This window comes from Tachyglossus aculeatus, chromosome 11, assembly GCF_015852505.1.
Source record: "Tachyglossus aculeatus isolate mTacAcu1 chromosome 11, mTacAcu1.pri, whole genome shotgun sequence".
Classification (NCBI taxonomy): domain Eukaryota; kingdom Metazoa; phylum Chordata; class Mammalia; order Monotremata; family Tachyglossidae; genus Tachyglossus; species Tachyglossus aculeatus.
In genome coordinates, this window is record NC_052076.1 from 48,731,557 (window position 1) to 48,844,967 (window position 113,411).

General features: G+C 49.4%; 2 protein-coding genes across 3 annotated transcripts; both read left to right on the top strand.

Moving 5' to 3' along the window:
- The first annotated feature begins 3,695 nt into the window (after positions 1-3,695).
- TUBB3 (tubulin beta 3 class III) lies at positions 3,696-36,495 on the top strand. The gene is made up of 7 exons (XM_038754327.1): positions 3,696-4,642; positions 5,429-5,676; positions 7,817-7,963; positions 16,859-17,007; positions 31,327-31,435; positions 33,375-33,485; positions 34,999-36,495. Exons 1-7 carry the CDS (start codon positions 3,696-3,698, stop codon positions 36,072-36,074), a joined length of 2,787 nt encoding a protein of 928 aa, XP_038610255.1. The 3' UTR covers positions 36,075-36,495.
- Positions 36,496-56,010: 19,515 nt separating this feature from the next.
- DEF8 (differentially expressed in FDCP 8 homolog) lies at positions 56,011-107,323 on the top strand. Of its 2 annotated transcripts, none has more exons than XM_038754364.1 (12): positions 56,011-56,023; positions 69,006-69,140; positions 73,491-73,588; positions 76,294-76,443; positions 76,931-77,072; positions 81,422-81,586; positions 82,445-82,572; positions 89,746-89,859; positions 92,655-92,735; positions 94,638-94,778; positions 99,628-99,737; positions 104,117-107,323. In XM_038754364.1, exons 2-12 carry the CDS (start codon positions 69,017-69,019, stop codon positions 104,217-104,219), a joined length of 1,356 nt encoding a protein of 451 aa, XP_038610292.1. In that variant the 5' UTR covers positions 56,011-56,023; positions 69,006-69,016; the 3' UTR covers positions 104,220-107,323. The 2 variants fall into 2 exon arrangements, with proteins under 2 accessions (XP_038610292.1, XP_038610291.1); XM_038754363.1 differs by lacking the exon at positions 56,011-56,023 and adding an exon at positions 68,370-68,455.
- The last annotated feature ends 6,088 nt before the right edge of the window (positions 107,324-113,411 follow it).

Sequence of the window (113,411 nt, forward strand, 5' to 3'; positions counted from 1 at the left end):
ATATTCCCAGATCAATGGGAAGGGGAAGAGTGTGGACTCAGGGAGCAGGGCAGAGAAGGATGTGGGGGCGGTGGGGTCCCTGCAGAGACCAAAAGGTCCAATCAATCAACCAATCATTGAGTGCTTACCGTGTGCCGAGCAATCAATCAATCAATCAATCAATCGTATTTATTGAGTGCTTACTGTGTGCAGAGCACTGTACTAAGCGCTTGGGAAGTACAAGTTGGCAACATATAGAGACGGTCCCTACCCAACAGTGGGCTCACAGTCTAGAAGGGGGGGAGCATCATCATCATCATCTTCATCAATCATATTTATTGAGCGCTTACTGTGTGCAGAGCACTGTACTAAGCACTTGGGAAGTACAAATTGGCAACATATAGAGACAGTCCCTACCCAACAGTGGGCTTACAGTCTAAAAGGGGGAGACAAAACCAAACATACTAACAAAATAAAATAAATTGAATAGATACGTACAAGTAAAATAAATAGAGCAATAAAAATGTACAAACATATATACATTTATACAAACATGTATACATATATGTACATATATATTCCCATATCAATGGGAAGGGGAAGAGTGTGGACTCAGGGAGCAGGGCAGAGAAGGATGTGGGGGCGGTGGGGTCCCTGCAGAGACCAAAAGGTCCAATCAATCAACCAATCATTGAGTGCTTACCGTGTGCCGAGCAATCAATCAATCAATCAATCAATCAATTGTATTTATTGAACGCTTACTGTGTGCAGAGCACTGTACTAAGCGCCTGGGAAGTACAAGTTGGCAACAAATAGAGACGGTCCCTACCCAACGGTGGGCTCACAGTCTAGAAGGGGGTGAGCACTGTACTAAGCACTTGGGAGAGGACAACGCAATAGAGTTTCCAGACACGGACCCTGCCCTCAGAGAGCTACAGTCTAACCTACCAGCACCGCTAGATGCGGTACGGTATGGGACCTACAGTTTCCAGTGGGCTGCTTCTCCTCTCCAGGCCGCAGGTGGATGTGGGGGCTGCGGCCATGGACTTGTAGCTCAATCCTATTTATTGAGCGCTTACTGTATGCAGAGCACTGAACTAAGCTCCTGGGGGAGTGGAATATGACAATATAACAGACCCATTCCCTGCCCGCATTGATGTGACAGCGGACTTTGTGGGGGCAACCAACGTGCTTGGGGCGAGTGCTTGACCGCCCCGGCTACAGGACTGGAGGTGGCAGGGGGGGCCTAGTCAGCAGCGCCGGCAGTGCTCTGCACACAGGAAGCGCTCAATAAATACGATTGACGATAATGATGATGATCCCTTCCCCACAGCACCTGTATATATGTATATATGTTTGTTCATATTTATTACTCTATTTATTTATTTATTTTACTTGTACATATCTATTCTATTCATTTTGTTTTGTTGGTACGTTTGGTTTTGTTCTCTGTCTCCCCCTTTTAGACTGTGAGCCCACTGTTGGGTAGGGACTGTCTCTGTGTGTTGCCAATTTGTATTTCCCAAGTGCTTAGTACAGTGCTCTGCACATAGTAAGCGCTCAATAAATACGATTGATGATGATGATGGAATACTGGATTTTAGCCTTGCCTTCCCCTACATCCTCGCTAAACGTTACTTGGGGATTCCTCCCACCTCTTTGCCTTCCCTTAGCCATCCCTCAGGAAGGAAGGCACCTTCAGAGGGATCTGGGTTCTAATCTCAGCTCTGCCGCTTGTCTTCAGTGTGACCCTGGACTCAGTTACCTTATCTGTAAAATGAGGATTAATGCTGTGGCCCCCTTGTTAGACATGGACTGTGTCTAACCTGTTTAACTTGTATCTACCCCAGTGCTTAGTACAGTGCCTGGCACAGAATAAGCACTTAGCAAATGCCATTTTAAAAAAAGAAGAAGAAACATATGAACCTGGGTGAGAGCTGAGCTTCTGGGCCAGATTCCTACAGTGTCTTTAAGAAAAGGCTCAATTCCTGTGCTCCCTCCTACTTAGACTGCATGCCCCATGTGGGGCCTGATGACCTGGTATCCGCCCAAACACTTAGTACAGTGCTTGGCATATAGTAAGCACTTAACAAATCACTAATTATTTGTTAATTACTATTATTGAGAGGCAGCATAGCTTTGTGGCTAGAGCACAGGCTTGGGAGTCAGAAAGTCATGGGTTCTAATCCCGGGTCCGCTACTTGTCTGCTGTGTGGCTTTGGGCAAGTCACTTCACTTCTCTGTGCCTCAGTTACCTCACCTGGAAAATGGAGCTTGAAGCTGTGAGCCCCACAGGAGACAGGGACTATATCCAACCCAATTTGCTTATATCAATCAATCGATCAAGCGTATTTATTGAGCGCTTACTGTGTGCAGCGCACTGTACTAAGCGCTTGGGAAGTACAAGTTGGCAACATAGAGAGACAGTCCCTACCCAACAGTGGGCTCACAGTCTAGAAGGGGGAGACAGAGAACAAACCAAATATATTATATCCACCCCAACGCTTTAGTACGGTACCTAAAACATAGTAAGCACTTAACCAATACCATAATTATTATTATTATCCACAATTATGATTATTATTATTATTCCAGCCCTCAAGACTTTGCTCTCCCTCCAGAATTCAGGTGCAGCTCCAGAATGTGGGCCTCTGCCTCCCAGAGAGAGGGATTCCCGCCCAGCAGAGGGTCCAGATTGCCCAGTTCCTGCAGGGCGTTTGTGTAAGCGGAGGGCTTTCATAACCTCTTTTTCCTGGTGTGCTGGTCATTCATAGATCCAGCCGCTGTCATGTGGCTAGCCACTCTCTTCTGAAGGAGGAGCTCCACCAGATGCCTTTAAAGCCCTGGGGAGAAAGGCTCCATTCTTCACTGGGGAGTGGGTTCCGATCCATACCCCTGAGCTGGGACTGGGGACAGTGGCGGGGATCCCCGGAGAGTGCGGAGTCGGGGGCGACCAGTTCCTGCTCTCCCACTCTCCTCCTCCGAAGATGAAAGAGTAGAAGACCAAGACAGGATGAGACATTGCCACTGTCGAGTACCAGAACGACCTGGGAGAGAGGTAGGAACCGGCTCACTGGGGGACTCGGCATCGCGGGGCCACAGACCAGACAGAGGACACAGGTGGCACTCCAAGAAGTAACCACATCATCATCATCATCATCATTCTCCGTGCCCTCAGGTGGGCCCTGGAGAACATCAGACTGGTCGGGCTGAAGAGAAAGGGTGGCTGGAGGACCTCGGGCCATTAGCTTCGGACTCCAGCTTCTCACGGAAGAGGAAGATAGGCCAAGGGCTCTGCCCACCCGTGTCCCATCCCCTTGTGGTTCCTGGGCATGGGACGGGAGATTCCCGGATGGGCTGGACAGATGGTGAGTGAGTTAGTCGCTGAGATCCGGGCTGTGGGTTCAGGTGCCCTGGGAGGGTGGAAGACGGGTTAGGATTTCCTCCAGGAACCAACTAGTGGATGACCAGATGGTGAGGGCAGGGCAGTCGGGCAGATTAAGGTGAAGTTGGCAGTTTAGGGGCCATCTCCGTATCAGACTCTGGCCCGGCTCCTCTCCTACCTCCTCCTCTAGACTCTAAGCTCGTTGTGAGCAGGGAACCTGTCTGTTTATTGCTATATTGTACTCTCCCGAGCACTTGGTACAGTGCTCCCCACACAGTAAGCGCTCGATAAATACGCTCGACCGCCCGCTCCCTGCCCCGAAGGCGAGGCGATGTCCACACCAGCTCCCCAGAGGAGGCTGCTTGACCCCCTGAACGCCACCTCCCCCATCATCCTCAACCACATGGCGCCCGCCAACCGGTCAGACCCCCTGTGTCATGGCCTCTTCATCCCCAACGAGGTGTTCCTGACTCTGGGCCTGGTGAGCCTGGTGGAGAACATACTGGTGGTGACGGCCATCTCCAAGAACCGCAACCTGCACTCGCCCATGTACTACTTCGTCTGCTGCCTGGCCCTCTCGGACCTGCTGGTGAGCATCGGCAACCTCCTGGAGGCCTCGGTCGTGCTGCTGCTGGAGCGGGGCCAGCTGGCCACGCAGACCCCCGTCGTGCGGCGGCTGGACGGCGTCGTCGACATGATGCTCTGCACCTCGGTCGTGTCCTCACTCTCCTTCCTGGGCGCCATCGCCGTCGACCGTTACATCACCATCTTCTACGCCCTGCGCTACCACAGCATCGTCACCCTGAGGAGGGCCTGGGGAGCCGTCGCGGGCATCTGGGTGGCCAGCACCCTTTCCAGCGCCCTGTTCATCTCCTACTACAACCACCCGGCCGTCCTCCTCTGTCTCGTCGGCTTCTTCCTCTCCATGCTGGTGCTCATGGTGGCCCTCTACATCCACATGTTCTCCCGGGCACGCCATCACGCCCGGAGCATCGCCCGGCAGCACAAGCGGCGAGCCGAGTGCCAGGCCGTGTGTCTCAAGGGGGCCGTCACCCTCACCATCCTGTTGGGCGTCTTCTTCTTCTGCTGGGGTCCCTTTTTCCTCCATCTGACCCTCATCGTCATCTGCCCCCAGAGTCCCTCCTGCTTCTGTTTCTTCCAGAACTTCAACCTCTTCCTCATCCTCATCCTCTGCAATTCCATAATTGACCCTCTCATCTATGCCTTCCGCAGCCAGGAGCTCCGTAAGACCCTCAAGGAAGTGGCGCTTTGTTTCTGGTAAGAGGAAGCGGGGCTGGAGGGCGTCGCAGAGGTAGGGCTGCTCCGGGAAAGGAGCCGAGGATCCGTACCCGGTGGGGGGAGGGGGCGGGTCGACTTGGGATCCCTCACTCCCAGGAGTGAAGTTGGCCCAAGTGACCAGGGATTGGGTGGTGGGGTAGAGGCCATTTAATAATAATAATAATAATGTCATTTATTAAGCGCTTACTACGTGCAAAGCACTGTTCTAAGCGCTGGGGAGGTTACAAGGTGATCAGGTTGTCCCACGGGGGGCTCACAGTCTTAATCCCCATTTTCCAGATGAGGGAACTGAGGAACAGAGAAGTGACTCTCCCAAAGTCACACAACTGACACGTGGTGGAGCCGGGATTTGAACCCAATAACCTCTGACTCCGAAGCCCGGGCTCTTTCCACTTTTGGGGCCAGGGCAGGCCGGGGGTTGTAATGGATCGGTTTGAAGGCCAGCCTTGGGCTCTGGCACCTCGCTGCCCTCCTGCAGGGGTGTGGCAGAGAGCAGAACACCCCAGCTGGAGTTGCTTCTCCTCCCATGAGAGATCTTCCCCCGACCCGTCTCAAATTCCTCTCCCTCCAACTCCAAAAGTTCCAGACCCCCGAAAGCCATTCTGATCAGTGCCTGACACCCCCTGGAGCTTTTTTTTTTTTTAAAAAAAAAGTACTTACTTTGTGCCAAGCACTGTACTCAGCTCTGGGGTAGATACTAGATTATCAGGTTGGACACAGTCCCTATCCCACATGGGGCTCCCAGTCTTGAACTCCCTGTCCCAGTGGTGCTCCTTCCTCCGATAAGGGCCCGGATCCCAGCCAGGGTGGGGGTTCTGCCTTGGGTGAGACCGGCCCCCCTCCCCATCAGAAGGCTAATGTCTTTGCTGCAGCAACTGATCCAGGGAACCAGAGTCACCCCAGGACCTGGTGCAAGAAGAAAACTGACAGGACCAGCGATGCCTTGGACCCCGGAGGCAGGAGGGCGGGGAGCACCGGGGAACCAGGAAAAAGACCGGTGATTCCGTCCCCCAGTCGGTCACTGACTCTGCTGGGACAAAGCACTCCTTTTACAGTACCTCAGTCCCCCCTTGGTGTGATGGAAAGTGGGCTACCAAGGCACGTTTGAGGGGTGGAAGGGTGCCACCCTGCCAGGGTGATTGGGGTTGGGATCTGAGCTGTGTATGCCTGGTGTAGGCATAGGGGAGCTTATTTTATTTGAGATACCCTGAACAATAAATCCTTCTCTGGATAGTTGGAACGGCTGGGTGACTTCACCTATTAGTCCATCCCGGCCTCTACTCCCTCCCAGAGGCTGCTTTTGAGAAGGGAAGGTCATAAGCGCTTAGTACAGTGCTCTGCACATAGTAAGCGCTCAATAAATATGATTGATGATCCGGGGGGCTAAGGGGGAGAAGGGATCAATTCTGCTATTGATGCCTGTCTACTTGTTTTGTTGTCTGTCTCCCCCTTCTAGACTGTGAGCTCGTTGTTGGATAGGGATTGTCTCTGTTGCTGAATGGTACTTTCCAAGCACTTAGTACAGTGCTGTGCACACAGTAAGTGCTCAATAAATATGACTGAAGGAATGAATGAAAGGGAGAGGGCAGAGAAGACAGAGAAGCAGCGTGGCTCAATGGAAAGAGCCCGGGCTTTGGAGTCAGAGGTCATGGGTTCAAATCCCGGCTCCGCCACTTGTCAGCTGTGTGACTTTGGGCAAGTCACTTCACTTCTCTGTGCCTCAGTTACTTCATCTGTAAAATGGGGATTAAAACTGTGAGCCCCCCCCGCCCCCCCGTGGGACAACCTGATCACCTTGTAACCCCCCAGCGCTTAGAACAGTGCTTTGCACATAGTAAGCACTTAATAAATGCCATTTTTTAAAAAAGAAGAGGGTGAATGAGAGGGCAGGGACACTGGAAGCTGATCTGAAGCTACCCCAGCCCAGCTCAGCCACCTGCCATTGGAACGTGTCCCCAACTGACTTGAACTGCCCTGGGTCTGCACTGGAAGGCAGAGAGCTCCTGACCCCTGCGATCAGCCCATCATCATCATCATCATCATCAATCATATTTATTGAGCGCTTACTGTGTGCAGAGCACTTTACTAAGCGCTTGGGAAGTACAAGTTGGTAACATATAGAGACAGTCCCCACCCAGCAGTGGGACCGAAGCCTGAGTCTCCTGGAGCCCACGAGGGGAGTTGGGCCAGGAATAGTGGCAGCAGAGGAGATGGGAACCAAGATGGGTTGAAGATTGAGGAAACCATTCCAAGTGGGAGTCCTCACTCCTGGGTCATTTATTTCCAACAGCTATCCCAATTCATTCATTCATTCATTCAATTGTATTTATTGAGCGCTTACTGTGTGCAGAGCACTGGACTAAGCGCTTGGGAAGTCCAATTCTCAGCTTCGGGCAGGAAAGGATGAGAGGAAACCCAGGGCTGAAATCCTGAGGGCCAGAGACCCAGGGCACGGAGGGAAGTCTGGAGGTTGAGACTTGTCTCTCTTCAAGAAGAGAAGCAGCGTGGTTCAGTGGAAAGAGCACGGGCTTTGGAGTCAGAGGTCATGGGTTCAAATCCCGGCTCCGCCATTTGTCAGCTGTGTGACTTTGGGCAAGTCACTTAACTTCTCTGGGCCTCATTTCCCTCATCTGTAAAATGGGGATGAAGACTGTGAGCCCCCCATGGGACAACCTGATCGCCTTGTAACCTCCCCAGCGCTTAGAACAGTGCTCTGCACATAGTAAGCACTTAATAAATGCCATTATTATTATTATTATTATTATTATTATTATTATTATTATTATTTAAGGGTCAATTCCCACTCTGCAGCTCTCCAGCTAAGAGGGGCCCCGCGCTGCTTCTGGAACAGCAAGGGACGACGTTGCTGAGCACAAAAGTGACAGCTGGCAGCCAGGAAGGAAAAGGCTGGGGAGGGCAGACAGCTAGAAAAGATGGATGGAGGTAGGGATGTTGGAACAGAAGCGGATGGGGATGCTGAAATGGATGGGGGTGGAGAGTGCTGGAATGAAACTCGCTGAAACCCCTCAGAGGTTCCAGCTCCTTCACTGGGAATAAGAGCTGGGGAGGGAGCCGGACTCCGGAATCCCAAGAGCCCTGTGCATCCAGTGGGGCCAGCTTCTTCCCACTCCGGCCCTCCTGGGATTTCCCCAGGCCCCCACCTCATCCAGGAGCCCAGCCAAAGCCCCCAGCGAGATCCCAGCAGAGCAAGCAGGGTGCTCCTTGACCCCTCACTCCACCCTGGATGCCTCCTGGGGAACGGAGAAAGTGGCCAGGTCCTCCTGAGCTCCCAGGAGTGGGGTCCGGCTCCCAGGAGTTCCAGTGGATCGGAGGCCTGACGGGTGGGGAGAGGCTCCTGGAGAGATGAGCATGGAAGTTTTCTTTCTGAACAGGTGCTGCTGGGTTGTGCTGTGTGGAATGTGGGCTTGTCAGGGGGAAGGAGTTCAAAAGGGATGCAGGGCTGAGGAGTGGGGATGATGAGGGAAGAGGGAATGGTGGGGGCCGGTCAGGGGGCTGGACAGTAAAAAAAATAACAGATGTAAGTGCCCGGGATGACCCCAGGACACTGCAAGGGCCTTCCTCTCTAATAATGATGGCATTTATTAAGTGTTTATTATGTTCAAAGCACAGTTCTAAGCACTGGGGAGGTTACAAGGTGATCATGTTGTCCCACGGGGGGCTCACAGTCTTAATCCCCTTTTTACAGATGAGGTAACTGAGGCACAGAGAAGTTAAGTGACTTGCCCAAAGTCATACAGCTGATAATTGGCAGAGCCAGGATTTGAACCCGTGACCTCTGACTCCAAAGCCCGGGCTCCTTCAACTGAGCCACGCTGCTTCTCTCTATTCCACTGCCGCTCCTCATAATAATAATAATGATAGTATTTGTTAAGCGCTTCCTATGTGCCAGGCACTGTACTAAGCACTGGGATGGATACAAGTAAATCGAGTTGGACACAGTCCCTGCCCCATGTAGGGCTCATAGTCTCAACCCCCATTATAGATTCATTCAATCGTATTTATTGAGCGCTTACTGTGTGCAGAGCACTGTACTAAGCACTTGGGAAGTACAAGTTGGCAACGTCTAGAAACGGTCCCTACCCAACAGTGGGCTCACAGTCTAGGGTTCTCTCTCCCTCCTGTTCAACTCTCCTGGTTTTCTTCTCCTCTGCCTCCTACACTTTTCCAATCTGCTTGGCAGGAGCAAATGGCTCATCCTCTCCCTCCTCTTCCCCAGCCCTTCCCTCCCTTACCACCACCGCAACTACTCCGGCGTTCCCCACCCCCATCCACTCCAGCTCCCTGCTCTCTTCTTCCCAGCTACAAGGTATCAATTTCGAGCTCCCCAGCTTAGTCACTCGAAGCCCAGAAGTGACGCTTTTGCATTTCTTCCCTTCCCTGCAATCCCGGTGCCTCATCTGCTCCTTCTCCGGGATCCTGGCTTTTCTCCAGGCTTCCCCCTCCACCTCCCCCCAGCTTACTGGTCCAGCAGGGTGTCTGGATGCCAGATCTAGGCTGAGGGGCTGGGGACTTGGTTTCCTTGGGTGCCTTGAATCAGGAGTGGGAGTCAGGATGGAGAGGAGGATGCTGCGCAATGAGCAGCCTGGTTAGGCCGCCGCAAAGGGCCCAGCTTGTGGGTGTGGTTGGGAAAGAGGATGGAGGGGATGGGAAGGGGTCCCCTTCCCCTTCCCACCTCCCCCAGGGCTCTGCCCAGCCCTTCCCAATACACCCACTTTGTCCCCACAACCTCCCTCTTCTCTTTCCGGGGGTCTGAGGACAGCATGCACCAAGCGGTTAGGGTTAGGGAGAATGCAAAATAAATAAGATGGATGGACTGACTAGGCTCCTTCGAGATGCAGCAGGCCCCTGTGGGAGAGGAGGAGGGCCTAGCCCCTGAATGGAGACCAACCACACGAAGCCACATCAAAGAGGAGAGAGGGGAGGAGCGGCGGGGACTCTCCAGAACAAAAGACCATTCATTCATTCATTCAATCGTATTTATTGAGCGCTTGCTGTGTGCAGAACACTGTACTAAGCGCTTGGGAGGTCCAAGTTGGCAACATCGAGAGACGGTCCCTACCCAACAGTGGGCTCACAGTCTAGAAGGGGGAGACAGACAACAAAACCAAACATATTAACAAAATAAAGACCAGAATTTGCGGGGCAGAGAAGACGGAATCCCAAAGCCCCCGAGGAAAGCTCTCCCCGTCCTCCACTCCCCCGGCGGCTCTCCTAATTACAGCGTGGCCTAGTGAGAACAGCCCGGGCTGAGGAGTCGGAGGACGTGGGTTCTAATTCCGCCTCCGCCACTTGTCTGCTGTGTGACCTTGGGCAAGTCACTTAACTTCTGCCGTGCCTCAGTTACCTCATCTGTAAAATGGGGATGAAGACTGTGAACCCTATGTGGGACAGCCTGATTACCTCATATCTACCCCAGCACCTAGAACAGTGCTCGGCACATAGTAAGTGCTTAACAACTACCAATATTATTATTATTATTACTCGCATTGTTGACCCACGAGCACGGCACAGAGCCACCCCAGTACACCCACGTGTAATTAAACACTGCACACTGGCTCATCTCCACTGCCTTTTCATTCCTGCCCAACTCAACATTCAATCATATTTACCTCCTTCCCTTCCCCACAGCACCTGTATATATGTATATATGTTTGTACATATTTATTACTCTATTTATTTATTTATTTTACTTGTACATATCTATTCTATTTATTTTAATTTGTTAGTATGTTTGGTTTTGTTCTCTGTCTCCCTCTTTTAGACTGTGAGCCCACCGTTGGGTAGGGACTGTCTCTATGTGTTGCCAATTTGTACTTCCCAAGCGCTTAGTACAGTGCTCTGCACACAGTAAGTGCTCAATAAATACGATTGATGATGATGATGATGATTTATTGAGCGCTTACTGTGTGCAGAGCACTGTACTAAGCTGTACTTGGGAAGTCCAAGTTGGCAACATATAGGGACGGTCCCTACCCCACAGTGGGCTCACAGTCTAGAAGGGGGAGACAGACAACAAAACAAAACATGTGGACAGGTGTCAATTCGTCAGAATAAAATCCCCTCCCAACCACTGCAACCACCAACTCTCCCAACTGACAGACAGAACCAGGCAGGGAATGAGCGGGAAATTAGGGAGGTTGTCCATAACAGCTCAGACTTTGAACGACAGTAGTGATTGTACATTTTCTAGGCGTCAATTTCCCGTGGAGAAAGTTTCATTCATTCATTCAATCGCCTTTATTGAGTCCATACTGTGTGCAGAGCACTGTACTGAGGAACAGAGTGCTGGAGAACCAGGGGGAAGTGGTTTCGGCTGGGAATGTGATGATGATGATGGTGATGGTATTTGTGAGGCGCTTACTATGTGCCAAGAGCTGGGATAATAATAATAATAATAATGACATTTATTAAGCACTTACTATGTGCAAAACACTGTTCTAAGCGCTGGGGAGGTTACAAGGTGATCAAGTTGTCCCACGGGGGGCTCACAGTCAATCCCCATTTTACCGATGTGGTAACTGAGGCACAGAGAAGGGTAGATACAAGATTACCAGGTTGTCCCAGGTGGGGCTCACTGTCTTAATCCCCATTTTACAGATGAGGCAACTGAGGCCCAGAGAAGTTCATTCATTCAATCATTCAATCATATTTATTGAGCGCTTGCTGTGTGCAGAGTGCTGTACTAAGTACTTGGGAAGTACAAATTGGCAACATCTAGAGACAGTCCCTAAACAGCAGTGGGCTCACAGTCTAGAAGGGGGAGACAGAGAACAAAACATATTAACAAAATAAAATAAATAGAATAAAGTTAAGTGACTTGCCCAAAGTCACACAGCTGACAAGTGGAGGAGCTGGGATTAGAACCCATGACCTCTGAGTCCCAAGCCCGTGCTCTTTCCACTAAGTCAGGTTGCTTCTCTGGCCATGGGTACTCTGAACACAGTACAGAGTTGAGTACTCTGTAAAATGGGAATTAAGACTGTGAGCCCCACTTGGGACAACCTGATCACCGTGTAACCTCCTCAGCGCTTAGAACAGTGCTTTGCACATAGTAAGTGCTTAATAACTGCCATCGTTATTACTAAGAGGGATTAACGGCAGGGTCAAACTCCCCAGGTCTGTTGGGGTTTTTGTTCATCCCATGTACAAGTTCATCAAGTTGGACCCAGTCCCTGTCCCCCATGAGGCTCACAGGCCAAGTAGGAGGGAGAAAATAGCCATTTTACAGGTGAGGAAACTGAGGCACGGAGACTCGACCTGCCCGAAGTCACACGATAAGCAGAGCTGGGATTGGAGCCCAGGACTTTTGACTCCCAAGCCCGTCTCTGTCCCACAGTCCATGCTGCTTCTCCAGCAGAGCTGGGATGAAGACTGTGAGCCCCCCGTGGGACAACCTGATCCCCTTGTAACCTCCCCAGCGCTTAGAACAGTGCTTTGCACATAGTAAGCGCTTAATAAATGCCATTATTATTATTATTATTACTCTGAACATAGTAAACGATCCGTACATGTCATGAATTGATTAATTGATGAGGGGGGAGGTCAGGAAGAAGGCATAATTCCCAAGCACTTAATACAGTGCTCTGCACACAGTAAGCGCTCAGTAAATATGATTGAATGAGTGAATTAGTCTCCCCTTTCCTGGTATCACTGGTTTTCCTAGGGCCCGGACTCTAGTGCCCTCTAGACATTCGGTCACCCCGTCAAAGTTTTGGCTAATCCCTGGAAGAGCCGCATCCCGGGGTGATTCCCAACACTATTTCTCCACTGGGCGCTCAGCTCCAGCTCTATCTTAGCATCCCCATCCCTTGCCATTCTCATTCATTCATTCAATTGTATTTATTGAGTACTTACTGTGTACAGAGCACTGGACTAAGCGCTTGGGAAGTACAAGAGAAGCAGCGTGGCTTAATGGAAAGAGCATGGGCTTTGGAGACAGAGGTCATGGGTTCAAATCCTGGCTCCACCAACTGTCAGCTGTGTGACTTTGGGCAAGTCACTTAATTTCTCTGTGCCTCAATTACCTCATCTGTAAAATGGGGATTAAGACTGTGAGCCCCCAGTGGGACAACCTGATCACCTTGTAACCTTCCCAGCGCTTAGAACAGTGCTTTGCACTTAGTAAGTGCTTAATAAATGCCATTATTATTATTCTTATTATTGCAAGTCAGCCACCTATAGAGACGGTCCCCACCCAACAACGGGCTCACCGTCTAGAAGGGGGAGACAGGCAACAAAACAAAACAAGTAGACTGTTGTCAATAATAATAGTAATAATAATGTTGGTATTTGTTAAGCGCTTACTATGTGTAAAGCACTGTTCTAAGCACTGGGGAGGATACAAGGTGATCAGGTTGTCCCCACCTGGAGCTCACAGTCTTAATCCCCATTTTGCAGATGAGGTAACTGAGGCACAGGGAAGTTAAGTGGCTTGCCCAAGGTCACACAGCTAACAAGTGGCTGAGTGGGGATTCAAACCCACGACCTCTGACTCCCAAGCCCGCGCTCTTTACACTGAGCCATGCTGCCTCGCCATCAGAAGATGCCATCAGAAGAAATATAATTATAACTATATACACATCATTAGTAAGATAGAATAAATATGTACAAGTAAAATAAATAGAGTACATATGTATACAAGTGCTGTGGGGAGGGGAAGGAGGTAAGGCAGGGGGGATGGGGAGGAGAGGAAAAAGGGAGCTCAGTCTGGGAAGGCCTCCTGGAGGAGGTGAGCTCTCAGTAGGACTTTGAAGGGAGGAAGAGAGCTAGTTTGGCGGATGTGGGGAGGGAGGGCATTCCAGGCCAGGGGAAGGATGTGGGCCGGGGGTCGACGGCGGGACAGGAGAGAACGAGGCCCAGTGAGGAGGTGAGCGGCAGAGGAGTGGAGTCCTCCCCTTTCTTCTGGGGCCTGATAGATTTGGCTGCCTCCCTTAGAACTGGCAACAAGCCCAGGAGAGAGCTAGGAGAGGAGAAACCTAGGCTTGTAGGGGGAGACGGGGATGTCTTGCAGGATTTAAGAGCTGAGTGCCAGTTCTGGGAACCTGAAAATTCCAACCTCAGCGGGAAGGGTGGCTGGCCTGAAACTTGGACTGGGGCTTCCAAGCCCTTCTCTAAACAGGAGGGTGAAAGAGCAGCGTGGCTCAGTGGAAAGGGCCCTGAGAAGTCAGGGGTTCAAATCCCGGCTCCGTCAGTTGTCAGCTGTGTGACTTTGGGCATGTCTGTGCCTCAGTTCCCTCATCTGTAAAATGGGGATGAAGACTGTGAGCCCCTCGTGGGACAACCTGATCACCTGGTAACCTCCCCAGCAGTTAGAACAGTGCTTTGCACATAGCAAGCGCTTAATAAATGCCATCATCATTATTATTATTATTATTACCCAGTGCTTAGAACAGTGCTTGGCACATAGTAAGTGCTTAACAAATACATTATTATTATTAGTAGTAGTAGTAGTAGTAGTATTACTCCAACACCCTGGGCACCAGGGTCCAACGTTCAGCTTTGCTCTGCCCCTGCTTCTCTCCAGAAGAGGAGTCCAGCCCCTTTAATGACTCCTCCGACCCCTCCCATTCCTCTGTACCATCTTGACTCTGCGAATCTTGGGCTGCCAGTCTCATGAGGGCCTGCCATTTCCACCCCGCCCTACTCCTCACCCCTTCACCCCGCCCTCCCCCATCTCCAGGGACAGGCCCTCTGACTCACCCAGGGCCTCCTATTCACCGTGATTTCTGCCCTGGCCCTCTCTGCCTTCTGCTGGTACCCTGTCACTTCTCAGAAGAAAAGCTCCTTTCCCATCTCCAATCCCCGTTTCGTCTTCCCTGAAATTGGCAGAGAGAGCTCAGCTGGTCTGGCCACAGGCCGGGCCCCGACCCTCGACTCCCCAGCACTACAATCATGCCTCTCCTCTGGCTCCTAATTTCATTTCAACTTGTACTTCCCAAGCGCTTAGTACAGTGCTCCGCACACAGTAAGCGCTCAATAAATACGATTGATGATGATGATGATGATTTCCGAAGAGCCATCTCCCCGGGGGATGGGAAGAACAGAGCCAGCTACCCCGCAGATCCCCTCTTTTTGTTCCCCAGCCACTACTAGCCCAGGGGGAGCGGGGAAAGGGATGAGGCTGGGGTTGGAGGGCGGTTCCAGACGCTGAAGGGGGAGGATGCAATGGAAGGGGAGTCGTTGGGCTGTCTCGGGTGGGGCCCATCGGAGGAAAATAAGCGGGGAGGGAAATGGGAATCGGGGAGGCGGGACCCCAGCCGGGACCCTGTCCGGCCCAGGGCGCTGATGCCCACCACGGGCTGGGCCCTCAGTCTGCCGTGGTGGGCGCGGCGGGGGGCGCGGGAGGCTATTGTCCTCTTCCCCTACCGGCTTTCCTTCCTCTGTCCCTCTGTCCCTCTGTCCCTCGCTCCTTCATCCCTCCGATCCTCGGTCCTTCAGTCCCTCCGTCCCTCCTTCCCTCTTCCCTTTGTCCCTCCGTCCTTGGTCTCTCCGTCCCTCCGTCCTTCGGTCCCTCCTCCCCTCCGCCCCTCTGACCCTCCTTCCCTCCATCCCTCCGTCCCTCGGTCCTCCAGCGCTTAGAACAGTGCTTTGCATATAGTAAGGGCTTAATAAATGCCATTATTATTATATTATTATTGTTATTATTCAGTCCAACAGTCGTTCCTTTCCTCGTCCCTCTAGCCCTAGGTCCCTCGCTCCCTCTGTCCCTCCATTCATTCATTCATTCATTGAATCAATCGTATTTATTGAGCGCTTGCTGTGTGCAGAGCACTGTTCTAAGCGCTTGGAAAGTACAGGTCGGCAACATATAGAGACGGTCCCCTCCATCCCTCTATCCCTCCATCCTTCGGTCCCTCTGTCCCTCCTTCCCTAGTCTTTCTGTCCCTTCGTCCCTCTGTCCTTCCGTCCTTCGGTCTCTCTGTCCCTCCTTCCCTAGTCTTTCTGTCCCTCCGTCCCTCTGTCCCTCCGTCCTTTGGTCCCTCTGTCCCTCCGTCCTTCGGTCCCACTGTCCCTCCTTCCCTAGTCCTTCTGTCCCCCATCCCTCTGTCCCTCCATCCTTCTCTAGTCCTTCCATCCCTCCGCCCTTCTGTCCCTCCATCCCGCTCCGTCCCTCTGTCCCTCTCTGTCCCTCCATCCTTCGGTCCCTCTGCCCCTCCTTCCCTAGTCCTTCTTCTCCCTCTGTCCCTCTGTCCCTCCGTCCTTCGGTCCCTCTGTCCCCCTTCCCTTGTCCTTCCGTCCCTCCTTCCCTCTGTCCCTCCGTCCTTTGGTCCCTCTATCCCTCCGTCCTTCGGTCCCACTGTCCCCCCTTCCCTAGTCTTTCTGTCCCTCCATCCCTCTGTCCCTCCGTCCTTCGGTCCCTCTGTCCCCCCTTCCCTAGTCTTTCTGTCCCTCCATCCCTCTGTCCCTCCGTCCTTCGGTCCCTCTGTCCCCCCTTCCCTAGTCTTTCTGTCCCTCCATCCCTCTGTCCCTCCGTCCTTCGGTCCCTCTGTCCCCCCTTCCCTAGTCTTTCTGTCCCTCCATCCCTCTGTCCCTCCGTCCTTCGGTCCCTCTGTCCCCCCTTCCCTAGTCTTTCTGTCCCTCCATCCCTCTGTCCCTCCGTCTTTCGGTCCCTCTGTCCCTCCTTCCCTAGTCCTTCTGTCCCCCAAGCCCTCTGTCCCTCCATCCTTCTCTAGTCCTTCCGTCCCTCCGCCCTTCTGTCCCTCCATCCCCCTCCGTCCCTCTCTGTCCCTCCATCCTTCGGTCCCTCTGTCCCCCCTTCCCTAGTCCTTCCGTCCCTCCTTCCCTCTGTCCCCCCTTCCCTAGTGCTTCCGTCCCCCCATCCCTCTGTCCCTCCATCCTTCTCTAGTCCTTCCGTCCCTCCATCCCTGTATCCCTGTGTCCCTCGGCGCCTCCTTCTCTGGTCCCCGGGTCCCCCTGCTCTCCCTCCCCGAGGCGCCTCCGGGGGCGGCCTGCGCATTGTGCGCGGCCAGACAATGTGGCGGGGCCCGGGGCCCTCCCCCCCCCCCCGGGTTGGGGGGGTGGGGGTCCGGAGGATGGGCCGGGGCTGATGCTGCAGGGATGCTGCAGCATCGCGGGGGGAGGCGGGGGAGGCGCCTCCTGATTGGCGGGGCGGGGGATGAGGTGAGCGCCTCCCGCAGGCCCAGCGCCCGCCTATAAAGGGCCCCGCGCCGGCAGCGCCCGGCCTTCCGCAGCCGGTCCCAGCCCCGACACCCACCGCCCCCCGGCCCCGCCCCCGCCCCTGCAGCCCGCCGACCACCGCCGAAGCCATGAGAGAGATCGTCCACATCCAGGCGGGCCAGTGCGGCAACCAGATCGGAGCCAAGGTAAGGGCCCCCGGGGGACGGCCACCTGAGGACCCCCTGAGATGGGGCTGGGGTCACCCCCGGGGCCGGGGACTGCCTCCCTTCAACGCTGGACCCCACCTCCCGAGCTGCACGCGGCAGGCGCTCAATAATTCAGGGATTCATTCAAATATCCTCCCCTTTCAGTCCTTCAGTCGTATTTATTGAGCCCTTGCTTGAGCGAATGCATTCAAATTTCCTCCCCCTCCTTCAGCCCTTCAATCGTATTTCTTGAGCGCTTGCTTGAGCCAATTCGGGAATTCATTAACGTGTCCTCCTCTTTCAGTCCTTCCGTCGTATTTATTGAGCCCTTCCTTAAGCGAATGCATTCAAATTTCCTCCCCCTTCAGTCCTTCAATCGTATTTCTTGAGCGCTTGCTTGTGCAAATTCAGGAATTCATTAAAATGTCCTCCTCTTTCAGTCCTTCAGTCGTATTTATTGACCCCTTGCTTGAGCGAATGCATTAAATTTTCCTCCCCCTTCAGTCCTTCAATCATATTTCTTGAGCGCTTGCTTCAGCGAATTCAGGAATTCATTAAAAGTTCCTCCTCCTTCAGCCCTTCAGTCGTATTTACTGAGCGCTTGCTTGAGCGAATGCATTAAAATTTCCTCCCCCTTCAGTCCTTCAGTCTTATTCCTTGAGCACTTTCTTGAGCGAATTCAGGAATTCATTAAAATGCCCTCCACTTTCAGTCCTTCAGTCGTATTTATTGAGCCCTTGCTTGAGCGAATGCATTAAAATTTCCTCCTCCTTGAGTCCTTCAATCGTATTTCTTGAGCACTTTCTTGAGCGAATTCAGGAATGCATTTAAAATTTCCTCCTCTTTCATTCCTTCAGTTGTATTTATTGAGCGCTTTCTTGGGCGAATTCATGAATTCATTAAAATTTCCTCGTTCATTCCTTCAATCGTATTTCTTGAGCACTTTCTTGAGCGAATTCAGGAATGCATTTAAAATTTCCTCCTCTTTCATTCCTTCAGTTGTATTTATTGAGCGCTTTCTTGGGCGAATTCATGAATTCATTAAAATTTCCTCATTCATTCCTTCAATCATATTTATTGAGCACTTTATTGAACAAATTCAAGAATTCATTAAAATTCCCTCCTCCTTCATTCCTTCAGTCGTATTTATTGAGCGCTTTCTTGAGTGAATTCATTAATTAAAATTTTCTTCTCATTCATTCATTCAATCGTATTTATTGAGCGCTTCATTGAACGAATTCATTAATTTATTAAAATATCCTCCTCCTTCACTCATTCAGTAAGTGCTTACTGTGTGCAGAACACTGGACTAAGCGCTTGGGAAGTACAAATGGGCAACATATAGAGACAATCCCTACCCAACAAGGGGCTCACAGTCTCCCACCCTGCCACTTCTCTCACCAGGGCACAGGACAGGGATAATGGTGGTATTTGTTAAGCACTTACTAGGTGCCAAGCACTGTTCTGAGCTCTGGGGGAGATACAAGGTGATCAGGTTGTCCCCCATGGGGCTTACAGTCTTCATCCTCATTTTACAGATGATGGAACTGAGGCCCAGAGAAGTGAAGTGACTTGCCCAAGGTCGCCCAGAAGACAGGTGGCGGACCTGGGATTAGAACCCATGACCTCTGACCCTCAAGCCCGGGCTCTTGCCACTGAGCCACACTGGTGGTTGATGTTTGCTCAGCCCTGCCCTTGGGTGGTAATAATAATAATAATAATGGCATTTGTTAAGCGCTTACTATGTGCAAAGCACTGTTCTAAGCGCTGGGTAGCCCTGGGTGGGGTGGGGGGGGAGCCGTGGTCCTCGATCAGCCTTTGTGTGGCTCTTTGGGAGACAGGAACCCAGGCAAGGACAAACCCCCCTCACCACTGCGGATTTGTGGGCATCTGTCCCCGCCCCTGCCCCACTGGGCCCACGGCCACCCGACTGACGGGGGGGAAGGGGACAGAATTTGAGGGGGGGGGCGGACATTCATTCATTCAATCATTCATTCATTCAACCATCATCATCATCAATCGTATTTATTGAGCGCTTACTGTGTGCAGAGCACTGGTCTAAGCGCTTGGGAAGTCCAGGTTGGCAACATATAGAGACAGTCCCTACCCAACAGTGGGCTCACAGTCTAGAAGGGGGAGACAGAGAACAAAACAAAACCTATTAACAAACTAAAATAAATAGAACAGATAAGTACAATCAATCAATCGTATTTATTGGGCGCTTGCTGTGTGCAGAGCACTGTCCTAAGCGCTTGGGAAGTACAAATCGACACCAGATAGAGATGGTCCCTACCCAACAACGGGCTCACAGGCTAGAAGGGGGAGACAGACAACCAAACAAGTAGACAGGCATCCCCCGATCCACAGTTCATTCATTCAATTGTATTCATTCAATCAATCAATCGAATTTATTCTTTCGATCGTATTTATTGAGCGCTTACTGTGTGCAGAGCATTTATTGAGCGCTTACTGTGTGCAGAGCATTTATTGAGCGCTTACTGTTTGCAGAGCATTTATTGAGCGCTTACTGTGTGCAGAGCATTTATTGAGCGCTTGCTGTGTGCAGAGCACCGTACTAAGCGCTTGGGAAGTGCAAGTCGGCAACATATAGAGGCAGTCCTCGCCCAACAACGGGCTCACAGGCTAGAAGGGGGAGACAGACAACCAAGCAAGTGGACAGGCATCCCCCAATCCACAGTTCATTCATTTAATCGTATTTATTCATTCATTCAATCAATCAATCGATCGAATCTATTCATTCAATCGTATTTATTGAGCGCTTATTGTGTGCAGAGCATTTATTGAGCGCTGACTGTGTGCAGAGCACCGTACTAAGCGCTTGGGAAGTGCAAGTCGGCTACATATAGAGGCGGTCCTTGCCCAACAACGGGCTCACAGGCTAGAGGGGGGAGACAGACAACCAAGCAAGTAGACAGGCATCCCCCAATCCACAGTTCTTTCATTCAATCGTATTTATTCATTCATCCATTCATTCAATCAATCGAATTTATTCATTCAATCGTATTTATTGAGCGCTTACTGTGTGCAGAGCATTTATTGAGTGCTTGCTGTGTGCAGAGCATTTATTGAGCGCTTGCTGTGTGCAGAGCACCGTACTAAGTGCTTGGGAAGCGCAAGTTGGCAACATATAGAGGCAGCCCTTGCCCAACAACGGGCTTGCAGGCTAGAGGGGGGAGACAGACAACCAAGCAAGTAGACAGGCATCCCCCAATCCACAGTTTATTCATTCGATCATTCAATCAATCAATCGAATCTATTCATTCAATCGTATTTATTGAGCGCTTACTGTGTGCAGAGCATTTATTGAGTGCTTGCTTTGTGCAGAGCATTTATTGAGCGCTTGCTGTGTGCAGAGCACCGTACTAAGCGCTTGGGAAGTGCAAGTCGGCAACATATAGAGGCGGTCCTCGCCCAACAATGGGCTCACAGGCTAAAAGGGGGAGACAGACAACCAAGCAAGTGGACAGGCATTCCCCAATCCACAGTTCATTCATTCAATCGAATTTATTCATTCAATCAATCAATCGAATTTATTCATTCAATCGTATTTATTGAGCGCTTACCGTGTGCAGAGCATTTATTGAGCGTTTACTGTGTAGAAGGGGGGGAGACAGATAACAAGACAAGTAGACAGGTGAGGCGGGGAGGGAGAGAGGGAGAGACACTGTGCGCTGCGCTCCGTGCTGGAGGATCCCTCCGGGGACGGCGGTTCCGCAGGAGGAGGGAGGAGGAGGAGGAGGAGGAGGAGGAGGAGGGTGGGTACTGCGGGAAGGCTGGAGGGAGCGGCCCGGACCACACCCCGCCACTGCGGAGGAGCTGCGAACAAAGGCGGGACCTCGAAGCTGCTGCTCCAGCTCCAGCTGGGGGGTCGGACCCCTGGGGCCCCGGCCGCGCCCCTTCGGGGATGGAGGAAGGGGACAAGGAAGGAAAAGCTGCCTCCCACCGCCCCCCACTCGTCTCACAAAGCAGTTGGAGGGCACCGGGGCGGAGTCTCCAGGGGCAGCAGCCTGGCTGCCCGAGGGGAAATAGGGAGGAGGGAGGGCGGCCCTGACAGCTGCTTCTGACTCAAGGAGCCCAACGTACACAAAGACTCCCCACCCTGCTTCTTTCTCCTCCTCCGAGGACAGATGGGATGTTGCGGGGGGGACAAAGGGCCCCTCCTCCCAGGGCCTGACGGGGGGCGGGGGCCGCTTTCTGAGCCCACTGTTGGGTAGGGACTGTCTCTATATCAATCAATCAGTCATATTTATTGAGCGCTTACTGTGTGCAGAGCACTGGACTAAGCGCTTGGGCAGTACAAGTTGGCAACATATAGAGACAGTCCCTACCCAACAACGGGCTCACAGTCAAATATGTTGCCAACTTGTACTTCCCAAGCGCTCTGCACACAGTAAGCGCTCAATAAATATGATTGATTTTGATTGATTGATTGCCCCAGACCCAACAGGTGCTAGAAAGAATTTCCTCCCATAGGCCTTGCCCCTTCCGAACTCCTTACCCTAACCCTCGCCCCGGGCCCCGGCCTCAGCTTGTCCCTTTGTTCTCCCGGGCACAGCAACAGCCTTGGGCAGGGTCTCCTCTCAATTAATCAATCAATCAATCAATCAATCGTATTTATTGAGAGCTTACTGTGTGCAGAGCACTGGACTAAGCGCTTGGGAAGTACAAGTTGGCAACATATAGAGACAGTCCCTACCCAACAGTGGGCTCACAGTCTAGAAGGGGGAGACAGAGAACAAAACCAAACATACTAACAAAATAAAATCAATAGAATAGATATGTACAAGTAAAATAAATAAATAAATAGAGTAATAAATATCATCATCATCCATCAATCGTATTTATTGAGCGCTTACTGTGTGCAGAGCACTGTACTAAGCGCTTGGGAAGTACAAATTGGCAACTTATAGAGACAGTCCCTGCCCAACAGTGGGCTCACAGTCTAAAAGGGGGAGACAAAACCAAACATACTAACAAAATAAAATAAATAGAATAGATATGTATAAGTGTACAAACATATATACATGTATACAGGTGCCGTGTGCTGTGCTGCTCTCGCCCAGGCACTCGCCCATCTCCATGCCCAGGCCTGGCCAGACAGTCCCTACTCCTTCCCTCTTCTTGCCTGGCCTTCTGGGGGCCCCTATGTCTTTTTTGGGGGGGACTGGAGAGGGACTGGCTTCTGGAAGCTGGAGACCCGGGCTGCACAGCTGACCTCACCCCACGCCTGCCCTGTGAGCTCTCTAGGGCATGTCCACGGGGCTGGGGGTTTTTGTATTATTCATAATAATAATAATAATAATGGTATTTGTTAAGCTCTTAATGGATTGCCAGGCACTGTACTAAGCGCTGGGGTAGATACAAGAGAAGCGGCATGGCTCAGTGGAAAGAGCACGAGCTTTGGAGTCAGAGGTCATGGGTTCAAATCCCAGCTCCACCACTTGTCAACTGTGTGACTTTGGGCAAGTCACTTCACTTCTCTGGGCCTCAATTACCTCATTTGGAAAATGGGGATTAAGACTGTGAGCCCCCGGTGGGACAACCTGATCACCTTGTTACTTCCCCAGCACTTAGAACGGTGCTTTGCACATAGTAAGCACTTAATAAATGCTATTATTATTATTATGCAAGCAAAACTGGTTGAACACAGTCCCTGTCCCACGTGGGGCTCACAGTCTCAATCCCCATTTTACAGATGAGGTAATAGTTAAGCAGTTACTATGTGCCAAGAACTGTGCTAAGCACTGGGGTAGATATGAGCTAATCAGGTTGGACACAGTCTTTGTCCCACATGGGGCTCACAGTTTCAATCCCCATTTTACAGATGAGGTAATTGTTAAGCAGTTACTATGTGCCAAGAACTGTGCTAAGCACTGGGGTAGATATGAGCTAATCAGATTGGAAACAGTCTTTGTCCCACGTGGGGCTTACAGTCTTAATCCCCATTTTCCAGATGAGGGAACTGAGGCACAGAGAAGTGAAGTGACTTGCCCAAAGTCGCACATCAGGGAAGTGTGGGGGCCGGGATTAGGATCCCAGGTCCGTGCTCTATCCACTGCTGCTTCTCTGGGGTTGGGAAGTGGATTCTGATTCTCCGGGTTTCCCCGCCCGAGGACAAGACAATGAGCGGGGGGTATCCTGCTTCTTTCCACACATGCCACCCAAGAGTGGGCATTTTATGACGGGTGGCACGGAGGCTGCAAGGCCGAAGGGCCCGGCAGAGAGGCCGAGCCTGCCAGTGGGATGAGGCAACAGCCGAGTAGAGACCCGCAAAGGAAATGGAAGACAGGGAGGGAAGGGAAGGGAGAATTCCCAAAACAGAGGAACTGATTGCACCCTCTTTCTATAGTATTTCGTTAAGGGCATTCACTGAATAAGGTTCTGGGAAGGGAGGATTCCCAAAACAAAGGAACTGATCACACTCTCTTTCTAGAGTATTTTGTTAAGGGTATACACTGTACTAAGGGCTGGGTAGATACAGGCTAATTAGGTCGGACGCTGTCCATGACCCACGTGGAGCTCATAGTCCCGTTTTCCAGATCAGGTAACTGGGGCCCGGTGCTCAGTGGAAAGAGCCCGGGCTTTGGAGTCAGGGGTCATGGGTTCAAATCCTCGCTCCGCCAACTGTGTGACTTTGGGCAAGTCACTTCACTTCTCTGGGCCTCAGTTCCCTCATCTGTAAAACGGGGGTGAAGACTGTGAGCCCCCCGTGGGACAACCTGATCACCTTGTAAGCTCCCCAGTGCTTAGAACAGTGCTCTGCACATAGTAAGCGCTTAATAAATGCCATTATTATTATTCTTATCTATCCACTGGGCCACGGCTTTTCTGTAAGCGTCTCAAAAACACTTCTGGAAACATGGGCGGTGGAACAAAAGCCTTAGTACTGAATGCAGGGGATGGGGGAGGGGCGCGGCCCTCAGGCCCGGTGATGCGTAAATTGAGGGAGGGGAGAACTTCTTGGGAGCTTCTGGGGGAGGCACCTGCTTCAGTGACTTAGTGCGAGACGCGACCTCTGATCATCCATCAAAGCCTTAGGAGACATCTGTGCCTGATCTGAATAAGGAATAGGGACAGGGGGCTGCGGGGGAGGACAAGGGGAGTCGACCCTCCCTCTCTGCTCTGTCCCTAGGGCGAGGAAGGGATGGAGGCTGAAATCAAATCAGGGCTCCTTCTGGTGCTGCTCAGCAGCTGCGGCCTTGCTTCTCCGCCTCAGGGCCCCCACCTCATTATGCTGGTCACTAAAGGGTTGGGCTGAGAGGCAGCTCTGACCACCCGCCCCTGGGGGCCGGAGATATCGCTTGATACAAAGTCATCATCATCATCAATCGTATTTATTGAGCGCTTACTGTGTGCAGAGCACTGTACTAAGCGCTTGGGAAGTACAGATTGGCAACATATAGAGACAGTCCCTACCCAGCAGTGGGCTCACAGTCTAAAAGGGGGAGACAGAGAGCGAAACCAAACAGACTAACAAAATAAAATAGAATAGATATGTACAAGTAAAATAGAGTAATAAATATGTGCAAACATGTATACATACATATATACATAGTCCTGGACCCCTGGGCCACCGTGGGCTACTTCTGGGGCCTAGCAGAGAGACAGGATGGACTCCTGTAAAGCGGGCCACCTTGGAAAGGAAGCTGCCCGGGAGTCAAAGCACCGTCCTGGAAGCCCGAGACCGCAGTCTTGTTCTCCACCTTGGTGTGATCTTGGACAAATCACCTCCTGTCCTCTTCTCCAGCTGTAGAAACGGAGGTAATCCCTGCCCCGCCCGACTTCACCGGGAGGTTGGGAAGACGAATGAGTTCATAGATCTGGAGGCGCTTGAAGCTTTGCAAATCTAGGGAGCGTTTTAAATGGGCGGGGAGGAAGGACAGCAAGACTCACTGGGCAGATGGAGAGCTATAAAAAGAGTTGCCTGGCATAAGAGCAACGATAAAATGGAGATTCAATACCTGTTCTCCCTCCTACTTGGCCCGCGAACTCCACTGGGGACTGGGTCCAACCTGATTATTTTATATCTGCCCCAGCACTTTTTAAATGGTATTTGTTAGGCACTTACTGTTTGTCAGGAACTGTACTATGCACTGGGGTAGATCTACAAGCTAATCACGTTGGTCATAGCCCATGTCCCACATGGGGCTCACGATCTTAATCCCCATTTTACACAAGGAAGTGAAGTGACTTGCCCGGGGTCACACAGCAGACGAGTGGCGGAGTCGGGATTAGAACCCAGGCTCTCAGGCCCGTGCTCTATCCACTGCTGCTTCCCTTTGTACTTAGTATAATGCTTAACAAACACTATTTTATATTATATATATATAATATATATTATATATATATTTTATATATTTTATATTATCATTATTAACGGATAATATTACTACTACTAATGATGGGCCGTGGGTTCCCCATCTATGTTCTCCTGATCAAACCCTGCTGTCTGTGCAGGTTTCCTGAGACAAGTGTTTGACGCTGATTCTTGCCGTTCTGCTCTCCTTAAATCCGGCCTGTTGCCGCCAGCCTGGTAACAGCCAAGGTTGGAAATCCCTGAAAGTGCCTGGAGCTCTCGAGGGGCAGGAGAGGTGATGATGATGATATTTGTTAAGTGCTTACTACGTTCCAGGCACTGTACTAAGCGCTGGAGTGGGTGCAAGCACATCGAGACAGATGCAGTCCCTGTCCCACGTGGGGTCCACAGTCTCGATCCGCTGAGGGGGGATGATGGGGAGAGGAGCAGGAGGACTGATTAGGGAAAGAGGGATGGGCAGTTTCGAGCCTATAATCCATCCCAGATTTGGGATGTGTATTTATATATATTTGTATTTATGACAGGTGGCTCGCATTAATGGCAGACAGCAGGAACACCTCGGAGGAGGAGGAAAGACAGCTGATGATGGCTCCCAAGAGGGGGGAGACTGAGCTGCCTAAAAAACAGAGACCTAAGCAGATGGTCTCTGTGAACTGTGACAGAAGATGGGGGAGGGGGCCATTAAGTAGGCGGGGGGCAGGTGTTAGTGATGTTCAGCAGGGCCTACTAACCACCTCTTCTCGAGTGGGAGTCACTGGCCCAACAAAAACAGGTACAGAGTGACAGAACGGTGTTCATCCAATTGTATTTACTGAGCACTTACTCTGTGCAGAGCACTGTACTAAGCGCTTGGGAAGTCCAAGTCGGCAACATATAGAGACGGTCCCTACCCAACAACGGGCTCACAGTCAAGAAGGGGGAGACAGGCAGCAAAACGAAACATGTAGACAGGTGTCAAAATCGTCAGAACAAATAGAATTATAGCTATATATGCATCATTAATAAAATAGAGTAGTAAATATGTATAAGTAAAATAAATAGAGTACCAAATCTAATAAGTAATAATAGACGTAATAGAGTAATAAAAAGGGGCAAAAGAGGAAAAAGGAAAAATAGGACAGTAATTATTATTATTCGCTCCTTTCACCACGTGTGGGCTCCATGAGATCGGGGCAGGGGGCGAGAAAAGTCAAGCTAAGAATAAAGAAACCGGGTTAGGCCGAGGGTCGGGGCCTGCGGTTAAAAAAAAAACAAAACCAACAGAGATGGAGCGGGTCAGAAAAGCTGGGCGCAAATCAGATCAATCTATCCATTGTCCTTCTCCTCCTCCTCTCCCCCCTCCTCCCGCTAGCCCCACTTTGATCGAAGAAGCAGCGAAGTGGGTTCTGGATTATAATCCCTTCTCTGCCTCCTGTCTGCTGGGTCACGTCTCTTTGCCTCAGTTTCCTCATCTGGAAAATGGGGGTAGAATACGTGTTCTCCCTCCCCCTTAGATTGTGAGCCCCACGTGGGACTGGGACTGTCTGATTGGATTATTTTGTTTCTTCCTCCTTGCTCAGAGTGCTTGCCACACAGCACTTAGGGATTATTTTATTAAAAAATGATGTACACCATTTACAACCACCTACTCTACTAGGCTGAGGGAGTTTCCTCACATCCTAGGAAACCGGAGTTTCTCTGATTTGGTTCCTATAAGGAGGCTTTAAGAGATTTCACCTGGCCCAGCCTTAACCCTAGAGGAGCCTGGTGGGTTTGGAGAGGGGCCGTTCGTGACTTCAAACTAGAGTGGGGAGGAGCAAGTTGGCAGCCCTACCCTCCTCAGACCTGAGCATGCCACACAGCAAATGGTACCCAGGCAGCTTCCACTTCCATCTGTGTCCCTTGGGGTTAGGCTTGAGAAGATAATTCGAGCTTCATCTCTTTAGCAGAGCGAGTGTCTTTGTTTCCCCATCTTGATGGTTGGGTGGGGCCCCTTGGGTTTGAAGATGGAGGGGATGGGGTTAGTTGAGCTGGGATGGGGGACGAACCAGAGGGACTTTCCCATCAATGGGCTGGACACTCCGTCACACATTAAACCTCCTTTTGCCCCCACAAATCCTCTGGTGGACAAATGGAAAGACTGAAAAAAATGGGATGTGGGAATGGACAGAAGGAATCCAAGGAGTGTTGCGAGTCTTGGAGGTGAGTATATGTGATGGTGGAAGCGGGGAAAATCATGCGACTTGCCTAAAGGCATACAGCAGACTAGCGGCGGATCCGGGATTAGAACCCATGACCCGACTCCCAGCCCGAGCTCTATCCGCTACGCCGTGCTGCTTCTAATAATTATTAGAATAATAATAATACCAGAATTATTATGCTCAGTCTCACGGGGAACAGTGGTAGTGGCAGTCTGAGGCTCTGATCTAAGTAAAGATCCTTCTAGGCTGTGAGCCCGCTGTTGGGTAGGAACTGTGTCTATATGTTGCCGATTTGTACTTCCCAAGCGCTTAGTACAGTGCTCTGCCCACAGTAAGTGCTCAATAAATACGATTGATTGAATGAATGAATGTCCAAGCTTTTTGCCAGGAAGGGAGGAGAGCAGCCTTAATCCTTAATTGCCCCATATTCTAGCAGGCTGAGTCAGGTGCTCCTGCTTAGAAGGCCCCAGGGAAAGCGGTGTGACCTAGTGGTATTAGCACGGGCTTGCAATGAAGAGGACCTGGATTCTAATCCCAACTCCGCCATTTGACTGCTATGTGACCTTGGGCGAGCCATTTCACTTCTCTGTGCCTCAGTTTCCTCGACTGCATAATAATAATAGCAATGCATTTGTTAAGCGCTTACTGCAGGCCAGGCTCTATACCAAGGGCCGGGGTGGATACCGGAAAATCAGGTTGGACACATTCCCTGTCCCATGTAGGGCTAAGAGTCTCAATCCCCATTTTACAGATGAGTTGTCTGAGGCACAGAGAAGTTAAAGGACTTACCCCAGGTCACACAGCAGACAAGTGGCAGGATTCGATACCTGCTCTCCCTCCTATTTGACTGTGAGCCCTGTGTGACACAGGGACTGTATCCGGCCTGATTGGCTTGTGTGGACCCCAGCGCTTAGAACAGTGCTTGACGCATAGTTAGCGCCTAATAAATACCATTTTAAAAGGCAACAAAAAACGCGGGCCAGGAGTCAGAATTGCGGGTAGAGGGGAGAGATGGGTTAAGGAGATCAGCACCTGGATCAGCTCCCACCTCTGGGCCTCGTCCAGTCTACTGGACACCTCAGTTCAGCTCCCATTCATTCATTCAATCGTATTTATTGAGCGCTTACTGAGTGCAGAGCACTGTACTAGGCTCCTCCCAAGGCCGTGGGAAACTGGAATCAGCCAGAATCGACGGGGTCCCACCCTCTGGAGGGGTGGGTGGGGGGGAGTTCAGGCTGTGGACATACCTTCATTCCCACTGGTCCCCCCTCCACCAAGACTCACGAGAACTATGCGTATCTGTGAGCCCACTGTTGGGTAGGGATTGTCTCTATATGTTGCCAATTTGTACTTCCCGAGCGCTTAGTCCAGTGCTCTGCACATAGTAAGCGCTCAATAAATACGATTGATGATGATCAGAGATCCTCTTCAGCATCTTCCCATCCCTTGCATGGCCTTTTTTTAAATGGTATTTGCTAAGCGCTTACTAGGTGCCAGGCACCGTAATAATAATAATAATAATGATGGTGTTTGTTAAGCGCTTACTATGTGCAAAGCACTGTTTTAAGCGCTGGGGGGATACCAGGTGATTAGGTGGTCCCACGTGGGGCTCACAATCTTAATCCCCATTTTACAGATGAGGTCACTGAGGCACAGAGAAGTGAAGCGACTTGCTCAAAGTCCCAAGTGGCAGAGCCAGGATTAGAACCCATGACCTCTGGCTCCCAAACCCGGGCTCTTTCCACTGAGCCACGCTGCTTCTCTATGTACTAAGCACTGGGAGAGATACAAGGTTGGGCACGGTCCGTGTCCCACATGGGGTGCACAGTCTTAATTCCCATTTTACATATGAGGTAACTGAGGCACAGAGAAGTGAAGTGACTTGCCCAGAGTCACGCAAGCAGGCAGGTGGCAGAGCCGGGATTAAAATGCAGGTCCTTCCGATTCCCAGGCCCATGGTCTATCCACTAGGCCATTATGCTTCTCTAATGAAATGAAAGCAAAGAGCTGGGAGCTGTGCCCGACCCATCTCTTGGCTCACTGGAGATAATAATAATAAAAATAATGATATTTGTTAAGCGCTTACTATGTGCCAAGCACTGTCCTAAGCGCTATAAGCCAGCTCTTAGCTCACACAGCCTAAGGGCAAAGCTCAGAGAGACCGGCAGGCCCCTCACTCTCTAACTTTTGGTGGACAAAGAACCTGTCCACAGACTCTATATGTTGCCAACTTGTACTTCCCAAGCGCTTAGTACAGTGCTCTGCACACAGTAAACGCTCAATAAATACGATTGATTGATTGACTCCACTGTGTTGTACTCTCCCAAGTGCTTAGTACAGTACTCTGCACACAGTAAGTGCTCCACGGTGTAATGGACAGAACACAAGGGGAGTCAAAAGGTCTTGAGTTCTAATCCCAGCCCTGTCACTTGTCTGCTGGGTGACCTCAGGTAAGTCACTTCACTTCTCTGTGCCTCAGTAACCTCATCTGCAAAATGGGGTTGAGACTGTGAGCCCCGCGTGGGACGAGGGACCGTGTTCAACCCAATTTCCTTTTATAATAATGGCATTTATTAAGCGCTTACTCTGTGCAAAGCACTGTTCTAAGCGCTGGAGCACTGTTCTAAGCTCTTTTATCCACCCCAGTGCTTAGTACAGTGCCTGGCACATGTTAAGTGCTTAACAAACACTATTATTACTATATATCATCATAATAATAAATGTCATAGTGGGTAGAGCATCGGCTTGGGAGTCAGAAGGGCCTATGTTCTCATCCCAGCTCTGCCATATGACTGCTGTGTGACTTTGGGCAAGTAACTTAACATCTATGGGCCTCAGTTACCACATCTCTAAAATGGGGAATAAGACTGTGAGTCCCATGTGGGACAGGGACCGTGTCAAACCTGATTATCCTGTGAGCCCACTGTTGGGTAGGGACTGTCCTCTATATGTTGCCAATTTGCACTTCCCAAGCGCTTAGTACAGTGCTCTGCACACAGTAAGCGCTCAATAAATACGATTGTGATGATGATGATGATTATCCTGTATCTACCCCAGTATTTAGAACAGTGCTTGGCACATAGTAAGTGCTTAACAAGTACCATAATTATTATTATTATTATTATTATTAAATACCATGGAATGAATGAATTAATTGGTTTATCCCTGTTCCACACCTTGTTGGCTTTGTTGCTGTTTGAAAGGAAATGTTGAGAAGCAGCGTGGTTCAGTGGAAAGAGTGCAGACTTGAGAGTCAGAGGTCATGGGTTCTAATCGCGGCTCCGCCACCTGTCAGCTGTGTGACTTTGGGCGAGTCACTTAATTTCTCTGTGCCTCAGTGACCTCATCTGTAAAATGGAGATTAAGACTGTGAGCCCCACGTGGGACAACCTGATTACCTTGTAACCCCCCCAGCGCTTAGAACAGTGCTTTGCACATAGTAAGTGCTTAACAAATACCATTATTATTATTATTATTGCCCCCCAAGAGGCAGTTCTGTGCCCCAGTGAGGCTCAGACTGTAGGGTGGATGGGAAGGCCTGAAGCAGGGAATCCTCACGATGACTTGTAGGGTGCTCTCCCTACAAGTCAGGGAGGGAGGGAGACCCAAGGAAGGGAATTAACCCCTGGGACTTGCTCTTCTCATTTCATCAAGTTTCAGGAAATGGTAACACTGTCTGCCTGCATTTTTCTGGTGTTCTGTTTGACTAACAAATGGGAGAAAGTGGGTGGGACTGTGGACTGAGCTTTTCCTAACTCTGTCTCTGTCTCTCTCTCTCTCCACATACACACACTTCACTAGTTCTGGGAAGTGATCAGTGATGAGCATGGGATAGACCCCAGTGGCAACTACGTGGGTGACTCAGATCTGCAGCTGGAGAGGATCAGCGTCTACTACAATGAAGCCTCTTGTAAGTGCCTCCCACCAATCCGGGCCCTTTAATAATAATAATGATGATGGCATTTGTTAAGCGTTTACTAGATGCAGAGCACTGTTCTAAGCCCTGGGGGGGATACAAGGTGATCAAGTTGTCCCACGTGGGGCTCACAGTCTTAATCCCCATTTTACAGATGAGGTAAGTGAGGCTCAGAGAAGTTATTTGACTTGCCCGAGGTCACACAGCAGACATGTGGCGGAGTCGGGATTCGAACCCATGACCTCGGACTCCAAAGCCCCTGCTCTTTCCACTGAGTCACGCTGCTTCTCTGTTTCCAGTCCCTGCACTGCCCTGGCCCCCAGGCTCTGGAGCCCAGCCTACATCCTCCTGTTTTTAATAGAGCAAAAGATTGTCCCCACAGCAGTGCCCCAGGGAGAAGGGGTGTCCATTCCTTCATTCAATCGTGTCCAGTGGAGGAGCGGGAGGGCCATGTGGACTACCAGTGCAAATATTCCCATTCCCTTCTCTCCCTCTTCTTCCCTTCTGTCATCTCACCCCACCCCACCCCCATTTCTATTATTAGCATTCTTGGAAGCAGAGGAGAACGAAGGCCCAGAGATGCAGGTTGTTTCAGATGTGGTAGACAAGCTATTTTGTGTAGGTGGTCATTCCCAGTCCTGCTGATAATGATGATAATTGTGGTATTTATTAAGCACTTACTATGTGCCAGGCACTGTACTAAGCTCTGGGGTGGATAGAAAAGCAGCGTGGCTCAGTGAAAAGAGCCCGGGCTTGGGAGTCAGAGGTCATGGGTTCTAATTCCGCTCTGCCACATGTCAGCTGTGTGACTTTGGGCAAGTAACAACTTCTCTGGGCCCCATCTGTAAAATGGGGATTAAGACTGTGAGCCCAATGTGGGACAACCTGATTACCTTGTATCCCCCCAGTGCTTAGAACAGTGCTTTGTACATAGTAAAGGCTTAACAAACGCCATCATCATTATTATTATTATTACAAGCAAATCAGGTTGGCTACAGTCCCTGTCTCACGTGGGGCTCACAGATGCTGATGAGAGTCGTACCGTGAAGCCTGGGCAGGGACAGTGGCAGCTCCGCTCCTGCTCTTTGGATCTTTTAGAAATAGCCTCATGTCTTCTGCCGTCCTCTAATTTCTGTGGATGGGGCTTGGGCATTAGAAATCCCTGTAGGCAGAAGTGATGTAGTGGAGCAGAGTGCCCATGGAAGCAGCAATCTGGAGGTGATAATGATAATAATAATAAAATAATAATAGTGGCATTTATTAAGTGCTTACTGTGTGCCAGGCACTGTACTAAACACTAGGGTGGATACGATCAAATCAGTTTAGACAGTCCCTGTCCCACGTGGGGCTCACAGTCTCAATCCCCATTTTACAGAAGAGTAACTGAGGCACGGAGAAGTGAAGGGACTCACCCAAGGTCACACAGCAGACAAGTGGCAGAGCCGGGATTAGAACCCATGACCCGTCCCTGGCTCCTCTCTCTTCCCACCCCACTGTCCTCATTTTGGCCTCTGCAGCTCTATCCAGAGATGCTCTCCAGAGATCCTCCTCCCACCCCTACGTTGCTAGCTGAGACTTTGAGAGGGCATTGGTAAGAAGCTGATTTGATCTCCCCCAACCCGTGAGCAGAACCAAGGCAGGTGGTGAGAGAGGACAGTCCAGAAACTCTTAAAAGGCAGATAGAGCCCCAAGGTTTCTGTGCCAAGACCTTCCTAGAGCCCAGTCAAATTCCTAGGGTAAAGCTGGTGGTGGATGGGGGGTAGGGGCAAGTGGTTAGAAGAGAGGAACATGCCTGAGAATGAAATCTGTTACATAGGGAATCACATCTTTCTAGGGATTAAGTAACCAGTCCATAGGAGTATGTGGCTCTAGCTCTTGGAAATATCAAGGTCAAGCGGGAGGGAATTGTAATCCAACTGTCTCTTTTCCCCAGCTCATAAATATGTGCCCAGGGCCATCCTGGTGGACTTGGAGCCTGGAACCATGGATAGTGTTCGATCTGGAGCATTTGGACACCTCTTCAGACCCGACAACTTCATCTTTGGTAGAGTGTATATATATGTTACCCTCCTACCACAACCGCCCACTTCCCACATTCACTGCTGATGCATGAGGCCGTGTTCCTTTGTTTGGTTACCCCATTTTCCTGTGATTCCCCAGGAAGAGTCCTTAGTGGACCATTTCCCTATTGGTGTGTCATTGGGAGGAGATATTTCGACACCAGATCCTTCCTTGCAATTCCAGGCAGCCCCTCCCCAAGCCCGACAACCTGCCCTTTCTCAGCTGGGTCCTGAAGTGTTCATACTGGGGCTCATGAATGAGCAGAGTGGGCCCTGGGCTCGGTGGGCGGGGAGGGGATCCCCGAGCCCTACTTTGTGAATTCCTCTTCCTGAATTGGGCTATTGCTGATCCTGGATCCTGGTGGTCCTGCCCTTTTCCTTTCGCCCTCCTTCCTTTGTTCCAACTCCTGTAGATACCTTACAACCCCCCTTTTTTTAAAAAAAAAAACGGTATTCGTTAAGCCCTTACTGTGTGTCAGGTACCATCCTAAGCGCTGGGGAAGATATCAGGTTGGACACGGTCCATATCCCACATGGGGCTCACAGTCTTAATCCCCATTTTATAGATGAGGTAACTGAGACGGAGAAAAGTGAAGTGACTCGCCCAAGTGGCAGAGCCGGCATTAGAACCCAGGTCTTTCTGACTGCCAGGCTCCGTGATCTTTCCAGTAGGCCACGCTGGTTCTCTGTCCCATCATAGAATCAATCAATCAATCAATTGTATTTATTGAGCGCTTACTGTGTGCTGAGCACTGTACTAAGCGCTTGGGAAGTACAAGTTGGCAACATATGGAGACAGTCCCTACCCAACAGTGGGCTCACAGTCTAAAAGGTGGGCTCACAGTCTAAAGAAGAACTGGGACGGTCCGTGACTCTGGCTTCTTTGCTATCCGACTCCAGGATTATCACCGGCGACTCCCGGAATGCCCTCTCCAGTAAACCTGGATCTGAGGGATGGTCCCCGTCCCAACTTTATCACTGATAATAACGGTGGTATTACGCACTGGGGTAGATACAAGATATTCGGGCCAGAGACGCAGGGGGCTCATAGTCTAAGGAGGAGGGAGCAAAGGAATGCAATCCCCCTTTTACAGCTGGGCAAACGGAGGCACGGAGGAGGTACGTGACTCGCCCAAGGTCACGCATCGGGGCCAAATTAGAACCCAGATCCTTCCGACTCCCAGGCCTGTGGTCTCTCCACTGGGCCACGCCGTTACACTTCCCGTTATGTCCCATTATCCTGGCTCCCTCTGACCCATCCGTGGATGCGGAGCCTGGCTACACACTTTCCCAACCCACAGAGGATCCTTGAGCATTTTGAGCTCACAGAGACTCCCGCCGGCCCTCTACTTAAACTACTCCCTCCTTGGTTGGCGACCCCGGGCTTGGCGACCCGTTTTACAGATGAGGAGACACAGGCCAAGGGTGCGCGGGCCTCCACCCCGGGTCCCGCGGGTCTTCTCCGTAGCTGAGCCCCCTTGTCCGCTTCCCCCGCAGGTCAGAGCGGCGCGGGAAACAACTGGGCCAAGGGCCACTACACGGAGGGGGCCGAGCTGGTGGACTCGGTGCTCGACGTGGTGAGGAAGGAGTGCGAGAACTGTGACTGCCTGCAGGGCTTTCAGCTGACCCACTCCCTGGGCGGGGGCACCGGGTCGGGCATGGGCACGCTGCTCATCAGCAAGGTGCGGGAGGAGTACCCGGACCGGATCATGAACACTTTCAGCGTGGTGCCCTCGCCCAAGGTGTCGGACACGGTGGTGGAGCCGTACAACGCCACCCTGTCCATCCACCAGCTGGTGGAGAACACGGACGAGACCTACTGCATCGACAACGAGGCCCTGTACGACATCTGCTTCCGCACCCTCAAGCTGGCCACCCCCACCTACGGCGACCTCAACCACCTGGTGTCGGCCACCATGAGCGGGGTCACCACCTCCCTCCGCTTCCCGGGCCAGCTGAACGCCGACCTGCGCAAGCTGGCCGTCAACATGGTGCCCTTCCCCCGCCTGCACTTCTTCATGCCGGGCTTCGCCCCTCTCACGGCACGTGGCAGCCAGCAGTACCGGGCCCTGACGGTGCCCGAGCTGACCCAGCAGATGTTCGACGCCAAGAACATGATGGCCGCCTGCGACCCCCGCCACGGCCGCTACCTGACCGTGGCCACCGTCTTCCGGGGCCGCATGTCCATGAAGGAGGTGGACGAGCAGATGCTGGCCATCCAGAGCAAGAACAGCAGCTACTTCGTCGAGTGGATCCCCAACAACGTGAAGGTGGCCGTCTGCGACATCCCGCCCCGGGGGCTCAAGATGTCCTCCACCTTCATCGGCAACAGCACGGCCATCCAGGAGCTGTTCAAGCGCATCTCGGAGCAGTTCACCGCCATGTTCCGCCGTAAGGCCTTCCTGCACTGGTACACGGGCGAGGGCATGGACGAGATGGAGTTCACCGAGGCCGAGAGCAACATGAACGACCTCGTCTCCGAGTACCAGCAGTACCAGGACGCCACGGCCGAGGAGGAGGGAGAGATGTACGAGGACGACGAGGAGGAGTCGGAGGCCCAGGGTGCCAAGTGAAGCCGCGCCGGAGGAACGGGCCGGATGCTGGTGGGAGGCCTCAGCTTGGGTCCGCGTGAAGCCTTCCCCCCTCAGAAGGCCAAAGCCTCTTCGGTGTCCTCTCGCCTCCAACAGAGTCCTCTGCCATCGCTTCCTGTTAGCCGAGAGCCGGGCGCCCGCTTCCTAGTCGCTTCCGATTAAGGGTTCCAAGAGTTCGATCATTCAGTATTTACTAATGATATTCCCTTCCTGCCTCTCCCTCCTCCCCATGACCGTGTGATTTAGCCCCCTTCCCCCCACCCTCCCCGACCCCCAGATCCCTCCCTGCCCCGGCCCCTCCTTCATTTTTTATGATTTTCACAGCCTTGACGTTTAATTTTTTACTGGTTTGTGTTTATTTTTATTTTTTTGGAAGACTTAATAAATTTATTGCTGTCCGATACCTCTTGTGCTTATCCAGGCCTCATTCTGATGGGTGAGAGGTGGGCTGGGCATGGTGGAGGCGGGGAGGAGACATATAGGCACCCGAAGAAGAAAGGCAGGCTCCCTGCCAATTTTCTGGGGTCCGGAGGGTGGGGAGGGGGGTGGGATGGGTGGGGTGGGGGGTCTACTCCTCTCCCACCCCGGGCTGCGGAGGCAACTGGGACCGTGTGGACCCCCTCACATTAGCTGCTGCTGTATCTTCCCACCCCCTACTCCAGGACCCTTTGGGCTGCCGTGGAAAAAGATCAGCTTGGGGCCTGTAAAATGGGGGCAGAAAACCCTCTTCCTACCACCATTCATTCATCCATTCATCCAACCGTATTTATTGAGCGCTTAGTGTGTGCAGAGCACTGTACTAGACGCTTGGGAAGTACAAGTTGGCAACATATAGAGCCGGTCCCTACCCAACAGCGGGCTCACTGGCTAGAAGGGGGAGATGGACAATGAAACAAAACATATTAACAAAATAAAATAAATAGAATAAATATGTACAAATAAAATAAATATCAACGGGTTAGAAAATCCCAGCAGCAGGATAGGACCCAGGTCGACCTGAGGACCGCTGGAGTCAGTGGAAGGGAAGGGAAAGGAAGTGGAAGTGGAAGGGAAGTGGAAGTGGAAGGGAATTCCCTTCCCTGGGTTCAGGGAAAGGAAACGAGGGATGTGTGGAGGAAAGATGGCATCCCTGTTTGGGCTAGTTGGCACCTTAATTTAATTAATTTTAATTTTAATTTTATGAGAAGCAGCGTGGCTCAATGGAAAGAGCCCGGGTTTTGGAGTCAGAGGTCATGGGTTCAAATCCCGGCTCCTCCAATTGTCAGCTATGTGACTTTGGGCAAGTCACTTCACTTCTCTGGGCCTCAGTTACCTCATCTGTAAAATGGGGATTAAGACTGTGAGCCCCCCGTGGGACAACCTGATCACCTTGTATCCCCCCCAGCGCTTAGAACAGTGCTCTGCACATAGTAAGTGCTTAACAAATGTTATTATTATTATCAACTTGTACTTCCCAAACGCTTAATACAGTGCTCTGCACACAGTAAGCGCTCAATAAATACGATTGATGGATTACAACGGGGGATTGTGGGAGGTTGCCCTTCGTCGAAAAAGAAGAAACGGCCTTAGAGTGTCACCCTGAAAGTGAACACCGTGGGCATGCCCAAACGAGAAAAGTTTAGAGGAGGTCATCCCAGAGACCGGGAAGAAATCCAGAAAGCCGTAACAGCAAGATTGAGGGAAAACCGTGGGTCACCAGCAATCCGATGACTCAGCCGGCTGCGGAGGCCTCAGCAATCCATCGATCGTATTTACTGAGTGCCTACTGTGTGCTTAGAGTACTGGCACTAAAGAGCATTTGGGAGAGTACAGTATAACAGAGTGGGTAGACTCGTTTCCTGCCACGGAGAAGCAGCGTGGCTTAGTGGGTGAACCACGAGCCTGGGAGTCAGAAGGATCTGGGTTCTAATCCTGACTCCACCACTTGGTAGGGACTGTCTCTATATGTTGCCAGTTTGTACTTCCCAAGCGCTTAGTACAGTGCTCTGCACACAGTAAGCGCTCAATAAATACGATTGATGATGATGATGATGTGACCGTAGGCAAGTCACTTCCCATCTCTGTGCCTCAGTTACCTCATCTGTAAAATAATAATAATAATAATGTTGGTATTTGTTAAGCGCACACTATGTGCAAAGCACTATTCTAAGCACTGGGCACTGTTCTAAGCGCTGGGGATTAAGACTGCGTTCAATCTGATTATCTGGTATCTACCCTGGAGTTTAGTACACGTAGTTAGTGTTTAACAAATGCCATTTAAAAAACCAGACAGATCAAAGGCCAAAAATGAATTTACAGATTAACAAAAATACTGAGCCCCTAGGACCAAGGTCTCCGGATAAAAGCCCAGGGCGGCACAAGATGAGAACACGCAAAGATGCATGTATTCAGAATCCTGAGCACAACAAGGGGCAGGAAATGGGTATGAATGCTGGCAGGAAAATGAGAGATGGAGATCTTGCCCTCGTGGGGGAATGTGCGGTCATACGGGGAAACGGCTGTGGTTTGGGGGCTTCCACCAGCCTACTAGTTTGCCAGCAAACCTCACTGATCCCCATCTGTGATAGCTGCCGCCTGAATTTGAGTGCTGGGATGGGGGAGTCCTCCCGGTATTAAGCGTCTACTATGCGCTAAGGGCTAGGATAAAGACTGCTAAACCCGATCGAACGCACTCCCTAGCCCACGCGGGGCTTCCGATCTAACGTAAGGGGAATATTATCCTTATTTTGCGGATGAGAAAAATGAGGCCCAGAGAGGTGACGAGAAAAATGAGGCCCAGAGAGGTGATGAGAAGATTGAGGCCCAGAGAGGTGATGAGAAAAATGAGGCCCAGAGAGGTGAAGAGACTTGGCCATGGCCACACAGCGGGTCAGAAGCAGAGTTGGGGCCCCGCCCTGCAACCCCATGCTCTTCCCGTGCTGCTTCGCACTGCGTAAAGGATATCCTTGAGCAGAGGATGTGCAAGACCACTGGCCCCTTGGCAAACGATTCCTTGGTAGCCTTACTATTTGCAACAATTTGAACTCACATTTGCACCTTCCCCTCCTCCATGCTCAGTCCTTCAGCCTGGGGGCTCCCGCAGATCATTCATTCGTTCATTCAATCGTATTTATTGAGCGCTTCCTGTGTGCAGAGCACTGTACTAAGCGCTTGGGAAGTCCAAGTTGGCAACACATAGAGACGGTCCCTACCCAACAGCGGGCTCACAGTCTAGAATATATATAGTCCTGTATATATGTATATATGTTTGTACATATTTTTTACTCTATTTATTTTTTTATTTACTTATTTTACTTGTACATATCCATTCTATTTATTTTATTCTGCTAGTATGTTTGGTTTTGTTTGGTTTGGTTCGGTTTTGGGGGAGACGACTGATGATGTCTCCCCCTTTTAAACTGTGAGCCCACTGTTGGGTAGGGACTGTCTCTGTATGTTGCCAATTTGTACTTCCCAAGCGCTTAGTACGGTGCTCTGCACATAGTAAGCGCTCAGTAAATACGATTGATGATGATGATGATGATGACTGTCTCTATATGTTGCCAACTTGTACTTCCCAAGCGCTTAGTCCAGTGCTCTGCACACAGTAAGCGCTCAATAAATATGATTGATTGATTGATTGATTGATAGAATGGAATCCTTCAGCCACCTCCGGCAATAGCCTTCATGAAGCCAAGTCTCTTTTACCCCGAATCCTGTTGCCATTCAGCCCCAATCCCAGGATGAGAAATGGCGTGGCCTAGTGGAAACAGCATGGGCTTGGGAGTCCGAGGACCTGGATTCTAAACCTGGCTCCGCCATGTCTGCCTTGTGATGCTGGGCAAGTTATTTAATTTCTCTGTGCCTCATTTATCACATCTGTAAAATGGGGATTAAGACTGAAGCAGCGTGGCTCAGTGGAAAGAGCCCGGGCTTTGGAGTCAGAGGTCATAGGTTCAAATCCCAGCTCCGCCACTTGTCAGCTGTGTGACTTAGGGCAAGTCACTTCACTTCTCTGGGCCTCAGTTACTTCATCTGTAAAATGGGGATTAAGTGTGTGAGCCCCACGTGGGACAACTTGATTAGCTTGTATCTACCCCAGCTCTTAGAACAGTGCTTTGCACATAGTAAGTGCTTAATAAATGCTATTATTATTATTATTATTATTTTGTGGGACATGGACTGTGTCCAACCTGATTATCTTGTATCTATCCCAGTACTCCAGCGCTTAGAACCGTGCTCCAGCGCTTAGAACAGGGCTTGGCACCTAGTAAGCACTTAACAAATCCTATTATTATTATTATCATTACTCAGTACAGCGCTTAGAACAGTTCTCCAGTTCTTAGAACAGTGCTTGGCACCTAGTAAGCACTTAACAAATCCCATTATTATTATTCTCATTACTCAGTACAGCGCTTAGAACAGTGCTCCAGCGCTTAGAACAGTGCTTGGCACCTAGTAAGCACTTAACAAATCCCATTATTATTATTCTCATTACTCAGTACAGCGCTTAGAACAGTGCTCCAGCACTTAGAACAGTGCTTGGCACCTAGTAAGCACTTAACAAATCCCATTATTATCATTACCATTACTCAGTACAGCGCTTAGAACAGTGCTCCAGCGCTTAGAACAGCGCTTGGCACCTAGTAAGCACTTAACAAATCCCATTATTATTATTATCATTACTCAGTACAGTGCCTGGACATAGTAAGTGCTTAACAAATATCATAAAAAAACTCTCCAGTGATACGTCTGCTCTGCCTGCTCTATAAGCCAAATTTCTCAAAGCATCTTACAGTACCTCCTTCCCTTCCCCACAGCACCTGTATATATGTATATATGTTTGTACATATTTATTACTCTATTTATTTTACTTGTACATATCTATTCTATTTATTTTATTTTGTTAATATGTTTGGTTTTGTTCTTTGTCTCCCCCTTCTAGACTGTAAGCCCTCTGTTGGGTAGGGACTGTTTATATGTTGCCAACTTGTACTTCCCAAGCACTTAGTACAGTGCTCTGCACACAGTAAGCACTCAATAAATACGATTGATTTATTTGATGGGAGGCACACACTCCATAGGCCCTAACGTGCTCGGTTTATATCGTCTCTGTCCTCTTGCTCACTCCCTGCCCCTGGCCTGGAATGTCCTCCCTCCTCATATCTGACAGACAATTACTTTCCCACTTTAAAGCCTTCCTGAAGACACATCTCCCCCCCCATAATCCCTCTTTTCCTTTTCTCTCACTCCCTTCTACATTACCCTGAATTGCTCCCTTTATTCACCACCTCCAGCCCCGTGGCATCTTGGCACATATCCACAGCGTGGCTCAGTGGAAAGAGCATGGGCTTCGGCATCAGAGGTCATGGGTTCAAATCCCGGCTCCGCCAATTGTCAGCTGTGTGACTTTGGGCAAGCCACTTCACTTCTCGGTGCCTCAGTTAACTCCTCTGTCAAATGGGGATTAAGACTGTGAACCCCCTGTGGGACAACCCGATCACCTTGTAACTTCCCCAGCGCTTAGAACGGTGCTTTGCACAGCGCTTAATAAATGCTTAATTTATAAATGCTTAATAAATTAAATTATTAATAAATGCTTAATAACAGCGCTTAATAAATGCCATCAATCAATCAGTCGTATTTATTGAGCGCTTACTGTGTGCAGAGCACTGTACTAAGCGCTTGGGCAGTACAAGTTGGCAACATATAGAGACAGTCCCTACCCAACAGTGGGCTCACAGTCTAAAAGGGGGAGACAGAGAACAAAACCAAACATACTAACAAAATAAAATAAATAGAATACATATGTACAAGTAAAATAAATAAACATACAAACCAAACCAAACATACTAACAAAATAAAATAAATAGAATAGATATGTACAAGTAAAATAAATAAATAAATAAATAGAGTAATAAATATGTACAAACATATATACATATATACAGGTGCTGTGGGGAAGGGAAGGAGGTAAGATGGGGGGGATGGAGGGGGGACGAGGGAATAATAATGGTATTTGTTAAGTGCTTACTATGTGCAAAGCACCAATCAATCAATCGTATTTATTGAGCGCTTACTGTGTGCAGAGCACTGTACTAAGCGCTTGGGAAGTCCAAGTTGGCAACATATAGGGACAGTACCCAACAGTGGGCTCACAGTCCATCATTATTATTATTATGCACAATTTATTTATTTATATTAATGTCTGTTTCCTCCTCTAGACTGTAAGCTTATTGTGGGCAGGGAATGTGTCTCCTATTTTGTTATATTGTACTCTCCCAAACCCTTAATACAGTGCTCTGCACACAGTATGAACTCAAAAGATACAATTGATTGGTTGATGGATTGACTGATTTTTAAAACAGAGGAAGTGAGGCCCCCAGAAGGGATTTTCCCCAAGCATGTACCTAGCTGGGGATTAATCTGGGAATCCGAACCCGCGTCCTACCCTCCATCCACTGCCTAAGCAGTCCCACCCCCGTCCCTCTCCTGACTTCCCATCGGTACGGAAAGCGGAGTCTTTGGTGCCCCTTGGCAGCTTAGACTCTCGCTCTCCACCCTCCTCTAGACTGTAAGCTCATTGTGGGCAGGGAATGTGTTATAATATTATATTGTACTTTCGCAAGCGCTTAGCGCACAGTAAGCACTCAATAAATCTGACTGACTGACTGCTCCCTCCTTGCCCTGCGGTCAATCTCCTGTTGCAGTGAGTAGCTCCCCAACAGCTGGAGACACTTAACTCCTGCCCGGGTTCCCAAAGCATTTCCCCTCTCAGCTAATTCTATTAAGCTTATTTATGCTTACAGTGCAATCAGATCAGGCACTGACCTGAGGGGAAACTGTGGTACAGAGCGGTTAAGCGATTTGCCCTAATGGAAAGAGCGCGGACCTGGGTTCTAATTTTGACTACCACTTGTTTTCTGTGCCCATGCCTCCATCGAAGCTGCACAGATGTCCATTACCTTCTTGAAAGCACATCTCCTCCAAGGGGCCTTCCCTGTTAACCTTTCCCCTTCCCCACAGCACCTGTATATATGTATATAGGTTTGTACATATTTATTACTCTACTTATTTATTTATTTTACTTGTACCTATCCATTCTATTTATTTTATTTTGTTAGTATGCTTGGTTTTGTTCTCTGTCTCCCCCTTCTAGACTTTGAGCCCACTGTTGGGTAGGGACTGCCTCTATATGTTGCCAGCTTGTACTTCCCAAGCGCTTAGTCCAGTGCTCTGCACACAGTAAGCGCTCAATAAATACGATTGATTGATTGATTGACCTTTCCAGAGAGGAATTCTGCTTGGAGCTCTGTCATGGCTTCATCTTACCTCCTTCCCTTCCCCACAGCACCTGTATAGATGTATATATGTTTGTACATGTTTATTACTCTATTTATTTATTTATTTTACTTGTACCTATCTATTCTATTTATTTTATTTTGTTAGTATGTTTGGTTTTGTTCTCTGTCTCCCCCTTCTAGACTGTGAGCCCACTGTTGGGTAGGGACTGTCTCTATATGTTGCCAGCTTGTACTTCCCAAGCGCTTAGTCCAGTGCTCTGCACATAGTAAGCGCTCAATAAATACGATTGATGATGATTGATGATGACTGCCTCTATATGTTGCCAGCTTGTACTTCCCAAGCGCTTAGTCCAGTGCTCTGCACACAGTAAGCGCTCAATAAATATGATTGATTGATTGATTGACCTTTCTGGAGAGGAATTCTGCTTGGAGCTCCGTCATGGCTGGGCAGGGTGGGGTGGGTTGGGAAATGGCTGGGAGGGAGTTTTCTCTGCCTCTAGACTAAGCTGGGCAGGAACAGGTTTATGATTTCCATTCTGATTCACCTTGGATTGAAGTTAAAACTCCAAAGGCCAAAAGGCCAGAACCAGCCCAGGCTGTGGGAAGCCGGGAGGGGAAGGGAGGGTATCGGAATGGCACTCCTAAATTGTGACAGACTACGGGCTGATTAAGTCATCTCACGGTCCAATTCTGTCTTCTCTTCTTCACTGGCTTCCCTGCATTCTTCCTATCACCCATTTTTTTAAATGGTATTTGTAAGCACTTGGTACAGTGCTCTGCACACAGTAAGTGCTCAATAAATATGATTGAATGAATGAACATTCATTCTCTCCCCCTCGTCCCCCTCTTCATCCCCCCATCTTACCTTCTTCCCTTCCCCACAGCACCTGTATATATGTATATATGTTTGTACATATTTATTACTCTATTTTACTTGTACATATCTATTCTATTTTATTTTGTTAATATGTTGGTTTTGTTCTCTGTCTCCCCCTTCTAGACTGTGAGCCCACTGTTGGGTGGGGACTGTCTCTATATGTTGCCAACTTGTACTTCCCAAGCACTTAGTACAGTGCTCTGCACACAGTAAGCACTAAATAAATATGATTGAATGAATGAACATTCATTCCCTTCCCCTCGTCCCCCTCTCCATCCCCCGTCTTACCTCCTTCCCTTCCCCACAGCACTTGTATATATGTATATATGTTTGTACATATTTATTACTCTATTTATTCATTTATTTATTTTACTTGTACATATCTATTCTATTTTATTTTGTTAATAAGTTTGGTTTTGTTCTCTGTCTCCCCCTTCTAGACTGTGAGCCCACTGTCGGGTAGGGACTGTCTCTAAATGTTGCCAACTTGTACTTCCCAAGCGCTTAGTACAGTGCTCTGCACACAGTAAGCGCTCAATAAATATGATTGATTGATTGATTGATTGAACAGTAAGCACTCAATAAATATGATTGAATGTTAAATGCTTACTACGTGCCAGACAGTGTACTAAGCTCTGGGGTAGGTACAGTTACCTCATTCCTTCGTTCATTCTTTCAGTTGTATTCATTAATAATAATGATGGCATTTGTTAAGCGCTTACTACGTGCCAAGCACTCTTCTAAACACCGGGGTAGAAACAGGGTAAACGGGTTGTCCCACATGGGGCTTGCAGTCTTCATCCCCATTTTCCAGATGAGGTAACTGAGGCCCAGAGAAGTGAAGTGACTTGCCCAAAGTCACACAGCTGACGAGTGGCAGAGCCGGGTTTAGAACCCATGACCTCTGAGTCCCAAGCTCCGTGCTCTTTCCATTAAGCCACACTGCTTCTTGTGTGCTTCTTGAGCACTCACTGTGTGCAAAACACTGTTACCAAGTGCTTGGGAGAGTACAATATTCATTCAATCGTATTTATTGAGCGCTTACTGTGTGCAGAGCTCTGTATTAAGCACTTGGGAAGTAGTGTGGCTCACTGGAAAGAGCCCGGGCTTTGGAGTCAGAGGTCCTGGGTTCAAATCCCGACTCTGCCAACTGTCAGCTGGGTTGACTTTGGGCAAGTCACTTAACGTCTCTGGGCCTCAGTGACCTCATCTGTAAAATGGGGGATTAAGACTGTGAGCCCTCCGTGGGACAACCTGATCACCTTGTAACCTCCCCAGTGGCTTAGAACAGTGCTTTGCACATAGTAAGCGCTTAATAAATGCCATAATTAATTAATTAATTAATTACGAGTTGGCAACATATAGAGACGGTCCCTACCCAACAACGGCTCACAGGTCTAGAAGGGGGGAGACAGACCACAAAACAAAACATATTAAGCAAAATAAAATTAAAAGAGATAGTAAATTCATTCATTCATTCATTCAATCGTATTTATTGAGCACTTACTGTGTGCAGAGCACTGGACTAAGTGCTTGGGAATTACAAGTTGGCAACATACAGAGATGGTCCCTACCCAACAATGGGCCTACAGTCTATAAGGGGGAGACAGACAACAAAACAAAACATATTAAACATATTAACAAAATAAAATAAAAAGAATAGTAAATATGTACAAGTAAATATGTACAGACAAACACATTCCTGCCCACAACGAGCTCACAGTCTAGAGGGGGAGACAGGCATTAATATAAATAAATAAATAGATAAATAAATTACAGGTATATATAGTATATATACACAAATGTATACATACAAATATGCATATATATATTATATATATATACAAATTATATATATGTCTCTGTCCCACATGGGGCTCCCAGTCTTAATCCCCATTTTTCAGATGAGGTAACTGAGGGCCCAGAGAAGGAAGTGAGTTGCCCAAGGTGACACAACCCCTCTCTCCAGACTCGCATCTCCTCCTGCCTTCAGGACATCTCCATCTGGATGTCTGCCCGTCACCTAAAAGTCAACATGTCCAAGACTGAACTCTTTGTCTTCCCTCCCAAACCCTGCCCTCTCCCTGACTTTCCCATCTCTGTTGACGGCACTACCATCCTTCCCATCTCACAAGCCCGCAACCTTGGTGTCATCCTCGACTCCGCTCTCTCATTCACCCCTCACACCCAAGCTGTCACCAAAACCTGCCGGTCTCAGCTCCGCAACATTGCCAAGATCTGCCCTTTCCCTCTCCGTCCATACCGCTCCCCTCGCTCGTTCAAGCTCTCATCCTATCCCGTCTGGACTACTGCATCAGCTTCTCTGATCTCACCATCCTCGTGTCTTCTTCCCACTTCAATCCAGACTTCATGCCGCTGCCCGGATTGTCTTTGTCCAGAAACGTCTCTTGGGCATGTTACTCCCCTCCTCAAAAATCTCCAGTGGCTACCAATCAATCTGTGCATCAGGCAGAAACTCCTCACTCCTGGGCTTCCAGGCTGTCCATTCCCCTTGCCCCTCCTACCTCACCTCCCTTCTCTCCTTCTTCCAGCCCAGCCCGCACCCTCCGCTCCTCCGCCGCTAATCTCCTCACCGTACCTCGCTCTCGCCCGTCCCGCCATCGACCCCCGGCCCACGTCATCCGCCGGGCCTGGACTGGCCTCCCTCTGCCCATCCGCCAAGCTAGCTCTCTTCCTCCCTTCAAGGCCCTACTTGAGCGTTCACCTCCTCCAGCAGGCCTTCCCAAACTGAGCCCCTTCCTTCCTCCCCCTCTCGTCCCCCCTCTCCATCCCCCCATCTTACCTCCTTCCCTTCCCCACAGCACCTGTATATATGCATATTTGTTTTGTACATATTTATTACTCTTTATTTATTTATTTATTTTACTTGTACATATCTATTCTATTGATTTAATTTGTTAGTATGTTTGGTTTTGTTCTCTGTCTCCCCCTTTTAGACTGTGAGCCCACTGTTGGGTAGGGACTGTCTCTATATGTTGCCAACTTTGTACTTCCCAAGCGCTTAGTACAGTGCTCTGCACACAGTAAGTGCTCAATAAATACGATTGATGATGATGATGATGATGATGAACTGGGATTAGGAACCCAGGTCCTTCTGAATGCCAGGCCCGGGCTTATTCATAGGGTCACACAATCTTCTGTATTTTCTCTCCTCCTTTGCGTTTCATCTTTGCTCCTGGTACACCAGCTCCCGATTTGGCCCTACCCGCTGCCCCTCTTTTCCTGTCCTAGGAGCAGCCCGGCCTTCACCGGCACCAATCCTGCCTCCTGCCTCCCTTTTCTTCCTCTCCGTGTGGGCCTGGATGTAACATGGGGTGTACGAGCCTCTACCAGCTTCCTTCCTTTTCCTTCCTTCCTTCCTTTCCTTCCTTCCTTCCTTCCTTCCTTCCTTCCTTCCTTCTTTCTTTCTTCTTTCTTTTTTCCATCTCTTCCTTCCTTTCTTTCTCTCTCCCTCTTCCTTCCTTCCTCCCGTCCTTCCTTTTCTTTCTTTCTTCCTTTCTTTCTTTCTTCTTTCTTTCTTCTTTCTTTCTTCCTTCTTTCCTTCTTTCTTTCCTTCTTTCTTTCTCTTTTTTCTTTCTTTCTTTCTTTCTTTCTTCTTCCTTTCTTTCTTTCTTTCTTTCTTTCTTTCTTTCTTTCTTTCTTTCTTTCTTTCTTCTTTCTTTCTTTCTTCTTTCTTTTTTCCCTCTCTTCCTTCCTTTCTTTCTGTCTCTCGCTCTGCCTTCCTTCCTTCCTTCCTTCCTTCCTTCCTTCCTTCATTCCTTCCTCCCATCCTTCCTTTTCTTTCTTTTCTTTCTTTCTTTCTTTTTCTTTCTCTCTCTCTTCCTTACTTACATCCTTCTTCCTTACTTTCTTTCTTCCTTTCTTTCTTTCTTCTTTCTTCCTTCCTTCCTTTCTGTTCTTTCTTCCTTCCCTTCTTTCTTTCTTCCTTCCTTTCTTCCTTTCTTTCTTTCTTTCTTTTCTTTTCTTTTCTTTCTTTCTTTCTTTTGCTTTCTTTCTTTCTTCCTTTCTTCCTTCCTTCCTTCTTCCTTTCTTCCTTTCTTTCTTTCTTCTTCCTTCCTTCCTTTCTTTCTTTCTTTCTTTCTTTCTTTCTCTCTCTCCCTCTTCCTTCCTTCCTTCCTTCCTTCCTTCCTTCCTTCCTTCCTTCCTTCCTTCCTTCCTCCTAGTCCAGGACGCTCTGTGGATGCCAGGGCCATCGATGCAAAGCCAGTGTGTGCCCTCTCCTAGGGCCAGGTAGCTCCTAGGTGATGTCACGCTGGCAAATAAGAAGAAGCAGCTTGGGCAGGAGGGGATGGTGACCAGCAAGCTACACCCTGGGGCCGTTCAGTAGCTGATACCTTTTTTTTTGTTTTAAAGGGGTATGTGGTTTAGCACTTACTGTGTGCCAGGCACTGTACTAAACACTGGGGTAGCTACAAGATAATCAGGTTAGAAACAGTCCATGCCCCACATGGGGCTCACAGTCTTAATCCCCATTTTACAGATGAGGTTAACTGAGGGCACAGAGAAGTGAAGTGACTTGCCCAAGGTCACCCAGCAGACAAGTGGCAGGAGAGAGATTAGAACCCAGGTCCCGCCTGAATCCCAGTGTATGCTCTATTCACTAGACCATATTGCTACTAGTGTTATATGGGCCAAACCCTACAAGCCTTGAGGGGGAGACAGACATTAAAATAAATAAGTAAATTATGGATATTTATATATGTAAGCGTTGTGGGGCTGAGGGTGGGGGTGAATAAAGGGTTCAAACCCCAGACTGAGCCCCCTTTTTCCTCTCCCCCCTCCCCATTGCCCCCCCGCCCTACCTTCTGCCCCGCACAGCACCTGTATATATGTTTGTACAGATTGATCACTCTAGTTTATTTTCCTTGGACATATTTACTATTCTATTTATTTTGTCAATGATGTCCATCTAGCTTTAATTTCTATTCATTCTGATGACTTGACACCTGACCACATGTTGTGTTTTGTTGTCTGTCTCCCCCTTCTAGACTGTGAGCCCGCTGTTGGGTAGGGACCGTCTCCAGATGTTGCCAACTTGGGCCTCCCAAGCGCTTAGTCCAGTGCTCTGCGCACAGTAAGTGCTCAATAAATACGATTGAATGAATCGTAGGCTGAGCTCCCTCCTTCCTCGCCCCCTCCTCCCCCTCCCCCCACCTTACCTCCTTCCCCTCCCCACAGCACCTGTATATATGTATATGTTTGTACATATTTATTACTCTATTTTACTTGTACATATTTATTCTATTTATTTTATTTTGTTAATATGTGTTGTTTTGTTGTCTGTCTCCCCCTTCTAGACTGTGAGCCCGCTGTTGGGTAGGGACCGTCTCTATATGTTGGCCAACTTGGGCCTCCCAAGCGCTTAGTCCAGTGCTCTGCACACAGTAAGCGCTCAATAAAGATGCGATTGAATGAATGAATGAATGAATGAATTGAATGAATGAATGAAAGTACAAGGGAGAGTTGGGAGAGGTGTATTACAGATATTTCATCATCATCATCATCATCATCATCAATCGTATTTATTGAGCGCTTACTATGTGCAGAGCACTGTACTAAGCGCTTGGGAAGTACAAAATTGGCAACATCTAGCGACAGTCCCTACCCAACAGTGGGCTCACAGTCTAAAAAGGGGGAGACAGAGAACAAAACCAAACATACTAACAAAATAAAAATAAATAGAATAGATATGTACAAGTAAAAATCAATCATTAAAATAAATAGAGTAATAAATATGTACAAACATATATACATATATATATTCAGGGAAGTTCCAGAAGCCCTCAGGGGACTAACACGCATGTATGTGTGTAATGATATTAATTGTAGTGTTTATTAATTATTTATTATTAATAATAATAATAATAATGGCATTTATTAAGGCACTTACTATGTGCGAAGCACTGTTCTAAGTGCTGGGGGAGGCTACAAAGTGATCAGGTTGTCCCACAGGGGGGCTCACAGTCAATCCCCATTTTACAGATGAGGTAAATGAGGCCCAGAGAAGTTGAGTGACTTGCCCAAAGTCACACAGCTGACAACTGGCGGAGTCGGGATTTGAACCCATGACTGCTGACTCCAAAGCCCGGGCTCTTTCCACTATGCCACGCTGCTTCTCTTATTAAATACTTAAGTTCTGGGTGCTAGGGGAAATTCAGGATGGTCATTCAGTCATTCATTCATTCAATCGTATTTATTGAGTGCTTACTGTGTGCAGAGCACTGTACTAAGCGCTTGGGAAGTACAAGTTGGCAACATATAGGTCAGGTCGAGACATCGTCCCTATCCCGCATGGACTCGGAGGCAGAGTTAGCCAGCGTTGAATGTACATTTTGCAAAAGTGGAGCAGAGGCACAGAGAGGGTTTGGGTGATCTCCCCAAGGTCACACAGCACATAAAAAATTATTTTAATGTCCGTCTCCCCATCTAGTCTGTAAACTTCTTGTGCGCAGGAACCATGTCCACCAACTTTGTTGTTCTGTACTCTCCCAAGCACTTATTATAGTGCTCTGCATGCAGTAAGGGGCTCAATAAATGCCATTGATGGATTGATGGATTAAAACTTTGAGATTTCAGGGTTACAATTTTGATGAAAGCCTGAAGATGTGAGCGCTAAGCAACAGCTTTAGGGTCTTTCTCTGCAGACAGCAAGGAAGGAAAACGTAGTTAAAAGTGACTTGTCCATAGGTCATACAGCAAACAAATGCGGCTTAGTGAGAAGCAGCGTGGCTTAGTAAATAAATGTCATTCATAAATTTATGATAATTAAATTAATAATTAATAAATGTCAGTATTATTATTATTTTAATAAATTGCCATTATTATTAGTTGGCTTGGGGAGCCAGAAGGCCACGGCTTTTAATCCCGGCTCTGACACGTCTCTGCTGCGTGACCTCAGGCAAGTCCCTTCACTTCTCTGGGCCTCAGTTCTCTCCTTTGTAAAATGGATTAATAATAATAATAATGGATGGCATTTACTAAGCACGTTACTATGTGCAAAGCACTGTTCTAAGCGTTGTGGGGATACAATGGGATCAAGTTGTCCTACGTGGGGCTCACAGTCTTAATCCCCATTTTACAGATGAGGTAACTGAGGCTCAGAGAAGTGAAGTGACTTGCCCAAGGTCACCCAGCTGACAGGTCACCAATCGTTTTGATTGAGCGCTTACTGTGTGCAGAGCACTGTACTAAGCGCTTGGGAAGTACAAATTGGCAACATATAGAGACAGTCCCTGCCCAACAGTGGGCTCACAGTCTAAAAGGGGGGAGACAGAGAACAAAACCAAACATACTAACAAAATAAAACAAATAGAATAGATATGTACAAGTAAAATAAATAAATAAATAGACATGCGTCAGAGACAGGATTCGAACCCATGACCTCTGGACTCCAAAGCCCGGCTCTTTCCACTGAGCCACGCTAGGATTGAGACTGGTGAGCCTCAGGTGGGACAGGGATTGTTGTCAACTTGGACTTCCCAAGCGCTTAGTATAGTGCCTGCTGCCCACAGTAAGCGCTCAATAAATACGATTGATTGATTGATTGATTGATTGACTGTGTCCCAACCCATTGGCTTGTAGCCACCCCAGCGCTTAGTACAGTGCCTGGCCTATAGTAAGCTTTAACAAATCAAGCACTTAGTACAGTGCTCTGCGCGCGGTAAGCGCTCAATAAATATGATTGAATGAATGAACAAATATCATAATTACGGTGATTCCACCGTAGCCTCTCCCGGAAAATGGGAGTCTAAAATCCGGAGGGATGCGGTGAGTTCTGGTAGTTGTCGGCTAGGAAAGGCCAGGGGAGTCACCCCCACTCCAAGCCCTACTTAAGGTTCACCTCCTCCAGGAAGCCTTCCCAGATTAAGCTTCCTTTCCCTCTTCTCCCCGTCCCCTCCCCATCGCCGGGACTCGCTCCCTTTGCTCTACTTAGCCCCCTCCCCCAGCACTTCTGTATATACGTGCACGTATTAGAAGTCTATGTTATTTATCAATCAATCAATCAATCAATCAATTGTATTTATTGAGCGCTTACTTTGTGCGGAGCACGTGTACTAAGCGCTTGGGAAATACAAGTTGGCAACATCTAGAGACAGTCCCTACCCAACAGTGGGCTCACAGTCTAGAATATATGAGTCATTTGTATTAATGATTCATTCATTCATATTTATTCAATCGTATTTATTTGAGCGCTTACTGTGGGCAGAGCACCGTACTAAGCGCTTGATAATAATAATAATAATAATAATAATAATAATAATAATAGCATTTATTAAGCGCTTACTATGTGCAAAGGAACTGTTCTAAGCGCTGGGGAAGGTTACAAGGTGATTAGGTTGTCCCATGGGGGGGCTCACAGTCTTAATTCCCGTTTTACAGAGGAGATACCTGAGGGCCCAAAGAAGTTCAGTGACTTGCCCAAAGGTCACACAGCTGGCAATTAGCGGAGCCGGGATTTGAACCCATGACCTCTGACTCCAAAGCCCGGGCTCTTTTCACTGAGCCGTGCTGCTTGTGAGCCTACTGTTGGGTAGGGGTCCGTTCTCAATATGTTGCCAACTTGTACTTCCCAAGCGCTTAGTACAGTGCTCTGCACACAGTAACGCTCAATAAATACGATTGATTGATTGATTGATTCTCTGTGTATATATCCATAATTCTATATATTTCTATCGAGGTTATTGATGCTTGTTTACTTGTTTTGATGTCTATCTCCCCCCTTCTAGATTGTAAGCCCATTGTGGGCAGAGATTGTCTCTGTTGCCGAATTGTAATAATATAATAATGATGTGTATTTGTTAAGGCGCTTACTATGTGCTAAGCACTGTTCTAAGCGCTGGGGAGGTTGCAAGGTGATCAGGTTGTACCATGGGGGGGCTCACAGTTTTTTAATCCCCATTTTCCAGATGAGGTAACTGAGGCCCAGAGAAGTGATATGACTTGCCCAAAGTCGCACAGCTGACAGTTGACAGAGCCGGGATTTGAACCCATGAGCCTCTGACTCCAAAGGGCCAGGCTCTTCCCACTGAGCCATGCCCAAGCGCTCAGTTCAGTGCTCTGCACCCCGGTGAGCGCTCAGTAAATAGTGAGCCCGCTGTTGGGTAGGGGGACCGTCTCTATATGTTGCCGAATTGTACTTTCCAAGCGCTCAGTTCAGTGCTCTGCACCTCGTGAGCGCTCAATAAATAGTGAGCACGTCGTTGGGTAGGGACCGGTCTCTATATGTTGCCGAATTGGACTTTCCAAGCGCTTAGTTCAGTGCTCTGCCACCTAGTAAGCGCTCAATTAAATACGATTGAATGAATGAATCTATAATCCTATTTATTTCTATTGATGCTATTGATGCCTGTTTACTTGTTTTGCTGTCTGTCCCCCCCATTCTAGATTGTAAGCCCGTTGTGGGGCAGGGGATTGTCTCTCTTTGTTGCCGAATTGTACTTTCCAAGTGCTTAGTCCAGTGCTTTGCACCCAGTAAGCCCGTTGTTGGGTAGGGACCATCTCTATCTGTCGCCGATCTGTACTTCCCAAGCGCTTAGTCCAGTGCTCTGCACACAGTAAGCGCTCAATAAATACGATTGAATAAATGAATGAATGACTAAGCGCTCAATAAATACGATCCTAGCCTGTGAGCCCGTTGTTGGGTAGGGACCGTCTCTATGTGTCGCCAACTTGGACATCCCAAGCGCTTAGTCCAGTGCTCAGCACACAGTAAGTGCTCAATAAATATGATTGAATGAATGAATGAATGACTAAGCGCTCAATAAATACGATTGTAGACTGTGAGCCCGTTGTTTGGGTAGGGACCGTCTCTATGTGTCACCAACTTGTACTTCCCAAGCGCTTAGTACAGTGCTCTGCACATAGTAAGTGCTCAATAGAGCTGCGTGGCTCAGGGGAAAGAGCCCGGGCTTTGGAGCCAGAGGTCATGGGTTCAAATCCTGGCTCGGCCAATTGTCGGCTGTGTGACTTTGGACAAGTCACTTCACTTCTCTGGGCCTCATTGACCTCATCTGTAAAATGGGGGATTAACACCGTGAGCCCCCCCGTGGGACAACCCGATCACCTTGTAACCTCCCCAGCGCTTAGAACAGTGCTTTGCACATAGTGAGTGCTTAATAAATGCCATTTTTTTTATAAATACGATTGAATGATGTATATGTACATATTTATTACTCTATTTATTTATTTATTTATTTATTTTACTTGTGCATATTTATTCTATTTATTTTATTTTGTTAATATGGTTTGTTTTGGCTCTCTGTCTCCCCCTTCTAGACTGTGAGCCCCGCTTTGGGGAAGGGATCGTCTCTATATGTTGCCAACTTGTACTTCCAAGCGTTTAGTACAGTGCTCTGCACACAGTAAGCGCTCAATAAATACGATTCAGTGAATGAACGAATGAATTGAGTGACTGAATGAGCTCACCTCCTCCAGGGAGGCCTTCCCAGACTGAGCCCCCCTCCTTCCTCTCCCCCTCCACATCCCCCCCCACCTTACCTCCTTCCCCTCCCCACAGCACCTGCATATATGTATTATATGTTTGTACGGATTTATTACTCTATTTTATTTGCACATATCATTCTATTTATTTTATTTTGTTAATATGTTTTGTTTTGTTGTCTGTCTCCCCCGTCTAGACTGTGAGCCCTCTGTTGGATTAGGGACCGTCTCTAGATGTTGCCAAATTGTACTTCCCAAGCGCTTAGTACAGTGCTCTGCACACAGTAAGCGCTCAATAAATACGATTGAATGAATGAATTATGTTTTGTTTTGTTGTCTGTCTCCCCCTTCTAGACTGTGAGCCCACTGTTGGGTAGGGACCGTCTCTATGTGTTGCCAACTTGTACTTCCCAAGCGCTCAGTACAGTGCTCCGCACACAGTAAGCGCTCAATAAATATGATTGAACGAATGAATGAAATATGTTTTGTTTTGTTCTCTGTCTCCCCCTTCTAGCCTTTGAGCCCGCTGTTGGGTAGGGACCGGTCCCTAAATGTTGCCAACTTGTACTTCCCGATCGCTTAGTGTACAGTGGCTCCGCACACAGTAAGCGCTCAATAAATACAATTGAATGAATGAAATATGTTTGGTTTTGTTGTCTGTCTCCCCTTTCTAGACTGTGAGCCCACTGTGGGGTAGGGACCGTCTCTAGATGTTGCCAACTTGTACTTCCCAAGCGCTCAGTACAGCGCTCCGCACACATTTAAGCGCTCAATAAATACGATTGAATGAATGAAATGTGTTTTGTTTTGTTGTCCGTCTCCCCTTTCTAGACTGTGAGCCCACTGTGGGGTAGGGACCGTCTCTAGATGTTGCCAACTTGGACTTCCCAGGCGCTCAGTACAGCGCTCCGCACGCAGTAAGCGCTCAATAAATACGACTGAATGAATGAATGAGATGAATGAATGAATGAATGGGGCGGGGCCGGGGTGCAGTGACGCAATTGGGTAGAGAGGGGGAGGGTGCAGTTGGGTCCTCCCGACCTGCGGGGGGAAGCAGCGTGCGCGCGCGCGCCTGGATCCCGGCGTCGCCGCTCTAGGCCCCGCGATCCGGCTGGGGCTGGGTGAGCCGGGCGGCCCGCAGTGCCAGGGCCAAGGTATGGGAGCGGGGGAGGGTGCAGTGGGGTCCTCCCGCCCGGCCGGGGGCGGCAGCGTGCGGCGGAGGGGGAGGGGGGGCTGTCCCGGGGTGGGGCGCTCTGGGCGGCGGGGACCATGTAGCGTGCTGAGGCGGGCGGGTGGCGGCGGCGGCGGCGGTGGTGAGCGCTGGGGCCGGCCGGGGGTCAGGGGTCACAGGGGGTCAGAGGGTCACGGGGGCCTGTCACGGCGGGACGCTGGCTGACGAGGCGCTCGCGGCGGGGGAGGGGGAGGGGGAGACGGTGTGTGTGTTGTGTGTTGTGACAGAGGGTGTGTGTCTGTCTGCCTTCCCTTCCCCCCAGCACCTGTATATATGTATTTATGTTTGTTACATATTTATTACTCTATTTATTTATGTTTGTACATATTTATTACTCTATTTATTTATTTTACTTGTACCTATCTATTCTATTTATTTTATTTCGTTAGCATGTTTTGGGTTTTGTTCTCTGTCTCCCCCTTTTAGACTGTGAGCCCACTGCTGGGTAGGGACCGTCTCTAGATGTTGCCAATTTGGACTTCCCAAGGCGCTTAGTGCAGTGCTCTGCACACAGGAAGCGCTCAATAAATACGACTGATGATGATGATGACTCTATTTATTTTGCTTGTACATATCTATTCGATTTATTTTATTAGTATGTTTGGTTTTGTTGCCTGTCTCCCCCTTCTAGACTGTGAGCCCGCTGTTGGGTCGGGGCCGACTCTAGATGTGGCCGACTTGGGCTTCCCAAGCGCTTAGTCCAGTGCTCTGCACACAGTCCAGCGCTCAATAAATACGATTGAATTGATTGATTGTGTGTGTTTTTTTGTGTGTGTGTGTGTGTGTGTGTGAGAGACAGACAGACAGCTCCAGGGGAGGGGCTGTGTGTGTGTGTGTGTGAGAGAGAGAGAGAGACAGAGAGAGCTTCAGAGGAGGGGCTGCGTGTGTGTGTTTGTGTGTGTGTGTGGTGTGTGTGTGGTGTGAGAGAGAGAGAGAGAAACGGAGGGGAGTAGAAAGAACTCCAGGGGGAGGGGGCCCCTCTGTGTGTGTGTGTGTGTGGTGTGTGTGTGTGTGTGACAAAGGGGTTTGTCTCCCCATTTTAGACTGTGAGAGAGAGAGAGCGGGAGAGAAAGAACTCCAGGGGAGGGGCCCTCGTGTGTGTGTGTGTGTGTGTGTGTGTGTGTGTGTGTGAGACAAAAGGGTTTTGTCTCCCCCTTTTAGACTGTGAGAGAGAGAGAAAAGAGGGAGAGAAAGAACTCCAGGGGAGGGGCCCTGTGTGTGTGTGTTGTGTGTGTGTGTGTGTGTGTGTGACAAAGGGGGTTTTTGTCTCCCCCTTTTAGACTGTGAGGAGAGAGAGAGAGAAAGAGGGGAGAGAAAGAACTCCAGGGGAGGGGCCCTCTGGTGTGTGTGTGGTGTGTGTGGTGGTGACAAAGGGGTTTTGTCTCCCCCTTTTAGACTGTGAGAGAGAGAGAAAGAGGGAGAGAAAGAACTCCAGGGGAGGGGGGCCCTCTGTGTGTGTGTTGTGTGTTGTGTGTGACAAAGGGGTTTTGTCTCCCCCTTTTAGACTGAGAGAGAGAGAAAGAGGGGAGAGAAAGAACTCCATGGGGAGGGGCCCTCTGTGTGTGTGTGTGTGTGTGTGTGTGTGACAAAGGGGGGTTTTGTCTCCCCCTTTTTAGACTGTGAGGAGAGAGAGAAAGAGGGAGAAGAAAGAACTCCAGGGGAGTGGGCCCTCTGTGTGTGTGTGTGTGTGTGTGTGACAAAGGGGTTTTGTCTCCCCCTTTTAGACTGTGAGAGGAGAGAGAAAGAACTCCAGGGGGAGGGGGCCCTCTGTGTGTGTGTGTGTTGTGTGTGTGTGTGACAAAGGGGTTTTGTCTCCCCCCTTTAGACTGTGAGAGAGAGAGAGAAAGAGGGAGAGAAAGAACTCCAGGGAAGGGGGCCCTCTGTGTGTGTGTGTGTGTGTGTGTGTGTGTGTGTGGTGTGTGTGTGTGTGACAAAGGGGGTTTTGTCTCCCCCTTTTAGACTGTGAGAGAGAGAGAAAGAGAGAGAGAAAGAACTCCAGGGGAGGGGCCCTCTGTGTGGTGTGTGTGTGTGTGTGTGTGTGTGTGTGTGTGACAAAGGGGGTTTTGTCTCCCCCTTTTAGACTGTGAGCCCACTGTTGGGTAGGGACCGTCTCTAGAGTGTTGCCATCTTGTACTTCCCAAGCGCTTTGCGTGTGTGTTTTTGTGTATGTGTGTGTGTGTGAGAGAGAAACAGGGAGGGGAGAGGAAAGAACTCCAGGGGGAGGGGCCCTGTTGTGTGGTGTGAGTGTGTGTGTGTGTGTGTGTGTGTGTGACAAAGGGTTTTGTCTCCCCCTTTTAGACTGTGAGCCCGCGGTTGGGTAGGGACCGTCCTCTGTACTTCCCAAACGCTTATCCAGTACTCTGCACACAGGGAAGCGCTCAATAAATACGATTGATGATGATGATGATGATGGATTGGTACAGAGAGAGCTTCAGGGGAGGGGCTGGCGTGTGTGTTTTTTGTGTGTGGTCTGTGTGCGTGGGGGGGGGGGGGGGTGGGGAGGAGAGAGAGACAGACAGGGAGGGAAAGAACTCCAGGGGAGAGGGGGCCCTCCGTGTGTGTGTTGTCTGTGTGTGTCTGTGTGTGTGCGCGCGCACGAGCTCCCGGGGAGGGGGCTGTGTGTGTTTGGTGTGTGTGTGTGAGTGTGAGAGGAGAGACATACAGAGAGAGCTTCAGGGGAGGGGCTGCGTGTGTGTGTTTTCGTGTGTGTGTGTGTGTGTGGAGAGAGAGAGAGAGAGAGACAGAGCGCTCCAGGTGGGAGGGGCTGTGGTGTGTGTTTTTTGTGTGTGTGTGAGATACAGGAGAGAGCTTCATGGCTGGGAGGGCTGCGTGTGATGTTTTGTGTGTGGTGTGTTTGTGTGGTTTGTGGTGAGAGAGAGAGAGACAGGGAGGGAGAGAAAGAACTCCAGGGGAGGGGCCCTCCGTGTGTTTGTTGTGTGTGTGTCTGTGTGCGCACGAGGCCCCCGTGGGAGGGGCTGTGTGTGTGGTGGTGTGTTTTGTGTGTGTGTGTGTGAGAGAGAGAAGACAGAGAGCTCCAGGGGAGGGGGCTCCATGTGTTTTTGTGTGTGTGTGTGTGGTGAGAGATAGAGAGAGAGACAGAGAGCTCCATCATCGTCGTCATCATCATCAATCGTATTTATTGAGCGCTTACTGTGTGCAGAGCACTGTACTAAGCGCTTGGGAAGTCCTATGTTGGCAACATATGGAGACAGTCCCCTACCCAATAGTGGGCTCACAGTCTAAAAGGGGGGAGACAGGGAACAAAACCAAGACATACTAACAAAATAAAATAAATAGAATAGATATGTACAGAGTAAAATAAATAGAGTATAAATAGAGTAATAAATATGTACAAACATACATACATATATACAGGTGCTGTGGGGAAGGGAAAGGGAGGTAAGATGGGGGGATGGAGAGGGGGGACGGGGGAGGGGGAGAGTGAAGGAAGGTGGCTCAATCTGGGAAGGGCCCTCCTGGGAAGGGAGCTCCAGGGGGGGGGAGGGGGCTCCGTGTGTTTTCGTGTGTGTGTTGAGAGACAGAGAGAGAGACAGAGAGCGCTCCGGGGAGGGGCTGTGTGTGTGTTTGTGTGTGTGTGTGCGTGTGTGTGAGATACAGAGAGAGCTTCAGGGGAGGGGCTACGTTTTTGTGTGTGTGTGAGAGAGAGAGAGAGATACAGAGAGAGCTTCAGGGGAGGGGCTGCGTGTGTGTTTTTGTGTGTGTGTGTGTGTGTATGTGTGTGTTTGAGAGAGAGAGAGCGCTCCGGGGGAGGGGTTGTGTGTGTTTGTGTGTGTGTGTGTTGTGTGTTGAGTGAGAAGGAGAGAGAGAGAGAGAGCGCGGTCCTGGGCCAAGGATCCGCCCTTTCCTCTCCATCCCAACCGCTCCCCTGCTCCGTTCAAGCTGTCATCCTATCCCGTCTGACTACTGCAATCGGGCCCTTCTCTCTGATTCTCCCATCCTCGTGTCTCTCCCCACTTCAATCGCAGACTTCAGGCCGCTGCCCGGATTGTCTTTGTCCAGAAACGCTCTGGGCACGTTCCTCCCCTCCTCAGAAATCTCCAGTGGCTACCGATCAATCTGCGCATCAGGCAGAAACTCCTCCCCCTGGGCTTCCAGGCTGTCCATCCATCCCCTCGCCCCCTCCTACCTCACCTCCCTTCTCTCCTTCTCCAGCCCAGCCCGCACCCTCCGCTCCTCTGCCACCGCTAATCTCCTCACCGTACCTCGCTCTCGCCCGTCCCGCCATCGACCCCCGGCCCACGTCCTCAATCAATCAATCAATCGTATTTATTGAGCGCTTACTGTGTGCAGGGCACTGTACTAATGCCCTCCCTCCCCACATCCACCAAGCTAGCTCTCTTCCTCCCTTCAAGGCCCTACTGAGAGCTCACCTCCTCCAGGAGGCCTTCCCACACTCAGCCCCCTCCTTCCTCTCCCCCTCCTCCCCCCCTCCACCCCCATCTTACCTCCTTCCCTTCCCCCACAGCACCTGTATATATGGATATATGTTGGTACATATTTATTACTCTATTTTACTTCTACTTATCTATTGTATTTATTTTTATTTTGTTAGTATGTTTGGTTTTTGTTCTCTGTCCCCCCCTTCTAGACTGTGAGCCCACTGTTGGGGGGGGTAGTGACCGTCTCTAGATGTTGCCAACTTGGACTTCCCAAGCGCTTAGTACAGTGCTCTGCACACAGTAAGCACTCAATAAATACAATTGATTGATTGTGTGTGTGTTGTGTGTGTGTGTGTGTGAGAGAGAGCACTCCAGGGGAGGGGCTGTGGTTTGTGGTGTGTTTTTGTGTGTGTGTGTGTGTGTGTGTGAGAGAGAGAGCGCTCCAGGGGAGGGGCTGTGTGTGTGTGTTTTTGTGTGTGTGTGTGTGTGTGTGTGTGAGAGAGAGAGCGCTCCAGGGGAGGGGCTGTGTGTGTGTTTTTGTGTGTGTGTGTGTGTGTGTGAGAGAGAGAGAGAGAGAGAGAGAGAGAGAGAGAGAGAGTGAGTGCTCCTGGGGAGAGGTGTGTATGTGTGTGGTTTTTTTTTGTATGTGTGAGCCCATTGTCGGGTAGGGACCATCTCTATATGTTGCCAACTTGTCCTTCCCAAGCGCTTAGTACAGTGCTCTGCACACAGTAAGTGCTCAATAAATACGATGGAGTGAATGAAATGTGTGTGTGAGAGAGAGAGAGAGAGCTGAACTGTTGGGGGAGAGGTTGTGTGTTTGTATGTGTGAGCCCGCTGTGACTAGATTGTGAGCCTGCTGGGGTGTGGTGTGTGTGTGTGTGTGTGGTGTGTGTGTGTTTGGTATGTTGTGAGCCCGCTGTGACTAGACTGTGAGCCCACTGTCGGGTAGGGACCGTCTCTACATGTTGCCGACTTGTACTTCCCAAGCGCTTAGTCCAGTGCTCTGCACACAGTAAGCGCTCAATAAATGCGATTGAATGAGTGAATGAATGAATGAATGACAAGTGTGCAGAGCTGGGATTAGAAACCCATGACCTCTGACTCCCATGTGTGCGTGTTTGTGGGGATAGAGAGAGAGAGAGAGAGCACTCCAGGGGAGGGGTGTGTGTGTGTGTGTGTGTGTGTGCGCGTGTATATACGTGTGTGTTTGTGTGATAGAGAGAGAGCGCTCCAGGGGAGGGGGTGCATGAGTGTGTATGGTACGTGTGTGTGGTGTTATTTGTGTATAGGGGAGAGAGAGCCCGCTCCAGGGGAGGGGTGCGTGTGGTGTATATATGTATATGTGCGTGTATATACGTGTGGTGTGTGTGATAGAGAGAGAGAGTGATCCAGGGGGAGGGGGTGCGTGTGTGTATGTATGTGTATGTGCATGTATATACGTGTGTGCGTGTGTGGTATATTGTGTGTATGTGTGTGTGTGTTTGGTGTGTGATAGGGAGAGAGAGGGAGCGCGCTCCAGGGGAGGGGGTGCGTGTGGTGTATATATGTATATGTGGGGTGTATATACGTGTGTGTTGTGTGTGGTGTGTTGAGAGAGAGATAGAGAGGTGATCCAGGGGGAGGGGTGCGTGTGTGTATGTATGTATGTGTATGTGCGTGTATATACGTGTGTGTGTGTGTTTGTGCGATCGAGAGAGAGAGAGAGAGCGCTCCAGGGGGAGGTGTGCGTGTGTGTATATAGTATTATGTGCGTGTATATTGTGCGTGTGGTGTATATATGTATATGTGCATGTATATACGGGGTGTGTGTGTGTGTGTTATAGAGAGAGGAGAGAGTGATCCAGGGGAGGGGTGCTTGTGTGTAGTGTATGTGTATGTGCATGTATAGTACGTGTGTGTGCGTGTGTGTGTATATGTGTGTGTGTTGTTGTGTGTTTGTGCGATAGGGAGAGAGAGTGAGGCGCGCTCCAGGGGAGGTGGGTGCGTGTGTGTATAATATGTATATGTTGGGTGTATATACGTGTGTGTGTTGTGTGTGAGAGAGAGAGATAGAGAGTGATCCAGGGGAGGGGTGCGTGTGTGTATGTATGTATGTGTATGTGCGTGTATATACGTGTGTGTGTGTGTGATTGTGCGATCGAGAGAGAGAGAGAGCGCTCCAGGGGAGGGGTGCGTGTGTGTATATATGTATATGTGCGTGTGTATACGTGTGTGTGTGTCTAATGGTAACCTTCTCCCTGTGCCTCCATCTCTCCTGTCTCACCTCCAACCCAGGCCCTTGACCTCAAATCCACCACCCAATCCCACTTCCCCCGCCCTTCAGAGCCCTAATGAGAGGCTCACCTCCTCCAGGAGGGGCCTTCCCAGACTAAGCCGCCCCCCTTTCCCCTCCTCCCACCCCCTTCTGCGTCACCCCGATTTGCGCCCTCCCAACCCCACGACACTTATGTACATAGCTGTCATTTATTTACTTATACCAATTTCTGCTCCCTTTCCCCCCCCACCCCCCAGAATTGTGATCGCGTCGTTGTGTATAGAGAACGGGTCTGTTTCTTGTTGTATTGCACTCTCCCAAAGGCTTAGTATAGTGCTGTGCGCACAGTAGGAGCTCAATAAGTACAATTGAATGAGTGACTGAATGAATATGTGTGTGTGTGCGCGCATGTGAGAGTGAGAAAGAGCACGCGTGCCGGGTGTGTGTGTGTGTGTGTGTCTGTGTGTAAGCACCAGGAGAGGAGGAGCATCCAGGGAAGCAGCGTGGCTCAGTGGAAAGAGCGGGGGCTTTGGAGTCAGAGGTCATCGGTTCAAATCCCGGCTCCTCCACTTGTCAGCTGTGTGACTTTGGGCAAGTAGTCACTTCTCTGGGCCTCAGTTCCCTCATCTCTAAAATGGGGATTAAGACTGTGAGCCCCACGTGGGACAACCTGATCACTTTGTAAACTCCCCAGTGCTTAGAACAGTGCTTTGCACATAGTAAACGCTTAATAAATGCCATTATTATTATTATTATCCAGGCTGCTTGAGGCCCAGGAGACCCTTCCTCTCTCCTTCTCCCCCACCTCCTGCCCTCTCTCCCCCACCTCCTGCCCTCTCTCCCCCACCTCCTGCCCTCTCCCCCCTCTCCTGCCCTCTCTCCCCCCCTCTCCTGCCCTCTCTCCCCCCTCCCCTCCCCTCTCTCCCCCCTCCCCTGCCCTCTCTCCCCCCTCCCCTGCCCTCTCTCCCCCCTCCCCTGCCCTTTCTCCCCCCCTCCCCTGCCCTTTCTCCCCACTCCCCTGTCCCTTCTTCCCCCTCCCCTGCCCCTTCTTGCCCCTCCCCTGCCCCTTCTTGCCCCTCCCCTGCCCCTTCTTGCCCCTCCCCTGCCCCTTCTTGCCCCTCCCCTGCCCTTGCTTCCCCCTCCCCTGCCCTTGCTTCCCCCTCCCCCTTGCCCTTGCTTCCCCCCTCCCCTGCCCTTGCTTCCCCTCCCCTGCCTTGCTTCCCCCTCCCTGCCCTTGCTTCCCCCTCCCCGACCCTTCTTCCCTCTCCCCTGCCCATTCTTCCCCCATCCTCCTGCCCCTTTCTTCCCCCCATCTCCTACCCTTTCTCCCCACTCCCCTTGTCCCTTCTTGCCCCTCCCCTGCCCCTTCTTGCCCCTCCACCTGCTTCCCCCCTCCCCTGCCCTTGCTTCCCCCTCCCCTGCCCTTGCTTCCCCCTCCCCTGCCCCTTCTTCCCTCTCCCCTGCCCTTTCTTCCCCATCTCCTTCCCTTTCTCCCCCATCTCCTGCCCTCTCTCCCCCATCTCCTGCCCTCCTCTCCCCCCATCTCCTGCCCTTTCTCCCCCCTCCCCTGCCCTTTCTCCCCCCTCCCCTGCCCTTTCTCCCCCCTCCCCTGCCCTCTCTCCCCCCTCCCTGCCCTCGCCCTCTCTCCCCCCCTCCCCTGCCCTTTCTTCCCCCTCCCCTGCCCTTTCTTCCCCATCTCCTGCCCTTTCTCGCCCCTCCCCTGCCCTTTCTCCCCCCTCCCCCCTGCCCTTTCTCCCCCCTCCCCTGCCCTTCCTCCCCACCTCAGATGGGCCCAGGGGCAGGGCGTCCAGGCAGAACTGGGCGAAGAGGGCAGGCCAGTTGAAGCCAGCATCGGCAGGGCCCGCCCTCCTCCTGCGTTCCAGACCTCAGGGCGCATCACTTCCCTCAGCACCACAAGGGGTTGGAGGTTGGTGTGCCGTCAGTGGCATTTATGGAGTCAGAGGTCATGGGTTCAAATCCCAGCTCCGCCAACTGTCAGGCTGTGTGACTTTGTGCAAGTCACTTCACTTCTCTGGGCCTCAGTTACCTCATCTGGAAAATGGGGATGAAAACTGTGAGCCCCCTGTGGGGACAACCTGATCACCTTGTAACCTCCCCAGCGCTTAGAACAGTGCTTTGCACATAGTAAGCGCTTAACAAATACCATCATTATTATTATTATTATTATTTATGGAGTACCCACTGCAGGCACTGTACTGAGCACTTACAGTCAGAACCAGTAGGCTCAATGTGGGCAGGAATGTCCACTGTTTTGAATTGCTGTATTGTACTTTCCCAAGCCTTTAGTACAGTGCTCTGCACACAGTAAGCACTCAATAAATACGACTGAATGAATGAAGTAGTAAACATGATCCTTTCCTTCAAGGAGATTTACCATCTAGAGGGAGAAAGAGACTCTTAAATGGCAGGCTAGGAGGAAGTAAGAGAAAATAAAGATATATATACAAGATAGATATATATCTATGTGTGTGTATATATATATATATATATATATATACATATCTATGATTGGGGTTGTGGGTACCCAGCGCTTAGAACAGTGCTTGGTACATAGCGATTACAAAAACCATCATTATTATTATTACTTAAGTGATTAGGGTGGGCCTGGAAGAGCATTGATCTGTCCTGTGGTTTGCACCCTGAAGTACAGGCAAAGAATTTCATCACGACTTAATTCCAAAAATCATCATAGCCAGAACAGTAATGCCATGAATGGAGACGTTTGGGGAACGTGAATGGGAAAACTTGGAAACCAGCAGCAGTAGGCTGCTGGTAGCTAATAACAAATAACTCCTCTGGTTTTTTGCAGCAGAATTCGCCTGCCCCTGTCTCCTCCAGGGGCTGAGTTGAAGGAACTGGGATGTGAAGTGTGAATGATTTATATGTTTTCTTCCCCCTGTACATAAAGTACTTTAAAATCTTGGGTTCTATAGTGCTCTGCACACAAGTAAGCGCTCAAGAAATATGAAATGAATGAATGAACCTCAGTTCTGTTGTGGTAGGGAAGAATATTTTGGGGGTTGAGTTATTCTTAATCAGTCACTTGTATTTATTGAGTACTTGTCTGTCTCCCCTGTCAAACTGTAAACTCCTTGAGGCCAGGGATAGTGAGTACTAACTCTATTGAACTCTCCCAAGTGCTTAGTACAGAGCTCTGCACAGAATAACCAATCGGTCATATATATTGAGGACATACTATCATCATCAATCGTATTTATTGAGCGCTTACTATGTGCAGAGAGCATTGTACTGAGCGCTTGGGAGAGTGCAATACAATGGAATTTGACTCACTGGAGCTTACAGTCCAGCTCAATATAAGTGGTTATGTATTGTTCTGAGTACTTGGAGGATACTTCTACAGGAGTTTACAGTTTAGCAAAGGAGTTTATAATTCCTTGTCATCCCTGAGTACAAATGAGGAGAAGTGGTTGTTATTTTATTGGCCTCGTTAGACTTCTCTATACTGAATGCAGTAGGTGGCTGTTTATTTGCAGTGGTGATTGATTCTTACAACTGCACAGAAGTGCTTAATAAGTACTATTACTAATCTTGCTACTATGTGTGTCATCTTTAATGATGACCTAATGGCGACTCTGTTCTTATGTCCTCATTCCGGTTCAGATTCCAGAAGAACAGGGGAGGGGAGGTTTATAATTGCATTACAGTGAAGTCACCCGCTTAGCTGGAGGTGGTGGATTTACTCAGTGTTGTTTTTTCACAGCTCCTAGCACCACACAGCTGCTGGTAGCTAATAATAATAATAATAATAATAATAATGGCATTTGTTAAGCGCTTACTATGTGCAAGAGCACGTATAACAAATAACTCCTCTGTTTTTTTGCAGCAGAAATCTCGTGCCCCTGTGCTCCAGGGGCTGAGTGAGGAGTTGGGATGTTGAAGTGTGAATGATTTATATGTTTTCTTCCCCCTGTACATAAAGTACAGTAAATCAAAGTGAGGTATAGCAAAGTCTCCCTTTCCCCAACTGGTTCCCTTGAGCTTGTGATCAAGGCCTTGGGAAATGTCTATCAGGAGAAGTGATTGAAACACACAGATTTCTATGATGGGTAGATAAATCTGGGTGTCCCCTTTGGTGCTGCAAAGGTAGCAATAAATCATATTTTATATTTATATTTCCCCTTTCACCCTCTCAAGAGAAAAGAGACCTTCTGTACAGTGCTCCGCATATGTAAGCGCTCAATAAATATCATTGATCGATCTGCCTTGCCCATGGAGGGAATTGGTTGGCTCTCTATCCCAGGGAGAGGAATCCACTGAGAAGGGAGTGGCAGGCGAGACGATTTCCCTCGCCGTCCCAAGCCGGATTCCCATTTTTTCATCTTGCCGGGAGACCCCTGGAATTCCGTAGCCGAACGTCTACCAAATTCCAACTGGGATCTAAGAAATCACAAGAGGACTGACCGAAGGCAGCTCAGGAAAAAAGGGAATTTAATCTGAAAGCAGAAGTGAAACCGAATAGGGATGATTCCCGTGCTCAGTGAGAGACCTGTGAACCTGGGTTCATTCGAGTCCCGTTTCCCCCCTCCCGAGGCCCCTGAAGTTAGGGAACAGGTTTGGGACCCGTGGCGGTCCTCCCCTCTGGATGGGATTATTTTTGTTAATTTATTATTTTGTTAATACGTTTTGTTTTGTTGTCTGTCTCCCCCTTCTAGACTGTGAGCCCGCCGTTGGGTAGGGACCGTCTCTAGATGTTTGCCAACTTGGACTTCCCAAGTGCCTAGTCCAGTGCTCCGCACACAGTAAGCGCTCAATAAGTACGATTGAATACATGAATGAATGGTTAAACCTATTGGGTTTGTGGGTGGGGAGCATCGCGTCCATTTCAGAGGGCTTTGGGGTTAATCACCGGATTTCTCTCAGTGAAGGCCTGACTGAGATGGTAGCGAAGGAAAAATCATTGTGCTGGACCTTGGCGGCCGGTAGGAAAAGCTCTTGCAGTCGCAGACTGCATCTGAGATTTAATTATCGGGAAAACCCCCAATCAATCAATCAGTCAATCATTTATCGAGCGCTTGCTGTGTGCAGACCACTGTAACTAAGTGCTTGGGAGATTAGAGTATAACAGAGTTGGTAGACACGTTCCCTGCCCCATAACGAGCTTTTAGCCTTGAGGGGAACACAGACGTTTAAATGTAATGGGAAGCAGGGTGGCCTAGTAGAAAGAACATGGGCTTGGGAGTTGGAAGATCTGGGTTCCAAACTCTATTCCTCTACTTGTCTGCTGTGTGACCTTGGGCAAGTCGTTCACTCCTCTGGACCTCGGTAAAAGGGGGTATTAAGACTGCGAGCCGCATGTGGGATATAGACTGTGTCCAGCCTGACTAGCTCGTCTCTACCCCAGCGCTTAGTACACTGCCCAGCACATAGTAAGTGCTTAAATAGAGGAGCCCGCGGATAGACCACGGGCTTTGGAGTCAGAGGGTTGTGGGTTCAAATCCCAACTTTCACCACTTGTCAGCTGTGTGACTTTGGGCAAGTCACTTAACTCCTCTGTGTCTCTGTTACCTCATCTGTAAAATGGGGATGAAGACTGTGAACCCCCCGTGGGACAACCTGAATCAGCTCGTAACCTCCCCAGCGCTTAGAACAAGTGCTTTGCACATAGTAAGCGCTTAATAAATGCCATTATTATTATTAAATACCACAGATAATAATAAGTAAATACATCGCGGATATAATGAATTACTTGCTGTGTATTACAGCCAGCCTGGAGGCGGAGGAGGCAGGGCCCTGTCTGTCGTTGCTCTGGTTGGGAAATCAGCTCATCGGGGAACTTGTTTGGCTTCCTGATGATGTGAGCGGTGATACCCAGGTTGGCTCCAGGGGCTTTTGGGTCCTGATCGGCTTCTCCGTTGCCCAGCTTCCCGGAGCCTTTTGGGTGGCAACGCCCGTGGCTTAGTCAGGGAGTCGCCTTTTCCCGGTGAGCCTGGGATCGGGGCGGAATTGGGCGCGGGAAGGTCGGTGGGAAAAATCCTCGGGTACCCGTGCTGAGCCCCAGGTTGATGGCGGTGATGGGTGGGGGCCCTATCGTATCTATCCCCCTCCCTGGCCCCGACCCTGGGGCATTGCGGGGTGCACCCTCCATCCTCTGCGGTTGTGGGGTGTGGCCGGTTTGGGGGCGGGGGGTGAGGTGTCGGAGGGATCAGTCGGGACCCCCAAGTTACTCCCTGGGAAGTGAAAGAAGGGCGCGGTCGGCCCTGGAAACCACCACCCTCCAGCCTTCGTTTCCTCTGGCCTCCAGGAGGGCACTCGGCGGGGGGATTGGTGATGGATTTGGGGGGGAGCGATCAAGAGTCGGGGGGGGGGCGAGGAAGCCGGGGTCCGTGGAGCCCCTCGGCCCACCCTCTGGGGGTCCCCCGCAGGTTGGACTGCTATGGAATATGACGAGAAACTGGCTCGGTTTCGGCAAGCCCACCTCAACCCCTTCGACAAGCAGCTGGCCGGCGGACAGCATGAGCGGAAGGCTGGTAAAGACCCTGAAGATCTGTCTCCCGGAGGTGGGTCCTCTGTCTCGTTCTCTGCCCCCCGCCCCCCCTCATCCTGACAAACCCCTCTTCCCGACCCTTGCTCCCTCCGCCACCCCCCCATCCTGCAGCCAGAGTCAAATCCAAAAGGGGACAATTCTGGAACCCTCTTCCTAGTCCGTTCCGCTGCTGGGATCGATTCCCTTTGTCGGCCGTGTGGCCGCAGTCCCGCAGCTCCGGAACAGACCCTCGGAAGAAAAATTCCGGGACAGGGAAAAGAGGGAACATCTGGCTGTTTGAAACAGCACTATAGTTAGCGTGGGGATCGGTGGAAACTCCTGGCTACAAGATGGATTTTTTCGGAGTCTCTGCGGGTTTCATTTTTCTGTACTTTTGCCCGTCTCCCGTCAACAGAGAGTCCTCTAGCAGACGCATTTCTCCCCAGGATCAAATTCTGTGTAATTAGATCGTCCATGTGGAGCTCATGTTACTCTCCAGACCCCTGACCCTCTCTGCCCTCCGGCCTATAAGCGCTTAGTACAGCGCTCTGCACACAGTAAGCGCTCAGTAAATACGACTGAATGAATGGAAAGGTGGGCAGGGGCGGGGGGAGAAGGGAACTGTGGAAGAAGCAGCGTGGCTCAGTAGAAAGAGCATGGGCTTTGGGACACAGAGGTCATGGGTTCAAATCCCGGCTCCGCCAATTGTCAGCTGTGTGACTTGGGCAAGTCACTTGACTTCTCTGGGCCTGTTTACCCCATCTGTAAAATGGGGAATAAGACTGTGAGCCCCATGTGGGGACAACCTGATGACCTTGTAACCTCCCCAGCGCTTATGAACGGTGCTTTGCACATAGGAAGCGTTTTAATAAATGCCATCATTATTATTATTATTATTATTATTAAGAAGCAGATTGCCCTTCGTGTCAGAGGGCAATCCAGAGATGTCAAGGGTTTCATCTTTTCCGGCTCAAGGCCTGGACAGTCCCCGCAGTGCAAAGCCCTGAAGCATCTGGTCACTCGGGGGAGGAAGTCATCAATGGTATTTATTGAGCGCTTACTGTGTGCAGAGCACTGTACTAAGCACTTGGGAAGTACAAACTGGCAACATCTAGAGACCAGTCCCTACCCAACAGTGGGCTCACAGTCTAAAAGGGGGGAGACGGAGAACAAAACCAAACATACTAACAAAATAAAATAAATAGATTAGATATGCCAAAGCAAGATAAATAAATAAATAAATAGGGAGTAATAAATATGTACAAACATATATACATATATACAGGATATATACATATACACACACACACACACACACACACACACACACACACACACACACACACACACACGTATATATGTATATAAGTTGGGCCAGAGTCCCTGAGAAGAGGGCCTGGGGCGGCTGCTAAGAGGAGGCCTTCCCTCCCAGGAGGGCCCAGCCATCCGGAGAAAGGCCCTGGACCATCTGGCCCGTGACCATCTGCCCCGACATTCCCCAAATTGTGCTCCGTATCCCCAGCCAGGCCCCCTTTTGTCCTTAGGGCTGGCTCCTGATGGGCGCAAGCAACCTGACAAAAGGGCAGACAGAGGGGATGAACACTGTTGCGATCAGGAAGGCTTTGAGCTCCTTATCGTTTCGGGGTGCCTAATGTTTGTGAAGCCCGCAGCTCCTTGAAGCTCACGTCCCTACCGTGTGGGAAATAATCCATCAATCATATTGAGCGTATACTGTATGCAGAGCACGGAACTAAGCGCCACTGTTGGGTAGGGACTGTCTCTATATGTTGCCAATTTGTACTGCCCAAGCACTTAGTACAGCGCTCTGCACACAGTAAGCGCTCAATAAATACGATTGATTGATTGATTGGAAGAGTACAGCAGAGCAGAGATGGCAGACGTAACAATAGTAATAGCAAAAATAGTGTTTAAGCGCTTACTTTGGTGCGCTATTACTCTATTAATTAGAGTAATAGCTATTACGCTATTACTCTATTTTACTTGTACATATCTATTCTATTTATTTCATTTTGTTAGTATGTTTGGTTTTGTTCTCCGTCTCCCCCTTTTAGACTGTGAGCCCACTGTTGGGTAGGGACTGTCCCTAGATGTTGCCAACTTGTACTTCCCAAGCGCTTAGTCCAGTGCTCTGCACACAGTAAGCGCTCAATAAATACGATTGATGATGATGGTGTCAGGCACTATACGAAGCACTGGGGTGGTTACAGGCGAATCGGGCTGGACACGGTCCCTGTCCCGTGTGGGGCTCACAGTCTCAATCCCCATTTTGCAGGTGAGCTTGCAGTTTAAAAGGGGAGGCAGACATCAATATAAATAAATTATGGATGTATACAGAAGCGCTGTGGGGCTGAAGTAGGGGTGAACCCCTTTCTCCCCTAAGGATGTCTGCCTGCTGAATTTGAGTATTGGGGCTCTTGCAGGGCGGAGGGTGGGGTGGGAGGTGTCTGTGTGTCTGTCAGGCCAGGGGTTGTCTCCACGTTGCTGGTTCCTGATCCCAGATGAGGAGATTAATGCCTTCCACCCACCTCTCTTCTCCTGCTTTCCAGGGGTTGGAGAAGGCTTCTGCATCTTTGGTCTGGGGTCACGGGGTGTCACCCGTCATCCGGGGACGGGTTCGTTCGATAATCGGCGCGATGAGAGGGAGAGAGACAGACAGACAGGCCGGGGCTGGAAAGCCCGTGTTTTATATAAAATTTTTTCCGCGAGGCGAATTGAATTATTTAATGGCTTAGGCGCAATGAATTGAACTTCCCCTTCAGGAGGAATGTAATGATTAATTGGTAATATTGGCACTTCCCTAATGGGAGGAACACACTCAAACATTAGTCGCTAGTGGGTGAGGCGGCTTGCTCTCACCCATGTGCGCTTCCCACTTGGGAAGAATCCACATGCTTTCCCACTCGGGAAGAATCCACATGCTTTCCCACATGGGAAGAATCCACTTACTTTCCCACATGGGAAGAATCCACTTACTTTCCCACACGGGAAGAATCCACTTAACGTTCCCACATGGGAAGAGTCCACTTACTTTCCCACACGGGAAGAATCCACTTACTTTCCCACACGGGAAGAATCCACTTACTTTCCCACACGGGAAGAATCCACTTACTTTCCCACACGGGAAGAATCCACTTACTTTCCCACACGGGAAGAATCCACTTACTTTCCCACTCGGGAAGAATCCACATGCTTGCCCACACGGGAAGAATCCACTTACTTTCCCACACGGGAAGAATCCACTTACTTTCCCACACGGGAAGAATCCACTTACTTTCCTACTCGGGAAGAATCCACATGCTTGCCCACACGGGAAGAATCCACTTACTTTCCCACATGGGACGAATCCACTTACTTTCCCACTTGGGAGGAATCCATTCCATTACCCGTGTACGCGGCGGGCGGCTAGCCCTCACCATGTGCTCTCCCTACAAGGGAGGAATCCACTTAGGCTCCCCGTCCGTAGCAGGGCACCTGGCTCCCCTCCAGGCTACGGAGAAGCAGCGTGGCTCAGTGGCAAGAGCCCGGGCTTTGGAGTCAGAGGTCATGGGTTCGTATCCCAGCTCCGCCAGTTGTCAGCTGTGTGACTTTGGGCAAGTCACTTCACTTCTCCGGGCCTCAGTTCCCTCATCTGTAAAATGGGGATTAAGACCGTGAGCCCCCCATGGGACAACCTGATCCCTTTGTAACCTCGCCGGCGCTTAGAACAGTGCTTTGCACATAGTAAGCGCTTAATAAATGCCATTATTACTATTATTATCACTATCCACGAACGTTCGGCGAGACACTCAGCTGTCCCGCAGCCCTTCCCTCAGTGTGTTGGTCCTAGTTGCAGAGCGGGCGTCTGGCCTGGCCGGAGAAAGACACGTGGGTCGCCGCTGCTGTGTGTCTTGGTTTTCTGCCTCCAGGAGGTCAGAGGCGACAGGTATTTATCACCTGTGCCCCTAGGCCATTCAGCTTCTGGCCTCAGTTTATCCAATCTCTGCCCTCCCCCCCCACTCCATACCTAATTTGATTGGCACGGGGGCGAGGGACACCGTCTATATTCTCAGCTCGGGCTGTCAATCTAGCAGTTTTGGTAGGTGGGGGTGGGTATCACACCCTCACTTCTGAGTTCCACCTGCTCGCTCAGGTGGTCACGAGATGGCCGGTACCCCAGGGTCACCTTGGGATTCGGGGACGATCCTGACCATCACCCCCTGCCCATGGTCCCTGTCAGGAGGAGAACAAGTGGTGTTGGTCCCCGTCCCCACCGGGGCAGGGATCATGCCTAATCCCTACCTGGGAATTCTGCTTAGTCCAGTGCCCCGCACACAGTAAGCGCTTCACGAAGGGTAAAGACCAACGTCTTGTTTTTTGGCTGCAGACTCACCGGTGGAGCCGCCCCACGGAGAGCCGGAGTTCCGCTGCCCAGAGCGCGTGATGGACTTGGGCCTGGCGGAGGATCACTTCTCTCGCCCCGTGGTAGGTGCTTGGACGTGACTGCAAGCTCTGAAAGGACAGCAAGCTCTGAAAGGAGCTTCCTGGGCCCCAATTCCCCTTCCTGTGGGGCTCAGAGATGGGGATGGACAAGGCCGCAACAGCCTCCCTCCCCCTCCTGCCTCCCAGGCTTCCAGTTTCTGGAGTTCCCAGTCCTTTGAGAGTGATTGCGGGCGGTGGGGATCCGTGGTGGGTCACTACCCCAGGTCTTCAGCGCCAGAAAAAAGGAATATTTGAAGTGCAAAAGGAGAAACTTGCTTCTCGCAGAAATTATCCCATTAATTTGTCCACCGCAGTTCTCCAAGACCTGAAGACAAAATACAGGAGCTGGAAAGGGAGAAATTGCCCTGATGCAAAAAGAATATCCTGCTTGTATTTACCTAAGATCATCCGGGCCTCCAAAGAGAATGTTTGAGGTGGAAAAAGGAGAAATTGGCCTCATGCAAAATAATCTCCAGACTTTCAGTACTCTTACCTAAACTTTTCAAGACCTGCAGAGTCAGTGTATTCAGTGTATAAGAGGGATAAGGAGTAATATGGTTCATGCCAAAAAAAAAAAAAACCCTCTCATTTGTTTCTCTACCTATGGCCTATAAGGCCTGCAAAGAGAACATTTGAGGAGTTAAAGGAAATATGACCCACATGCAGATTTCCTCTTTCTTTTTTTAACCACCTCATCCTTACCATCCTTTTGTATTATTCTAAGATTGTGAGCCCGTGGAGGGCCAGGCTCTCACTTGTGTATTTTTTTCCCCAGGGCTTAGTACAGAGCCCTACACACCGTAGGTGTTTAATAAATACTATTGCTATTACTACTACTATTACTCCTACTACTACTGCGTTTCGACTTGTACTTCCCAAGCGCTGACTACAGTGCTCTGCACACAGTAAGCGCTCAACAAATACGATTGAATGAAAGAATGAAGCTCCTTGGCTCCAAAGGGAGATAGCGGGGGAAGGGCAGGGGAGGGATTGACTGACGAAGGCAAGGCTGAAAGTGAAATACAAAAGAAAACCAGGCCTCATCTGAACGTCCTCCGGCCTGTGTGCAAACGGAGGGGGGCTTCACTAACCATCTGGATGGAGATGAGTCCTGGACCCCTTAGTTTCTCTTTCCAGTACATTTGGTGCGATTAAACCCATCGGCACCATTTAACTTCCCCTTGTGAGATCCCTCATCCTCCGCCCCCTCGCACACCCCTAAGAGCCCCTGCGGCAAAGATCAAGCAATCAATCAACGGTATTTATTGAGTGCTTACTGCGTGCAGAGCGCTGCACTAAGCCCTCGGGAAAGGACCACACAACAGGAGTTGGTAGGCACGTTCCCTGCCCACAGTGAGCTTCCAGTCTGGGAGGGAGACAGACATTAATATAAATAAATAAATTCCAGATATAGACATAAATGCTGTGGGCCTGAAGGAAGGACTGAATAAGGGGAGCAGGGAGCTGGCGGCAGCCATGCCCCCATCTAGTCAATCAGTTAGTTGTATTTATTGAGTGCTGTGGGTGCAAAGCATTGTATTAAGCGCTTGGGAGAGTACAATGTAGCAGTAAACATTCCCTGCCCACAACGAGCTTACGGTCTAGAGCTTCTGTTTTCCCTCATTCATTCATTCAATCGTATTTATTGAGCATTTACTGTGTGCAGAGCACTGTGTGCAGGCCTTCCCAGACTGAGCCCCCTCCATCCCCCCCATCTTACCTCCTTCCCTTCCCCACAGCACCTGTATATAGGTTTGTATGGATTTATTACTCTATTTATTTATTTTACTTGTACATATTTATTCTACTTATTTTATTTTGTTAATATGTTTTGTTTTGTTGTCTGTCTCCCCCTTCTAGACTGTGAGCCTGCTGTTGGGTAGGGACCGTCTCTGTATGTCGCCAACTTGTACTTCCCAAGTGCTTAGTACAGTGCTCTGCACACAGTAAGTGCTCAATAAATGCAATTGATTGATTGATATGTCGCCAACTTGTACTTCCCAAGCACTTAGTACAGTGCTCTGCACACAGTAAGCGCTCAGTAAATACGATTGAATGAATGAATGTACTAAGCGCTTGGGAAGTACAAGTTGGCGATATATAGAGACGGTCCCTACCCAACAACGGGCTCACAGTCTAGAAGGGGGAGACGGACAACAAAACAAAACATGTGGACAGGTGTCAAATCATCAGAATAAACAGAATTAAAGCTAAATGCACATCATTAACAAAATAAATAGAATAGTAAATATGTCCAAGTAAAATAAATAGAGTGATCAATCTGTACAAACATATATACAGGTGCTGTGGGGAGGGGAAGGAGGTAGGGCGGGGGGGGATGGGGAGGAGGAGAGGAAAAAGAAGGCCTCCTGGAGGAGGTGAGCTCTCAGCAGGGCCTTGAAGGGAGGAAGAGAGCTAGTTTGGCGGATGTGCGGAGGGAAGGCATTCCAGGCCAGGGGGGATGACGTGGGCCGGGGGTCGACGGCGGGACAGGCGAGAACGAGGTACGGTGAGGAGGTTAGCAGCGGCAGAGGAGCGGAGGGTGCGGGCTGGGCTGGAGAAGGACAGAAGGGAGGTGAGGAAGGATGAGACAGCCCACCATCTGTCCTCCCGAGGCAGGTGAAGCCAGGAGAGGTGGGCCGAGAACCTGGTGCCCTCCGGCGCCGGGCATCCTTGTGACTTGCGTGTGTGTTTGTGTGGTGGGGCAGGGCCTTTTCCTGGCCTCGGACATCCAGCAGCTCCGACAGGCGATCGAGGAGTGCAAGCAGGTAATCCTGGAGCTCCCCGAGCATTCGGAGAAGCAGAAGGACGCCGTGGTGAGGCTCATCCATCTTCGCCTGAAGCTCCAGGAACTGAAGGTAAGACCCTGGCCTCCGCCTAGGGTGGAGGCTCGGTTCTGGCGAAGACGTCCGGTGCCGCCGCCGGGATCCGATGGGGAAGGTTTGGGAGGGAGGGGACGGAAAAGCAGGGGCGCGCGGAGAGCCTCGGGCCCCTCTTCCGAAGCAGGGCGACCCTTCGACTCCGCAAACCCCAGAGCAGTGGGCCACTGGGGATGGAGAAAGCGAGGACAGTCTAGCAAGCCCAGTTGAGCTCCAGCTGTATCTCCTCCCGATCGGACCGTCAATCGGTGCTATTTTATCGACCGCTTACTGTGTGCAGGGGTGCTGTACTAAGCGCTTGGGGGGTTACGACACAGTTGGGAGACCCAAGCCCTGCCCCGAGGAGCTGACGGACAGTCTCCGCTCCAGAGACCCATGGCTAGGGAGGGCAGGGGAAGCGGAGCCCCAGCCTTCTGCCTCTCCGCCCATTTCCCTGTGCGGGCCTGGCTCCCGCTCCACCTTGTAGGATCCCAACGAGGATGAACCCAACATCCGGGTCCTCCTGGAACATCGGTTCTACAAAGAGAAGAGCAAGAGCGTCAAGCAGACCTGTGACAAGTGTAGCACCATTATCTGGGGCCTTATCCAGACGTGGTACACCTGCACGGGTGAGTTCCAGTCGGGGCTGGGCAGCTGGAATCCCCCCTCTTGCCCCCAGTAAGTGGTATCTGTTAAGCGCTTCATCCCCTCGTCAGCTGTGTGACCTTGGGCAAGCCACTTTCTGTGCCTCGGTTGCCTCATCTGTAAAATGGGGATGAAGACTGTGAGCCCCACATGGGACAACCTGATTCATTCAGTCGTATTTATTGAGCGCTGACTGTGTGCAGAGCACTGGACTAAGCGCTTGGGAAGTACAAGTTGGCCACGTATTCATTCATTCAATCGTAGTTATTGAGCGCTTACTGTGTGCAGAGCACTGGACTGAGCGCTTGGGAAGTACAAGTTGGCAACATGTTCAGTCATTCATTCAATCGTAGTTATTGAGCGCTTACTGTGTGCAGAGCACTGGACTAAGCGCTTGGGAGGTACAAGTCGGCGACATCTAGAGACGGTCCCTACCCAACAGCGGGTTCACAGTCTAGAAGGGGGAGACAGACAACAAAACAAAACATATTAACAAAATAAAATAGAGTAAATATGTACAAGTACAGTAAATAAATACAGTAATAAATATGTACATACATATATACAGGTGCTGTGGGGAGGGGAAGGAGGTAAGGCGGGGGGGGGAGGGGGGATGAGGGGGAGAGGAAGGAGGGGGCTCAGGCTGGGAGCCCTATTTATTTATAAGTGCTATTGAGCGCTTACTGTATGCAGAGCACTGTACTAAGCGCTTGGGAAGTCCAAGTTGGCAACATATAGAGACGGTCCCTACCCAACAACAGGCTCACCGTCTAGAAGGGGGAGAACAAATAGAAATAAAGCTAGATGCACATCATTACCAAAATAAATAGAATAGTAAATATGTCCAAGTAAAATAAATAGAGTAATGAATCTGTACAAACATATATACAGGTGCTGTGGGGAGGGGAAGGAGGTAGGGTGCGGGGGGGGAGGGGGGAGGAGGAGAGGAAAAGGGGGCTCAGTCTGGGAAGGCGTCTTGGAGGAGGTGAGCTCTCAGTAGGGCTTTGAAGGGAGTAGGCCTTTTATGACTTTGCATCCCCCCCAGCGCTTAGAACAGTGCTTCGCACATAGTAAGCTCTTAAGAAATACCGTCATTATTATTATTATTATTATGTGTCAGACATGGTATTAAACGTTGCGGTGGTTACAAGCTGGTCAGGTTGGACACAGTCCACATCAATCAATCAATCAATCCATCGATCGTGTTTATTGAGCGCTTACTGTGTGCAGAGCACTGTACTAAGCGCTGGGGAAGTACAAGATGGCAACATATAGAGACAGTCCCTACCCAACAGTGGGCTCACAGTCTAAAAGGGAGAGACAGAGAACAAAACCAAGCATACTAACAAAATAAAATAAATAGAATAGATATGTACAAGTAAAATAAATAAATAAATAGAGTAATAAATATGTACAGACATATATGCATATATACCAAAAAGCGTACGCTTTCGGTGGAGGAAATCCTCCCTTTCGAGTAAACTGCTGGAGCTTTTATGGTTTTTGCTCATGTCAATGAGGAGAGGGAAGAGGAGAAAGAGGAGGAAGAGAGAAATGATGGTATTTAAGTGCTTACTTTGGGCAAGTCACTTAACTTCTCTGGGCCTCAGTTCCCTCATCTGTAAAATGGGGATGAAGACTGTGAGCCCCACGTGGGGACAACCTGATCACCTTGTAAATTCCCCAGCGCTTAGAACAGTGCTCTGCACATAGTAAGCGCTTAATAAATGCCATTATTATTATTATTATTATTATTATTATTATTGTTATTACTATGTGCCAGGCACTGTACCAGGCACTGGGGTGGATACAAGCAAATCAAGTTGGACACAGTCCCTGTCCCACGTGGGGCTCACAGTCTCAATCCCCATTTTCCAGATGAGGTCATTGAGGCCCAGACAGGTGAATAACAATAATAATAATGATGCTGGTATTTGTTAAGTGCTTACTATGTGCCAAAGCATTGTTCTAAGTGCTGGGGCAGATACAAGGTCATCAGGCTGTCCCACGTGGGGCTCACCGTCTTAATCCCCATTGAGGTAACTGAGGCGCGGAGAAGTGAAGTGACTTGTCCAAGGTCACGCACATCGGGCAGGCGGTGGGGCTGGGATTAGAACCTTCTGACGCCCAGGCCCGGGCTCTGTCTGCTGAGCCACACTGCCTCATGGCCGAACCCCAGCAGAGCCGGCCTGCCGGGCCGGGGGTGGGGAGCTCCTGGGTCTCCTGGGTCCCCTGACCGTCTCTGAGTGACGGCGAGAGATAGAGAGGGAAGGAGAGAGAGAGCACGGTGTGAGCCCACTGTTGGGTAGGGACCGTCTCTAGATGTTGCCAACTTGGACTTTTCAAGCGCTTAGTACAGTGCTCTGCACACAGTAAGCGCTCAATAAATACAATTGATTGATTGATTCCCAGACTGAGCCCCCTCCTTCCTCTCCCCCTCGTCCCCCTCTTCATCCCCCCGTCTTACCTCCTTCCCTTCCCCACAGCACCTGTATATATGTTTATACATTTTTATTACTCTATTTGTTTTACTTGTACATATCTATTCTATTTATTTTATTTTGTTAATGTGTTTGGTTTTGTTCTCTGTCTCCCCCTTCTAGACTGTGAGCCCACTGGTGGGTAGGGACTGTCTCTATATGTTGCCAGCTTGTACTCCCCAAGAGCTTAGTACAGTGCTCTGCACACAGTAAGTGCTCAGTAAATACGATTGATTGATTGATTGATTCCCAGACTGAGCCCCCTCATTCCTCTCTCCCTCGTCCCCCTCTCCATCCCCCTGTCTTACCTCCTTCCCTTCCCCACGGCACCTGTATATATGTTTGCACATATTTATTACTCTATTTTACTTGTACATATCTATTCTATTTTATTTTGTTAATGTGTTTGGTTTTGTTCTCTGTCTCCCCCTTCTAGACTGTGAGCCCACTGTTGGGTAGGGACCGTCTCTAGATGTTGCCAACTTGTACTCCCCAAGCGCTTAGTCCAGTGCTCTGCACACAGTAAGCGCTCAATAAATACGATTGATTGATTGATTGATTCCCAGACTGAGCCCCCTCATTTCTCTCCTCCTCATCCCCCTCTCCATCCCCCGTCTTACCTCCTTCCCTTCCCCACAGCCCCTGTATATATGTATATATGTTTGTACATATTTATTACTCTATTATTTATTTTACTTGTACATATCTATTCTATTTATTTTATTTTGTTAGTGTGTTTGGTTTTTTTTCTCTGTCTCCCCCTTTTAGACTGTGAGCCCACTGTTGGGTAGGGACTGTCTCTATGTGTTGCCAACTTGTACTTCCCAAGTGCTTAGTACAGTGCGCTGCACACAGTAAGCACTCAATAAATACGATTGATTGATTGATTCCCAGACTGAGCCCCCTCCTTCCTCTCCCCCTCGTCCCCCTCTCCATCCCCCGTCTTACCTCCTTCCCGTCCCCACAGCACCTGTATATATGTTTGTACATATTTATTACTCTATTTTACTTGTACCTATTTATTCTATTTATATTATTTTCTTAATATGTTTGGTTTTGTTCTCTGTCTCCCCCTTCTAGACTGTGAGCCCACTGTTGGGTAGGGACCGTCTCTAGATGTTGCCAACTTGGACTTCCCAAGTGCTTAGTCCAGTGCTCTGCACACAGTAAGCACTCAGTAAATACGATTGATTGATTGATTGTTGGGTAGGGACTGTCTCTAGATGTTGCCAACTTGGACTTCCCAAGCGTTTAGTCTATATATGTTTGTACATATTTATTACTCTATTTATTTGACTTGTTCATATCTATTCTGTTTATTTTATTTTCTGAATATGTTTGGTTTTGTTCTCTGTCTCCCCCTTCTAGACTGTGAGCCCACTGTTGGGTAGGCACCGTCTCTAGATGTTGCCAACTTGGACTTCCCAAGCGCTTAGTCCAGTGCTCTGCACACAGTAAGCGCTCAATAAGTACGATTGATTGATTGTTGGGTAGGGACTGTCTCTAGATGTTGCCAACTTGGACTTCCCAAGCGCTTAGTCTATATATGTTTGTACATATTTATTACTCTATTTATTTTACTTGTACATATCTATTCTATTTATTTTATTTTGTTACTATGTTTGGTTTTGTTGTCTGTCTCCCCCTTCTAGACTGTGAGCCCACTGTTGGGTAGGGACCGTCTCTATATGTTGCCAACTTGGACTTCCCAAGCGCTTAGTCCAGTGCTCTGCACACAGTAAGCGCTCAATAAATACGATTGATTGATTGATTAGTCCAGTGCTCTGCACACAGTAAGCGCTCAATAAATACGACTGATTGATTGATTGATTCCCCTGCCCTGCCTCACCCAGGCTGTTACTACCGCTGTCACAGCAAATGCCTGAACCTCATCACGAAGCCCTGCGTGCGCTCCAAAGTCAGTCACCAGGCAGAGTACGAGCTCAGCATCTGTCCGGAGACGGGGCTGGACAGCCAGGATTACCGCTGCGCCGAATGCCGGACCCCCATCTCCCTGCGTGAGTGTCCCTGCCCTCCGCCCCCCCGTCTCCCCCAGTGCCCTCTCCCCCTTTTAGACTGTGAGCCCACTGTTGGGTAGGGACTGTCTCTATATGTTGCCAACTTGTGCTTCCCAAGCGCTTAGTCCAGTGCTCTGCACACAGTAAGCGCTCAATAAATGCGATTGATGATGATGATGAATTGTGCCAGCCTGCGGCCGCCTGCTAAAAGGGAGGAGGCAAACACGAGGCCGTTCTGAGGTACGGGGCTGGGCTCCAAGTGGTATCGGGGGAGGAAGGAGCAGGGACTCGTGTGTCTGGGTGTGTGGGGATAATAATAATAATGTGACTCTGAGCCCACTGTTGGGTAGGGACTGTCTCTATATGTTGCCAATTTGTTCTTCCCAAGCGCTTAGTACAGTGCTCTGCACATAGTAAGCGCTCAATAAATACGATTGATGATGATAGTGGCATTTATTAAGCGCTTACTATGTGCAAAGCCCTGTTCTAAGCGCTGGGGAGGTTACAAGGTGATCGGGTTGTCCCACGGGGAGGGGGCTCACAGTCTTCATCCCCATTTTCCAGGTGAGGGAACAGAGGCCCGGAGAAGTGAAGTGACTTGCCCAAAGTCACCCAGCTGGGATTCGAACCCATGACCTCCGGCTCCAAAGCCCGGGCTCTTTCCACCGAGCCACGCTGCTTCTCTGAGCGTGGGATCGGGAGGTGTGCTTTCCCCAGAGCAGTCAGCACCTCCTGGTCTGGCTCCGGGGCGGGAAATCCTCCTCCTCCTCCTCCTCCTCCTCTCCCTTCTTCCCTCCCTTCCTCTCTCCCTCATCCCTTCTGTTCTTCCGTCCCTGCTTCCCTCTGTCCCGTTCCCAGGAGGCGTGCCCAGTGAAGCTCGGCAGTGCGACTACACGGGCCAGTACTACTGCGGTAGCTGCCACTGGAATGACCTGGCCGTCATCCCCGCCCGCGTCATCCACAACTGGGACTTTGAACCGCGCAAGGTGAGAGGCCACAAAAGGGACGCGTTACGGGCGGGGAACAGGACTGCTAGTTTCTCTTCTCGTACTCTCCCAGATGTGGAGGACGGTGCTCTGCACGGAGTAAGTGCTCAATAAATACCACTAATTAGTTGGTTGACCTCCAGGGCCCACCTCCATCCCACTCCCCTTCTCTGACTGTCTGCCTCCCCCAGGGTTTGGCCGAGAGGGCTAGGCCTGGAGACACAGTCGAAACAACTTTCTAATGAACCCTTAGCCGTTTTTCTACCTCCGCAGGGCAGCAGACTACACCATATCATCATCATCATCATCAATCGTATTTATTGAGCACTCACTATGTGCAGAGCACTGGACTAAGCGCTTGGGAAGTACAAATTGGCAACATAGAGAGACAGTCCCTACCCAACAGTGGGCTCGCAGTCTAAAAGGGGGAGACAAAACCAAACATACTAACAAAAGAAGCTTGTTGTAGGGGTGGCACGTGTCTATCAATCCTGTTGTATTCTCCCCAGCACTTAGAATAATAATAATAATAATAATAACATTGGTGTTTGTTAAGCGCTTACTAGGTGCAAAGCACTGTTCTAAGCGCCGGGGTAGATACAAGGTAATCAGGTTGTCCCATGGGGGGCTCCCAGCCTTCATCCCCATTTTCCAGATGAGGGAACTGAGAATCATCATCATCAATCGTATTTATTGAGCGCTTACTATGTGCAGAGCACTGTACTAAGTACAAATTGGCAACATATAGAGACAGTCCCTACCCAACAGTGGGCTTACAGTCTAAAAGGGGGAGACAGAGAACAAAACCAAACATACTAACAAAATAAAATAAATAGAATAGATATGTACAAATAAAATAAATAAATAAATAAATCATATTTATTGAGCGCTTACTGTGTGCAGAGCACTGTACTAAGCGCTTGGGAAGTACAAGCTGGCAACATATAGAAACAGTCCATACCCAACAGTGGGCTCACAGTCTAGAAGGGGGAGACAGAGAACAAAACCAAACATACCAACAAAATAAAATAAATAGAATAGATAGGTACAAGTAAAATAAATAAAGTGAAGTGTTGTGACTTGCCCCAAGTCCCACAGCTGACAAGTGGCGGAGCCGGGATTTGAACCCACGGCCTCTGACTCCAAAGCCCGGGCTCTTTCCGCTGAGCCACGCTGCCATGCACTCGGGAAGCATCCAGTAAATACGATTAATTGATTACAGGGCGGTTGGTAAGTGAGGCATTAAGAGCTTACTCTGCACTAAGCGCCGAGTTGTGATCAGTCAGTAGTATTTTCCGCACTAAGCGCTGAGTTAGTTGCAATCAATCAATCAATCTTATTTATTGAGCGCTTACTGTGTGCAGAGCACTGTACTAAGAGCTTGAGAAGTACAAGTTGGCAACATATAGAGACAGTCCCTACCACTTAATAGTGTTTACTGAGCATTTTCCGTGTGCAGAGCACTGTGCAAAACCCTTGGGAGAGTACAGTGCAGTAGAGTGAGGAGGCACGGTTGCTGCAGTCAAGGAGCTTACAATCTATCTGGGGAAACAGAGAGAAAAAGAAATTACGAGTAGGGGGAAGCAAGGTTATAAGATCAATCAATCAGTCGTATTGATTGAGCGCTTACTGTGTGCAGAGCACTGTACTAAGCGCTTGGGAAGTACAAGTTGGCAACATAATATAACAATATATAATATATAATATGACAACATAATATAAGATATTATATATATAACATATATTATCATCATCATCAATCGTATTTATTGAGCGCTTACTGTGTGCAGAGCACTGTACTAAGCGCTTGGGAAGTACAAGTTGGCAACATAATATAACAAAAATATAACAATATATAATATATAATATGACAACACAATATAAGATATTGTATTATATATATAACATATATATATTATCATCATCATCATCAATCGTATTTATTGAGTGCTTACTGTGTGCAGAGCACTGTACTAAGCGCTTGGGAAGTACAAGTTGGCAACATAATATAACAATGTAACAATAGTATAACAATATATAATATATAATATAGCAACACAATATAAGATATTATATTATATATATATAACATATATATTATCATCATCATCAATCGTATTTATTGAGCACTTACTGTGTGCAGAGCACTGTACTAAGCGCTTGGGATGTACAAGTTGGCAACATAATATAACAATATAACAATAATATAACAATATATAGTATATAATATAACATAATATATTATATATGTAACATAAATATATCATCATCATCATCAATCGTATTTATTGAGTGCTTACTGTGTGCAGAGCACTGTACTAAGCACTTGGGAAGTACAAGTTGGCAACATAATGTAACAATATAACAATAATATAACAATATATAATATAACAACATAATATATTATATTATATTATATATATATATATTATCATCATCAATCGTATTGAGCGCTTACCGTGTGCAGAGCACTGTACTAAGCACTTGGCAAGTACAAGTTGGCAACATAATATAACAATATAACAATAATATAACAAGATATAATATATAATATGACAACATAATATATTATATATATATAACATATATATATATTATCATCATCATCGATCATATTTATTGAGCGCTTACTGTGTGCAGAGCACTGTACTAAGCACTTGGGAAGTACAAGTTGGCAACATAATATAACAATATAACAATAATATAACAATATATAATATATAATATAACAACATAATAGAGAAGCAGTGTGGCTCAGTGGAAAGAGCCCGGGCTTTGGAGTCAGAGGTCATGGGTTTGAATCCCGGCTCCGCCACTTGTCAGCTGGGTGACTGTGGGCAAGTCACTTCACTTCTCTGGGCCTCAGTTCCCTCATCTGTCAAATGGGGATTAAGACTGTGAGCCTCCCGTGGGACCACCTGATCACCTTGTAAACTCCTCAGGGCTTAGAACAGTGCTTTGCACATAGTAAGCGCTTAATAAATGCCATTATCATTATTATTATATAAGATATTATATCATATATATAACATATATATATTATCATCATCAATCGTATTTATTGAGCGCTTACTGTGTGCAGAGCACTGTACTAAGAGCTTGGGAAGTACAAGTTGGCAACATAATATAACAATATAACAATAATATAACAATATATAATATATAATATAACAACATAATATAAGATATTATATTATATATATATAACATATATATATATTATCATCATCATCAATTGTATTGGGCGCTTACTGTGTGCAGAGCACTGTACCAAGCGCTTGGAAAGTACAAGTTGGCAACATAATGTAATATAACAATATATAATATATAATATGACAACACAATATAAGATATTGTATTATATATATAACATATAGATATTATCATCATCATCAATTGTATTTATTGAGCACTTACTGTGTGCAGAGCACTGTACTAAGCGCTTGGGAAGTACAAGTTGGCAACATAATATAACAATATAGCAAAAATATAACAATATATAATATAACATAACTACTATAACAATATGTAATATATAATATAACAATATAACAATACTATAACAATATATAATATATAACAACATAATATAAGATATTATATATATAACATATATATATTATCATCATCATCAATCGTATTTATTGAGCGCTTACTGTGTGCAGAGCACCGGACTAAGCGCTTGGGAAGTACAAGTTGGCAACATAATATAACAATATAACAATAATATAACAATATATAATATGACAACATAATATATTATATATATAACATATATATTATCATCATCATCAATCGTATTTATTGAGCGCTTAGGGTGTGCAGAGCACCGTACTAAGCGCTTGGGAAGTACAAGCTGGCAACATAATATAACAATAATATAACGATATATAATATATAATATGACAACATAATATAAGATATTATATTATATACATAACATATATATATATATACATATATATATATATTATAACATAAGATCAGACAAGGCCCCTGTGCTACGCAGCACTCACAGTCTATCGTGTGCCCGTTTTACAGATGAAGAAACGTGCGCCCAGAGAGGGTAAGTGACTTGCCCCAAGTTGCACAGCAGGCCAGTAGCGGAGCTGGGGCTCGACGCAGGTCTCCCGCTTCCCAGTCCCACGCTCCCTCCGCTGGGCCATGCCGGAGGGAAGGGGGGCTCCCCAGCTGGAGTCACGGACCTGCCCCAGGGCCACCTTCCCATTCATCTGGCTTTTAGACTGGGAGCCCACTGTTGGGTAGGGACCACCTCTATACGTTGCCAACTTGGACTTCCCAAGCGCTTAGTACAGTGCTCTGCACACAGTAAGCGCTCAATAAATACGATTGATGATGATGATCTGGCTCCAGCTCTAGCCCCTGGAATGCCAGTGGGGCCCGGGGACCCAGGGGGTGATGACGACGACGATAATGATGATGTGTATATGTATATAGATGTATATATGTTTGTACATATTTATTACTCTATTTATTCATTTATTTTACTTGTACATATCTATTCTATTTATTTTATTTTGTTAGTATGTTTGGTTTTTGTTCTCTGTCTCCCCCTTTTAGACTGTGAACCCACTGTTGGGTAGGGACTGTCTCTATATGTTGCCAACTTGTACTTCCCAAGCGCTTAGTACAGTGCTCTGCACGTAGTAAGTGCTCAATAAATACGATTGATTGATTGATTGATTGATGGCATTTATTAAGCGCTTAGAAGGGAGGTTCCAAGGTGGTCAGGTTGTCCCACATGGAGCTCACAGTCTTCATCCCCGTTTTCCAGGTGAGGGAACTGAGGCCCATCATCATCATCATCAATCGTATTTATTGAACGCTTACTGTGTGCACAGCACTGTACTAAGCGCTTAGGAAGTACAAGTCGGCAACATCTAGAGACGGTCCCTACCCAACAGCGGGCTCACAGTCTAGAAGGGGGAGACAGAGAACAAAACCAAACATTTTAACAAAATAAAATAAATAGAATAGATATCATCATCATCATCATCGTATTTATTGAGCGCTTACTGTGTGCAGAGCACTGGACTAAGCGCTTGGGAAATACAAGTCGGCAACACATAGAGACGGTCCCTACCCAACAGCGGGCTCACAGTCTAGAAGGGGGAGACAGAGAACAAAACCAAACATACTAACAAAATAAAATAGAATGGATGTGTACAAGTAAGATAAATAAATAAATAGAGTAATAAATATGTACAAACATATATACAGGGAAGTGAAGTGACTTACCCAAAGTCACCCAGCTGACAGTTCATAATAATAATAGTGATGGCATTTATTGAGTGCTCACTATGTGCAAAGCACTGTTCTAAGCGCTGGGGAGGTTCCAGGGGGATCAGGTTGTCCCACGTGGAGCTCACAGTCTTCATCCCCATTATCCAGATGAGGGAACTGAGGCCCAGAGAAGTGAAGTGACTTGCCCAAAGTCACCCAGCTGACAGTTCTAATAATAATAATAATAATAGTGATGGCATTTATTGAGTGCTCCCTATGTGCAAAGCACTGTTCTAAGCGCTGGGGAGGTTCCAGGGTGATCAGGTTGTCCCACATGGATCTCCCAGTCTTCATCCCCATTTTCCAGATGAGGGAACTGAGGCCCAGAGAAGTGAAGTGACTTACCCAAAGTCACCCAGCTGACAGTTCTAATAATAATAATAATAATAGTGATGGCATTTATTGAGTGCTCACTATGTGCAAAGCACTGTTCTAAGCGCTGGGGAGGTTCCAGGGGGATCAGGTTGTCCCACGTGGAGCTCACAGTCTTCATCCCCATTATCCAGATGAGGGAACTGAGGCCCAGAGAAGTGAAGTGACTTGCCCAAAGTCACCCAGCTGCCAGTTCTAATAATAATAATAATAGTGATGGCATTTATTGAGTGCTCACTATGTGCAAAGCACTGTTCTAAGCGCTGGGGAGGATACAATGTGATCAAGTTGTCCCACGTGGGGCTCACAGTCTTAATCCCCATTTTTACAGATGAGGGAACTGAGGCCCAGAGAGGCGAAGTGACTTTCCCAAAGTCACCCAGCTGACAGTTCTAATAATAATAATAATAATAATAATGATGGCATTTATTGAGTGCTCACTATGTGCAAAGCACCGTTCTAAGCGCTGGGGAGGTTCCAGGGTGATCAGGTTGTCCCACGTGGAGCTCACAGTCTTCATCCCCATTTTCCAGATGAGGGAACTGAGGCCCAGAGAGGTGAAGTGACTTGCCCAAAGTCACCCAGCTGCCAGTTCTAATAATAATAATAATAATAGTGATGGCATTTATTGAGTGCTCACTATGTGCAAAGCACTGTTCTAAGCACTGGGGAGGTTCCAGGGTGATCAGGTTGTCCCACATGGAGCTCACAGTCTTCATCCCCATTTTACAGATGAGGGAACTGAGGCCCAGAGACGTGAGGTGACTTGCCCAAAGTCTCCCAGCTGGCAGTTCTAATAATAATAATAATAGTGATGGCATTTATTGAGTGCTCACTATCTGCAAAGCACTGTTCTGAGCACTGGGGAGGTTCCAGGTTGTCCCACATGGAGCTCCCAGTCTTCATCCCCATTTTCCAGATGAGGAAACTGAGGCTCAGAGAGGTGAAGTGACTTGCCCAAAGTCACCCAGCTGCCAGTTCTAATAATAATAATAATAATAGTGATGGCATTTATTGAGTGCTCACTATGTGCAAAGCACTGTTCTAAGCGCTGGGGAGGTTCCCGGTTGTCCCACATGGAGCTCCCAGTCTTCATCCCCATTTTCCAGATGAGGAAACTGAGGCTCAGAGAGGTGAAGTGACTTGCCCAAGGTCACCCAGCTGCCAGTTGGGATTTAAACCTCTGACTCTGCCTTCCACTGAGCCACGGCCTGGGCGTGGCGGGTGGGAGCAGGGGTGCCGTGACTCAGAAATGATCCCGATCCAGGGGTCTGCCTTCCCCGGGGACCCCTTCAAGTGTAGGGGGCCGCAGGCTCGCGGTGGTGCTCGTGTCTCTAAGGGGCTTTTTCTCCCCCCACCGCCGGTAAGCAGGCCCCAAACCGGGTCACACCTGGGGCTCGTGGGGATCGCGGGGAGATGCTCTCGCACAGACCGTGGCCTCTAAAGGGAAGCGTGGAGGCCCGGCGTTGGGTGGTGAGCGGTTGGGTGTCTCGCCAGGTGTCCCGCTGCAGTATGCGCTATCTCACTCTGATGGTCTCCCGGCCAGTGCTCAAGTTGCGGGAAATCAATCCGCTCCTGTTCAACTACGTGGAGGAGCTCGTGGAGATCCGGGTAAGCCCGCGCCCGCCATCCTCCCTTTGCTCCCCCCACCCAGCCCACACTTAGGTATGTGTCTGCAGTTTTATTTATTTGTATTGATGTTCGTCTCCCCCCGTCCCCCCAGCCCCCAGACTGTGAGCTCGTTGTGGGCAGGGAATATCACTGTTTATCGCTGTATTATACTTTCCCAAGCGCTTAGGATAGTGCTCCCACCCCCACACACACTTAGGTATGTGTCTGCAGTTTTATTTATTTGTACTGATGTCCGTCTCCCCCCGTCCCCCCAGCCCCCAGACTGTGAGCTCGTTGTGGGCAGGGAGTATCACTGTTTATCGCTGTGTTGTGCTTTCCCAAGTGCTTAGGATAGTGCTCCCACCCCCCCACACACACTGAGGTATGTGTCTGCAATTTTATTTATTTGTACTGATGTCCGTCTCCCCCCGTCCCCCCAGCCCCCAGACTGTGAACTCGTTGTAGGTGGGGAATATCACTGTTTATTGCTGTATTATACTTTCCCAAGTGCTTAGGATAGTGCTCCCACCCCCACACACACTTAGGTATGTGTCTGCAATTTTATTTATTCGTATTGATGTCCGTCTCACCCCCGTCCCCCCAGCCCCCAGACTGTGACCTTGTTGTGGGCAGGGAATATCACTTATATTGCTGTATTGTACTTTCCCAAGCGCTTAGGATAGTGCTCCCACCCCCACACACACTTAGGTATGTGTCTGCAGTTTTATTTATTTGTATTGATGTCCGTCTCCCCCCGTCCCCCCAGCCCCCAGACTGTGAGCTCGTTGTGGGCAGGGAATATCACTGTTTATTGCTGTATTATACTTTCCCAAGCGCTTAGGATAGTGCTCCCACCCCCACACACACTGAGGTATGTGTCTGCAGTTTTATTTATTTGTATTGATGTTCATCTCCCCCCGTCCCTCCAGCCCCCAGACTGTGAGCTCGTTGTGGGCAGGGAATATCACTGTTTATTGCTGTATTGTACTTTCCCAAGCACTTAGGGTAGTGCTCCCACCCCCACACACACTTAGGTATGTTTCTGCAATTGTATTTATTCGTATTGATGTTCATCTCCCCCCGTCCCCCCAGCCCCCAGATTGTGAGCTCGTTGTGGGCGGGGAATATCACTGTTTATTGCTGTATTATACTTTCCCAAGCGCTTAGGATAGTGCTTCCACCCCCACACACACACTGAGGTATGTGTCTGCAATTTTATTTATTTGTACTGATGTCCGTCTCACCCCATCCCCCCAGCCCCCAGACTGTGAGCTCATTGTGGGCAGGGAATATCACTGTTTATTGCTGTGTTGTACTTTCCCAAGCGCTTAGGATAGTGCTCCCACCCACCCACACACTTAGGTATGTGTCTGCAGTTTTATTTATTTGTATTGATGTTCGTCTCCCCCCGTCCCCCCAGCCCCCAGAATGTGAGCTCGTTGTGGGCCGGGAATGTCACTGTTTATCGCTGTGTTGTACTTTCCCAAGCGCTTAGGATAGTGCTCCCACCCCCACACACACTGAGGTATGTGTCTGCAATTTTATTTATTTGTATTGATGTTCGTCTCACCCCGTCCCCCCAGCCCCCAGACTGTGAGCTTGTTGCGGGCGGGGAATATCACTGTTTATCACTGTGTTGTACTTTCCCAAGCGCTTAGGATAGTGCTCCCACCCCCAAACACACTGAGGTATGTGTCTGCAATTTTATTTATTTGTACTGATGTCCGTCTCCCCCCGTCCCCCCAGCCCCCAGACTGTGAACTCGTTGTAGGTGGGGAATATCACTGTTTATTGCTGTATTATACTTTCCCAAGTGCTTAGGATAGTGCTCCCAAACCCACACACACTTAGGTATGTGTCTGCAATTTTATTTATTTGTACTGATGTCCGTCTCCCCCCGTCTCCCCAGCCCCCAGACTGTGACCTCGTTGTGGGCGGGGAATATCTCTTATATTGCTGTATTGTACTTTCCCAAGCGCTTAGGATAGTGCTCCCACCCCCACACACACTTAGGTATGTGTCTGCAATTTTATTTATTTGTACTGATGTCCATCTCCCCCCGTCCCCCCAGCCCCCAGACTGTGAGCTCGTTGTGGGCAGGGAATATCACTGTTTATTGCTGTATTGTACTTTCCCAAGCGCTTAGGATAGCGCTCCCACCCCCACACACACTTAGGTATGTGTCTGCAATTTTATTTATTCGTATTGATGTCCGTCTCCCCCCGTCCCCCCAGCCCCCAGACTGTGAACTAGTTGTGGGCGGGGAATATCACTGTTTATTGCTGTATTATACTTTCCCAAGTGCTTAGGATAGTGCTCCCACCCCCCCACACACTTAGGTATGTGTCTGCAGTTTTATTTATTCGTATTGATGTTCGTCTCACCCCGTGCCCCCAGCCCCCAGACTGTGAGCTCGTTGTGGGCAGGGAATATCACTGTTCATCGCCGTATTGTACTTTCCCAAGCGCTTAGGGTAGTGCTCCCATCCCCACACACACTTAGGTATGTGTCTGCAGGTTTATGTATTTGTATTGATGTCCGTCTCACCCCGTCCCCCCGGCCCCCAGACTGTGATCTCGTTGTGGGTAGGGAATGTCACTGTTTATCGCTGTGTTGTACTTTCACAAGCGCTTAGGATAGTGTGCACAGTCTCTTCTGCTGCTCTCTCCACAGTGTGTTTACTGCCAATTTCTGGGCCAGGCACAGGGAACCCCCCCAACCCCGCCCCGCCACCGTCCTCTTTGCCCCCCATCTTCGGTTGCCGTGGGCCGGGCTGATAACTGCCTTTGTTGCAGAAACTGCGGCAGGATATTCTGCTCATGAAGCCATATTTCATCACTTGCAAAGAGGCCATGGAAGCTCGTCTGCTGCTGCAGGTCGGGCTTGCTCTCGGGGGGCCGGCCGGTGGGGAGCTGAGGGGGGACCTCGGCCCCGGAGGGCCAACGGGCAGCGGGGAGGAGTGGCCAGAGGGTGAGGGACAGAAGGAAAGAGACCCAAGGTCACCTCAAAAACGGGGCACGGGGAGGGATGCAGCCTGCCTGCGTCTTCTTGCTCACACTGTTTCGTACCCCGTTGATCTTGGAGGCGCCTCTAATTTCCCCGACTCCCGCTCTCTAAAGCCTCCGTTGTTTCTAGAGGAAAACCGAGCTCCAAACTGGCGGTTCCGGGGCTCAGCGGAAAGAACCCCGGCTTTGGAGTCAGCGGTCATGGATTCAAATCCCAGCTCTGCCCATTTTTTTTTTTATGGCATTTGTTAAGCGCTTACTATGTGCAGTTCTAAGCGCTGGGGGGATACAAGGTGATCGAGTTGTCCCACGGGGGGCTCACAGTCTTCATCCCCATTTTACGGATGAGGCTCAGAGGAGTTAAGTGACTTGCCCAAGGTCACACAGCAGGTATGTGGCAGAGCTGGGATTCGAACCCATGGCCTCTGGCCTTTTTCCACTGAGCCACGCTGCTTCTATAACGAAAAACAGCGATTGTCAGCTGTGTGACTGTGGGCAAGTCACTTCGCTTCTCTGTGCCTCTGTGACCTCATCTGGAAAATGGGGATGAAGACTGTGAGCCCCACGTGGGACAAGCTGGTCACCTTGGAACCTCCCCAGCGCTTAGAACAGCGCTTTGCACATAGTAAGCGCCTCTAATTTCCCCGGCTCCCGCTCTCTAAAGCCTCCATTGTTTCTAGAGGAAAACCGAGCTCCAGACTGGCGGTTACGGGGCTCAGCGGAAAGAACCCCGGCTTTGGAGTCAGGGGTCATGGGTTCAAATCCCAGCTCTGCCAATTTTTTTTGTGGCATTTGTTAAGCGCTTACTATGCGCGAAGCACCGTTCTAAGCGCTGGGGGGGATACAAGGTGATCAAGCTGTCCCACGGGGGGCTCACAGTCTTCATCCCCATTTTACGGATGAGGGAACTGAGGCTCAGAGGAGTTAAGTGACTTGCCCAAGGTCACACAGCAGGCATGTGGCAGAGCCGGGATTCGAACCCATGGCCTCTGGCCTTTTTCCACTGAGCCACACTGCTTCTATAACAAAAAACAGCGATTGTCAGCTGTGTGACTGTGGGCAAGTCACTTCGCTTCTCTGTGCCCCAGTGACCTCATCTGGAAAACGGGGGTGAATAATAACAATAATAATAATAATGTTGGCATTTGTTAAGCGCTTACTATGTGCAGAGCACTGTTCTAAGCGCTTGGGGGGATACAGAGTGATCAGGTTGCCCCACGTGGGGCTCACAGTCTTAATCCCCATTTTACAGATGAGGGAACTGAGGCTCAGAGAAGCACGTGGGGCAAGCTGGTCACCTTGGAACCTCCCCAGCGCTTAGAGCAGCGCTTTGCACGTAGTAAGCGCTTAATAAACGCCATTATTATTATTATTATTACTAAATGCTCCCTCCCCCCGTCCAGTCAGCCTGGCCGCAAGGGGTTTGGCGTTAGACGGAGCCCCTCTAGGCTGGGAGAGGTTGCTCCCGTTAGTACGTTTGGTTTCGTTCTCCGTCTCCCCTTTTTAGACCGCGAGCCCACCGTTGGGTAGGGACCGTCTCTAGATGTTGCCAATTTGCACTTCCCAAGCGCTTAGTACAGTGCTCTGCATGTAGTAAGCGCTGGTTTTGTTCTCCGTCTCCCCCTTTTAGACCGCGAGCCCACCGTTGGGTAGGGACCGTCTCTAGATGTTGCCAACTTGTCCTTCCCAAACGCTTAGTCCAGTGCTCTGCACGCAGTAAGCGCTCAATAAATACGATTGAGGGTGATGTAATAGACCGGTTTGGCCTCGCAGCTCCAGGATCGGCAGCACTTCGTGGAGAACGACGAGATGTACTCCCTGCAGGACCTGGTGGACGTCAACATCGGGCGGCTCAGCTGCTCCCTCACCGAGATCCACACCCTCTTTGCCAAGCACATCAAGCTGGACTGTGAGGTGAGGCGGCCCCGGCTCCAGAGCGGTGGGGACGGGAGGCGGGGCTCGGCTGCGGAGTTTTTTATTGTTATTATTATTATCATCATCATCATCATCATCAACAATCGTATTTATTGAGCGCTTACCACGTGCAGAGCACCGTACTGAGCGCTTGGGAAGTACAAATTGGCAACATATAGAGACAGTCCCTACCCAACAGTGGGCTCACAGTCTAAAAGGGGGAGAATATTAGAATATTAGAATCAATCAATCAATCAATCAATCGTATTTATTGAGCGCTTACTATGTGCAGAGCACTGGACTAAGCGCTTGGAAAGTACAAATTGGCAACACATAGAGACAGTCCCGTTGTTGGAAAGTACAAATTGGCAACACATAGAGACAGTCCCTACCCAACAGTGGGCTCCCAGTCTAAAAGGGGGAGACAGAGAACAGAACCAAACATACCAACAAAATAAAATAGGATAGAAATGTACAAGTAAAATATATAAATAAATAAATAGAGTAATAAATATGTACAACCATATATACATATATACAGGTGCTATGGGGAAGGGAAGGAGGTAAGATGGGGGGATGGAGAGAATAATATTAGTATTATTACTAATAATAATAATGATGGCATTTATTATAATAATAATAATGTTGGCATTTGTTAAGCGCTTACTATGTGCAGAGCACTGTTCATAGCGCTGGGGGGGATACAAGGTGATCAAGTTGTCCCCCGTGGGGCTCGCAGTCTCCATCCCCGTTTTACAGATGAGGTCACTGAGGCTCAGAGACGTCAAGTGACTTGCCCAAGGTCACACAGCAGACACGTGGTGTGTGCTTTCGTACAATCTGTACTTCCCAAGCGCTTTCTGCACACAGTAAGCGCTCAGTAAATGCGGTTGAGGATGATGTGGCGGAGTAGGGATTCGGACCCATGACCTCGGACTCCAAAGCCGGGGCTGTTCCCACTGAGCCACGCTGCTTCTCGTAATAATAAATGTGGTATTTGTCAAGCACTTTCTGTGTGCCAGGAACTGTACTGAGCACCGGGGTGGGTACAGGCAGATTGGATCGGCCGCGGTCCCGGTCCCACGTGGGACTCACAGTCTCGATCCCCATTTTCATCATCATCATCAATCGTATTTATTGAGCACTTACTGTGTGCGGAGCACTGTACTAAGCACTTGGGAAGTACAAATTGGCAACATATAGAGACAGTCCCTACCCAACAGTGAGGTAACTGAGGCCCAGAGAAGTGAAGTAACGTACAGAAGCAGCGTGGCTCAGTGGAAAGAGCCCGGGCTTTGGAGTCAGAGGTCATGGGTTCGAATCCCGCCTCTGCCACGTGTCCGCTGTGTGACCTTGGGCAAGTCACTTCACTTCTCTGAGCCTCAGTTACCTCATCTGGAAAATGGGGATTAAGACTGTGAGCCCGACATGGGACAACCTCATCACCTTGTATCCCCTCCCAGCACTCTCTCCCTCGTCCCCCTCTCCGTCCCCCCCATCTTACCTCCTTCCCTTCCCCACAGCACCTGTATATATGTATATATGTCTGTACATATTTATTACTCTATTTTACTTGTACATATCTATTCTATTTATTTTATTTTGTTAGTATGTTTGGTTTTGTTCTCTGTCTCCCCCTTTTAGACTGTGAGCCCACTGGTGGGTAGGGACCGTCTCTATATGTTGCCAACTTGTACTTCCCAAGTGCTTAGTACAGTGCTGTGCACACAGTAAGCGCTCAATAAATACGATTGATTGATTAGAACAGTGCTTTGCATGTAGTAAACGCTTAACAAATACCATTAAAAAAAAAAGTATAATAATAGTGTTGATATTTGTTAAGCGCTTACTATGTATCAAGCACTGTTCTAAGCGCTGGGGTAGATACAAGGTTATTGGGTTGTCCCACCTGGGGCTCACAGTCTTCATCCCCATTTTACAGGTGAGGTAACTGAGGCACTGAGAAGTTAAGTAATAATAATAATAATGGCATTTTTTTAAGCGCTTGCCATGTGCAAAGCACTGTTCTAAGCGCTGGGGAGGATCCAAGGTGATCAGGTTGTCCTTCGGGGGGCTCACAGTCTTCATCCCCATTTTACAGATGAGGGAACTGAGGCGCAGAGAAGTGAAGTGACTTGCCCAAAGTCACACAGCTGAAGCTGGGACTTGAACCCAGGACCTCTGACTCCCAAGCCCGGGCTCTTTCCACTGAGCCACGCTGCTTCTCTGTATAATAATAATTTTGGTATTTGTTAAGCGCTTACTATGTGCCAAGCACCGTTCTAAGCACTGGGATAGATACAAGGTTATTAGGTTGCCCCACTTGGGGCTCACAGTCTTGATCCCCATTTTACAGGTGAGGTAACTGAGGCACCGAGAAGTGATGTGACTTGCCCAGAGTCACCCAGCTGACAAGTGGCAGAGCCAGGATTAGAACTCACGACCTCCGACTCCCAAGCCCGGGCTCTTCCCACTGAGCCACGCAGCTTCTCCCAACGGTCCCGTCTTGCCCGCGGTCACAGAGCTGACAAGCGGCCGAGCTCTAGCTGCTGCCGTGCTTGCCTAGGGCCTGGAGTTCAGATGCTAAACACCCCCTGCAGTAGTAATAATAGAAATAATAATAATAATAATAATGGCATTTGTTAAGCACTTACTATGTGCAAAGCACTGTTCTAAACGCTGGGAGGGAATACAAGGTGATCAGGTTGCCCCACGTGGGGCTCACAGTCTTCATCCCCATTTTCCAGATGAGGGAACCGAGGCTCCGAGAAGTCAAGCGACTTGCCCAAGGTCACACGGCAGACATGTGGTGGCGCCGGGATTCGAACTCATGACCTCTGACTCCATTCAGTCGTATTTATTGAGCGCTTACTGTGTGCAGAGCACTGGACTAAGCGCTTGGGAAGTACAAATCGGCAACATCTAGAGACGGTCCCTCCCCAACAGCGGGCTCACAGTCTAGAAGGGGGAGACAGACAACGAAACAAAACATATTAACAAAATAAAATAAATAGAATAAGCATGTACAAATAAAATAAGTAAATAAAGAGTAATATAAGGTAAATAAATAGAGTAATACACATGGTAAGAGCCTGCTGCAAAACAAGGCCTGCGTCCAACCCGATCTCCTTGGGAGCCACCCCAGCGTTCATTCATTCATTCAATCGTATTTATTGAGCACTTACTGTGTGCAGAGCACTGGACTAAGCGCTTGGGAAGTCCAAGTTGCCAGCATCTAGAGACGGTCCCTACCCAACAGTGGGCTCACAGTCTAAAAGGGGGAGACAGAGAACAAAACTATACTAACAAAATAAAATAAATCGAATAGATATGTACAAGTAAGATAAATAGAGTAATAAATATGTACAAACATATATACAGGTGCTGTGGGGAAGGGAAGGAGGTAAGATGAGGGGGATGGAGAGGGGGACGAGGGGGAGAGGAAGGAAGGGGCTCAGTGTGGGAAGGCCTCCTGGAGGAGGTGAGCTCTCAGCAGGGCCTCAGTAGACTCCAAAGCCCGTGCTCTTTCCGCTGAGCCACGCTGCTTCCCTAACAACAAGCCGTTTGCTTCCAGCTTCTCCGGGATGAGGCACTGACCTCCTAAGCAGGAGGAGAGGCAGCTGGGAGAGCCGTGAGAAGCAGGGTAGCCTAGTGGATAGCGCGCGGGCCCGAGAGTCAGAAGGACCTGAGTCCTAATCCCACCATCCCCTCTTGTCCGCTGTGTGACCTTGGGCAAGTCACTTAGCTTCTCTGTGCCTCAGTTACCACAACTGGAAAATGGGGATTACTTTCCGTGAGCCCCAAGGGGGATATGGGGATATTCATTCATTCGTTCAATCGTATTTATTGAGCATTGACTGTGTGCAGAGCACTGGACTAAGCGCTTGGGAAGTACAAGTCGGCAACATAGAGAGACGGTCCCTATTTATTCCTTCATTCAATCGTATTTATTGAGCGCTTACAGCCCTGTATATATGTATATATGTTTATATATGGGGATATTCATTCATTCGTTCAATCGTATTTATTGAGCGCTTACTGTGTACAGAGCACTGGACTAAGCGCTTGGGAAATACAAGTCGGCAACATAGAGAGATGGTCCCTATTTATTCCTTCATTCAATCATATTTATTGAGCGCTTACAGCCCTGTATATATGTATATATGTTTATACATGGGGATATGGGGATATTCATTCATTCATTCAATCGTATTTATTGAGTGCTCACTGTGTGCAGAGCACTGGACTAAGCGCTTGGGAAGTACAAGTCGGCAACATAGAGAGACGGTCCCTATTTATTCCGTCATTCAGTCGTATTTATTGAGCGCTTACAGCCCTGTATATATGTATATATGTTTGTACATATTTATTACTCTATTGATTTATTTTACTTGTACATATCTATTCTATTTATTTTATTTTGTTAGTGTGTTTGGTTTTGTTCTCTGTCTCCCCCTTCTAGACTGTGAGCCCACTGTTGGGTAGGGACTGTCTCTATGTGTTGCCGACTTGTACTTCCCAAGCGCTTAGTCCAGTGCTCTGCACACAGTAAGCGCTCAATAAATATGATTGATTGATTGATTGGTTGGTTGGGGAATCTCCGTGGAGACGTGAACTCCAAGGGTGGTCTCGGTAGCAGGGGGTGTTGAAAAGGTGGTGGTCTAGCCAGAGCGAGCCCTCTCCGGCTCTGGGAATGATCCCATCTCCTGCCAAATGGGAATGGGGTGCAGATGAGCTGCCCCACTCCTTCTGTCCTTTCTCTCCTCCTCCTCCTCCTCCTCCTCCTCCTCCTCCTCCTTCTCCTCCCGCCGCCACGCTCCTCTCAGCTGTCGTCTTCTTCGCTCCACAGAGATGCCAGGCCAAGGGCTTCGTGTGTGAGCTCTGCAAAGAGGGGGACGTGTTGTTCCCCTTCGACAGCCACACGTCAGTGTGCACGGACTGTTCTGCTGTCTTCCACAGGTGGGTGTTGAGCTTCATCATCATCATCAATCGTATTTATTGAGCGCTTACTGTGTGCGGAGCACTGGACTAAGCGCTTGGGAAGTCCAAGTCGGCAACATCTAGAGACGGTCCCTACCCAACAGTGGGCTCACAGTCCAAAAGGGGGAGAAAGAGAACAAAACCAAACATACTATCAAAACAAAATAAATAGATATGTACAAGTAAAATAAATAAATAAATAGAGTAATAAATAAATAAATTGAGTAATAAATAAATAGATTAATAGATAAATAGAGTAATATTGAGCCCCCGAACCTCCCTCCCCGCATCGCGGTCAGACCGGAGTCGGTGAGGGGCTCGGCAAGGGAAAGACAGAGAAGGACCCAGACTTGCCCCTTGCTCTGGGCCCCAGTCCTCCCTCCCTTGGGTCTGGCCTTGAACATCATCATCATCATCAATCGTATTTATTGAGCGCTTACTGCGTGCAGAGCACTGTACTAAGCGCTTGGGAAGGACAAATTGGCAACATCTAGAGACAGTCCCTACCCAACAGTGGGCTCACAGTCTAAAAGGGGGAGACAGAGAACAAAACCAAACATACTAACAAAATAAAATAAATAGAATAGATATGTACAAGTAAAATAAATAAAGAGTAATAAATAATTAGAGTAATAGATAAATAGAGTAATAGATAAATAGAGTAATAGATAAATAGAGTAATATTCAGCCCCAAACCTCCCTCCCCACATCGCGGTCAGACTGGGGGCGGTGAGGGGCTCGGCAAGGGAAAGGCAGAGAAGGACCCAGACTCGCCCCTTGCTCTGGGCCCCAGTCCTCCCTCCCTTGGGTCTGGCCTTGAACATCATCATCATCATCAATCGTATTTATTGAGCGCTTACTGCGTGCAGAGCACTGTACTAAGCGCTTGGGAAGGACAAATTGGCAACATCTAGAGACAGTCCCTACCCAACAGTGGGCTCACAGTCTAAAAGGGGGAGACAGAGAACAAAACCAAACATACTAACAAAATAAAATAAATAGAATAGATATGTACAAGTAAAATAAATAAAGAGTAATAAATAAATAGAGTAATAGATAAATAGAGTAATAGATAAATAGAGTAATATTCAGCCCCCAAACCTCCCTCCCCACATCGCGGTCAGACTGGGGTCGGTGAGGGGCTCGGCAAGGGAAAGGCGGAGAAGGACCCAGACTCGCCCCTTGCTCTGGGCCCCTAGTCCTGCCTCCCTTGGGTCTGGCCTTGAACATCATCATCATCATCAATCGTATTTATTGAGCGCTTACTGCGTGCAGAGCACTGTACTAAGCGCTTGGGAAGGACAAATTGGCAACATCTAGAGACAGTCCCTACCCAACAGTGGGCTCACAGTCTAAAAGGGGGAGACAGAGAACAAAACCAAACATACTAACAAAATAAAATAAATAGAATAGATATGTACAAGTAAAATAAATAGAGTAACAAATACGTACAAACATATATACATATAAACAGGTGCTGTGGGGAAGGGAAGGAGGTAAGATGGGGGGATGGAGAGGGGGACGAGGGGGAGAGGAAGGAAGGGGCTGAGTGTGGGAAGGCCTCCTGGAGGAGGTGAGCTCTCAGTAGGGCTTTGAAGGGAGGAAGAGAGCTCCTGCTTCGTGGATCTCCTCCAGCGCGGCCCTTTGCGTTTGCAGCCTCCCCAGGATACATTAGCCTGGGATGCCGCATGGCCAAACATCATCCGGGAGTCGGTTCACTCCTCCTCCCTGCCATCTGTCTCCCCTCCCTCATCATGAACCTGAAGGTTGAAGCCCCGAGATCATGGCTCACTGGAAGGAGCCCGGGCTTTGGAGTCAGAGGTCAGGGGTTCAAATCCCAGCTCTGCCGGTTGTCAGCTGTGGGACTTTGGGCAAGTCACTTCGCTTCTCTGGGCCTCAGTTACCTCATCTGGAAAATGGGGATTAAGACTGTGAGCCCCCCCGTGGAACAATCTGATCTCCTCGTAACCTCCCCAGCACTTAGAACAGTGCTTTGCGCATAATAAGCGCTTAATAAATGCCATCATTATTATTATTATATTATTATGTGGACAAGGATCATTTATTCAGTTGTATTTATTGAGCGCTTACTGTGTGCAGAGCACTGGACTAAGCACTTGGGAAGTACAAGTTGGCAACATATAGAGACGGTCCCTTCCCAGCAGTGGGCTCACAGTCTAGAAGGGGGAGATAGACAACTACACAAAACATATTAACAAAATAAAATAAATAGAATAAATATGCACAAATAAAATAGAGTAATAAATTCATACAAACATACACATATATACAGGTGCTGTGGGGAGGGAAAGGAGGTAAGGCGGGAGGGGGAGAGGAAGGAGGGGGCTCAGTCTGGGAAGGCACTGCACTCTCTCAAGCTGTTAATACAGTGCTCTGCACACAGCAAGCACTCAATAAATCAATCAATCAATCAACCGTATTTATTGAGCGTTTACTGTGTGCAGAGCACTGTACATACATACCATGGATTGATTGATTGAATGAGTTATGTTCTTTCAGCATAGTACCTCTGGATAAGTTTGATTTCAGAACTGACTAAAGAAGCACAGACAACCGTGGTGGTGGCAGGCCACCTCGGGCCAGGGAAAGAGTCCCGGGCCAACCTGATCACCTTGTAACCTCCCCAGCGCTTAGAACAGTGCTTTGCAGATAGTAAGCGCTTAATAAATGCCATTATTTTTATTTATTATTAATAATAAATTCTAATGCCCAGAATTCCATCATGGCCAAATGCAGAGGAGTCTCCAGCCTAGAGGAAGCTGGATGAGTGATAGAACCCCAGCCCCCAAACCAAATCAGCTGCTTTTTCTGAACTAGATTCAGCGACTGAGCCCTGCCTGCCCGTGCTGAGAGTGAGGGGAGGTTTGAGCGGAGGGACGGGGGCCCTGAAAAACACAAGGTTACACTCAGAGGTCGAGCCTTATTTCCTTTCCTCGCCCAACATCTGGCAGTTTCTGTGTTGATTCTCACCATGATCATTCAGTCAGTCATATTGAGCGCTTACTGTGTGCAGAGCACTGTACTAAGTGCTGGGAACAGTCAGTAGAAGTGCTCCCTGCCCACAGCTTACAGTCTAGAGAGGAAGACAGATGTTAATATTAAACCCCCCCCGCTTTTAGACTGTGAGCCCACTGTTGGGTAGGGACTGTCTCTATATGTTGCCAATTTGTACTTCCCAAGCGCTTAGTACAGTGCTCTGCACATAGTAAGCTAAGCGCTCAATAAATACGATTGATGATGATGATGATGATGATATGTATAGGAGCTCAGGGGGAGTGAGGAAGAGGTGAATAAAGGGGGTAGCAAATCCAAATGCAAGGGTGACACCGAAGGCATTGGGGGAAGATCGTTTGGAGTGCTTTTAATAATATTAATAATAATAATGATGATGGCATTTATTAAGTTCTTACTATGTGCAAAGCACTGTTCTAAGCACTGGGGAGGGTACAAGGTGATCAGGTTGTCCCGCGGGGGGGCTCACAGTCTTCATCCCTAATAATAATAGCAATGGTATTTGTTAAGCGCTTACTATGTGCAAAGCACTGTTCTAAGCGCTGAGGGGATACAAGATAATCAGGTTGTCCCATGTGGGGCTCACAATCTCAATCCCCATTTTACAGATGAGGTAACTGAGGCCCAGAGAAGTTAAGTGACTTGACCAAAGTCGCACAGCTGATAAGTGGCAGAGCCGGGATTCGAACCCATGACCCCTGACTCCTAAGCCCAGGCTCTTTCCACTGAGCCACGCTGCTTCCCTATTCTACAGATGAGGGAACTGAGGCCCAGAGAAGTGAAATGACTTGACCAAAGTCCCACAGCTGATAATTGGCGGAGCCAGGACTTGAACCCATGACCTCTGACCCCAAAGCCCGTGCTCTTTTCCACTGAGCCACGCTGCTTCCCTATTTTCCAGATGAGGGAACTGAGGCCCAGAGAAGTGAAGTGACCAAAGTCACACAGCTAATAATTGGTGGAGCCGGGATTTGAACCCCTGACCTCTGACCCCAAAGCCCGTGCTGTTTTCCACTGAGCCACGCTGCTTCTCTAATAAGACTTTATTGCGGTTTTGGGGTCCTTCAGTCTGGATTTTGCCAACTATGTTGCCAACTTGTACTTCCCAAGCGCTTAGTACAGTGCTCTTTACGCAGTAAGCGCTCAATAAATACGATTGATTGACGGATTGATTGATTTTGGGCTCGGAACTTGACGGGGCAGGATCGTGGTCGGTCGATGCCGGAGCCCAGTGTGGCCGTCGGTCCGACGAGCCGTAGCTAACCACCCCCTCCCACCTTCTCTCGCCTTCTCCCTCCCGCCTCCCTCTCCTTTTCCGTACTCAGGGATTGCTACTATGACAACTCCACCACCTGCCCCAAGTGCGCCCGACTGAACCTGAGGAAGCAGTCGCTCTTCCGGGCTCCCAGTACGGAGGCCGAGGCCTAAGACGTGGGCTCCGCCGCCCGGACGCCCTTCCTGCCGGCCCGTCGGTCGCGCCTCCGCCCGGCACCGAGGACCAAGCGACGCCGTGTGCCGGAGGCCTGGGGGTCGGTCAGGGAGAAGCTGCCCGCTCTCCCCTTCCGTCCTCCTGGGAGGGAGATCGGGGAAGAGGTGTGGGTGAGGGGTGGTCACCCCGGGACCCGGGGATAGGACTGCCAGGGCTTGGAGGTTTGGCGGGGGAAGTCCAGTGAGGAATCCACCCCACCTCGACCAGCTGGACGGAGGCCACAGAAGGACGTGGGCTTTGGCCGTGGGAGAGGGGATCAGAGCCGGCACCCCGGCCCCGTTCTCTGTGGGGATGGGAGTGGGGGGAGACCAGCCAAAGACAGTCCCTCCAAACCAAGCAGAACTGCCCTTGACCCCGCTCTCACTTTGGAACCGAGGATACGGTGACTTTTTTCGTTTCCCCCACCCCTCGGCCCTTCCCGCCGTAGCCCGGAATGGCCGAGAACCGTCCCCGGCGAAGGGACTCCGGTGGGGACGAGCCCCATTCTCCCCCATCCGGCCCCATTCTCTGTGGGGATGGGAGTGGGGAGAGACCAGCCAAAGACAGTGCTGAAAGGACCTCTCCCTCCAAACCAAGCAGAACTGCCCTTGCCCCTGCTCTCACTTTGTAACCAAGGATACGGTGATTTTTTTGTTTCCCCCACCCCTCGGCCCTGCCCGCTGTAGCCCGGAATGGCCAAGAACCATCCGCGGCGAAGGGATTCCGGTGGGGCGGGAAGGGTGGAATCGATGAGACACGGGGAGTTGTCCAAGCCCAGAGGCTTCGTTGACCGCCGGCTCTGCCCAAGGCCACGGGGAAGTATCCGCACATGGAGTTTCTTATGAAACCATCCGAGGTTCCCTGCAGAGGAGAGCGGGTTTTTACCGCATGTCACCACTCCTCCCTCATGAGGCTGCTAGTTGGCCGGCTGATCAGTTCTGCCCTGATCCTCCCACCCACCCACAGCTAGCTCGGTGAGCCTGGCTCAGAAGTTCTCTGCACCGTGATCCTTTGGGACCGGGTTTCTGTGCAAGAGGGGCATGGCTGAGGGAATTCCAGTTCCCCGTCCGCCACTTGGTTCTTGTCTCCGATAAACTTAGGCTCAGTGTGGACCAGCGGCCTAACAAAGGCCCTCTGTGGCTTGGCGGGGCGACTTCTCATCTCCGCCGCCGTCGAGCACGTTTCCCTGATCTCGGCCGCCCACGGAACCCAACCTTCCTGGCACCATCAGGCTGGGTGAGGGGAGCGGGGCCCCTCTGGCCCTCGGGCGAGCAGCTACCCCGAGCGTTACCGAATAAGAGCGTCAGGCCAGGTCCAGAGAGACTGTTGTCAGGCTCAGAAGGCAGTCTCGCGTAGGGGTTTTTGTTTACACGGGCAGCTGGACCACGGTGCCCGCTCTGCCGCTCCCACAGAGGCCGAGCCCGGGGAGCAGTCCGTCTTACGCCGCCCTTAGAAAGAGGAGGCACGGGGGGAAGGGGCGAAACCCTGCCGGTCTTAGTAGCAGGTAGTGCTTGCAACAGGCTGCCAGCCTTTGGGCCGGGTCTGTGGCTTCCTGGGGCTCTTGCACTGCCCCCCGTGTGGCTGCCCCACCTCCTCTTCTCCGAGCTTCCTCATCCTCCGGACCCTGGTCTTTGGCTACGAGTGAAAAGCCGAACGCAAAATCAGTCACCCCCTGGTGCGGGAGGTCAAAGAGAGATAGGAAGCCGCTTCCTTCGGGAACGGGCCCAGAACGCTAGAGCGGGAAGAAAGAGGACCCAGCTTCTTGGCGTCGGGAGCTGGGGGCCACGGCCTACGCCAGGCCCTTCCTCGCCGCCTGGCTGGGTGCCGCGGGGCCAGTCCCCTTGCGAAAGAAGCTTTCTGCCCCACCGACTTAGTAATACTTAGCACTTTACAAATAAACCGCGTGGGTCCGAGAAGCGGGGCTGGAGCTGCCTCGTGTTCCCTTCGTTGTGGGGAGCAGGTGGGGTGCTGGGGCTCTCTAAAGAGGAATGGGGAGCGCGTGGGGCTCATCCACTCCCAGGGCTGTCATCCATTTCCAGGCGCCTCCTTCCGCCTTTGTCCTCCTTCTGCCTTTGTCATTGCGTAGGCCGGGTCCTCTTGTGTGGCGTTTGGGTCGCGGGGAATGGAAACAGAACTGTGAAGCAGTCGGAGGAGGCCGGGGGAGAAGCCCTGTCTTAGGCGCACGGCTCCAGGTACAAGGCAGAGAGGGCCGTTATCCCGATTTAGGTGGTGGTCCTAATAGCATCACCCCCTGAGACTCTATTAATCTCTAAACGGCCCGCATTTCCCCCACCGTCGAAGCGAGAGGTACTAGAAGGCAAGACCGCAGTGTCGAGTTCAACTCTGCCCTGCTAGGCTTCGGACGCGTGACTTTACCCCTCTGCTTCCACTTTTCCCATCTGCTCAGTGGGGGGATACCACTGCTCACCTACCTCACGGTGGGATTGGGAGAAGACTAGCGCCGGGAAAGTACTTTGAAAACAAAGTGTGCAATAAAAGTGCTAAGTGTTATTAAATACCTCAACGCTGCCCCACTCCCCCTTATAGAAGACGGTGAGGGGATCAGCCGACTGCTTTAACAGCCTCCCAAGTCCCTGCCCTTGCGTCGCGTTTCGGATTGCCACTACCCGGTGGACCGTCGTATGTTATTGGGATTTACTGCGCTGTAAGAAATATAAAAGTACGCCAACCACGGGAACCGTGCTGCGATCTCATCTACTGTTGAAAATGTCATCATGTGTTTGGGGTAGGAGTGTCCCCTTTTCTCCCAGACCTTTGTCCACCCTCTCCTACTTCCTCTGCAGGCAGAAACTAAGGTCTGTGATCCCCCAAACTGAATCTACCTTCAAGGTTTACGGCTGAGGGTGTCCGGGGGCAGGAGGATCAGTTTGTGCGGGTGATGGAGATTGAATGAACTCAGGCCCTGCATCCCCAGGAGAGAGGAAACAAGAAACAAGCTGAGTTTAACGTGGGTCTCGGGGCTGAATCGACCTACGACTTAAGTATAGGCCTGAGGCAGTACTTGTGGACTTGAGATTCAGCAGTTCAAATGATTACCCAACGATGTGCTATTATTATTATTATTATTATTATTTATTATCAAATCGTTTTAGGGTAATAATAATAATGTTGGCATTTGTTAAGCGCTTACTATGTGCAAAGCACTGTTCTAAGTGCTGGGGGGGGGGGGGATACAAAGTGATCAGGCTGTCCCATGTGGGGTTCACAGTCTTCATCCCCATTTTACAGATGAGGTAATGGAGGGTAGATGGAAGCGGGTGTGAAATCTGGGCGTGGGAAAGATTTAGGGGTTTGCAACCCGTGGGCAAACCAGGGGCAGTTGGACCTCCTTACTGTGCATAGAGCGCTGGCTCAGTGGAAAGAGCCCGGGCTTTGGAGTCAGAGGTCATGGGTTCAAGTTCCGGCTCCACCAATTGTCAGCTGGGTGACTTTGGGCAAGTCACTTCACTTCTCTGGGCCTCAGTTCCCTCATCTGGAAAATGGGGCTGAAGACTGAGCCCCCCGTGGAACAACCTGATCACCTTGTGACCTCCCCAGTGCTTGGAATGGTGCTTTGCACATAGTAAGCGCTTAACAAATACCATTATTATTATTATTATAGTGCTCTGCACACAGTAAGCGCTCAATAAATACAATTGAGTGAATATCTCGGTGAGCAGATTCTTCAAAATCCCCAAGTGGAGCCTAGGAAATGGAGTGTTACCAGTGATCTCTATGTGTTTCCAACTTGTACTTCCCAAGCGCTTAGTACAGTGCTCTGCACACAGTAAGCGCTCAATAAATACGATTGAATTGAATGAACGAATGAATGTTCCAAGCACATGGGAGGGTCCTTTAGAATCAGTAGACGTGATCCCCACCTTCATTGTAACGGGGGAAACCGACACCAAAATAATCGGTCAGTAGTATTTATTGAATGGTGAACTGCTTAGGAGATGTGAGCCCGTCTTCTAGACTGAGCCTGTTGTCAGTGGGGATTGTCTGTATCCTTTGCTGAAATGAACTTCCCAAGCGCTTAGTACAGTGCTTGGCACACAGTAAGCACTCAATAAATACGATTGAATGAACGAATTATACCGCTCGGGAGAGTACGGTAGGGTTTGAAGACAGGATCCCGGCTTTTGGAGAGCTTATGATGTAGCAATAGGAGGGAAGAAGAAGGGGATGTGTCCAGGAGTTAGTGCATAAACAGTGAGGCGTGGAAGATGAGAAACGTCACGTCATTCCTATGTTGCCAACTTGTACTTCCCAAGCGCTTAGTACAGTGCTCTGCACACAGTAAGCGTTCAATAAATACGATTGATGATGATTCCTCTGGAATTCCGGCTTGATGCAGAGGAATGGGTAACCACTTCAGGTTGTTCAAGAGCCCCTAAATGCGTGTGGAACGGTGTTCGGGGAAAAATATAGGCCCCAGAGGGAAGGCTAGGCAAGGAAGACTAGTGATGGAGACCAAAGATGGTTAGCCCGGTTAGGAGATACCGTTGGGCCCTCTTGGGATCGATCACTCAATGGGCTTTATTGAGCGCTGGGTGTGTGCAGGGCCCTGTGCTGAACGTTGTGGGGGAGTACTCCAAGAACCCCAGCGTGGCTCGGTGGAAAGAGCCCGGGCTTGGGAGTCAGAGGTCATGGGTTCAAATCCCGGCTCCCCCGCTTGTCAACTGTGTGACTTTGGGCAAGTCACTTCACTTCTCTGGGCCTCAGTGACCTCATCTGGAAAATGGGGATTCAGATTGTGAGCCCCACATGGGACTTCACTTCCCTGGGCCTCAGTGACCTCATCTGGAAAATGGGGATTAAGATTGTGAGCCTCACGTGGGACAACCCGATTACCTTGTATCCTCTCCAGCGCTTAGAACAGTGCTTTGCACATAGTAAGCGCTTAAATACCAAAAGGATTATTATTAACCCAGTGGGCACACTTGGTGCCCATGAGCTGCGGATAGAAGCGCGGCGGGTAGGCCCGAATCCCCTTCCCTCCCGTCTTCCCCCTCTCCACAGAGCCTGGCTCCGCTCGGCTTGCCCGTCTGAGCCGGGCCAGGATCGACTCAGTTTGGCCCGGCCGGTGGTATTGAGTGCTTACTGTGTACAGCACGGCTCAGTGGAAAGAGCCCGGGCTTTGGAGTCAGAGGTCGTGGGTTCAAATCCCGGCTCCGCCACTTGTCAGCTGGGTGACTTCGGGCAAGCCACTTAGCTTCTCTGGGCCCCAGTTCCCTCATCTGGAAAATGGGGATTAAAACTGTGAGCCCCACATGGGACAACCTGATTACCTTGTATTTACCCCAGCGCTGAGAACAGTGCTTGGCACATAGTAAGCGCTTAACAAATCAATCAATCGTATTTATTGAGCACTTACTGTGTGCAGAGCACTGTTCTAAGAGCTTGGGAAGTACAAGTTGGCAACATATAGAGACGGTCTCTACCCAACAGTGGGCTCACAGTCTAGGAGGGGGAGACAGAGAACAAAACAAAACATATTAACAAAATAAAATAAATAGAATAGATATATACAAGTAAAATAAATAAATAAAATAAATAGAGTAATAAATACGTACAAATAACAACATCTATTTTACAGAGCACTGTACTAAGCATTTGGGAGAGCACAATACAACAGAATTAGCCGGCACAATCCCTGCCAATAACAAGTTTACAGTCTAGAGGATGGAGAGGAAGGGGCACATTCGGGAAACGGTGAGGAGAAACCAACGGGATTTATTGACAAACTGAGTACGGGGGTTGAAAAGTCTTCAACTGAGATCAATTGAGTAATTGAAATTTTAGAGCAGCGGTTGAGATGTTCACAAGCGTGGTGTAGCAGATGACAGAGCACGGGGGCCTGGGCGTCAGAAGGGCCTGAGTTCTCATCCCAGCTCTGCCATAGAGCTGCTGTGTGACCTTGGGCAAGGCACTTAACTTCTCTGGGCCTCAGTTACCGCATTTCTAAAATGGGGATTAAGAGTGTGAGTCCCACATGGGACAGGGACTGTGTCCAACCTGATTAGCCTGTAGATTAGCTTGTATCTGCCCCAGCACTTAGAACAGTGTATATATATGTGTGTGTATATATATATGTTTGTACATATTTATTACTCTATTTATTTTACTTGTACATATCTATTCTATTTATTTTATTTTGTTAGTATGTTTGGTTTTGTTCTCTGTCTCCCCCTTCTAGACTGTGAGCCCACTGTTGGGTAGGGACTGTCTCTATATGTTGCCAACTTGGACTTCCCAAGCGCTTAGTCCAGTGCTCTGCACACAGTAAGCGCTCAATAAATACGATTGATTGAACAGTGGTTGGCACATAGTGAGCATTCCCTAGCGCTTAGTACAGTGCTCTGCACACAGTAAGAGCTCAATAAATACGATTGATGATGATGATGATCTCAACCACTGCTCTGGAAGTTTCAGTTACTCAATTGATCTCAATTGAAGACTTTTCAACCCCCGTATTCATTCCATAACAAGTACTATAATAATTCAGTTGGCGCCTGAGGTCTCCATACATCCTGTCTACATATTTTTTTTTGTGGTCTGTCTCCCCCTTCTAGACTGTGAGCCCGCTGTTGGGTAGGGACCGTCTCTAGATGTTGCCGACTTGGACTTCCCAAGCACTTAAATACAGTGCTCTGCACACAGTAAGCGCTCAACGGGGAACGGACCGACGGGTTCAGACGACCGGGTCACCCAGACGACACAATAATAATGGCATTTATTATTCCCTTCAAAGCCCTACTGAGAGCTCACCTCCTCCAGGAGGCCTTCCCAAACTGAGCCCCATCCTCCCCGCCTTACCTCCTTCCCCTCCCCACAGCACCTGTATATATGTTTGTACAGATTTATTACTCTATTTATTTGTACATATTTATTCTATTTATTTTATTTTGTTAATATGTTTTGTTTTGTTGTCTGTCTCCCCCTTCTAGACTGTGAGCCCGCTGTTGGGTAGGGACCGTCTCTAGATGTTGCCAAATTGTACTTCCCAAGCGCTTAGTACAGTGCTCTGCACACAGTAAGCGCTCAATAAATACGAATGAATGAATGAATGAATGAATAAATACGATTGAAGGAATGAATTGCTTTTCTGTGGGCGCGTGTTGGGCTTGCCAGCGATGTCACAAGTGTCTTAATCATGGCTCTGGCCAGCCCACAGCCTTATTTCTAAGAACGCATCCACACAACACTCTACCAGTGCCCTGACGTTGGCCTGTTCCAGTGACACAGTCTCCCCTCCTTCCACTGGATTGCGGGATCACTTTCCTCTCCCTCCTTCAAACACTAAAGTCAACCCACCAGGGCTATTTATTGAGCACTCAATGTGGGCAGAGCATTGTGCTAAGTATTTGGGAAAGGACTATACAGTTGGTAGACATTATCCCTGCCCCCCGGGAGCTGACTGGCATGTGGAGAGGCTCTTGCTAAGATTTTCCTAACGAAAATGGGACTGGAATCAATCAACAAAACTCGCCCTGGGTGGTCATAGTCTGTCCAAGGAGACTATGAGTCCCCTAGTAGGTGGCTGATTCACCTGCTTTGTTCCGCACCCCCAACATCCTTAGGCACCTCTTTCTAAGAATAACAACAGTGGCGTTTATTAAGTACTTATACTGTGTGGTAAAGGCTGGGGTAGGCAGATACAAGGTTATGAGATTGGACTCAGCCCCTGACCCCCACACATGGCAGGAGTGAGGGCCCCCGATGCTGTCTTCTCCCTCTTTAACGGAAAATAATAATAATAATAACTGTGGCATTTGTTAAGCGCTTACTATGTGCCAGGCACTGTAAAGTGCTGGAATGGCTACATCCCCCTCTCCATCCCCCCATCTTACCTCCTTCCCTTCCCCACAGCACCTGTATATATGTTTGTACATATTTATTACTCTATTTATTTTACTTGTACATATCTATTCTATTTTATTTTGTTAGTATGTTTGGTTTTGTTCTCTGTCTCCCCCTTTTAGACTGTGAGCCCACTGTTGGGTAGGGACTGTCTCTATATGTTGCCAACTTGTACTTCCCAAGCGCTTAGTCCAGTGCTCTGCACACAGTAAGCGCTCAATAAATACGATTGATTGATTGATTGATACAAGCAAATTGGGTTGGACGCAGTCCCTGTCCCACATGGGGCTCACAGTCTTAATGCCCATTCTCCAGATGAGGGAACTGAGGCACAGAGAAGTGAAGCGACTTGCCCAAGGCCACCCAGCAGACGAGTGGCAGAGCCGGGATTTGGACCCCTGACCTTCTGATCCCAGGCCCGGGCTCTATCCAGTATGCCGTGCTGCTTCCCAGGGAGAAGATGAAGAGATAGAGGCCCAGAAAGGTAAAGTGACATGTCCACCGTCACCACCACAGGCTCGTGGTGAAGCTGGGATTCGAACCCAGGTCTTCTGGCACCCAGTCCTGTGCTCTTTCCCCTAGATCTTGATGCCCAACTATTAGGAGCTCAGAGCCTTTTCCCATGTCTGCTCATTTTGCGGCAGGATCCTTTTAGAGATGGAGAAAGCTAGGCCTGGACAGGTGAAATGATTTAGTTGAGGTCATCCAGGGAGCCAGTGGGCCAGCCAGAATGAGCGTCCATCATCATCATCATCATCAATTGTATTTATTGAGCGCTTACTATGTGCAGAGCACTGTACTAAGCGCTTGGGAGGTACAAATTGGCAACATATAGAGACAGTCCCTACCCAACAGTGGGCTCACAGTCTAAAAGGGGGAGACAGAGAACAAAACCAAACATACTAACAAAATAAAATAAATAAAATAGATATTCACAAGTAGAATAATGAGTAATAAATATGTACAAACATATATACATATATACAGGTGCTGTGGGGAAGGGAAGGAGGTAAGATGGGGGGGATGGAGAGGGGGACGAGGGGGAAAGGAAGGAAGGGGCTCAGTGTGGGAAGGCCTCCTGGAGGAGGTGAGCTCTCAGCAGGGCCTTGAAGGGAGGAAGAGAGCTAGCTGGGCGGATGGGCAGAGGGAGGGCATTCCAGGCCCGGGAGTTGACGTGGGCTGGGGTTCGATGGCGGGACAGGCGAGAACGAGGTACGGTGAGGAGATTAGCGGCGGAGGAGCGGAGGGTGCGGGCTGGGCTGGAGAAGGAGAGAAGGGAGGTGAGGTAG

Excerpts from the sequence above, each read along its gene's own strand:
- TUBB3 (XM_038754327.1), top strand. The coding sequence starts at position 3,696 with ATGTCCACACCAGCTCCCCAGAGGAGGCTGCTTGACCCCCTGAACGCC. Across the intron at positions 7,964-16,858 it reads CCTGAGCTCCCAGGAGTGGG|CGCCCGGCCTTCCGCAGCCG; the intron begins GTCCGGCTCCCA and ends CCGCGCCGGCAG. Across the intron at positions 33,486-34,998 it reads ACCCGACAACTTCATCTTTG|GTCAGAGCGGCGCGGGAAAC; the intron begins GTAGAGTGTATA and ends CTTCCCCCGCAG.
- DEF8 (XM_038754364.1), top strand. The coding sequence starts at position 69,017 with ATGGAATATGACGAGAAACTGGCTCGGTTTCGGCAAGCCCACCTCAAC. Across the intron at positions 89,860-92,654 it reads AGGAGCTCGTGGAGATCCGG|AAACTGCGGCAGGATATTCT; the intron begins GTAAGCCCGCGC and ends CCTTTGTTGCAG. Across the intron at positions 99,738-104,116 it reads TGTTCTGCTGTCTTCCACAG|GGATTGCTACTATGACAACT; the intron begins GTGGGTGTTGAG and ends TTCCGTACTCAG.